Raw genomic sequence first — 133793 nt, 5'->3', positions numbered from 1 at the left:
TGTGTGTGTGTGTATGTGTGTGTGTACACGTGTGTTGGGAACTGAGCCAGGGTCCTCACTATTACGAAGCAAGAAATCCCATCATTAGCCAGGTGTGGGTAGCACACACCTAACCCAACCCTCAGGAGGTGAGGCAGGAGGTTAGTGATCTCTAGCCCATCCAGGGCTCCATAGCAAGACTGACAGGATGGTAACTCTACTGTGCTACACCTGCCGCCCTGAGAGGTTATAGAAGGAGAATAGGTCCGGAATGTGTGGCTGAAGCAAGAATAGGTATTCACATGATAGCTGAGGATGTAACTCCCTCATAGAACACTTGCCCAGCATCCATAAGACCCTGGGTTCCATCCCAGAAACACCCACACACACTCTGAAAAATCACTATGTGTCTGTGTGCTGTGTGCACATGAATGTGCAGAAGCGCATGCCCGTGTGTGCATGCAGAAGCGCATGCCCATGTGTGCATGCAGAAGCAACACTTCGTGTGTCTTTCTCTAGCGCTGTCCACATTATTGCCCTGAGACACCATCTGTCACTGAACTGGAAGGTAGCCTTGGCCCCTGGCTGGCTAACAAGCTCTCAGGACCCACTTGGCTCCACTGCCCAGCGTTGCTATGATGCCATTCCCATAGGCCTGAAGTGCTGGGTCCTCCACACGCTCTGCCCACAGCAACAGTACACATTCACTCAGGAATTTGTCTACGCATTCATTCAAGGCTCCCTCCACTTCCTGCAGTAGTGGGGCACAACTGTGATCCAGGAATTTGAGAGCCAGAAGGTGCATTGCATGTGTGAGGCCAGGCCGGGCTACATATTGTCTCAAATAAACAAGACAAGCACAGCAACAAAATATCAAAATAAAACAAACCTACCAAAATGCACAGAAACAACAAATAAAAAGCACACATTAAACATGTTATTGAGGCTGTCTTAGACAGGGGTAGGGAAAGGAAGGAGAACACTGTCCTAGTCACTGTGCTCCTGCTTTGAAAAGACACCATGACCAAGGCAACTCCTATAAAAGAAAACATTTAATTGGGCGTTTGTTTATAGTTTCAGAGGTTGAGTCCACTATCATCCTGGCAGGAAACACGGTGGCAAGCCAAGTGTGGTACCAGAGAAGTAGCTGAGAGCTACATCCTCATCCATAGACAAAGAGAAAGATGCTCAGCCTGGTGTGGGCTTTTTTTTTTTTTTTAAACCTCAAAGCCCACCCTCAGTGACATACTTCCTCCAACAAAGCCACACCTTTTAATTCTTCTTAAATAAAGCCACGCCTCGATGCCTAAGCTTTCAATGACATGAACTGTGGGTCAAACCACCACACTCTTCTGACAGGACAACGCAGACTGGGTGGCATGAACAAGCATTTACATTCTCACAGTTCTGCAGATTGTAAATCCAAGCTCAAGGTGGAGGCAGGGTTGGTACCTAGGGATGCCCTCTCCTCACGTTGCAGATAGCCACCTATCTGTTGTAGCTTGACTGAGCCTTTTGTCTATACATGGGGTGGGAGGACTAGATTTTTTTCCCCCTCTTATAAGGACATTAGTACTACTTGACTAAGCCACCAAACTTATTTGACCTTAATTACCTATTTCTACACTCTATGCAAACATAGCCACATAGGGCTTCAATGTATAAGTGGGGGAGGGGAGCACAACCATTAAGTTCAGGCCACAGTAGAGACTAAAAGGAATATAATAATCAGAATAAAAAGGAGCAGAGAAGCCACGCTAGACTGCACAGGCCTGTAATCACAGCACTGGAAGGTTGAAACAAGAGGGTGAAAACGCCATCCTGGGCTACATAGGGAAAGACCCTAAAATAGTGTTAAAAGTGGAAAGCGCGCAGGGTCCAGATCAGATGGAGTCTTGTAGACTATGAGCAGTTTTAAAATTGCACAGAATGGGCCCAGGGGTCCCGCTCAAACTAAGGCACCAGCCAAGGACAATACAGGAGGTAAACTTTAAACCCCTTCCCAGATCTAGCCAATGGTCAGAACATTCTCCACAGTTCAGTGGAGAGTGGGATATGACTTTCTCACGTACTCTGGTGCCTCACATTTGACCATGTCCCCTGGAGGGGGAGACCTGGTGGCACTCAGAGGAAGGACAGCAGGTTACCAAGAAGAGACTTGATACCCTATGAGAATATACAGGGGGACGTAATCCCCCTCAGGAACAGTCATAGGGGAGGGGAATAATGGGAAAATGGGGGGGGGAGGGAGGAATGGGAGGATACAAGGGAAGGGATAACCATTGAGGTGTAACAAGAATAAATTAATAAAAAAAAAGATAAAAAAAATAAAAAATAAAAAAAAAATAAAATTGCACAGGAGTTCATTTACATGCCCAAGGTCACAAATGTTACAAGGCTTGTCTATCTCTTTGGACGCTATGGTCGTTTGAATAGGGTTGGCTCCCACAGACTCATGTGTTTGAATGCTTGGCTCATGGAGAACGGCACTATTAGAAGCCGTGGGCCTGTCTGAGGAAGTGTGTCACTGTCACTGTGTGTGTGTAGGGGGGGCTTTGAGGTCTCCTGTGCTCAAGCTCCATCTGGTGTGGAACCCAGCCCCCTTCTGCTGCCTGCAGATCAACACGGACAGCTCTCAGCACCACGTCTGCCTGCACACTGCTTGTCCACCATGAGGACAGTGGGCTAAACCTCTGAACTGTAAGCCAGCCCCAATGAAATGTTTTCCTTTGTAAGAGCTGTCCTGGTCGTGTTGTCTGTCCACAGCAATGGAAGCCCTAACAAAGACAGATGCAAAGCCCAGGTCCCAGAAGACTCAGCGTGGTTCGGATGACATGCTGAAATATGGAGCTGATCCTTTACAACTTTGTGGGCTCTTCTTTCTTCCACGTGTATTCACCCCCTTTCTTCTTCCCTCTCAACCCAGATAAGAGAAAGAGAAAAAAAAAGAGGATAGAAAGGAAAGGAAAGAGATCCTTGAATAAAGTCAGGGGTCAGAAAGGGGAGAGTTACTGTTAGACTACTCCCTGCTAATTACGGGTGCCAAGTTCCTTGGGGCAAGTTTGCTCTTCATTGTTACGATATCTCATTTCTTGTCATTGCTGTTTCTTCTTTGTGCAGGACTATTTAACAAACCGTGACCAACAGCAACCAACCAACAACCCATGTTCTCAGGAGCCCTAGCACTTACACACCCTCTGAGAATGCTCCAGAATTCCAAACATCACACAATAGCAGGAACTATCTGCACCTGGCAAAACCATGCCTCTGCTAGAGCACCAAGCAAAATCACCATCAGCTGCTGTGAAGTGGGCCCCATTTCCCATACCTGGGACTAAAACAAAAACATAGCCGGGAGTGCTGATGCACACACCTTTAAAGTAGGCCTCAGGGAGGCAGAGGCAGGCAGATCTCTGTGACCTTGAGTCCTGTCTGGTCTATAAAGTGAGTCCAGGACAGCGAAGGCTACACAGAGAAACCCTGTCTCAAAAAACCAAACAAAAAAAAAACCATATTCTTATAATATTTCTGTGTTTTGTTTTTGTTTTCCCAGAGCTGAGGACCAAACCCAGGGCCTTGCGCTTGCTAGGCAAGCGCTCTACCACTGAGCTAAATCCCCAACCCCTATTTCTGTGTTTTTTTAAGAGAAGCCAAAATTATAAATTTCTCACTACAGAAATATGTGTCCTTCATTTTACCTTGTGGAGTTGAGAGAGGTCAAGTGACTTGCCTAAGGTCACACAGCAAGTCGGTAGGAGATCTAGACCTTGTGAGGACCTCTTTCTGACTCCAAAGCAAGGATCAGCTCTTTGTTTACGTTCCATAGACTGACTTCTAATCTTTATTCTGCCCAACTTCATTTATTCCTTCTGTTTGTTTCTACACAGAGACAGGCTTTCTCCGTGTAGCCCTGGCTGCCCTGGAACTCATTCTGTAGACCAGGCTAGCCTCGAACACAAAGATCCACCTGCTTCTACCTCCAAAGTCCTAGGATTAAAGGATGTGCCACCACCACCCAGCCCACTTACTCATTCTCCTGTGCACACACGCACCTAACAAATCAAGTGTTATGAAGCACCCAGAATACAGAAGTTAAGACATAGTTCCTGTCTCCAGAGTTCAGCCAGGGCATCACACATAGACGGCGGGCAAATATGGGCACCAAGGGGCCTCAAAAGGATACTAGGCACTTTAGAACAGAAAATCTGTCAGAGGAAACTGGGGAAGATTTCACTGAAGAACTGTCCACCTGGTGCAGAACAAGAAAACATTACAGTCGGGCATGGTGGCGCACACCTGTAATCCCAGCACTCAGGGAGGCAGAGGCAGGCATAACCCTGTGAGTTTGAAGACATCCTGGACTACAAAGGGAGTCCAGGACAGCCAAGGCTTGAACAAAAAAACCAAACAAACAAAAAAGAAAGAAAAGAAAACAGAGCTGATTGTATAGCTCAGTGGTAGGGTGTTTGCTTTGTGTGGAAGCTTGTATAAAAATGTCACCCTTGGGCTGGAGAGATGGCTCAGAGGTTAAGAGCACTGGCTGTTCTTCCAAAGGTCCTGAGTTCAATTCCCAGCAACCACATGGTGGCTCACAACCATCTATAATGAGATCTGGTTCCCTCTTCTGGTGTGCAGGGGTACATGCAGGCAGAGCATTGTATACATAATAAATAAATAAATATATTTTTTTAATGTCACCCTTAAGCTCGGGTATTTGAAGATTTGGCCCCCAGTTGCACTGTTTGGAGGGGTGGGGCAGCCTTGCTGGAGGAAGGGCATCACCCCGTGGAGGTCTTTGAGCGTTTGTAGCCTGGCCTAGCTTCCAGTTCGCTCTATCTTTTTCTGTGTTGAAGGTATTATTTCTTAGCTCTGGCTGTCTGCTACCACACCCTGAATGATGGACTCTTACCCCTCTGGAACCATAAGTCAAAATAAAATTCCTTTCTTCTGTGAGTTGCTCTTGGTCATGGTATTTCATCACAGCAACAGAAATGTAACGTTGACACACCTGAGCTGCATTAGAGTTCCAGCCCTAGCCCTGCCAGGGAGGAGCTCAGGGGCTGGAGAGGTGGCACAGTGCTTCAGAGCACTGGCTGCTCTTCCAGAGGACCTGGGTTCAATTCTCAGCACCCACACAGCAGCTCACAGCTGTCTATAATTCCAGCTCCAGTGCATCTGAAATCCTTCTCTGACCTGTGTGGGCATTACATGCATGTGATACAAAGACATGCATGCAGTCAAACACCCATACACGTAAAATAACAAAACTAAAACGTTGTGGTTAACATAAAATATGGCTAAAGTTTATTATTAGCCTCATAATTAGTATGGTGGTATTATCTAACCCGCTATCACAATCAATAAAGACATAAACACCTGATAGATTTTAGAATAGCCTCATTTCACCTGGGGCACGGCAGGTATTACCTCTTGAGCTATCTTACATCCTGAGCCCTCATACCATGCATTTGTTCTAGTAATTTCTTTCTTTCTTTCTTTCTTTTTTTTTTTTTAATGTCCCCAACAGGTTAACTTAATGCTAGCAAAGTAGCACATTCTTTTTTGGGTTTTCGAGACAGGGTTTCTCTGTGTAATAGCCCTGGTTGTCCTGGAACTTTCTTTGTAGACCAGGCTGTCCTTGAACTCACAGAGATGGGCTTTTTATTGGTCAAACAGGAATAATTTCCTCAGCAAGGTTTACACAACAAGAACAGGTATATCATCTGGGCAGCAACTAGATCTTGGGAGACAGTAATTAGCTTCAGAATACATATCAGCAGACCAACCCCCAACATAAAAAGATTTAAAAAAAAAAAAAAGATGGGAACTCAATGTGCAAAGACAGCCACAGATGCTTGAGGAGGGAGACAAGTGGTCAAGCAAACAGGGACAGACTTTGCCTGCCAGCCAGAGTGCAGACACATCCTGATGTCATTGAGGGGGTTCTTGAAGGGTTTGAATCAGAAATTCCTGGGCCTGGATTTTGAACTATCTTTTTCATAGTTGTGACCAGATGTCAAGTGTTGGGACTCTATACCTGTAACCCCAGTTTTCGACAGCCAGAGGCAAAGTGAATCAAGAGCCAAAGGTCATCAGAGACTACGAAGCGAGTCTGAGGCTAGCCTGGGCTACATGAGATCCAGTCTCACAAACAAAAACCAAACAGCCAGGCATGGTGGCACACACCTGTAATCCTAGCACTCGGGAGGCAGAGGCAGGTGGATCTGTGAGTTTAAGGCCAGCCTGGTCTACAAAGTGATTCCAGGACAGCCAAGGCTACACAGAGAAACCCTGTCTTGAAAAATCAAAACAACAACAACAACTGCAATTAAGGTAAAGTGGTAGACTCAGGAGGTCAGGCAGTAGGTTTGTGAATTCAAGGCCAGCCTGGATAGACAGTGAGACCCTGCCTCGTCTCAAAATATCCAAAATCCAGCCGGGTGGTGATGGTACATGCCTGTAATCCCAGCACTCAAGAGGCAGAGACAGGTGAATCTCTGTGAGTTCAAGGCCAGCGTGGTCTACAAAGGGAGTCCAAGACAGCTAAGGCTACACAGAGGAACCCTGTCTCGAAAAAAACAAAAACAAAACAAACAAAAAACCAAATCAAAATATCCAAAATCCATTGGGAGCTGGGAGTATAGTGGGAGTTGAGCTTGGTAGTACCCAAGACTTGATTGAGTTCAATCTAACTACTGCACCCCTCAAAAAGAAACCATGCATGAGCTGGGGAATTGTTGGCTCCTTCTAACCTCCAAATTTATTATGGTTTTTCATTCACTAGCACCCTGAAAACTTTTTTTTCTTTTCCCAAATCATCTTGCTAAACCCTTATGAGACTTGCTAAGGAGAACACCTCGCTTCCTCTCTGCACATACCCACCTCTTGCCGTTAGGACGGGGGCTGCCCTGCCGTGTGGCATAAACATGTGGAGAGCAAAGGGGCTGAAGCTATGTACTGGGCAACAAGAGACGCATCACAGCTGTACATGTGGCTCATCAACTAAAATCACACACTTCTCTTACAGAGAGCCTGAATTCAGTTCTTAGTATCAAGATCAGGCAGTTCGTGACTACCTGTGACTCCAGGTCCAGGGACCCAGTGACCCACTCTGGCTTCCACACAGGTGCTCATAGCCAGACTCCCCAAAATACTAAAAATAAAATCTTTGAGCTAAAAGAAGATGTGCCCTCTTCTGAGCACCTCGGCTTCCTGCTCTGCCCCTCACTTCACCGCCCCTTCTTTGTTTGACACATTCAACTTCCTGCCCCACCAGAGGAAGTGGCCCACAACTCCAGGTGCAGCGACAACCAGCAGAGCTATGGTGAGTTCTATGGGCCCAGGAACCTAGGCATCTGGGGCCTAGCCCTCTCCCCTGAGGGTCCCCAAATCAGTGTTAACTCCCAGTAAGTGGACTTCTTGGCTTTGGGGCCCCGGGTGGTACAGGGGCACACCCTACCAAGTCTAGGAGCCTCATACTGTCACTCTTTACCCCCACAGGACAAGGAATATGTGGGCTTTGCTGCCCTCCCCAACCAACTGCACCGAAAGTCTGTCAAGAAGGGGTTTGATTTCACACTCATGGTGGCAGGTCTGTGGGTTCTGGAGAGGGAGTCAGGGGTGGATACATACCTAGGAGATCCTAGCTGCTTCCTCGTCTGACCAGTTGACCTATCCTGTGCACAGGAGAGTCAGGCCTGGGGAAATCTACCCTCATCAACAGCTTGTTCCTCACCAACCTCTACGAGGACCGGCAGATGCCAGATGCCAACGGTAAGATCTGCTCTGCTCCTCAACTGGGCGGTGGTGGCACTCGCCTTAATCCCAGCACTCAGGAGGCAGAGGCAGGCGGATCGCTGTGAGTTCGAGGCCAGCCTGGTTTACAAAGTGAATCCAGGACAGCCAAGGCCACACAGAGAAACCCTGTCTCAACAAAACAAAACAAAACAAACAAATAAAGATCTTCTCCTCACCTCCACCCCTGCTGCCATTCAGGTCTTCTCTGTGGTGTCTCTGGCCTCTTCCGGTGACATCAGTCTGCAGTCTCTTTCTATCTGGGGAGTTCGATGGCCACTGTTTCCTGAGACTATTTTCCTCCCCTGGGGGCAGCAGAGGCCCAAGGACCCGGAGGAGTCCTATTGCAGAGCCCTCTGCTGCCAACTTCTCTGCATCCACAGCTCGAACCAAACAAACCCTGACCATCGAGCGCCGGGGTGTGGAGATTGAGGAGGGGGGCGTCAAGGTGAAGCTGACCTTGGTGGACACACCTGGCTTCGGGGACTCCGTGGATTGCTCAGACTGGTGAGGAGGGGAGGAGGAAGGTGGCAGCTGCAGGCTAGCTTGTCTTAGCTCCTTAACTCAAAAGGCGGCACCTGTGTCTGGAGACCTTCTGGCTCAAAGTGTCCAGTGTTTCTTCTTTTGAGATGAGGTTTCTCTGGGTAGCTCAGAGACCTCAAATTGACTAGGTAGCCCAGGCTGGCCTGGAATTCAAAGTCCCTCTTCTGGGATGGCAGGCATATGCTGTGCCTGGCTTGCACAGTGCTTTCTTGTGGTTGTTTGTTTGTTTTCTTTCTTTTTTTGTTTTTGTTTTTCGAGACAGTTCTCTGTGTAGCCTTGGCTGTCCTGGACTAGCTTTGTAGACCAGGCTGGACTCGAACTCACAGAGATCCACCTGCCTCTGCCTCCCGTGTGCTGGGATTAAAGGCATGTGCCACCACGCCCGGCTGTGGTTGTTTATTTTTGGTTTTTGGGATGGCCCCACATTACAACAGCCTGTCTTGGAACTCACTAGGCCATCTTGGCCCCAAATGTGGCAATCCTCCTGCCTCAGCTTCCTGAGGGCTGGGATTACAGATGTGTTGCCACACTTTTTGTTTGTTTGTTTTTTTATTATAATTTATTTATTTTTATTGTACGTGCATTGGTGTTTTGCCTACATGTATGTCTGTGTGAGGGTGTCAGATCTTGGAGTTACAGATAGTTGTGAGCTGCCATGTGGGTGCTGGGAATTGAACCCCGGTCCTTTGGAAGAACAGTCAGTTCTCTTAACTGCTGGAGTCATCTCTCCAGCCCGCCACCACACTTCTTGATGCCTCATATGCCCCTTGCCAGTCACCCCTGATGCCTTTGTTTGGAAGCAAAGAACCTCCTTCCCACTCCACAGCCCTGGTTAGTTTCCTCTTGTACCCTCCCGTGCGATGTCAGATATTACATTTCCTCACACTCCAGCTGGCTGCCTGTGGTTCGATTCATCGAGGAGCAGTTTGAGCAGTACCTCAGGGACGAGAGCGGCTTGAACAGGAAGAACATCCAGGACTCCCGAGTCCACTGCTGCCTCTACTTCATCTCACCCTTCGGCAGAGGGTCTGGGGGGAGGGCGGGGCACCCTAGGGGTCGGGTGATGGGGAGGCTGGAGAAATCTCTGTACTCTGGAGGTGAGCTCTGACTAACCCTGTGACCACAGGCTCCGGCCCCTAGATGTGGCTTTCCTTCGCGCGGTGCATGAGAAAGTCAATATCATTCCAGTCATTGGCAAAGCAGATGCCCTGATGCCGAGGGAAACGCGGGTCCTCAAGCAGAAGGTATGGCTGAGGCCTGCCCCGTTAGTGCCAAGTGAAAACAAGTGCCATGACTGAATCTTCTCGTCTCTGCTTTTGACTTTTTCCATCTTGGGGTGACCTTTTTGGAGCAGGAGTCTTTAGACTGGGGCGGGGGTTATGAGGGAAGGGTGCATGGATCTGCCACACGCAGCCGTGTCGCTGACGGCTCAAAGCTCAGAACGGAATGACTAGACAGACAGCCCTGAAACTAGACGCTTGTCTGAGGAAAAGAGGATGGGCCCCACAGCTCCTGGCATCTCTTTTGTCCCGTGGTAGTGATGACTGCCTATCTCACTGTCTTCAGAGGAGAGGGTTCCCACTGTCCCTTGGATGTCTGTCCTGTCTTTTTGAGTTTCTCACTAGCATGTCTCCGAAGCTCTGGTTTTGGTCATCTTGTGTGGCCAACTCTCACCGTTTGTCCTTAGCATCTTTCTTTCTCTCTGACCACACCCTATCTCTATACTCTCCCTACCTCCGGCTATGCGATGTCTGTGGGTCTCACCTCAGCTTTTCTCTCCCTTTGCTCTGAGATCCGGGACCAGCTGAAGGAGGAGGAGATCAGCATCTACCAGTTCCCAGAGTGTGACTCTGATGAGGACGAAGAATTCAAGAGGCAGAACGAAGAGATGAAGGTTTGACAGGGGGAGGTGGAAGGGAAGCGGAAGCGGAAGCAGAAGTGGAGGGGAAGGCTGAGAGAGAGATTCGTGCCCAGGAGGAGCCAACGTGACTCCTGATGCTGCCCTTTAGGAAAGCATCCCTTTCGCAGTCGTCGGTTCATGTGAAGTGGTGAGGGATGGCGGAACCCGACCAGTGAGGGGACGCCGCTACTCCTGGGGTACCGTGGAGGGTAAGGCCAGGCATGCAATATGTGAAACTGGAGGTGGGCTCCAGTCCTGGAAGTTCCTAGAAGTCACAAGAGGGGTCCTTGGGTTGCAAATCGTGGGTCCTTAGCTAGAATAGCGAGATACTCCCAGATCATAAGGATGGAGCTGAACGGAAAGCGATCTGGTCCGCCCTCTAGTGGAGAATCCACATCACTGCGATTTCCTGAACCTGAGGCGGATGCTGGTGCAGACCCACCTTCAGGACTTGAAAGAGGTGACCCACGACCTGCTCTACGAGGGCTACCGGGCTCGCTGCCTACAGAGTCTGGCTCGACCTGGGGCCCGGGATCGAGCCAGCCGTAGGTGAGAGCCCGGCTATTTTGGTGCTTTCACGGCGCCTCCCCTTAGGCTGGTTCTGCCACCAGTTTTTACACACACACACACCCGCCCCTTCCTCGGTCCAATTAAACCTCTCCCACTCCATTCCTAATCACAGTCCAAGACACCTACCCCCCCCCCCCGCCCAGAATTTGCCCCAAGACTGGACCCACAACTTCAGACCTCACCCTGTTTTCCTCTCTCTCTCTCTCTCTCTCTCTCTCTCTCTCTCTCTCTCTCTCTCTCGCTCTCACACACACACACACACACACACACACACACTCACGCGCACACACTCACGCGCACACACACACCCCCTTTTTTTCTACCCTCTAGCAAGCTCTCCCGGCAGAGTGCCACAGAGATCCCGTTGCCCATGCTGCCCCTGGCCGACACTGAGAAGTTGATTCGTGAGAAAGACGAAGAGGTGAGGAAGCACTTCTTTCCCTCTGGTCAGCGCCCTAGATCCCATTCTAGATCCCATGCCGGCTTTGCCGGGTCCCACTGGCTGCACTCGTGTTTTCACAGCTGCGCCGCATGCAAGAAATGCTGGAGAAGATGCAAGCCCAGATGCAGCAGAGTCAAGCTCAGGGCGAGCAGTCGGATGCTCTGTGAGATCCTCCACCACCGCCTCCCCTAGCGTCTGCTCACCGCCCATCTCTAGTCCCATCCCTGCTGCTCAGCGCCCCATCCGGAGACCCAGAGGGTAGGCCTGCCCTTGCCCCCGGGTCCCTACAATCCGGAAGCTTGTAGCCCCGCCTCCTGCGCTGTTCTGAGAAGACCGCCCTCCTAATGCCTGTCGGCGGGTTCCACTTCGTGTATCCTGTTTCTCTAAGTTCTCCATCTAATAAAAACTGCTTCTCCCCTCCCCCCATTTGCCGACGTCTTCTTCCCAACAGGAAGGAGCTGACCCCTGCGGGCCTCCTGGCCACTGTTAGCCACTCCTGTCTTCCTAGGCGATGCTTTCGGCCTCCCACCTCGCTTGGTGCTCGGTTCGCGCATAAATATACTAAAGTTACTACCAATAAGAAACAAAGACCAGTTGAGTTTTATTGAGGGTCGGGGTGAGAGTTGGAGCGGCTAGGTCTTCTGAGGCCTTGGGTCCCCTATTCCTGGTCCTTAGCGTCACCGTGTGTGATGACATAGCAGATGTTCTTGTAGTCTACGTTGCCGCCCACATCTGGGGGAAAGGCTGCCCACATGTTCTTGATCTGTGGGAAGACAGGAGTAGGTCTAAGGACCTGTCCTTGCCCTCCCACTGCTGAGGCCTTCCCCCCTCCCAGGCCCTCCCCAACTCACCTCCTCCTGAGAAAATCGGTCACACTGCGTGGTAAGCAGCTCCTCCAGGCTGAGAAGGTGACAATTGAGGAGGCAAGATTGGGTTCATGAGTCCCCGTCCCTCCCATTTCATACCTGTTGCCACCAACCTACCCACCCTCACCCCCTCCACCCCCCTTTTCTGAAACCACTCTGGCTCTTTTTAGCCTGTCAGTTCTCTCAAATGCTGTGGCCTCCGGTCTGGAATTTCTCCCCTTATTTATGATGAAAATGTAACCCTGGGGCGGGGAGCCACTCACAACTGCTTCTTGATGCTGCCCTTGCCTTCTGGGTCCAGGACCTTAAAGGCTCCGGTGATGACGTCCTCAGGGTCCGCACCTGAAGGAAAGGGTTAGAGGACACAGGAGTCTAGCAAGTCCCTGAAGGTCTGGAAGGGGCCAAGCAGGGTCTCAGACTGAGAACTTTTTCCTCACCCTTAAGTTTTTCCCCAAACATGGTCAGAAAGACCGTGAAGTTGATGGGCCCGCTGGCTTCTTTCATCATGGCGTCCAGCTCCTCGTTCTTTACGTTGAGACGGCCTGAATGGGGGTGAGCAGCAGTACTTGGAACTGGGTGCCGGGGAACCAGAGCTGTGCTTCCCATAAAATTCTATCAGCTCATTCCTTTTTTTTTTTTTTTTGGCCCCCTGGCCAGACTGAGGCCCAAAGCCACCACTGGATTTCCCTTCAGACTCCAGCGGCTTTCGCTATTCATGTTTAAGCGGAGGGAGCTCACCCATGGCTGCGAAGGTGTCGCGCAGATCCTCTTTGTCGATGATACCATCTCTGTTCTGGTCGATTACAGTGAAAGCCTGGGGGGGAGGGGGGGTAAGCAGTAGGGACAGGAATGGGCCGGTGGCTTCAGCATTGCTTCCCCGAGGCAGATCAGATTCTGGCTCTGCGCCAGCTGTCCCCCCTCCACCCTTCACAGGGAGGGGAGGAATTCTAAACCCTCCTCCTCCTCCTCCTCCTCCTTCTCCTCCTCCTCCTCCTCCTCCTCCTCCTCCTCCTCCTCCTCCTCAACAGGTGCACGATCCTGGAAGGGGGGGTGGGCTGGGGGGGAGCTTTCCTTAGCCTCCCTCCTTCACCTCCTTGAACTCCTGGATCTGAGTCTGGTCGAACATGGAGAAGACATTGGAGCTCCCTTCTGCTCCCGCCCTTCTCTTGGCCTTCTTGGGTGCCTGTGAGGATACAGATTGAGCGAGGGCGTCCACAGGACAGTTCCCTGTACCTCTCTCCCGGGAGCAGAAGGACAGGGTCTCCTACGGCCCTCAGATTTGCAACCTAGAAGAGGACAGCCTTGCCCTTCTGGCCCTCCTGCCTCCATCGCCACCTCAGTCGGGCAGGTGCCAGGGTTCTCATCGGTGTTGCCTCCATCGGATTTTATTTGGCTGCTTGTGCATGCCAGGCCGGTGCTACCAATTAACTGAGTTACATCTCCAACCCAAACCGCTCTTATCACTTCTTTATTTTTATTTATTAAGACATGGTCTCACTATTTAGCCCTAGGACCCGTCATAGAGATCCAGGCTTTCCTTGAGCTCATAGCCCACCATCTGCCTCTCCCTCCTGAGATTAGAGACATCATCACCATTCCCAGCTCCTCCTCCTCTTCCTCCCCCCCCCCCCTTTTGATAGGGTTTCAGTACATTGCTCAGGCTGGCCTTGAACTCCTGGACTCCAGAGACCCCACCTCCTCAGCACTGAAAGCAGTTGAAGTTATAGGCAATGCCCCATCATGCCTGATCAGATTTAAAATTCCTAGTGCCCCTTCTTCTAAAGCAGCTCTTCTTTTCCTTGGCACCTCCTGGCTAAGGGGCCTTTCTTTGTCTTGGCTGCATCTCTTACGTGCCAGCTGTAGTTCCCAGGTCCCCTTCAGCCTGCCTGACAAATGTCCTTCGCAGGTCCCTCGGCTGCCAACTTGGCACCCATACTTGCTAGTTGAGTCCATTCATTGGCCCTATCTGAACCTCTGATTTATACTTATAAAATGGGAGTGGAATTGTCTCACTGGCCAGAGGGCTTCAGGAAAGTACGGAAAGGGATGAACCAGACTTGGAGCAGGTCTAACCCCCCCTCCCCAGGGCTGACTATCTAAGCATATTATCCTTGACTTCGGTCCATCACTCCATCCATTGGCCCCATTCTAGGGCAAAGAGAGAAGGCACACATTTTGCCTGTAGTCGGACTGAGAAGCAATAGTTTTGTTTTGTTTTCTTCCTTCGAAGGGTGAGGCTACCCTGAGCTAATGGGTCAGGACTGCAGCCGGGGATCCTCACTCACCATGTCTTAGATCTCCTGAGGGCAAGGCAGTGGCTCCAGCTGGAGGAAAGCAGAGAATCTGCTTGGAGCAGATCTTCTGGGGTTATATAGTCCTGCCCCAGCAGCCCTTAACATACCACAGTAACCTTAGCCCTGCGGATACCCACCCCAGATACTAAAATAGCAAGGCTCAGAGGCCTCTCCTTTCTTGGAGGCCTGCAGCAGCTGGAGCCCAGGAGAGAGGAGGGAGGAGGGAGGAGGTCTTGGGATGCAGGTCTCACTACAGGACCTAGGCAGGGAAGGGATGTTCTTTCTCCCCAAAGAGGACTGCGATGTGCCAGAATTCAGAGGGGCCCAGGGCCACCGAAAGTTCTGGGAGAGACGAACCAGACCTTTGAGGCCCTGAGTGGGGTAGGCAGGGATCTAAACTCAATAAGCATTTATTGTGAACATACAATGTGCTTGGCTTTGCGGGTTCACTTTAGCAAGTGAGCAAGCAAATGACAATAACAGAACTCAACAGAAAGCTAAGGAAGCGAGTCGGGCAAGGGCAAATGAGCAGACATGCCAACCAGAAGGCACAGCACATGGGCGAAGGCTGGGATGGTGAAAGGGCAGCTCTTCCCAGAAATGGGACGGGGCTGCAGGATGAGGGTTGGTGACCAGATGCTGTGGGGTTTCCAATGACAAGTGGGGACACTTGTGAACTTGAAAAGGGTTGAAGCGAGAAAGGCTGGACCTCAGAGGACAAGTGTCAAAGACCCCAGGAGGGAAGTGATGGTTGCCACCCTCTCTTAGATAGCATAGCAAGTGGCTTTTCCTTCCTAGGAAAGAACTAACTTGGTTGACTTTGTGACTTTCATAATATTGTGGGCCTTGGTGCCCTATATGGCTCCATGCAGTGGAAGTCTAGGGAAAAGGCAGCAGAGGCCCCAGGTTGGCAATGACAGGCATCTCCTCCTGCTCCCTTTAGGACCTGATGTCCTCAGGAATGTGTCTCCTCCCTTCCCCTCCTCCAGTCCATGCCAATGCCACTAAGACATTTTCTTTTCTGGGCACTGGGGCCCAGCCACCTGTTGTCTCTAAGAGAAGGAGCCACCCTAAACTTAGCAGCTGCCCTTGGCTTCTGCACGGTCCCTCCCGGCTTTAGTTGGCAGCTGTTTTGCCTTATATGGATACGGGGGGGGGGGGGTCGGTGTCGTGGAGGGGTCCACTGACTAGTGGATTCTGGGAGATGAGAACGACTCCAAAAAGGGAATGGGATTTGGGGAGTTCTCAGTAAACCTGAGTGGAGCAGAAAATGAGGAAATTAAAAAGAAGCTCCGACAGATCATCTCAGGGTCTGGGTCTGAGTCAGGAATGAGAGAGTGAGCCAACAAGACGGAAGGGCTTTGAAACTCAGATGCCAACAATGAACTGCGAAGTTGAGTGGCAGGCCTCACCTAGAACTTGAAGGCAACAAATGCTGTGTGGATTTTGGGGACCACTAATTCTGAGGCCCAAGAGAATGGAGACCACAGGAAGCAGTGTTTAGAAGGTGGAAGGTTTGCTTGGTGGGGGTGGCTCACGCCTTTAATCCCAGCACTCGGGAGGCAGAGGCAGGCGGATCTCTGAGTTCCCGGCCAGCCTGCTCTACAACCACGGCTAGACTGAGACACTGTCTCAGGAAAAAAATGAAGTTGGAAGGTTGGAGCTCACAAGGTCAGGTCTTACAGGTTTTGGTCTAAGGGCTACCTTGAGGGCTCATGAAATCGGAAGACACCTGAAAACGATAGTAAGGCTTGGTTCTTGAATCCTCCAAAGAACAGGAACACAGATATGGAAGGTTCACGGATTCGGTTCTGAGATGGAAACTCACTCCTCCACCCCCACCCCCCACCCCGCGCCCCGCACGCGGGCCCGGAGAATGAAGTAGCACTTGGAAAGATAAGGTTTCAGAAATCACAGCGACCGGAGGAACTCGGTTTATATGCAAGGACTTAGAGAAACCGGGTCTGAGATTACTGCCTGAAATAGGGAATTCAGAGAGATACGTCTTTTAGAGGACTGACGGTAGTCTAATTAGAGGCACCGAAGTGGAGAGTACTGACGAGGGCACTGGGTTTGTGGTGCAGCTCCGGAGCTGAATGAATGGGGGCCCTTTTGGGAACCCAAGAAGGCAGGCACGGCACTCTTATTGGCTTCGGGCCGCACCGATGCACCAGGCCCTTTCTCAGCGATGTCCCCAGCTGTCACCTCCCCTCGCGCTTGTCTCCGATTGTCACCGTCTATTCTTGCTTTGGCACCGCCTGCTGGCAGCATCCCTGCCCCTCGAAGCTACCATTTGCTGAGAATGTTATCTATCTTCCTATCCTTTTGCAAAGTGGAGAAAGACAGTCATTGGCTGACAAGTTAACCACAAGTTCAGCCTACCACTCTCTAGTTCCATCTCAGGAAGTCTAAGAATTCTTCGGCTCTTTCTATTGACTGTTGATGCTGTCATCTCGCGAATAGACGTGACCGTCCGTCAGTTTGACTGCCTAGCCCCTTTTTTCATTGGTTCCCTTTTCACCATTTCTATTGGCTAAAACGTTCCTGGGTCCTGGCTCTTAACTGCCCAGCACCAGCCTCATTCCCCGCCCTTCCGCGATTGCTCACTCTTCGGTTGTGTTTATTGGCCAAGAGGCTCAGGGTCCCTCTTTTCTATTGCCTGCTTTCTTCGTCCTGCCTCCGCCTCCTTCATTTCCTCTTTCTGGACTACCCGACTGTCTTCCCGCCTCCAACCCCACCCACCCTTCCATGGATTGGCAGGAACCCAGTTTTTCTCTCCTATGATGTCTAGGTCCTCTGGAGGGGGCGGGAGGAGGAGAAAAAAAAAGGAGGGGGGGGGGCGCGAGAGGGCCTTCCCTCGCGCAGGCGTAGTCCGCCGAGCCACTGGCGGCTCCTCCACGTCTGCGCAGGCGCGACGTCGGCAGCCGGCCCCTCGCAGGGAAGGGGCGGCGCGAGCGCGCGAGCAGGGTGAGAGGCCGGGAGACCCCGGCGCGAGCGCCCCCGACCCCTGCCCCGCCTGCGCGCGCCGCCCGCCGCCTGCCGCCCGGTCCCGCCCCGCCCCCGGCGCGCGCCGAGCCGCGCCCTTCGCCCTCTCTGCAGCCCGGGCGGGCTGCTCCGGGCGGCCCGAGGGGCGGCGCCTTCTGCGGCCTCCCCGGCGGAGGGGATGTGAGGGGCGGCCCGCGGCTATGGAGACCGGCCCGGCGCCCCTGGTGGCCCCGCCGCGCCGTCACGGCGCCTCCGCTGCCCCTTCGCCCCCGCCCCGGGGTTCCCGGGCCGGACCGGTCGTAGTGGTGGCCCCGGGACCACCGGTGACTACGGCCACTTCGGCTCCGGTCGACCTGGTGGCTCCCGGGGAGGCTCAGCCAGCCTGGATCCCGGCATCCGCACAGACGGCGGCTCCGGGCAGCACGGTGGTGGTGCTAACCCTGGAGGCCTCGCCCGAAGCCGCCAAGACTCAAGAATCCCCCGCACCGGCGGCAGAGGCAGGAGTCGAAACATCGGTGGCCTTGGCTTCGGGGACAGACCCTCCGAAGACGGAAGAGGTTCGCGCCTCGCCTGTCCCGGGACCAGGGACCCCCACTCGGACCCCTTCCAGAACGGCACCTGGAGCCCTGACTGCCAAACCCCCGCTTGCCCCCAAGCCGGGAACCACAGTGGCTTCAGTAGTGACTGCACGGGGTGGAGCAGGACAGGTGACAGGTGGACATGGAGCTGCTACATCAGCATCTGCAGGGCCCGCGCCTGGGGACCCTCCCTCAGGGCCTGTCACAGCCCCTCCAGGGACGTGTGAGGCTCCGGTGGCTGTGGTGACGGTGACCCCAGCTCCGGAGCCTGTTGAAAACTCTCAAGACCTGGGCTCCACGTCCAGCCTAGGACCTGGCATCTCTGGGCCTCGAGGGCAGGCCCCGGACACCCTGAGCTACTTGGATTCTGTGAGCCTCATGTCGGGGACCTTGGAGTCCTTGGCGGATGATGTGAGCTCCTTGGGTTCAGACTCGGAGATAAACGGGCTGGCCCTGCGCAAGACGGACAAGTATGGTTTCCTGGGGGGCAGCCAGTACTCGGGGAGCCTGTGAGTACACCGTGGGCATCCTTGGGGGGCCTGCCCGTGGAAGGGGAGGTGGGGGAAGGGGAAGTGATGCACCTGGCCAGCCTTGACCCAGGGAGTCATTAGCTGGAGCTGCAGTGCTCTGAGCATCCTGGGGTTTCTGTGGTTTCAGAGTTGGAGAATGGGGATCAAGGCAGCCACCTAGGTTTAAGCCTAGACCTTGTGTAAGCCTGTGCCCTTGAGCTAGTGGTGTCCCTGTTTCTGTGCCTCAGTTTCCTCTGTGAAGGGAAGGGTTGAAGGAGATGATAGTTCTAAACAGCTAAGGCACCAGCTGTTTGGTATGAAACTCTTTTAACTAAAAGTCAAATATTCTGGAAGGTTGGTTGGGCCTGCCTTCTGGTAGAGATCTTAGGTCCCTGAGGGCAAAAGGGATGCAGGCACTTTGAAGGGCTTATCGGTGGGCAGAATGGTGGGGTGGGGAGGACTGGTTGATGGAGGGGAGACCCTGAAGGCAGGGCTTCTGTGAGAAGCCGGTCTTGTATTTTCACTGAAGGAAAGGGGTGGGGGTGGCCTCTTCCCATTTCCTCATCTCCCCTGCCCTAGCCTAGCTTTCCTAGTTCCTTCCAGGGAGGGGCTTGAGTCACTCCTAAGGTGGGGGTGTGATTGCGCTGACTTCTTCCTTCCCTCTCTCTGGATCCTGACCAGCGTTCCTGTGGTCCCTTAACCTTCTTGCTGGTCCATAACCAGGGTAGTTCGGCCAGGACACTGCAGCCAGGCCCTGCACTAAGCGCTCAAGTACTACTTAAAAAGAGCTCACTGGTCTGGAGGGAATGCCCAAACAGTTGGTTTCCATGTAGTTGGTGGGGTTTAGCCTAGAGGTCAGAGGGCTCTGGGAGCACCTGGGTGTGAGATTCTGCTGAAGAGGGTCTGAATCAGGAAGGTGGGGTAGGAGAGTAATGTAGGCAGGGTTTGTAACTCACAAACCTCCAAGAACCTGAGTGGGCATCAACGTTCAGTCTGAAAGTTTGACCCTGGTCCTTTCTTCTGCACTTTTTTCAGTTTATAAGAAACAAAAGTAAAGCTGGGCATGATGGTGCACACCTTTAATCCCAGCACTCCACTCAGGAGGCAGAGGCAGGCAGATCGCTGTGAGTTCAAGGCCAGCCTGGTCTACAAAGTGAGTCCAGGACAGCCCAGGCTACACAGAGAAACCCACTCTTGAAAAACCAAAAAAATAAAAAAATAAAAAAAAGTCGAGCTACCTCCCTCAAATAATATGGATCTGTGTGACTAGTGGACAGTTCTCCATACTAATCTGTCCAGAAGAACTTGGTTCAAATTCGGTTTTAGAATATTGCTCCAGTGTCAAGCACTGCATGCTATTTCTCTGCTTTGTAACTTCGTCACTTCAGAAGCTGTCTCCCATGAACACATTTTGCTCCTACAGGGTAAATTCCAAGCTCTCGAGGCTACACACTGGCTCCATGCTAGCTTCTTTGGTGTTAGCACCCATCTGCTAGGCTCTGTATTAAATTAGTAGTGAATTATTGAGGTCCATCCACTTGCCTCCTGGTTTCTCTTAACTCCTTTTGGCACGTTTCTGATGTCCCTCTCCTCCAGGAAGCCGCCCCTGATGCCTACTGTCCTTGCAATAATAATTCTTGTGCGAATCTTTGTCATTGCGCTCTCATGTCATAGTGGACTTAACCCCCCTGCCCTTTTTTAAGTTTAGCAAAGTTTATGTGTATGGGTGTTTTACCTGCATTATGTCCGTGCACCTCATGCGAGTAGTACCCAGTGAGGCAAGAAGAGAGTGTCATTGGAACTGAACTCTGGTTCTCAACAAGAGCACCCAGCGCTCTTACTCCTGCCCTTCCCGCCCTTGTAAGCTAATGTTCCTGGAGGCGGAAAAGGCCCAGAGAATGTGGAACTATTTTATGACAGAGATGTAGTGAGAGATGATGTCTCTGTTTAAGGCATTGCCAACACAAAATAAATTAACATCGGTTGCGCTCCTATTTAACAGTCTTTTTATATATTTTTCTTACTAATCCTCATAACTGTAGGTAGTGGCATCCCATTTATAGCTGAGGAGGAGACTGGTTACTCACATGTCAAGACTTCCTAGTTTCTAAGGGACTGGGCTGGGCTCTGAGCTTAGTCTGTGGAATTTCTAAAAGCCATGCTCTTTCTTCCATTTCGTTCTACTAGAACTGGTTTCTGTAAGTAACCAACCATTTCCAGACAGATGGAGCACCTTGAACATGGAGCTAACAGAACAGCTTCAGGGCAGGAGAATTCATTTGCTTGGGAGTCTGGGGAGGTTGCAAAGAGGAGGAGGAGAGAAAATCACAGATGGCCCAAGAACTCTTGTGTCTCATAGGATAAGATGAGGCATAGAAGGTCATTGTTACTGCTACAGGCGATTTACAAGTCCTTTCAGGTAGAGAGTGTCATTCACTCTACCTTTCAAATGAGAAATTGAAGCTTAGAAAAACTGACGCCAGATGTGGTGGCATATGACTTTAATCCCAGCACTCAGGAGGCAGAGGCAGGTGGATCTCTTTGAATTAGAGGCCAGCCTGGTCTACAAAGCGAGTCCCGGACAGCCAAGGTTACACAGGGAGACCCTGTCTACAAAACAAAACAAAACAAAAAAAGATCACACAGTAAATAAATGGTAAAACTAGGACTTAGATACGGATTTAATACAAAATGTGGCTTATATTTAATTATTGTTTTTGGCAGTGCTGGGACTGAGTTCTGCATGACAAGTACAGTACCACTGAACTACACTCTCAGCCAGAATGTGTCTCTTCAGTATTACCAAAACTGAATGTCAAAAGTAGGACTTAAATTCTCTGTGTGAGAAGGAAGCCTTTAAAGTGTGGTAGAAAAGTCTTTGGATATCCAAGTATTCAGACATTTTGGTCTTACACAATTTCTAGTTTCTTAGTTAAGCCTGAGGGAACTGGCTGCCTCAGTTTCCCCAGCAGCCTGAAGTACTGCCACTGAACTCTTCTATACTTACTCCAATTCTGCAGAGAGAGCTCTATTCCTGTGGATGTGGCTCGTCAGCGGGAGCTCAAATGGCTGGAGATGTTCAGTAACTGGGATAAGTGGCTGTCACGGCGTTTCCAGAAGGTTTGAGGGCTGTACGGTGGGCTGGGCAATGTGCAAGGGGCTGGGGGAGCCGGTGCTGCCGGAAACTAATAATGTTTGCCATCCTAACACACTGAGGGTCAGTGGTGCTTGGACCTTGGAAGGAGGACCCTTAAACTGTGGCCTGCCCGTGTCCACGTTGTCACATCTGGCACGTGGGAGCAGTGTGTCTGGTGGGGAAAGCTTGGAGAATGTTCCAGCTCTGAAGCTGTCACCCTAGATGCCACTCTGCCTTAGGTAAAGCTGCGCTGCCGGAAAGGGATCCCTTCCTCTCTCAGAGCCAAGGCCTGGCAGTACCTGTCTAATAGCAAGGAGCTCCTGGAGCAGAACCCGGGCAAGTTTGAGGTTTGTGCAGCTCTAGGGTGTGGGGCTGTGTGGCAGTGTTTCTGCAGGAGAAGTCGGCTCTCCCAGATTCTGAGGTAATCCCCGCTGTCCGCTGCAGGAGCTGGAACGGGCTCCTGGGGACCCCAAGTGGCTGGATGTGATTGAGAAGGACCTGCACCGCCAGTTTCCTTTCCACGAGATGTTTGCGGCTCGAGGAGGGCACGGGTAAGAGCCTGACACACACCTGTCCAAGGCTGGCCAAGCAAGTCTCGCCCTCAAGGGCTCTTAGAAGGGTGGTTGAGCGTCAAGCAGTGTTAAAAGAAGCAAAGCGATGGAAGTGATATTATTGTCAAGAAATCAGGTGTTGCTGGGCGGTGATGGTGCATGCCCTTAATCCCAGCACTCGGGAGGCAGAGGCAGGTGGATCGCTGTGAGTTCTAGGCCAGCCTGGTCTACAGAGCAAGTCCAGGACAGCTAAGGCTACACGGAGAAGCCCTGTCTTGAAAAACCAAACAAAAAACCTAAAGTAGCAAGGCTGTACCTCTGTTACCAACAATGCATTCTAAATACATATGTGGTCACTACCTAGTTTTAAAACTGCTTTGAAAATTTAGCATTAAGTGTTTTAGTTCTTAACATTTGGAAATTTTAAAGCCTGGTGTTATATATCTATTTGGAGAAGTTTTGAGGTTAATTTTCTTTCCTGTACCTATCCCCTGTCAAATATGGTTCAACATTTTTTTTGTTTTGTTTTGTTTTTTGAGACAGGGTTTCTCTGTGTAGCCTTGGCTGTCTTGGGCTCACTTTGTAGACCAGGCTGGCCTTGAACTCATAGATCCACCTGTGTCTGCCTCCACAGTGCTGGGATCAAAGGTGTGCACCACCACACCCAGCTGGGTTTTATTCTGAAGGCTGAGCTTCTTCAGGATGAAATAAAGATAACACTCCTTACTAGCATGCGAGGTGATCTTAGGTTCATATGTGGCTTTTCTGCTGTATACAGCTATGTTCTCAGCCATAGATGAACTTTAAGTATATACTTTCTTTCTTTCTTTATGTAAGGTTCTCCCTTGAGATAGGGTTTGACTACGTAGATGAGACTAGCTTCTAATTGAGATCTGTCTCCGTCTCCCAAGTGCTAGGATTAAAGGCTATGCCACCACAGCTAGCTTTTTTTTTTTTTTTTTTTTTTTTTTTGGTTTGTTTGTTGAGAGTGACCTTGAATTTGCTGGATAGTGCAGACTGGCCTGGAACTCGGTACTCTGCTGCAGCCTCTCAAATGCAAGACTGTAGATATATGCTGCCATGCCTACCTCAAATAAACATGTTTAGCAATATGTTCATCTTTCAACAAATAGTTACTTAGTACCTACTTCTGTCAGACACTGTTTTAGTCACAGATGACAGCAATGAACCAAACCCAAAAGCTGTCTTCCTGCGTGAGTAGACAATCCTAGATGAAGGAAAGCATGTGAAGGACTGATAAGCGCTGGAGGAGGTTAAAGCAGTAAGGAGAATGGACAGCGTGTGGGGTCGGGGTTCGAAAGCAGGACGCACGAGAGGCTGGCTACTTCCTGGCAAAGGGCAGAGAATTGGAGGAAAGGTAGATTTTGGTTATGCTAGAGGTTTTAGAGTCAGACTTGGTAGCTCATGCCTCAGGTACTTAGGTGGAACTAGAAGGGTTTGTCGGGGGGGGGGGGGGGGGCTGTGGATCAAACCAGCACTTAGGGAGCTGAAGCAGGAGGATTCTCATGAGTTAAGGCACCTGACCTATGTCTTGAGTTCCCAGACAGTTTTGCTAGAGTAAGACTGTGTCCCAAACTAGGACGAGGTTTGGGCTGTAGGCAGGTTGGGTACTAAATATATTATAAGCCCGAATTTCAGAAAAGAAGGGTTTGTTTGTCTGCTTGCTTGCTTTTTTGTTTTGGTGGGGTTTTGTTATTTTTTGGTTTTTCTTTTTTCTTTCTTTCTTTCTCCTCCCCTCCCCCCCTAGATAGGGTTTCTTTGTGTAGCCCTGGCTGTCCTGGAACTCACTCAGAGATTCGCCTGCCTCTTCCTCCCAAGTGGTGGGCTTAAAGGCATGTACCACCAAACCTGTGGTTTTTGGTTTTTCTTTTTTTAAGATTTATTTATTTATTATGTATACAGTGCCTAGCCTGCTTGTATCCCTGCAGGCCAGAAGAGGGCATTAGATCACATTATAGATTGTTGTGAGCCACATGTGGTTGCTGGGAATTGAACTCAAAACCTCTGGAAGAGCAGACAGTGCTCTCAACCACTGAGCTATCTCTCTAGCCCCTGGTTTTTGGTTTTTCAAGAGAGGGTTTCTATGTGTAGCCTTGACTATCCTAGACTTGCTTTTTAGACAAGACTGGCCTCAAACTCACAGAGATCCACCTAACTCTGCCTCCGCCTCCCTGAGTCCTGGGATTACCTGGCTCAAAAATTTTTTTTGTTTTTTGAGACAGGGTTTTTCTGTGTAACAGCTCTGGCTGTACTGGAACTTGCTCTGTAGACCACAGAGATCCACCTGCCTTACCCCCCAAGTTCTGGGATTAAATGTGAGTGGTACTACCACCCAGCAAAAGGGGTTTTTTGTTGTTGTTTGTTTATTGATACAGGGTTTCTATGTAGCCTTGGCTGTCCTGGAACTCGCTATATAGACCAGGCTGGCCTTGAACTCAAAGATCCCCTTGCTTCTGCTGGGACTAAAGGCATGTGCCACCGCTGCCTGGCTCAAGAAAGAAGCTTAAGTTGGTAATTGAAAGTGTGCTTATGAAGGATTAGGCTTGCTCACCCACAGGATGAGATGAGCTCTTCAAGCAGCAAGTACAGGTACAAAAGGAAGATAGGACCTGGTGTGGTAACATTCATCTTCTGATCCCAGCCTGGGAGGTAGAGACACTGAGTCTTAGGCCAGTCAGACATGCAGAGTGAGACCTGTCTCAAAGTAAATAAATAAATTATAAAGATAGGCAAGCAAGGCTTGAACCTGGAACTACCAATATTTTGGGAATGAGAAAATGAAAAATATATAAATGGGCTGGAGAGGTGGCTCAGCAGTTGAGAGCACTGCCTACTTTTCCAGAGAACCTGAGTTCAGTTCCCAGCAAGCACATGGTGGCTCACAGCCATCTACAATGTGATCTGATGTGCTCTTCTGGTATGCATGTGTACATGCAGATAAAGCACTCATAAATAAAACATTTTTTTCCCGACAAACTAGCCAGGTGTATCCCTGCCTGTCCTGAACTCACTTTGTAGACCAGGCTGGCCTCGAACTCACAAGAGATCCGCCTGCCTCTGCCTCCAGAGTGCTGGGATAACAGGTGTGCACTACCACGGCCAGCTCTTTTTTTTTTTTTTTTTTTTTTTTTTTTTGAGACAGTCTTACAGTATAGCTCAGCCTCAGAGTTCTGGAAATCTTCCTATCTTAGCCTCCAGTCCTAGAGTTAACAGTGTGAGCCATTATATCTGTCTCATTAGTGATTTGACAAAAAGGAGTTTTGTGGGGAACACAGGGAAGTGCTGAGCAAGTGTGTAGTATATTTTCTAGAGAAACTTGGCTGACTAGTAAGGAAGGAAACTGTGTTCTTTGGACAGTGGGATTAAGGGACACTGTTTTGAACAGGAGTAAGGACCAGTGAGGTGCTCAGTGGATAAAGACACTTGATTGACAAGCCTGACACCCTCAGTAAGGAAAAAGAAAAAAGTCTGGAAATGTAGCGCAGTGGTACAGTGCATGCCTAGCATGCCCAAGGCCCTGGGATCAGTCCTAGTGCTGTAAAAGAAATGAAACTTGAAAAAGAAGAAAAATTGATGAAGCAGAAAAGGTAGCACACTCGAAGAAAGGCAGGCTGGGGTCCAGGTGGATATGGTAGAAGCTACATTTTTGCATGTCTGGTGCCCAAGGATGTCAGAAGTGTGGGGTCATCTGGAACTGGAGTTACAGGTGGTTATGAGCCACCGTGTATGTGAGTGCTGGGAGCTAAGCCTGGGTCCTCTGTAAGAGCAACACAAGTCCTCTTAACTGCTGAGCTATCTCTTTGGCCCCCAGTGGTTGGTTAGTGTTCGTTTGGTGTTGATCACTTTTATTATATATTAGGCAAAATAATCAGCGGCATCAGCTGTGTCACTACATTACTAAACAGGGGTGCCTGTCTCACATGCATGAGTCTGACTTACAGCACCACAGAAAACCAAGTGTGGTGGTGCGTGCTGTTAATCCTGGTACTGGCGAGATGGAGGCAGGAGGATCAGAAATCCAGGGTCATTTTTGGGTACAGAATGCTAGAACCCTGCAAGAGTTCTCAAAATGTTTTAAGAAGTAATAGTGAGGCTGGGTGTGGTGGCTCACACCTTTAATGCCAGCACTCAGGAGGCAGAAGCTGGTGGACTGATTTGAGTTTGAGGCCAGCCTGGTCTACAAAGTGAGTCCAGAGACCCTGTCTCGAAAAACCAAAAAAAAAAAAAGAAAAGTAACAGCGATGTAGTTGCAGATAAGGCATAAACAATCACACCTGAGTGACTGGATTTGGGGTGGGGCTAGCATAGACAGCATCAGCAGCATGGCTGGAGGCGGGGAGGCCTGGGAGGTGATGGATGCTTTGGGGCAGGAGATAGAGGGCAGAGGTGAAAGTAGCTGTGGAGCGCAGGAGAGAAGATGTAGCATGGCTCAGACCCGGTGGCTAGACCCTGGGGATGCAGGAGGCTGTTTTTGAGTAGATGGAAAGATCAGGTATGATGGAACTCAGCAAGGAGGAAGCGCAGGGCTAGGGCACAGATGTGCTTCAATGCAGAGATAAGAGAAAGGTGTGAACGATAGCTGGCTCCCTGGCCTTCAAGAACCAGGACTACTGGACATGTGGGGAGGGCTGATGAGATCCAGGGCAACAGATAACAGATCGCCTGCCCTGGGGTCTAAAAACACTTGGTTCCAGAGGAGGGGCGGAGCTGTGGCTGTTGATAGGTTCCTCCAGAAAATGACCGTGATTGCTTTGGGGGTGGTTGCAGGTGAAGGAGGGAATGGGCATGAAAGGCCAGGACCTGGGGTACTTTGATGCTGACCCTCTGGCAGGGGCTGGGAAGCTGTGGTGGTGACACCCTGGGACTGGCTGAGAACTGATGTAAGCGAGCTCTGGTCAGGACTAGGGGCAGGCTTGATGACTGCCGTATTCTGCACTCCATTTAGGCAACAGGACCTGTACCGAATCCTGAAGGCCTACACCATCTACAGGCCTGACGAGGGCTACTGTCAGGCCCAGGCTCCGGTGGCTGCCGTGCTGCTCATGCACATGCCTGCGGAGGTCAGCATAAGTGGACCAGTGTCGGGTGGGGGTGAGAAGATGTTGGCATGCCGTGGTGAGGGAGAGCTGCCCACTCCCTGCTCTCAGGCCCACCCTGCTCCTTGTTCTTGCCTTTCTTAGCAAGCCTTTTGGTGCCTGGTACAGATCTGCGACAAGTACCTCCCAGGTTACTACAGCGCAGGGCTGGTGAGTGTCCGGAAGCTGGGTGCACTGGGGCTGTGATCCTCCCAAGGCTGCCGTGGGTCCCTGCCTGGCCTCACTTGTCCTTCTGTGCCTCTACCACTGAGGTCAACACACCCTCTTAGGTTTAAGTGTACCCTGAAGGGGCCGGAGCAAGCCAGACGCACTTCTCACGGCTCTTCCTGTCACCTCTAGGAGGCCATTCAGTTGGATGGAGAAATTTTTTTTGCCCTCCTGCGCCGGGCTTCGCCGCTGGCACATCGGCACCTTCGGCGGCAGCGCATTGACCCCGTGCTCTACATGACAGAGTGGTTCATGTGCATCTTTGCCCGCACCCTCCCCTGGGCTTCAGTGCTGCGTGTCTGGGACATGTTTTTCTGTGAAGGTATTTCCGTGGCCGTCTAGGCTGAGGGGCTGGGATTTGTTACTTTACTGGTAGCCCGTGAACAAAAGTATTGTTGGGCCTAGGCTTCATAATAAGCAGTCTGCAGGAAGGAAAAACAGGACCCATCTTGGTTCAGCTACCAACCTAGAGTCTGCTTGCCCTCCAAGAAGTCTACAACCCATTGCAACTTTCTTCACCTGTAAGGCTCGCAGAAAACAGCAACAGAGGCTGTCTTTTCCTCCATGAGACAGGTTGAGATCCTGGACCTGATCTCTCTTTCCATTCCTCTCTGACCCTGTAGGCGTTAAGATCATCTTCCGAGTGGCTCTAGTCTTACTGCGACACACACTGGGTTCTGTGGAAAAGCTACGCTCCTGTCAAGGCATGTATGAAACCATGGAGCAGCTTCGAAACCTGCCACAACAGTGTATGCAGGAGGACTTCTTGGTGCATGAGGTAGGCCACGAGCCTCAGCACACCTTGCCCACTTGAAGGCATTTCCACACTGTCTATACTCTGGCTCCCTGTCCTCTGTCTAGGTAACAAACCTCCCAGTGACAGAAGCATTGATTGAGCGGGAGAATACAGCCCAGCTGAAGAAGTGGCGGGAAACTAGGGGAGAGCTGCAATATCGGCCCTCACGGCGACTACATGGCTCCCGAGCCATCCATGAGGAGCGCAGGCGGCAGCAACCACCCCTCGGCCCTTCCTCCAGCCTCCTCAGCCTCCCTAGTCTCAAGAGCAGAGGCTCCCGGGTAGCTGGAGGAGCTCCTTCTCCACCACCTCCTGTCCGCAGGGCCAGCGCCGGCCCTGTCCCTGGGGCTGTCGTCACTGCTGAGGGACTGCACCCATCTCTTCCTTCACCCACTGGCAACAGCACCCCACTAGGCACCAGCAAGGAGACCAGACGGCAGGAGAAGGAGCGGCAGAGGCAGGACAAGGAGCGGGAGAGGGAGCGGCAGAGACAGGACAAGGAGCGGGAGAGGGAGCGGCAGAGGCAGGACAAGGAGCGGGAGAAGCAGGAGAAGGAGCGGCAGAGGCAGGACAAGGAACGGCAGAAGCAGGAGAAGAAGGGCCAAGGCCGGAAACTCTCCCTGCGTCGAAAGGCAGATGGGCCCCCAGCACCCCATGATGATGGGGACAGGTCAGCAGCTGAGGCCCGGCAGGATGCTTACTTCTGACCTCTTGCTGGGTCTGGATGGCATGGCCCTCCTCCTTTCCCTCCGCCTAGAGCAGGCATGACAGGGGTGTTCTCCCCGCTCCCTTAGCAGGCTCTTCCTTTTTTTGAGGAAAGTGGCTTGATCTCCCTGACTCCTTGCCAGCTGCCGATCCCTGTATGGCCAGGACAGCCACAGTGCATGGGACAGTTACGTTTCCTAGGGTAACAGCGACCAAGTCTGGAGACTCTTTCGTCCAATTAGGCCCAGCTTGGGTCTCTGTCACTCCTATGAATTCCTTCTGGGGTGCTGTCTTAATTCGCCTTTTGTCACTACATGGGTGGCTCTTGGCAATGGCAGTTAGCAGTTGCAGATTCTTACACTCCAGTGGCTTCCCTTAGATGGTGGAGCTAGGTTCCTTTTCTTGTCTTGGGGCCCTGCCTGTCACCCCAGTATCTTTCTGGGGCCAAGGCTGTTTTTTCTCTCCTGGATATCCCTGTGTTGTAATTATGTACAGAAGGTCAGGTTGGCCTAGGGTGGGCTCTGTCCTCTCCTCCTCCCACAGTGCTGCACTGCAGTTTATTTAAGGGGATATGCAAGGAAACGTCCTCCATTTCCTTCCCACCCACGTCCTACTCTCTCCTAACCCATTGCTTTGTATGCTCAGGCTTCTGCTGTCTCATCAGGAAGCCTATCTTTCATTTTGTTCCTTTCCAGCCGTCAAGCCCTCTCTGAGTAAGGGTCTTCCCTTGAGTCCAGGGGGTGGAACCCAGTGTTTACATTCTCTTCTGTCTTGGCCCCACCCCAGTGGCGGTATGTGGCGCTTTGAGGAACCAGCAAAAGAGCCTGCTGTTATACCTGGATCTGTCTCCTGCCTTTATTTGAAGAGGGTTGTGGAGAAAAGTGGAGGGCGCTGGAACAAAGTCTGAGTCTCAGCTGGGCCCGGTGGCACACGCCTGTAATCCTAGCGCTCAGGGAGGCAGAGGCAGGCGGGTCACTATGAGTCTGAGGCCAGCCTGGTCTACAAAGCAAGTCCAGGATATCCAAGACTACACAGAGAAACGCTGCCTCGAAAAAGATAATAAGAAAAAAAGCACACACACACAATGGAAGTCTGAGTCCCCATAGGTGCAGTGCAGCCTGCTGACGCTAACAGGTACATCTAGAGCAGCCATTTCCAACCTCCCTAGTACTGCAACCGTTTAATACAGCTGTGGTGATCCTAACTATAAAAGCACTTTCGTTGCTACTTCATGTTTACTACAGCTAGAAATTGTAATGTAAATACCTGTTTTCTGATCATGTTAGGCAACCACCCCTGTGAATGGGTTGTCTGACCTGGGGGAAGGCGGATGTTACAGCAAACTCTAGTTCCATAGCTCATCAACAAGCGCGGGTGGGCCGGCTCCTGCTTCAGCTTTGCCCAGGCCCTGCTGCCTTCACGGTCACAGACCTCCCCTCGTGGGACTCTCTGCGTGGCTTCAGGACTGGGATCTCCTTTCCAACAGGCTCGTGTAGTAGTTCCTGGAAGCTGATTGGGGGCGAGGGGTGGGGTGGGGGGCCGAGAGTGGCTGCAAAACCACCACAGTTGAGCTTGAGCTAGATTCCTGATCAGCACTTGGTCAGTTCGTCGCAGCAAGTGCACACAACCAACTCTCCAGCTCTTTTTTTCCCCCCTTTGGCTAGCTTGTAGCCCCACCTCCTCTACCAGGGTCGGGATAGTAAAGGCATGGGGTTCTGCCGCCAGTTGCCTCCAGGATGAAGCAGCCGTGCTGAGAACTGTTTCCGGCTCCTTCCTGCAGCGAGGTGTCCTCCTGGCCTAGGACCTGTGTTCTGTGCCCACGCAAGAAACTGATGTCACGGTGATTGAGAAAGGTGGAAACCATAGAGAAAGGTGTGGCCCATCTGGCCGAGCTCTTCAGCTCCAGCAGGCTCGCCTGCGGGTGGGGATGGGGAGGAGGTGCTCAGGCTTTCGCTTGTTCCGAGGGCTCCAGATGGAAAACTGAGGTCTCACTGGCCCCACCTTCGCGGGAGCTGGACTCCATCACCTCGGCGGGGTGCTAAGGGATCGGCAGGCTTCATCTTGCAACTGGCTCAAGGGCTTTTCTGCGCCTACCTGAGAGCAGGGCACTGACTGGGTTCTGGGCATCCATGCCAGCACCGCCTCCTGTGAGGGCTGTCCCACTACAGAAACTAGGATTGAGTGTGGAACAGACACGGGGCAAGTGACTTCCTGGGCCCTAAAAGAAACTAGGTTTGGGAGATGCCTGAGTGCTTATAATCAGAAGCAGGGCTCCGGAAGAAAAACAAGGTTTTTTAAAAATAGAGGCATTCTCATATTGTGTCCCAGACTGGCCTCAATCTTGCGACACCCGATCCTGCCTCCGTCTCCCAGAGTACTGGGGCTGTGTTAAGCTCGGAAAGCAAGGTTTCCACTGAATGCCGTTAGGTGGTCAGAAACCTACCCATAAAAGCAAACGGAAACCCAGAGCCCCTGCTCGGCCTCTGTCCCTCCATCCAGGCCCTGGGGACCTCCTTAAGCAGACAGAGCGCCACGTCCTCAGCAGAGCCTCCATTGCAGAGGAATAATCAACAGTTCCCGCCATCCTTAAGCCGGGTGAGGCAAGTATGGAGTTCTCGCGAGTCGTTGTGCTCTTACGTCACTTCCCGCGGGAGCGTCGTCCATTGCTAAAAGTATACATCCGCCCGTTGTGGCAGTCTTTTGGATAGGAGTGAAGCCACTTCCGGTCCTCCATGGCCTTCTCCACACTCTTCTTCCGGGTGATGGAGGCGGGTGCCCCGGAAGTAAAACCGGCGAAAGCATCGCTCCTTTTCTTCCCCGCCTGATTCTGGGTTCCTAGGTGAGCGCAGACGAGTGAGACTGTTCGTCTACCTGCGGGTTTGCTTCGCCTCTAATTTGTACGCCAGAGTCGGATATGGTCGAGCGGGTCGCTATGTGGAATTGGGGGTTCGAGGCTACTAGGGCTCTTGGGTCCGACCGGCCTTTCAGGGCATTCGGGTGGGAGAGGTGGTTGAGCTCTGTAGCTGCGGGCTAGTAGGAGAGTAATGACGTAGGGTAGCCTGCCTTTTTTGATTTTTCCGGGGTAGGAGTACCTACCTGGTCCACGCGGGGGCGGAGATCCTTCACCTATCCTCCGGTCAGGGCCTCTGAGTTGCCAATTCAATTCCGGACGTCCTGCCTCCTAGTTCTTTCAGATGGTTTAGTGACCCTTCCTCTCTCAGACGGGACCTGGCATTTACCAGGAAAAATGTTTGTGGAGCCTGGGCGCTCTCGCGGTTCTCTCTCCTTACCTAATTTCCTTACTTCGTATCTTTTTCCGAGGTCCAGCTGGAGGAAGTCTACTGCCAGACATGCCAAAGAGGAAAGTGACTTTTCAAGGTGTGGGAGATGAGGATGATGAAGATGAAACCAGTGTTCCCAAAAAGAAGGTGAGATGGCCAGTTCCTAAGTTCCCTAAAGCTGGGAAGCCAAAGAGAGGGTTAGCTTTCCCCGATGCACTGGGTTTGGAAGGATTCCAGATTGGGGACAGGTCCTGGAATAGTTGGGAAAACTAGCCAGTAGTGTGTATTTCTAATTTGCTGCTTCGTATTCACAGCTAGTGGACCCTGTGGCTGGAACAGGGGGCCCTGGGAGCCGCTTCAAAGGCAAACACTCTTTAGACAGCGATGAGGAAGATGAGGATGAGGAGGGGTCCAGCAAATATGATATCCTGGCCTCAGAGGATGTGGAAGGTGAGCTAATCCCAGGGCATTAACTACGTTGGAGGGACAGTCTGGATATGGAGGTGGGAGGTACGCCCGTTTGGTTTTTGCATGCCTAGCATGGGGCCCCCATGTCTTCGGTGCAGGTCAGGAAGCAGCTACTCTCCCTAGTGAGGGGGGTGTGAGGATCACACCCTTCAACCTGCAGGAAGAGATGGAGGAAGGCCACTTTGATGCTGATGGCAACTACTTCCTGAACCAGGATGCGCAGATCCGAGACAGCTGGCTGGACAACATTGACTGGGTGTGGCCCAGGACCGGTCCTGACTTAGGCTTGGGAATGCAGGTGCTGGGCCTGGGCCCTGGTGCAAGTTCGTAGGAAACAATAGTTACCTTTTCCTCACAGGTGAAGATCAAGGAAAGGCCGCCTGATAAGCACCAGGTTTCAGACTCAGAAGAGGAAGACAGCCTGGGTCAGACTCCAATGAGTCCCCAAGCCCTCCTGGAGGGACTTTTGGAGTTATTGTTGCCAAGAGAGACAGTGGCTGGGGCACTTAGGCGACTGGGGGCCCGAGGAGGAGGCAAAGGGGACAGCAAGGGGACTGGAAGGCCCAACTCCCCCCAGCGCCTAGACCGACTTTCTGGGTTGGCTGATCAGATGGTGGCTCGAGGCAACCTTGGTGTATACCAGGAAACAAGGGAACGGTTGGCTATGCGACTAAAAGGTTTGGGGTGTCGGAGCCAGGCATCCCATGACCCCACACCTCCACCCTCCCTGGACATGTTTGCTGAGGAAGTAACAGAGGGGGAACTGGAAACCCCCACCCCTACCCAGAAAGAAGGTAAGAGTGGAGGGCACAGGAGGGACAGTGCGGGCAGGAGGCGGGGCACCGAGGCCCAAATATCCTCATTGTTTTAGAAGCAGAGTCAGCAGGAGACGGTCTGATGGATGTGCTGTGGGAGTATAAGTGGGAGAACACAGGGGATGCTGAGCTGTATGGACCCTTCACCAGCGCCCAGATGCAGGTAAGCCCCTTTCTGTCTTGTCTGTCCATCCCGGCTTCCGTCATCTTCCCTGAGTTTGGTCCTCTCTTCTTACAGACCTGGGTGAGTGAAGGCTACTTCCCAGATGGAGTTTATTGCCGGAAGCTGGACCCTCCAGGCGGTCAGTTCTACAATTCCAAGCGCATTGATTTTGATCTCTACACGTGAGCCTGCTGAGGGCCCAGTGTGGCATCCCCTTGTTTCTTGGACTTGGCAGAGGAGGCCCCAGCTGCCTCGGGCAGTGAGGATATGGGAGGCCACTTTGCAGCCAATTTCTCTTTCCCAATAAAAGCCTTGAGTGTGTATCAGGGCCTTGACTGTGCTGATGGCCAGAAACCGGCCTCTTCTGTAGCTCCTGTCAGCCTCACCTGGGTCTTTGAGTGTTTGCCCCGAAGAGACTCTTCCTCAGATGCCTCTCTATGGAATCTCGGACTGCCTCAGTTTTGTTTCTCACCTTGGTGGCAGAGGTGGGACCCGTCAGGTGTCCTGTGACTTTCCCACCTTGACTTATGCTTGTCACGTAAAACTCCCCTGGAAGTCCTTCTTCTGCTGATCTTTGGTTTTTAGGGGTTCAGATTCTCTGTCCGGGCACCCCTTACAGCTGGGTCTGGGCAGCCCCTTACAGCTGGGGTTTGAGGCCCTATTGAGAATGCACAGGAAGTCTCTTAAACATGGGTTCTCCTCTTGTCCCTAGTCTGGCTTTCTGTAGTAGTTTTCATAGCTCTTAGGTGAGGTATAAACTTAGGAGAGCATCAGGGCCGCCATGCATTACGTAGGCACAGAGAGGGCCATTGACTTACTGGAGATGACACAGGAAATTAGAGCGCCCGGGCCCAGTGATAGTGAGTTCCCGTTTCTTGGCATAAAGCTTTTCCTTCCTGGGCCTTTCAGGCACCGCAGCGTACATTTCCTGGGCCCCCACATCTCTGGCAGAGGCTAGTGCCTTAAGGAAACACCACTGGACCGGTCGCCTTCCAGGAATCCTGAGTGCAGTGGGGCATTGTGGGAGGCAGACAGGGACCTGACAGTCCTCACCCACCAGTCCTGCTCTTTGCTCGCCTGTCTATCCGAGCCGCAGGGTAGTAGGATCCAGGCTAGGAACTTGGAAAGTAGGAGCTCAGCTGTTGTTTGATTGGGGGTACTTGATGCAGAGCCCCCCACCCCCCAACTACTCTAACAAACCCTGTTTACTGCCAGCCTAGACCACAATTTCTCTGACATCAAGAAGCCCATTAGTGGGAAGTCATCTGACTTAGTGTGTCACTGAGACAGCAGGAGCCCCCAGGTTCCTGTGGGTGTTACTGTTAAAGAACTGGCTTTCAGAGATACTTAGCAGTGAAAGCTGGTGTCTTGGGATGAGTGAAATCATCACACCGCCCGAGTGAGGGTTCCCTTGTGTTTGCTGAGGTTGATACCTAGTGCTTCCTTCCCTGAGGTGTCCTCCAGGTTCCTTGGATTAATTTCTTCCCCTCACTGCATTCTGAGGGCACTTCACTGACGACAGCCAGGAGAGGGCAGAAAATGGGTCCCCAAACATACCCAGACCCTGAGTGAATAGTACTTTATGTGGCAGAGGGAAAAGGGAGTTGTGCAGGAGTGACAGACCTCTGCCTTCCCAGTGTTGGGACTAAAGGTGTGCACAAGATTGAGAAATTTTGAGACTGGGAGATGACCTTTGATTCTACTAGAAAAGGAACCAAGAGATGCCCAGCGAGAGAGCAGACGACTAAAAGATGGAAGAGGATGTGTCAGGGTGCAGGTGGCCTGGAGGAACGGAGGAGGCAGAAGATGGTTCTTCCCAGACAGGTGCAGCCCCACAGGGGTAGCCCGCTGAGACCCACTTTGGACTTGTAACCTCTAGAATTCTAAGATAATAAACCCATGTCACATGCTTAAGTTGTGGTGATTGATGAAGCACCAGCAGGAAGTGAGTAACCACCACTCTGGAGAGCCAGGGCCACCATTAAACCCACCCTGCTCAGGCTTGAGATTGGGTGCATTCAGGGTGGTGTGACCAAGGACTCTGTAACACAAAGCTAGAGATCACTTGGGTGGATTTGGTTTTTTTGAGATAGGGTCTCTCTTACATTTTTGGCTGTCTTGGAATTCACTATGTAAGACCAGGTTGGCCTCGAACTTACAGAGATCCACCTGCCCCTGCCTCACGAATGCTGAACAAACCACCTTGCTCCCCAATGATAAAACTACAATGTAATTTTTTAAAAAGGAGGGGCGCTGGAGAGCTGTCTGAGCAGTTAAAAGGACCCAGGTTTGATTCTCCGCATTGGCCCACAATCATCTGATGCCTTCCAGCGTCTGCAGGCACCAGGCGTTTGTATGGTGCAGACGTAACACGAAGGCAAAGCACCCATACACATTAAGAATTTTTTTTTTTTTTAAATTAAAACAACTCCATACTCTGACTTCAGTCAACAACTCATTCTCCAGCCCTGGGACCCTGCCAGCATCCTATCTGTGGGTGTTTTGGATAAATGGAGCTGCACAGCATGGATCGGTTCTGCTGGCTTCTGTCACCTAGCAGCATTTGTTCCCCACCCCCCTTAGATAGGCTCGCTATCCCTGGCTGGCCTGGAAGTCACTGTGTAGAGCTACCTGCTTCTGCCTCAGGAGCTGTAGGACTGAAGGCGTTCCACACCACAGCAGCCCACCACGCCACAGAGCCCCCACCACGCCACAGCAGCCCTCCACGCCACAGCAGCCCTCCACGCCACAGCAGCCCCCACCACGCCACAGAGCCCACCACGCCACAGCAGCCCTCCACACCACAGCAGCCCACCACGCCACAGAGCCCCCACCACGCCACAGCAGCCCTCCACCCCACAGCAGCCCACCACGCCACAGCAGCCCACCACCCCACAGCAGCCCTCCACGCCACAGCAGCCCTCCACCCCACAGCAGCCCTCACCACACCACAGCAGCCCTCCACCCCACAGCAGCCCTCCACGCCACAGCAGCCCACCACGCCACAGCAGCCCCCACCACACCACAGCAGCCCTCCACCCCACAGCAGCCCTCCACGCCACAGCAGCCCTCCACCCCACAGCAGCCCTCCACGCCACAGCAGCCCACCACCCCACAGCAGCCCTCCACGCCACAGCAGCCCTCCACGCCACAGCAGCCCTCCACCCCACAGCAGCCCTCACCACACCACAGCAGCCCTCCACCCCACAGCAGCCCTCCACGCCACAGCAGCCCCCACCACGCCACAGCAGCCCCCACCACGCCACAGCAGCCCACCACGCCACAGCAGCCCTCCACGCCACAGCAGCCCTCCACCCCACAGCAGCCCCCACCACGCCACAGCAGCCCCCACCACGCCACAGCAGCCCACCACGCCACAGCAGCCCTCCACCCCACAGCAGCCCTCCACCCCACAGCAGCCCCCACCACGCCACAGCAGCCCACCACGCCACAGCAGCCCTCCACGCCACAGCAGCCCCCACCACGCCACAGCAGCCCCCACCACGCCACAGCAGCCCACCACGCCACAGCAGCCCACCACGCCACAGCAGCCCTCCACGCCACACAGCCAGCCCACACCACCCACACAGCCCTCCACTCCACACAGCCCCTCCACCCCACAGCAGCCCCCCCACAGCAGCCCTCCACCCCACAGCAGCCCTCCACCCCACAGCAGCCCTCCACGCCACAGCAGCCCCCTCCACCCCACAGCCCCTCCACCCCACAGCAGCCCTCCACCCCACAGCAGCCCTCCACCCCACAGCAGCCCTCCACCCCACAGCAGCCCTCCACCCCACAGCAGCCCTCCACCCCACAGCAGCCCACCACACCACAGCAGCCCTCCACGCCACAGCAGCCCCCTCCACCCCACAGCAGCCCCCACCACGCCCAGCAGCCCCACCACGCCACAGCAGCCCTCCACCCACACAGCCCTCCACCCCACAGCAGCCCTCCACCCCACAGCAGCCACCACCCACACAGCAGCCCACCACGCCACAGCAGCCCTCCACGCCACAGCAGCCCTCCACCCCACAGCAGCCCACCACGCCACAGCAGCCCTCCACGCCACAGCAGCCCTCCACCCCACAGCAGCCCACCACACCACAGCAGCCCTCCACACCACAGCAGCCCACCACGCCACAGCAGCCCCCACCACGCCACAGCAGCCCTCCACCCCACAGCAGCCCTCCACCCCACAGCAGCCCTCCACCCCACAGCAGCCCACCACACCACAGCAGCCCTCCACACCACAGCAGCCCACCACGCCACAGCAGCCCTCCACGCCACAGAGCCCACCACGCGCCACACAGCCCTCCACGCCACAGCACCACTCCCACAGCAGCCCACCACGCACACAGCCCCCTCCACACCACAGCAGCCCCCTCCACCCACAGCAGCCCTCCACACCACAGCAGCCCTCCACCACAGCAGCCCACCACGCCACAGCAGCCCACCCCCACAGCAGCTCCACCCACAGCAGCCCACCACGCCACAGCAGCCCTCCACCCCACAGCAGCCCACCACGCCACAGCAGCCCTCCACCCCACAGCAGCCCTCCACCCCACAGCAGCCCACCACGCCACAGCAGCCCTCCACGCCACAGAGCCCCCACCACGCCACAGCAGCCCCCACCACGCCACAGCAGCCCTCCACGCCACAGCAGCCCCCTCCACACCACAGCAGCCCCCTCCACACCACAGCAGCCCCCTCCACGCCACAGCAGCCCACCACGCCACAGAGCCCCCACCACGCCACAGCCCCCCACCCCCACCACGCCACAGCAGCCCTCCACGCCACAGCAGCCCCCTCCACACCACAGCAGCCCCCTCCACACCACAGCAGCCCCCTCCACGCCACAGCAGCCCACCACGCCACAGCAGCCCTCCACGCCACAGCAGCCCTCCACGCCACAGCAGCCCCCTCCACACCACAGCAGCCCTCCACGCCACAGCAGCCCTCCACACCACAGCAGCCCCCTCCACACCACAGCAGCCCACCACGCCACAGCAGCCCACCACGCCACAGAGCCCCCACCACGCCACAGAGCCCCCACCACGCCACAGCAGCCCTCCACGCCACAGCAGCCCCCACCACGCCACAGCAGCCCTCCACGCCACAGCAGCCCACCACGCCACAGAGCCCCCACCACGCCACAGCAGCCCACCACGCCACAGCAGCCCTCCACACCACAGCAGCCCTCCACGCCACAGAGCCCCCACCACGCCACAGCAGCCCTCCACGCCACAGCAGCCCCCACCACGCCACAGCAGCCCTCCACGCCACAGAGCCCCCACCACGCCACAGCAGCCCTCCACGCCACAGCAGCCCTCCACGCCACAGCAGCCCACCACGCCACAGCAGCCCTCCACGCCACAGAGCCCCCACCACGCCACAGCAGCCCTCCACGCCACAGCAGCCCACCACGCCACAGCAGCCCTCCACGCCACAGAGCCCCCACCACGCCACAGCAGCCCTCCACGCCACAGCAGCCCTCCACCCCACAGCAGCCCACCACGCCACAGCGGCCCAAGTGCTTCAATCTTTGTTAGTACCATTACCTAGGCTTTACATTTTATATAAAATTTACTGGTTTTCCCCTACTGTTTGGTTTGTTTATTTTTGTTGTGTTTGGGTCTTTGTTTGGTTTTGTTTTTGTTTTTTGAGACAGGGTTTCTCTGTGTAGCCCTGGCTGTCCTGGACTTCCTTTGTAGACCAGGCTGGCTTCGAACTCACAAAGATCCGCCTGCCTCTGCCTCCCTAGTGCTGGGATTAAAGGCATGCCCCACCATGCCCAGCTATTGTTTGGTTTTTTGTTTTTGAATGTGCTAGCAACCGAACCCAGGGCTTTAAAAATATTTTTTTAATTAATTGGGAATTTCATACAACATTTTAATTATGCTTATTTCCCTTCCCCAATACCCCCTCATATCCAGCCTTGCCTCCATCCACCCAAAGTTGAGGGGGTATCATCCACCCCCCTGCAGTGAGTCCACTTTGTGTTCCCCAACTACTACCCTTGGCAGTGGAGTGAAACCCAAGGATTTGCATCCACTGGACAAGCACTCTACCACTGAGAGGTGACCGAGCTCTGTGTGTGTGTGTGTGTGTGTGTGTGTAATTACATTCAAGACCTTGCATTAAGGAACTGCTTTACCATTGAGCTTCTTCCTTAACCCTTAAAAGTTAAAAAAAAAAAAAAACATTTACTTGTGTGTGTGCACTCACACATGTCATGTTGTACATGTGGACGTCAGAATGGGACTCCGTTATCTCCTGTCATGCCAATCCTGACTTGGGTGGGGTGTTCAGGCTTGACATCAGACACCCTCAGCTGAACCAGCCCCCTGGCCCCATTCTTAAACATTTCCTAGTGATGTCTATAAAGTTACCAGGTGTGCCACCATGCCCAGCTGCACTTTTCTTCTCACTTAACACTGTTAATGGCTGCTTACTGTTCTTAAACTCAAGTCCCAAAACTAGAAGGTATTTGGGGAAGTTTCCTGCGGTCCGACTCCAGCCCTGCTGCCTTCCCCCCAGTCCCCACGCCTTTACCATATACCAGCCCCCAACTATTGAGTGGAGCTGATAGTTTTAGCTCCCGGCCCAGCCCAGACGCTATTACCCGCTTTTCCTTCCTTCCCTCCTCCTGCCCCCAGCCCCACCCCGACCCCCACCCCCTGGAGGAGGAAAAGCTCCTCTTGTGGCAGTTTTTGATGTTTCCGCCCACAGTTGTTGTGGGCCCCTGGTGGGGCTGAACATGATGCAGAAGAATGGAAGAAAGATGCCAGGCAGGGGTGGCGCACGCCTTTAATCCCAAGCACTCGGGAGGCAGAGGCAGGAGGATCACTGTGAGTTCGAGGCCAGCCTGGTCTACAAAGCGAGTCCAGGACAGCCAAGGCTACACTGAGAAATGCTGTCTCAAAAAACAAAAACAAACAAACAAACAAAACAAACAAACAAAACAAAAAAAGAATGGAAGAAAGCAGCTAACCTGGGAGCCTCTGCGCTCAATTCCTCTTCCACTTGCCAGCTTGGTGGTGTTTTTTTCCACTGAGTCTGTACTAGATGTGTGAGCCAGCACCCTGCCATCTTCCCTAGTCTTCTCCACTAGTTAGCCTTAGAGAGGTGACAGGAGATAGGGCGGCCAGCTTTTTCCTGTCCTGATTACAGGGGCAGCCCTCTCCTAAGGCAGACAAAAGAGTGAGGTGTGAGCCAGGCGTGGTGGCACACACCTTTAACCCCAGCACTCAGAAGGCAGAGGCAGGTGGTTCTCTGAGTCCGAGGCCAGCCTGGCACTGTGCAGGTTCAAAGACAGCTAGGGCTACACAGGGAAACCCTGCCTTGAAAAAAATAAAACAAAGAGCCATGGGTGGTGGCGCATGTCTTTAATCCCATCACTTAGGAGGCAGAGGCAGGTGCATCTCTGTGTGTTCGAGACCAGCCTGGCCTACAAAGTGAGTCCAGGACAGCCAGGGCTACACAGAGAAACCCTATCTCGAAAACACAAACAAACAACAAAACAAAGCAAGGAGCTGTGGAGATGGCTCAGTAGTTAAGAACGCTGGCTGTTCTTTCAAAGGTCCTGAGTTCAATTCCCAGCAACCACATGGTGGCTCACAACCATCTATAATGAGATCTGATGCCCTCTTACATGCAGGTGTACATATGTGCATTCATACATTGAATAAATAAATCTTTAAGAAAATTTTAAAACAAAAACCATCGTGACCAACAGCATCTTCTGGAGGAAAGGGTTTATTTTATTTAATCGGTTAGCTCTCCGGTCACATGCCATCACTGAGGGAAGTCAGAGCTGGAACCTGCAGGCAGAAACTAAAGCAGAGGCCATGGAGGAATACTGTTTACTGCTTGGTCAGCTTGCTTTCTCGTGGCATCCAGGACCACCGGCCCAGGGGTGGGATGGCTGTTGACTCTGTTTCTTAGCAATTAAACTTTATTGTACAACCCAACTAGCTTATACAAGAAGGAAAAAGGTTAAAGGGACAAAAGAGTGAACCTTCTGGTAGCCGTTCCACGGGACGGGTCCTTAGGTGTCTCTCTGGCCCGCGTGCTGGTCCAGCTGGTCCAGCTGGTCCGCTGCTCTCATGCTCTCTCCGTGCTCTCCCGCCCAGCTCACTTTGTTGTTCTCTCTTCCCCAACTCCCTGAGTCACGTGGGAAGGACCGTCTCCTTCTCCCGGTGAGGGTTAATTAGAAAGACAATAGTCCAGGTGGGGTTCCCAGGTCTGCTTCCTGAATTCCAGCCCCAGGATGGCTCCACTCAGTCTGTCACAAGGTATTCATGGGGTGCCCCAAGGATAAAGCCCGCCAAGATTGCTCCCACCTGTGACAAGACTTATTCTTTCCCACAGATGGCCTACACCTAGGCTCTACCGTGAGCTGACCCTTCCTGTCAGTCATCAAGAAAGTGCACTGCAGACTTGATACAGGCACATTTGAGACTCTACCTTGTGTCAAGGTGACACAAAACTAACACATTGAGCCATTCTCATTCTGAGGAGCGTCCGTGTATCCTGGGCTTTGACCTTAAGCTGTAGGTGACCCACCATCACTTTCAGTACACCTGATTTGACTATTGCCTCTTTCCAAAGAAGTAACAGGAGCTAGGTGAGGAAGGGAGTCTGGACCCTTGGGGTGAGGTCCAGGGTGTTGGATTCTGCCCTGGGCATCTGGGGGACCCACGGAGACAAGGAGTACAGTTGAGGTATCCAAAAGTGGCTAAAAGGGACAAAATGAGGCATGGTGGGACATACCTGGGACTCCAGAGACCAAGCGAGGAGCATCTCAAGTTCCGGGAAAGCCTGAGTTAGATAGTGCCCAAAATAAAGCAATAGCCAGGTGTGTGACAGGTGCCTGTAATCCCAGAACTTGGGAGGTGGAGGCAGGAGGATCAGGAATTCAAATTATCCTTAAGTTTACCTAACAAATTTAAGGGTAACCTGGGCTACATGAGATCTGTCTTAAACAACCCCTACTCCAAACAACAAAAACCCAACTAAGAGAAAGCAAATGGTTTTGTTCTGCAATCCAAGGAAGTTGGAGGGCTCTTAATGTCTAACGCGCCCACCGTTCCTTCCCACGAGAAGAGGCCCAACCCCACAACATCCTCCGCTGCTTTTGGTTTGTGGTGTGTGTGTGTCTTGGGGGGTGTCATTGTTAAGATTTTACTTGTTTTCATGTGTTTGCAGGTTTGCCTGCATGTATGTCTGTGTCCCCCAGAAGGGGATCAGAGCTCTGGGAACTAGAGTTACACATGTGAGGCACCTGTGGGTGCTGGGGACGAACCGGAGTCCGCAGCAACAGCAGCAATGCTCTCGACTGCGGAGCTATCACTTCAGTCCTGTCCTGCAGTGGGAGTTCTGGAATTTTGGTTTCTTAAAAAAACAAAACAACCAACAACCAAAACAACAACGACAGAAAGCCGGGTGTGGTGGCGCATGGCTTTAATCCCAGCCCTCGGGAGGCAGAGGCAGGCGGATGGCTGTGAGTTCAAGGCCAGCCTGGTCTACAAAGTGAGCCCAGGACAGTCAGGACAACACAGAGAAACCCTGTCTCAAAAAAGCCAAAGGGCCCGGAGAGATGGCTCAGAGGTTGAGAGCACTGTCTGCTCTTCCAGAGGTCCTGAGTTCAATTCCCAGCAACCACATGGTGGCTCACAACCATCTATAATGGTATACATACAGAAAAAGCGCTCATCTAAAATATAAATAAAATATTTAAGAAAGAAAAAAAGAAAAAGGTTTATTTTTTTTTTAATACAGAAATATAAGACTATGCTTTTGCTTTAATCCCAGGTGTGAGGAATCCAGGGCCGCTTCCCAGCAGCTGACTATGGTTTGCTCCAAGCTCTAGCAGAGGGGTGGTTTTACCAGCAGCAGGTAGGTGGGGTTGGTGGTCGTTCAAGGGGCTTGGTTTTGCTTTGTTGGTAGGTCATGCTCAAAGAAGAAACAAGAAGAAAGAAATTAGATTCAAGGGTCTCTACCTCTCCTCTACCCTTTCTCTCCTATCTAGTGATTATGGGGTAAAACCAGGGGTGGGAGGATAAAGTGTGGGAGAAAGGGCCCACAAAGTTGCAAAGTCTGGCTGCACTGTTGTTCTGAGACAACAAACTGGCCTCAAACTTTCCACCCTCCCATTTTCTCCTGGGTACGAGTATTTTAAAGTGTGGGACAGTGTCTGACCCCATCTGTTGTGTAGATTATGCCTTGTGTTTGTTACAGGCTGTGGGTGCTGAGCCTAGGCACTGGGCCTTCTGTGCTGTCTCACCCGCCCAGCCTTTCTTTGCTCAGAGTCTCAGCGGTGATTTCACAAGGAAGAAGAGCTGTCTGGCATGGAAGTGTACCTAAGTCAGTTCCAACCCCTCCTCTACTTCCGGGCTTTTTCCAATTTGCTGAAGCAGAAGACCTCAGCTGAAGTTGGGTCACAAGGCCAGTGCCCTGTGCTCTGCAGCCTGGGACACAGGATTTCTCTGTGCAGCCTTGTCTGAAAGAAGAATCCAGTTGGTGTGTGTGTGTGTGTGTGTGTGTGTGTGTGTGTGTGTGTGTGTGTGTGTGTGTTTCAAGACAGGGTTTCTCTGTGTAGCAATGGCTGTCCTGGACTTGATTTGTAGATCAGGCTGGCCTCCAACTCACTCTGCCTTTCTTTCTTTCTTTTGTTTATTTTTTTAAGATTTATGTATTTATTATTATGTATCCAGAGCTCTGCCTGCATGTACACCTGCAGGCCAGAGGAGGATATCAGATCACATTATAGATGGTTGTGAGCCACCATGTGGTTGCTGGGAATTGAACTCATGACCTCTGGAAGAACGGACAGTGCTCTTAACTGCTGAGCCATCTCTTCAGCCCTCCACTCTGGATTTCTGAGTGCTGGGATTACAGATGTGCACCACCACACCAGTCTGTCTGTCCCTAAAGTTTAGTCAGAAGTTTTGGTGAAATTTTTTGTATATACCTTTGCCCATTTTTCAAAAATTTTAATTGGGACTGGTTACATACGCTTATAACCCCAGCACTCAGAAATGGGGCAGGCTGAGTGTGGTGGCGCACGCCTTTAATCCCAGCACTCAGGGAGGCAGAGGCAGGCAGATTGCTGTGAGTTCAAGGCCAGCCTGGTCTACAAAGGGAGTCCAGAACAGTCAAGGCTACACAGAGAAACCCTGTCTCTCTGCATCCATGCTGTGGCTTTTTTCTTGAACTGATCAGTGATTGCAAGTAACTCATTGATTGAGCAAAGAAGAGGATCTGCCACAACCACCTGCTGAGGGTGAACTTGATGTGTGACTTTGAGGCTTCTTAACTATATGCAGTTTGGCAAAGTTTTGCCTGTATTAGGGGTTTAACCCAGAACGTCCTGAGGGCTTTTTGAAAATCTAAATTTGAGCTGGGCGTAGTAGCACACGCCTGTAATTCCAGCACTCAAGAAGGCAGAGTCAGGCACATCTCTGTGAGTTTGAGGCCAGCATGGTCTATAGAGCGAGTTCTAGGACAGCCAAGGCTACACAGAGAAACCCTATTTTGAAAAAAACAAACAAAACACAAAAACCTAAGTTTGAAGGACTTTGGCGTGGTTGTGACGCAATGTCCATGTGCTGTGTGTAGAAGTATTTTCCTGAGATGGATGAGGCCCTGTTTGGTCTCGCCAGGACCATATAAACTACATATGGCATTTGTTTGTGTCCATATTCCCTGTAAGATCACACCATAGGTTCAAGACAAGACTGGGTTACAGAATTTATTTATATTATAAATATTTATGATATATCTGAAAAATCTGTTTTTTGTTTGTTTGGTTTGGTTTTTCATATCTTTTTTTAAGATTTAATTATTACGTATACAGTATGCATCAGATCACATTATAGATGGTTGTGAGCCACCATGTGGTTGCTGGGAATTGAACTTAGGACCTCTGGAAGCACAGTCAGTGCTCTTAACCACTGAGCCATCTCTCCAGCCCCCTGGTTTGATTTTTCTAAACACAGTTTCTCTGTGGAGCTTTGGCTGTCCTGGACTTGCTTTGTAGGCCAGGCTGGTCTTGAACTCACAGAGATTCACCTGCCTCTGCCTCCCAAGTGCTGGAATTACAGGTATGGGCCACCACACCCTGCTTACCTGACAAATGCAATGTTAACTGTTTTGTGAATTAAAGTAGAGTTCTGAATATGAAAAAAAAAAAAAAGAATTAAGGGTGTCATGCTGCAGAGCTGGTGCAATGGCTGAGAGCACTGGCTGTTCTTGCAGAGGGCCTGAGTTTAATTCTCAGCACCCACATAGAGTGCCACCTTTAAGTGGAGGCCCCTTCTGGCCTTCCCAGGTAGCAGGCAGTCACACATGCAGACAAAGCGCCCATACACATAAAGTGAAAGAAAAGAGTGGGAACACCTTCTGAGCAGCAGGTCACTAGACAGGGTTTCTCTGTGTAGCCTTGGCCATCCTGGACTCACTTTGTAGACCAGGCTGGCCTCGAACTCACAGCGATCCGCCTGCCTCTGCCTCCCGAGTGCTGGGATTAAAGGCGTGCGCCACCACGCCCGGCTTCTTTTTGTTTTTTAAGATTAATGTATTTATTATTTATACAATGTTTTGCTTGCATGTATGCCTTCAGGCCAGAAGAGGGCACCATAATTCTTTATAGATGGTTGTGAGGTACCGTGTCTTAGCTGGGAGTTGAACTCAGGACCTCTGGAGGAACAGCCAGTGCTCTTAATCTCTGAGCCATCTCTCCAGCCTCCTGCCACCACACTTTAAAAAAAAACAACAAACATTTATTTATTTATTATGTATACAGTATTTTGCTTGCAGGTCAGAAGAGGGCACCAGATCTCATTATAGATGGTTGTGAGCTACCATGTGGTTACTGGGAATTGAACTCAGGACCTTTGAAAGAGCAGTCAGTGTTCCTAACCTCTGAGCCATCTCTCCAACCCATGCTTTTTTTTTTTAATGAATTATTTATTTATTATATTTACAGTGTTCTTTCTGCTGGTCAGAAGAAGGAACCAGACCTCATTATACGTGGTTGTGAGCCACCATGTGGTTGCTGGGAATTGAATTCAGAACCTATCACGGCTAGGCGGAGGTGGCACATGCCTTTAATCCCAGCACTTGGGAGGCAGAGGCTGGTGGATTGCTGTGAGTTCGAGGCCAGCCTGGTCTACAAAGTTAGTCCAGGACAGCTAAGGCTACACAGAGAAACCCAGTCTCGAAAAAACCAAAAAAAAAAAAAAAAGAAAAAGAAAAAGAAAAAGAAAACAACAACAACAAAAACAATCACATTGCTGTGCCAGCCTTTATAGAGAGTTATCACACAAGGCTAAATAGCATATAACCTGCCACACACCTGCCAGTTGGATCCTAGGTTGCAGCCCGTATGTGTGAGTGCACTAAATGTCCTGGACCAGTGTAAGGCAGTGATACTATTTATGCCTAAGCATAGGACAAGACGATACAGCCCTCCAAGTCTAGACTGGTAGCTCTGTGTCACTATTTTAATTAATTATCTCTATTTTAATTAATTAACTAATCAGAGAGAAGAGAGGAAGTATGTATTTCTCTCTCTCTCTCTCTCTCTCTCTCTCTGTGTGTGTGTGTGTGTGTGTGCACTCACATCCTATTGAATGCATGTGGAAGAGAACAGCAATTGAGAATAGTTAGTTTTCTACCACAGTGTGCCTGGGTACTGAAAGGAGGTCAGGCTTGGCAGCACGCTCATTTACCCACGGAACCATCTCTCAGATTCCTGCGCCAGCACATCTCTTAAGGTTTTGTTGTTGTTTGGTTGGTTGGTTTTGGCAGGCACTCTCTACATAGCTGTCCTGGAATTCACAATGTAGACCAGGCTGTCCTCAAACACAGAGATCTACCTGCCTCAGCCTCTTGAGTGCTGGGATTAAAGGGGCGCGCCACCATGCCGGCATTTGTGTCTGTCTGTCTATCTGTCTATCTGTCTATCTGTCTATCTGTCTGTCTGTCTGTCTGCCTGCCTGTCTGTTTGAGACAGGTTTCACTGTGTACCCTTGGTTGGCCTGAAACTTTCTATGTAGACCAGGCTAGACTCCATCTCACAGAAATTCGCCTGTCTCTTCCTTTTAAGTGCTGAAATTAAAGGTATAAGTCACTATGCTTGACAGCTCCAGTTTTTGTTGGGGGAGGGGTTGTTTGGTTTTTTTGTTTGTTTGTTTTTTCGAGACAGGGTTTCTCTGTGTAGCCTTGGCTGTCTTGGACTTGCTTTGTGGACCAGGCGTTTGTTTTGTGCCCAGCCCCACTGGCAGGCACTGCTACCAGTCAGTGGCAGCAAAGATGGGCTTGTGAGGGTCCTTAGGTCTCCCACTGACATCTCTCACGGTCTCTGTAGAGGTCAGCAGGGGCCTCGTTCTCTGTGAACACTCATGCAGCGTACGTAAGGACATGGGAGATAGCTGAGACCACCAGGCTGAGGCTGGCTGGAGCCCTCCGGCCACCAACTCATCTGAGCCACAGAGGTGGAACACCTGACCGCTCTCTCTTGGAGGTAAGAAGATACGGCTAGTTGTGAGCTGCCATGTAAGTTCTGAAAATTGAACTCTTAGCCACTGAGCCAACTCTCTTGAGAGGATTGTCCCTGGAAGTGCCCCAGTGATCATATATTTGGGCCTATAGCTTGCACTTAGACATAGCTGTAGGCATTTCATGCACATCTGCTCTTGGGGTGAGGGATTGGTATCCAAATGTCACCCTCCCAGTAGGTGGAATGTGGGGCCTGCAGCGGTACTTCCTGAGGGGATGGTCAGGATAGCTGAAGAAGAGGGGAACAGAAGGGTGGGGAGGTACAATAGCGCTGCAGTAAGAGGCATAGTCTTCTTTCAGTTTCTCTGTTGTTTGAGACATGGTCTGTCTGCGATTACAGGCAAATGTCATCATGCCAGCCTGACTCAGGAGGTTCAACCACATGCAGGTGTGTGTGCGCAAGTAAACACACACACACACACACACACACACACACACACACACACACACACTTTTACCAGTGTTACAGATGGAACCCAGGGCCTTGTTCATGCTTAGCAAGCACTCTACCTGCAAGCTACATGGTCAGCACAGAAGTGCTTTCTTTCTTTCTGTTCTTTTTTTTGGGGGGGAGGAAGGGTTGTTGTTATTGCTCATTTGTTTTTTGAGACAGGGCTTCTTTGTGTAGCCTTGGCTGTCCTGAATTCATTTTGTAGACCAGGATCACAGTGATCCGCCTGCCTCTGCCTCCTGAGTGCTGGGATTAAAGGCGTGCGCCACCACACTCGGCCAGAAGTGTTTTCTTGACCCCACATTTGGGGAAGGCCTCCTGCTATGGCCACCATGGCCCTTGTACTTTCATACTAACTAATGGTCCCTCAGAGCTCGGGACCCTGGAGGAAGACATATCCCCAGGACTAAGTGACCTCAAGGGGCACTTATAGTAGGTAGGTGGCCAGTAAATATTAGCTGACAAGAACATGTGGAAGGGAACGTTATGAAAGGGAGAGGTGACTATGAGGTGGTGTGGTGGGATGGAGCCCCTGCTGAGATGCTGGTCCACATCTCAGCAGATCAGTACTGGCTCAGTGGACCAGAACAACTTGAGAACTGAGGCAGTGGGTGATTTGTAGCCCCAGCATGTGGGAAGCTGAGGTAGGAGGATAGCTCTGAGGCCAGGCCACCCAGAGTCAGATCCTGTCTCAGACAAGAAACACCAAGAAAAGGTCTCAAGAACTTCCTGTTGTAGACGCAGTGAGCTTTTAGCCCAGCCTGTCTGCCAGCTGGTCTTCCTTTGCCCACGCTCTAGCTAGCATTTTTATGTCATTTTTTTTATTCATTCAAATTTTATAACCTTCCAAGTGTGCATCAAAGAAATCCAGTCTTTACCTTACCTTTTGTTGTTGTTGGTGTTTTTTTTTTTTTTTTTTTTTTTGGTTTTTCGAGGCAGGGTTTCTCTGTGTAGCCTTGGTCATTCCTGGACTCACTTTGTAGACCAGGCTGGCCTCGAACTCACAGCGATCTGCCTGCCTCTGCCTCCCGAGTGCTGGGATTAAAGGCGTGCGCCACCACGCCCGGCTGTTGTTGTTTTGAGACAGGGGTTTTCTCTATAGTCCTGACTGTCCTGGACTCACAATGTAGACCAGGCTGGCCTTGAACTCAGAGATCCGCCTGCCTCTGCCTCCCCTGTGCTGGGATTAAAGGCGTGCGCCATCACTATCTGACTTATTTTTCTTTTTTTTAAAAGAAATTTCAGCCGGGCGTGGTGGCGCATGCCTTTAATCCCAGCACTCGGGAGGCAGAGGCAGGCGGATCGCTGTGAGTTCGAGGCCAGCCTGGTCTACAAAGTGAGTCCAGGATGGCCAAGGCTACACAGAGAAACCCTGTCTTGAAAAACCAAAAAAAAAAAAACCAAACAAAAAAAAAAAAAAAAGAAATTTCATTTAAGTCTGAAGAGTCAAAGAGAAAGCACACTAGGGAGACTTTGCTGCCTGTGTCCGAGGAACCTCAGCCAGGGACAAGGAGAGACATTTTCGAATGAGAACTTATGATCTGACCAGAGCAAAGATGTTCTTTTCTGTCAACCAAAAACTGAACTGGCGATTGCAGATATGGCAGCATCCCTGGGCAGGATGTTCACCAGGCAGCCTCCAGGTCCCCCGCCAGGGATCCCAGGCCAGGCTTCGCTTCTGCAAGCAGCCCCTGGGGCTCCGAGACCGTCTAACAGCACTTTGGTGGACGAGCTGGAATCCTCGTTCAAGGCTTGCTTTGCTTCCCTTGTGAGTCAGGATTATGTCAATGGGACTGATCAGGAGGAAATTCGAACTGGTGTTGATCAATGTATCCAGAAGTTTTTGGATATTGCAAGACAGACAGAATGTTTTTTCTTACAAAAAAGGTTGCAGTGTCTGTCCAGAAACCAGATCAAGTTATCAAAGAGGATGTCTCAGAACTAAGGATTGAATTGCAACGGAAAGATGCACTGGTCCAGAAGCACTTGACAAAGCTGAGGCATTGGCAGCAGGTGCTGGAAGACATCAATGTACAGCAGAAAAAGCCAGCTGAAATCCCTCAGGGCTCCTTGGCCTACCTCGAGCAGGCACCTGCCAACATTCCTGCAGCTCTGAAGCAGACCTAAGGGCTCAGGCCTGTGGTGCGGCCTTGCAGCCCTGCCAGACATCTTTCCTTACAGATGTGGCATATTGGAAGAACTCTGTTGGAAAATGAGTGGATGTTAGTCTATGTCCCTATCCCATTTTTATTATTTATAAAGTAGGACTTCAGTATGAAGCTTGGGCTAGCCTTGAACCCTGCCTCAGCTCCTCTATACTCTAAAGTCACTAATACTTTATAAAATGCCTGTATATTTAATAACCATTTTTTATTATTTATTTTATTATTTATAAAGTAGGACTTCAGTATGAAGCTTGGGCTAGCCTTGAACCCTGCCTCAGCTCCTCTATACTCTAAAGTCACTAATACTTTATAAAATGCCTGTATATTTAATAAACCATTTTTTATTATTTATTTTATTATTTATAAAGTAGGACTTCAGTATGAAGCTTGGGCTAGCCTTGAACCCTGCCTCAGCTCCTCTATACTCTAAAGTCACTAATACTTTATAAAATGCCTGTATATTTAATAAACCAACTTAGCTTTAAAAAAAAAACAAAACACAGGCCTGGAGAGATGGCTCAGTGGTTAAGAGCAGTGTCTGCTCTTCCAAAGGTCCCGAGTTCAATTCCCAGCATCCACATGGTGGCTCACAGCCATCTATAATGTGATCTCATGTCTTCTTCTGGTCTGCAGGGGTATAAGCAGGCAGAGCACTGTATACATAAGTAAATAAATATTTTTAAAAAAAAACACAAAACCTGAACTGGCCTATTTACAAACAGCAGACATTGCACAGATCAATGCAACCACCAGCTAAAAGACACACAGAGGGGGACACCAATCTACTTTCTGTGGTTTAATAGTTTCCCTGGTTTCTATCAAACACATTAAGATTCCTGATTTTTTTTTTTCCTCTGTGGGACACCCCTGGGGGCTCTTTTGAGAACACAGGATTGAGACCTTGTTTCTGAGGAGAATCCATGGTGTCTGCTCTTTCTCCCCGGCCTGGAAAAGTCCAGGAAGTATTAATAACAGAAAACACCAGCACTGAGGGTTTTTTTTTTTTTCCACTTTTTTTCCCCCTGAGATTACAATATAATTACATCATTTCTCTTTTCTATTTCCTTCCTCCAAATTCTCCCATAGACCCTTGCTTGTTCTCTCTCAAATTCGTGGCCACCTCTTTTAGGAATTGTTGTTACATATATGTATGTAACAGATACTCCTAAACACATCCACATGACCTGCTCAGTCTGTACAGTGGTGTGTGTGCACGCACATGCGTGAGTGAGTGTGTTTTCAGGCCTGACTTTTGGTCCGGGATAACCAGATGGTGTGCTCTGCCCTGGGGAAGGCCATGCCTCCTGTTCTGTCTTGTGAGCTCTTCTCTGCCCATGTTAGCACTTCTTTGGTGTCATCTTGTTCAGATTATGTTTAGGCAGTCATGTTGAGGAGGGTGAAATGCCAGTAAGGTTACCTGGAAAAAGTCATAAGAATCATACTATTAAGCGTCTGGTTAAAAATGCATAGAATAAGCCGGGCGTGGTGGCGCACGCCTTTAATCCCAGCACTCGGGAGGCAGAGGCAGGTGGATGGCTGTGAGTTCAAGGCCAGCCTGGTCTACAAAGCAAGTCCAGGACAGTCAAGGCTACACAGAGAAACCCTGTCTTGAAAAAACTAAAAAACAAAACAAAACAAAAACATAGAATAGGGCTGGAGAGATGGCTCAGAGTTTAAGTGCACTGACTGCTCTTCCAAAGGTCTGGAGTTCAATTCCCAGCAACCACATGGTGGCTCACAACCATCTGTAATGTGATCTGATGCCCTCTTCTGGCCTGCAGGTGTACATGCAGATAGAGCATTCTATACATAATAATAAATAAATAAATCTTTAAAAACACATGTAGAATAGCCAGGTGGTGGTAGCACACACCTTTAATCCAAGCACTCAGGAGGTAGAGGCAGGAGGATTGCTGTGAGTTCGAGGCCAGCCTGGTCTACAGAGCAAGTCCAGAACAGCCAAGGCTACACAGAGAAACCCTGTCTGGAAAAAACAAAAAAAGAACCAAATCCAACCAAACCAAACAACAACAAAAAAGCCCTATAATACAAGTAAATCTGTGCTTACACATACATATATAGTTTACATGAAATGGTCGCATCTGGCCTAACGATGCCTCCAAAGGCCAAAGAGCACCTAACAAAACCCCCCAGCTCCAGGCATGACAAGCCACTTTGGTTGTTAGTCGGGGTTGTCCCAGAGACCCCCAGATGACTATAGCCTATGGATGTTGCCCTCCAGAGATGGAAGGTAAGTCCCTGTTGCTGAAGACACAGGCCCCAGGGAGCCACTGTCCTCTTCTCCTTCCACAAGACACAATTCACACAGGGAACTCATTCACACAAACAAACAAAGGATGAGTAAAAGGAAAATGCCTCTTTAAAAACTCTGCACTAAGCCTGAGCTTTGAACCCTAATTTGGCAGCGTATTGCCAGGTGTGTGAGCTTAGGATGCGTGCTCCGCCTTTAGCAGCAATCCCTCTTGTCCTTCCTGCTGGCAGTGTCATAGCCACAGCATGTGATCTCTTCACCCAGCTGCATTCTTATTATGTATCCTTGGCTGACTTCAACTTGCTGTGTAGACCAGGCTGGCCTCAAATTCATAGAGCTCTGACTTCTGAGTGCTGGAATTAAAGGCATGCGCCACCACACCTGGCACTTATTTCTCCAAGGATGCCCCACAATTTTCCTCTTCCGTGTAGAGTCCTGTGTTTCACACCTGCTTCCTGGGAGCCTTCCGCCATGTTTCCTTCTAGCAGGCGTGTGGAATGTAACACACATTCAAATGAACTGTTTTTTCCTACTTTACTTTTTACTTTGCTGTTTGTCTGTGGGGTGTGTGGGCATGAGTGCAGGCTCACCTGCTGCGGTGTGAGTGCAGAGATCGGCAGAAAGCTTGTAGTAGTTAGTTTTTCTCCTTCCATCCTATGGGTTCTGGGGATTGAACTCAGGTGGTCAGGCTTGGCAGCAGGCTCCTTTACCCACACGACCATCTCCCTGACTCGCTACCTCAGTATTCGACCCAGGAGCTCTCATCGCCCTTAGACATTGCTTTTTCTGTGGGATGAGCTTCTGGGCCTGGGTTGGTGGCAGTCTCACCTGTCCTCCTAGAACTGCCTTGTCCTGGGGCAGATTCTAAACGAGCATATACTGCAGGCCCTGAGGAGCATCGATGCGGACAGGAGATGCTCTTCCTTACAGGCTGACCTGGGAAGGTGAGGTCAGAACAAGAGACCAGATGGAAGGGAGGGAGCCAAGCAAGGGGGGTATTTGGAAGAAGGGGGTTCCAATGGAAGGCATCTCCAATGTACAGCTCCTAAAATGAATCAGGCTTGGGGTGCTCTGGGAACCCCCAAAGGGGATATACTCACAGGGCTACACCGAAAGACTTTGCCTGAACAACAAAAACTGAACAAAGGGAAGGAAGGAAAGAAGGAAGGAAGGAAGGAAGAAAGAAAGGAAGGAAAGAAGGAAAGAGGAAAGGAAGGAAGGAAGGAAGGAAACGAAGAAAGGAAGGAAGGAAAAGAAAGAGAAGGACGGGAGGAAGGGGGAAAAAGGAAAAAAAGGGAAAGGAAGGAAAGGAAGGAAAAAAAGAAGGAAAAAGGAGCAAAGGAAAAAGAAGAAAGGAAAAAAGAAGAAAGGAGGAAAGAAGAAAGAAAGGAAGAGGAAGGAAGGGGAAAGAAGGAAGGAAAAGGGAGGAAAGAGGAAAGGAAAAAGGAAGGAAAGAGGCAAAAGAAAAAGCGGAAGGAAGGAAGGAACAGAGAGGGAAAGAAAAAAAAGAAGAAAAAGGAAGGGAGAAGGTAACAAGAAGGAAAGGGAAGGGAAAGAAAGGAAAAGGGAAGGAAAAGGGAAAGAGGAAGGGAAGGAAAAAGAAGAGAATAAAGGAAGGGAAAAGGAAAGGAAGGAAAGGAAGGAAGGAAAGAAGGAAAGAGGAAAGGAAGGAAGGAAGGAAAGCAGGAAGGAAGGAAGGAAAGAAGAAAGGAAGGAAGGAAAGAAGAAAGGAAGGAAGGAAAGAAGGAAAGAAGGAGGAAGAGGAAAGGAAGGAAGGAAGGAAGGAAAGCAGGAAGAAAGGAAGGAAGGAAGCAAAGAAGGAAGGAAAGAAGGGAGGAAGGAAGGAAAGAAGGAAGGAAGGAAAGCAGGAAGAAAGGAAGGAAGGAAGGAAGGAAGGAAAGACTGCAGCAGTGTGGAGGTGGAAGCTTTAGCCCCTCAAACAGCCTATCCTTGTCCATCCTGGTGTCAGAGCTACCATCCTGTGACTAATAGATCCAAACCTTTGGGATTTATTGACTTGGCAGAACAGGAGCTTCCATCAACCCGAAAGCTAAGAATGTCATAGATAGCACCTGGAGCCTATAGAGAAGCTCCCCATCTTGCTGTAATCACCTCTGATGTGCACACTCATGCATTTTACATTTGCCTTCCACTGGGACCATGGAGCCTGAGGTAACCCAGCCCTGTCTTTCTCAGGCCACAGTCACTGAAAATCAGCTGTAAAATAGGCTATCACTTATTCTCTCCGAGATGAGAATCTTGTTCTTCTCCTCCTCTTCCTCCTCCTCTTCTTCTTTTCCTTCTCTTCCTCCTTCTGGAGACATGAAGAAAATTTCTTCCAGTGGCCAGGGGCTTTATTTACAGATCAGGAGTCCCAGATGCAGGAGGAGTCATGAGCAGCAGGCAGGCGGGAAAAGGGGAGGTATTTGTGTTCTTTCTGGGATTAGGTGAAGGAATTCAGGGCAGGAGGAATGCCACCTTCCAATCCTTTTGTGTTCTGGAGGTCTGGCCATGAGGCTGATAAGTGCCTTTAACCTTGATGGGTTAAGAAAGGAGATACTAGGTCAAGCTGACCCTGTGTGCAGAGTTCCAGACAAAACCCCGTTCAATGATCAACAGACCTAACGCAGCTGAATAGAATCTGACCTAAAGACAGAGGCAACGAGAGAGACAGACCTGATACAGAGACCGAGAGGCCAAGTCCTTTCATGTCCTTCAACTCCCTAGCAAGGAGGTGTTTCTGGTCAAAGTAGCCTTTGAGTCCCTGAAAACTGATCTAGGCAGCTGCTGTCACCACAGTCCACACAGCAGAGATGTTCACTACAACAAAGCTAATAAGAAGCTGATTATGGGGCTAGAGAGATGGCTCAGAGGTTAAGTGTACTGACTGCTCCTCCGGAGGTCCTGAGTTCAATTCCCAGCAACCACATGGTGGCTCACAATCATCTACAATGTCATCTGATGCCCTCTTCTGGCCTGCAGGGGTACAAGCAGACAGAGAACTGTATACATAGTAATAAGTAAATAAATCTTGAAAAAAAAAAAGCTGATTATGAGAGAAACCCTGTCTCGAAAGAACAAAAACAGAAGAAGAAGAAGAAGAAGAAGAAGAAGAAGAAGAAGAAGAAGAAGAAGCCTGGCTGTTAGACATCCAAAATTAGTAATTAAAATTACTTTTAGGGTCTGGAGAGATGGCTCAGAGGTTAAGAGCACTGGCTGCTCTTCCAAAAGTCCTGAGTTCAATTCCCAGCAACCACATGGTGGCTCACAACCATCTATAATGTGATCTGATGCAGGCCTGCAGATGTACATGCAGACACAGCATTGTATACATAATAGTAGAAGAAGAGAAGAGGAAGAAGAAGAAGAAGAAGAAGAAGAAGAAGAAGAAGAAGAAGAAGAAGAAGAAGAAGAAGAAGAAGAAGAAGAAGAAGAGTGTCAGATGTCCTGGAACAGGAGTTATGGATGGTTGTGAGCCACCATGTGGGTTCTGGGACTTGAACCAGGGTCCTCCACAAGAGCAGTAGTGGAGGAAGCTTTCCTACTAAGCCATCTCTCCTGCTCCTCCACTTCCCAACTAGTGATTTCTTAAGTCATCTGAAACCAAGTGAAGCTGCAGGGTTTATTTAATAACAAGATTTCTTCTTCTTCTTCTTCTTCTTCTTCTTCTTCTTCTTCTTCTTCTTCTTATTATTATTATTATTATTATTATTATTATTCCTCCCCCTCCTCCTCCCCCATCTCCCTCCTCCTCCTCCTCCTCCTCCACTACTACTATAGTCTTTCTCTGTGTAGCCCTGGCTGTCCTGGAACTTGCTCTGTAGACCAGTCTGGCCTCAAACGCAGAGAACTGCCTGCCCCTGCTTCTATGTGCTAAGATTAAAGGCGTGCTCCACCACGGCCTGGCCATTATCATATTTCACATCAGGTATCGTGGTTGGCACTTGTCCAATGTCTAGGTTATAAATGAACAAGTTAATAATGTTGCAAATGTTCCCATGTTAATGTTTTTGTTTTGCTTTGTTTTATTTCTGAGACAGAGTCTCACTATATAGTTCTGGCTGTTCTGCCACTCACTCTGTAGACCAGGCTGGCCTTGGACTCACAGAGATCCATCTGCTTGTGCCTCCCAAATGCTGGGATTAAAAGCATGTGCCACTATGTTCCCATTCTAAAGATATAAAGAACTGAGGCCCAGAAAGGTTCCCAAGGACACACAGGAGATGAGTGGCATTTGTCTTCAGGATGGTTTTTTCCAGCTCAGTGCCTGGGCATCACCAAAATCCAGCCAGGGTCTCTACTGGCATAAGATATGTTCTCATAGAAAAATAAAACACCAGAGCCCAGCAAGTTTGCTGACAGCTACAACCCTAAAACCTGGGAGGCTGAGACAAGAGGCTAACCACAGGTTCAAGGCCAGTCTGGACTATACAGCCTGAGTTACAGATAAGATGCTGTCTCAAAAAAAAAAAAAAAACAAAAATCACTGTGAGTTCGAGGCCAGCCTGGTCTACAAAGCGAGTCGAGGACAGTCAAGGCTACACAGAGAGACCCTGTCTCAAAAAATAAAAAGACAAAAATTAAGTTCTAAGAACACTGTATTGCAGTTCCCTTCTCTCCCTCCTTCTTGTTCTCCCTCCCTCCCCTTCCTCCCCCCCTCCCCCTTCACCTCCTCCTCCCTCCTCCTTTTTGTTGTTATTGTTTTTCAAGACAGGGTTTCTCTGTATAACATTGGCCGTCCAGGAACTGGCTCAGTAGACCAGGCTGGCCTTGAACTCGAACAGCTCTCTGCCTCTTGAGAGCTGGCGTTATAAGTGTGCACCACCACTGGCTAGTTTCTTCATTTTTGACTTGAGAGTTCACATCAGTTTCCCTTCTGAGGTCAGTCCCAGCATAGAGCTGATGCCTCTGTCGTGCTTTCTCAGGCCTGGGTGTGTATCTGTGAACATGTGTCACTATCTGCTTCCTGTGGGGGTTAAATTACAAATGACACTTTCATGGCTTGCTGGGCTTGGGGTGAGGCTCTTTCATTGGGCGGTGCTAACTAGACATTTAGACTAAGAATGGAAGTAGTTTAGCATGCTAAAGATCTCTTAGGATGTGTCTCTGGTCATTTTCTTCCTCAATTCGCTCTTGCTAGTACATTTATGAGTTGGCTCCTTGGACTGACCTGCTGTGTCTCTGTAAAGAAGATGGAGAGGTCAGAGGACAAACTTGAGGAATGGATTCTTTCCTTCCCCCATGGAATCCTGGGATGGGACTCAGGTTATCAGACTTGTGGGACCAGACTTAGGCTTTGTTTTTAATTCTGGCCAGCTTTGTACTCACATCTCCCTTCCTGCGAGGTAGAACTGTAGACCACAGGCTCACACAGACAGCAACAGTGCTCTGTTGGGTAGCTTAGATGTTACCACAAAGGGTGTGGAGCCATGAATGATGCCAGGAGCTGCCTCCTTGCCGCCCCTTAACATGTTCCACTAGAGAAGCAATCTGCAGCCGACAGGCCTGGATTCAAGGCCAGCCTGGTCTACACAGCAAGTTCCAGGACAGCCAGAGCTACACAGAGAAACTCTGTCTCCAAAAGCCCAAACCAAACACACAGAGTATACGGTGGGGGAGGGGGCGGGACAGCAATTGGTTTGTTTTCTAGGCCACAACCCTATTGGAGCTTTATTTTATTATGTCCTGACAGTGCAGGTCTCTCTCTCTCTCTCTCTCTCTCTCTCTCTCTCTCTCTCTCTCTCTCTCTCTCTCTCTCTCTCTCTCCCCTGTGCTTTTCTTTTTTGATTGTTTTGGTTTTTTGAGATAGGGTTTCTCTGTGTAGCATTGGCTGTCCTGAAACTCAAACTCACTCCGTAGACCAGGCTGGCCTCGAACTCAGAGGTCTTCCTGCCTCTGCCTCCCGAGACGTGTGCCACCACGTCCGGCTATGTTCCATGGCTTTTTGTGTCAACACTTTTAGCAATTTAGTATTATGTTTTTAATTTCTAACAATTCAATCTAGTATTCTTTCTTTATTAAACTTTATGTATGCATTTAGTGTGTGTGTGTGTGTGTGTGTGTGTGTACCTAAGTGGGGCAAAGGTTGTGGTGGTTTATGGGCTCTCATGGTCTCATATATTTGAATGCATTGTCTCTAGTTGCTAGAACTAGGAGGTGAGGCCTTGTTGGAGGAGGTGTGTCACTGGAGCTAGCTTTTTTTTTTTCTTCTCCCTTTTAAAGATTTATTTATTTAGTGTATATGAGTTCCCTATTTGCATATACACCTACAGGTCAGAAGGGGGCATCAGATAATTGTGAGAAATCTTGTGCAGCAGACAGTGCTCTTAAGCGCTGAGCCACCTCTCCAGCTCCACAGAGCTAGCCTTTGGGATTTTAAAAGACTCAAGCCATTTCCACTGTGTTCTCTCCCCCTTCCCAACCATCCCCTGTACCTGTTTGAAAATGAAGATGTGCTCTTTCAGCAATTCCTGCCGCCACGCCTTTGCTCTACCATTATAGATTCTAACCTTTTGAAGGCATAAGCCCAATTAAACACTTTTTAAACAAGTGGCCTTGATCATGGTGTTTTGTCACAGCAAAAGTTGCTGGTTGGTACCAGGAACGGACTGTTGTGACAGGCCTGATCATGTGGTTTTATTTTGTTTTGTTGACTACGGGAAACCTTGGGTAGAAAAGCAGTTGAGTGCTATAAGAAGAGCCTTATGAACTGCCTTAGGAGCATGGAAGACGGTGGTGCCGAGAGCTTCGTGGGCTGTAGCTCAAGAGGTTCAGAGGGGAACAAATCAGCAGCTGGGCCAGAGGTTGTTCTTGTGATAATTCTGGCCAAAAATGTGGCTGCTTTTTACCCTTGCCCTAAAAATTTCCTGCAGTTCATTGAAAAGTAACAGACTATTTTTTTTTTTTTTTTTTTTTTGTGGAGATTTCAAAGGGGCCTAATATTGACTCTGTCACATGGTTATTAGCGATCACTCTTAGGCATGTCTACAATGAAAAGTGCGTGCAGCGGGGTGGGGTGGGGGCGCTGCGGGGGGACAGCAAGACCAAAGTGTACAGTCTGAAGAGAAAAGAGCGCCAGGAAATTTAGTGTTGGAGCCAAGGCTTTTGCTCAAAGAGATGAGATTAGGGAGAGGCCTGGTCTGAAAGGCGATAAGGGAAGGATGTCCTCAGGGCGAGATGCACCCAGCTAAGCTTCCCAGTTGTGAAAGGAAAAAGGCCTAGGGATTGCTCTGCTCCTTAGAAGGAGCAGCTGAGATGTAACTTAAGAGGCCATTCTCCATCCCAAGGGGGCAGCCGAGCACCGCATCGTTGTCCCTGTGGTTCTGACCTTAGAGTCAGGAAAGATACACATGTAACGGAGCTGTAGAGTCATCCTCCACAGCGGCACCGAGGGCAAACATGTGGCAGGGGAGGACCTGGGGAGCCGTTGAGTGAATCCGTGAACGTGACGCTTGGGTTGCGATGGAGAAGACAAGGCGTTAGAGGTGCCAGAGCCGTAGGCTGTCCGTCAAGGAGAGGCACACACAGGGGTGGATCCAGCCCAAGAGAGAGAAGAGCGTTTTAGGTAGTAAAGCTGAGCCATCTAAGTTCCTTGGCTTCAAAGTGGAACTGCAAGATTTGGAGTTTGTTCGACTCAGTTTTGTTTTTGGTTGTGGTTTTTTGAGACAGGGTTTCTTTGTGTAGCCTTGGCTGTCCTGGACTCACTTTTTAGACCAGACAGGCCTCGAACACACAAAGATCCACCTGCCCGCACCACGCCCGGCTTTTTTTTTTTTTTTTTTTTTAAGATTTTTATTTATTATTATGTAAACAGCGTTCTGCCTGCATGTACACCTACAGGCCAGAAGAGGGCGTCAGACCACATTACAGATGGTTGTGAACCACCATGTGGTTGCTGGAAATTGAACTCAGGACCTCTGGAAGAGGAGGCGGTGCTCTTAACCTCTGAGCCATCTCTCCAGCCCACGCCTGGCATTTTAAAAATCTTGCTTTGGTCCAGTGTTTCCTCACCACGTGCCCTCTTTCGGAACGATGATGATTATTCTGCGCCACTGTATGTTGGAAGTATGTGATTCGCCTTTGATTTTACAGGAGTTTACAGTTAACAGATTGCCTTGAGTTTCAGAGAGTATCTTGAACTTTGGACGTTTAAACATGGTTGAGACTGAAAAGCTGGGGACCGTTGAAGTCGGACATAATGCATTCTTCGTTATGATATGGCTGCAAGCGTGTGGGGACCAGAGAGTGAAAGGTGGTGGGTTGAATGGGACCGGCCCCGCAGGCTCACATGTTTGAATGCTTGGTCCCCCATTGATGGAACTGTTTGGAAGGACTAGGAGGTGTGGTCTGGTCATGTTGTAGATGATTCACCTGAGGCAGGCTTTGAGGTTTTGAAAGGCTTGGGTCTTTCCAGTGTGCTGTCTCTGCCTCCTGCTGGAGGATCAAGTTCTGACTCTTGCCACTACTCCTTTGCTCTGCCACCGTGGATTCTACCCATCGGAAATTGTAAGCTCAATTAAGTTCTTTCTTTTATAAGTTGCCTTCGTTGTGGTGTTTTGTCACAGCAGTAGAGAGGTAACTAATTAAGTTGATTATTATTTCTCAGGGCACCCACCTTGCTTTTTAAAAATATAATATTCTATTAATTCTTTAAAATTTTCATATATGAACACATGGATACTTTTTTTTTTTTTTTTTTTTTGAACACATGGATTTTTAAATTTATGTCTCTTGGGCTGGAGAGATGGCTCAGAGGTTAAGAACATCGGCCGCTCCTCCAGAAGTCCTGAGTTCAATTCCCAGCAACCACGTGGTGGCTCACAACCATCTATAATGTGGTCTGATGCCCTCTTCTGGCCTGCAGGTGTGCATGCAGGCAGAGCACCATACACATAATAATAAATAAATAAATATTTAAATAAAATTATGTCTCTTTATTTTATGTGTACCTGCTGTGTGTCTGTGCACCATGTGCATGCAGTGCTCATGGAGGCCAGAAGAGGGCATTGTAGCCTCTGGAAATGGAGTTATAGATGAATGGTTATTAGCCAACCACATAGGTGCTGGGAATTGAACCCAGATCCTCTGGAGGAACAGCAAGTCTTTAGCCACTGAGGCATCTCTTCAGCTCCCACAATGCATTTTGATCATATTTTCCCTTACTTTCTCTTCCAGCTCTTCCAAGATCACACCTACCCTCTCCCAACTTCTTGTCTTCTTTTTTGAAAAACAGGATTTCTGCCTGGCCCATGTCCTCATTTTAAAATTTTCACTGATTCAGCCAGGCATGGGGGTGCACGCCTATAATCCCAGCTCCTAGGGAAGCAGAGGCAGGTGGATCTCTGTGAGTTCGAGGCCAGCCTGGTCTACAAAGTCAGATCAGGACAGCCAAGGCTACACTGAGAGAAACTCTGTCTTGAAAAACAAAACAAAACAAAATAATTAATAATAATAGAATATTAAATATAAAAAGTCACTGGTTCCAATTTCTATTGTCTATATACTAATGCATATGGGGCTGTCCACAGGACTGCAGCCACCTGTTTCTTTCTTTCTTTTTTGGTTTTTCAAGACAGGGTTTCTCTGTGTAGCCTTGGCTGTCCTGGACTCGCTCTGTAGACCAGGCTGGCCTCGAACTCACAGAATCCGCCTGCCTCTGCCTCCCAAGCACTGGGGTTACAGGTGTGTGCCACCACACCCGGCTGCTACCTTGTCCCTTGAGGTGGAGTCCCTCACTGGCAGGGAATCTCTGAGTAGGCTGTGCTGCCTGGCCAGAGAGTACCTCCTGTCCCTGTCTCCCCACTGCTGTGATTACAAGTGTGACACCATGTCCAGCTTTCTTATATGAGTTCCAGAGATAAAACTCAGGTCCTCATGGCTGCCTTACCCACTGCACTGTGCTCCCAGCCCCATAGCACCTGTTTTCACTATGGAATAAGTAACTTTACAAAGTTCTCCAAAAATATCAAAATTTTCTATTTTCCCCTTTATTTGGTTTCTCCTAGGGTTATGTTTTATATATTGAGAATGCCTTTGGCTACAGATAACTAAAAAATAAAAATAAATAAAAACAAAATAAAACCCACTTCTGAGGAAGCCCACAGATAGAGGCAGATAGGAGTTGAGGCCATGTGTCCTCACTCTCTTCCTGATCTGTCACCCATAATCCATTCCGGGCCAGTTCCTCTCAGAGTTTCAGGGTGTGGCTTTAATCATTCCAGGTGGGAGAGGGCATCCTTCTCTTATTCTCTTCAAAGAAAAGAGAAACTTGGCAAGAAATGTTTTTTCCTCTGTCTTGGGGGTTGGAGGCAGGGACCGTGTCATTGGGGTGTCATGGCAAGTGTGCTACTGTGTTAGGTGCTTTTCTCACTGCTGTGACACGAAATGCTAGGCAGTCAGCTTCAGTCTGGGTGTGGTGGTGCACATCTGTGTTCTGTCACAGCTCCGGGGGGGGGTGGGGTGGAGCCGGAAGGCTTGAAGTTCAAGGCTGGCCTCAAAGAATTGCAACTTTGAGGCTGGCTAGGTTATGAAACCTTGGGTCAAAGGGAAACACACACACACACACACACACACACACACATACACACACGAAACAAAACAAAGAAGCAAAACCAAAACAAAACAAAACAACAACAACAACAACAAAAAAACCAAAAGCTTAAAATGCAAAGACAAAATATTCCACTCACTGTTTAGCTTCGCCCTGGTTTCTTGGTCTAGTTGCTTGGGGCCTGAGGTGAGGCTAATGATGAGGGACTGTTATGGTGGAAAGGGTTTGGCAGAGCAGAACTTCACCTCACAGAAGGCAGAAAGCAGGAGGCCATGACATGTCCAAAAGAGACACCCAGTGACCTATTTCCTTCAATCAGGTCTCTCTCTGCAGCGTCAGCCACCTCCCGGCCATGTATCAACCGCTTTCATGTCATTGGCATGGGAATCCCTGAATAAAACCACTCAAGGGGCAGAGGGCGAGACTGCTCACACGGGGGGGGGGTGGGGGCGGGTGGGAACACCAGGAGGCAGCCAGCTGGGCCAAAGCTGGAGACTGAGCTAAAACCATCAAAGGCTTTCCTCATGATCTACCTCTGCCATTCAGACGCCCAGTCCTAAATATTCCACAACCTCCTACACTATTGCCATCATCTGGAGAACAATTTCAAAACATGAACCTGTGGAAGGCTTCAGATGGAAATCTGTGACAGGCTCGGATTGGACTCCATCAACAAATTAACCTGGGGACAGGTGGCTGAAGGGACCATGAGTGCAGGCACAGGCGGCTGAAGGGACCATCAGTGTGGGGACAGGCGGCTGAAGGGACCATCAGTGATGGGACAGGAGGCTGAAGGGACCATCAGTGAGAGGACAGGCAGCTGAAGGGACCATCAGTGATGGGACAGGAGGCTGAAGGGGCCATCAGTGCGGGACAGGCAGCTGAAGGGACCATCAGTGAGAGGACAGGCAGCTGAAGGGACCATCAGTGAGAGGACAGGCAGCTGAAGGGACCATCAATGAGGAGACAGGAGGCTGAAGGGACCATCAGTGCGGGGACAGGCAGCACCGTCCAGCTGCGTCTCATGAACGTCACCAGCTGCAGACTCCGCTTCCACAAGTAAGCCTTTCGAGTTCCCACACAAAGGATAAAAGATGAGTCAAACTTCATCTTTCCTTGAGCTGAAGGGGGGCCAGCAACTCTAATGTGTATGGAGGGCCACACATTGGGGGTTCTTTGAATGCCTGCACCTGTGCTTTTAGGTGGTATGTGGTCACTGGCTTTTTGTTTTGTTAGGTAGAGCTTGTTTTACAGCCCAGGCTGGCCTCCACCCATGGACCAATCATAGGCCTGTGCTAGAGGTCACGTTCCCAAGGGAGCCACTAAAGGCCAATTGGGGCTTTTGCTTTTATGTTTAGTCAGCCTGGGACTTACTGCATTTATTCTTTTTAAAAAATATTTATTTATTTATTACTTATACAGTATTGAGAGGGCACCAGATCTCATTACAAAAGGTTATGAATCACCATGTGGTAGCTGGGAATCGAACTCAGGACCTTTGGAAGAACAGCCAGTGCTCTTAACCTCTGAGCCATCTCTCCAGCCCTGCATTTATTCTTTTCCTTTTCTGTTTTTTAGGTTTTTGTTTGTTTGTTTGAGTTTTTGTTGCTGTTGCTTTACTTTTTGTTTTTGTTTGCAAGACAGATTCTCTCTGTGTAACCCTGACTGTCCTGGAACTCACTCTCGGCCACGGAGCTATTTCTGAGCCCTGTGTTTTAGCATTTTGAGGAACCTTCATACTGTTTTCCATAATGGTTACAGCAATTTGCATTCTCACCGAGAGTGTATGAGTGTTCCCTTTTACTCATCCTCCCAAGCACTTTTTGTTGTTAGCTTTTGTTTTTTGTCTTGTTTTGTTGAAGCTCAAGGTCTCAATTTATATCCCCAGACTGGCCTCAAACTCAAGGGCAGTCTCCTGCCTCAGCCTCTTGGGTGATAGGATTATACATATGAGCCACCAAACTTCATTTTGCTGTTGTTGGTGGTGGTGGTTTGGTTTGCTTTTTTGAGACAGGGTTTCTCTGTGTAATAGCCCTGGCTGTCCTGAAACTCACTGTGTAGACCAGGCTGGCCTCAATCTCACAGAGATCCTCCTGCCTCTTTCTCCTGAGTGCTGGGATTAAAGATGTGTGTCACCAATCCGGGCGTGGTGGCGCACGCCTTTAATCCCAGCACTCGGGAGGCAGAGGCAGGCGGATTGCTGTGAGTTCGAGGCCAGCCTGGTCTACAGAGTGAGTCCAGGACGGCCAAGGCTACACAGAGAAACCCTGTCTCGAAAAGCCAAAAAAAAAAAAAAAAAAAAAAAAAAAAAAGATGTGTGTCACCACATCTGGCTCCTAATTTAATTTAAAAAAATTTTTGCCGTGGGGTGGTGGCGCACGCCTTTAATCCCAACGCTCGGGAGGCAAAGGCAGCTGGATCGCTGTGAGTTCAAGGCCAGCCTGGTCTACAAAGTGAGTCCAGGACAGCCAAGGCTACACAGAGAAATCCTGACTCGAAAAAACAAAAATAAACAAAACCAAAACAAAACAGAATAATGTTAGAAGACTTGGCTTCATCAGGCACCATTCTTTGGGAATCCTGGGTACGGACCTGGCCAGTGTGCATCTTCCTGGCAGTATTAAATAAAGCTTGCTTTAATTGGACAATTGTGGACTTGGTCTTTCTTGTCAAAATTTTCAGGTTAAAAACTTCCTGCATGCAGAATGCCTGTGAAAAACCAAACCCAAACCCAAACTACCCGCATGCAGGCATGTGCCCAGGGACACAGACCCTGGAGTTTTTTGTTTTTTGTTTTTTTCACTTCCTTTTCCAAATTGCTTTTGGTATGTAGAAATATTACTGGTTTGCTCATGTTGTTTCATGCTTCCCACATTATAACATTCATTTACCAACCATGACATTGTCTGGTGAAGTCATTAGGTTTTTCTATAGACATTGTGTCATTTGCAAGAAAAATGTACTTCCTCGTTTCCCACTGGGGTACCCTGTATTTTTTTTCTCTTGCCTAACTGGTCTGTCTAGAACACCCAGTACTATGCTGAATTAAAGTGGTGGAAGTTGGTCAGGCGTGGTGGTGCACGCCTTTAATCCCAGCACTCGGGAGGCAGAGGCAGGGGGATTGCTGTGAGTTCAAGGCCGGCCTGGTCTACAAAGTGAGTCCAAGACAGCCAGGGCTACACAGAGAGACCCTGTCTTGAAAAAACCAAAAATAAATAAGTAAATAAATAAATAAATAAGTAAATAAATAAATAAGTAAATAAATGAAGTGCTGGGAGTAGCCATGGGTTTGTTTTGTTGTTTTAGTGCCAGGTCTCAGAGAGTCTCTCTCCTTGTTCCCCCATTTTGTCTGCTAGCTACAGGTTTGAGTTGTGTGGCCTTTCCTGTGTCAAAGCGCATCCCTTCTCTACCCAACTAGCTTTTATCAGAGTGGTGTCTTTTGAAGTGACCACATGAGTCTGTCCTTCGCGAGGTTACTGTGCTGTGTCTCACTCATGATGGAGGCCACCTCACATCCTCGGGGCAAATCCCACCTGGCCTGCAGCGCGGTGCCTTTCACCCGCTGTCAGTTCTCCTCGGCCAGTGGTTTGTGAGGCCTGCGACTGTGTTCACCGCCAGTGTCGGCCTGAACTTTCCTTATTTGTGTGTGTGCTTCTCTGGTTTGGTCTACAAAGTGAGTCCAGGACAGCCCAGGCTACACAGAGAAATCCTGTCTCGAAAAAACAAAAATAAACAAAACCAAAACAAAACAGAATAATGTTAGAAGACTTGGCATTTGTTCCTTAAGTGTCTGTTAGGGAAGCTGCTGTGCTAGCTTAGGAGGTTAACCCCCCCCCCCCCAAAAAAAAAACCACTTTCCGTAAGTGTGAGGCCCTAAGGGAGGAGAGAGCTCACTGCACAGCATTGTCAGATGCCTTCCACACAGCACCATGCCCTGCCATCCCAAACCAGCATGTGTGTGCGCACACACAAATTAAATTAAGAATGAGCTGGACATGGTGGGTCACACTTTTAAATCCCAGAACTTGGGATACAGAGGCAGATGGGTCTCCGTGAGTTCGAGGCCAGCCTAGTCCACAAAGCTCCCCGACAGCCAGGGCCACACAGAGAAACCCTGTCTCAAAAGATAAGAGAGAGAGAGAGAGAGAGAGAGAGAGAGAGAGAGAGAGAGAGAGAGAGAGAGAGAGAGAGATTTTTCATACAAGCTATTTTGATGTACCCTCTCCAGTTTCTTTCAGCTTCTCTGCATCTCCCTACTCCCTACTTTGCTCTTTTTTTCTCTTTTTCTTTAAAAAAAAAAAAACTAAACCCAAACCAAGAAACATATACCAAAAAACCCCAAGAAAGGAAATCAAAATAAAAGACCAATAAACTAAAAAATGCCCCCAAAAAGAAAGGTGAGACAAAAAGTTTATAGAAATACTATTGCATTCTTTTGTGCTGCCTGACTATCCCTGGTCAGGACACTGAGACTCCATTGAAGGAAACTGGCCTTTCCTTTGCCAGTCAGTATGGACTTCAGTGTCTCAGTTAGGGTTGGGTGCTCACATCCACACTGCCTGTCAGTGCTGAGACCCTGTCTGAGTTGGACGTGTGCAGGCCTTTTGCACGTTGACACAGTCTGTGAGTTCATATGTGCAGCAGGCCTGTTGTGTGTAGCAGACACCGTCTTCTTGGTGTCTTCCATCACCTCTGGCTCTTACAACCTTTCTACCTGCTCTTCCTTATAAGGGCAGATCCCTTCACCCTTTGGGGAGAGGTTTGATGAAGACATTATTTAGCACTGAGTGCTCTGACCTCTCTGCAGCATCATAGCTTTAACAGTGCTCCCCCATCTCATTAGAGGCTGTGAACATGCATTTAATGAGGATCATGATAAATAGTTCTACATGCTGTGTAACTCATACAGGCTGCCTTGAGTTTTCTCTAAGGTTTACTGGAGGAGGAGGAGAAGAAGAAGAAGAAGAAGAAGAAGAAGAAGAAGAAGAAGAAGAAGAAGAAGAAGAAGAAGAAGAAGAAGAAGAAGAAGAAGAGAAAAAAGAAAATAGAGCTAGGCATGGTGGTGCACACCTTTAATCCCAGCTCTTGGGAGGCAGAGGCATGCTGATATCTGTGAAATTGAGGCCAGCCTGGTCTACAAAGTGAGACCAGGACAGACAAGGCTATACAGAGAAACCTTGTCTCAAAAAAGAAGAAAGAAAGAAAGAAAGAAAGAAAGAAAGAAAGAAAGAAAGAAAAGAAAAGAAAGAAAAAGAAGAGAGAGAGAGAGAAGAAAACAACAACAAAAAAAGATGCTTATATATTTCCAGGACTTAAAAATAAAAAGCAACTTTGTTATCTAAAACCACAATTAGATGTTTAGCTCTCTGAGCCTCAGGTTCAAAGGAAACTCCACTACCCCAAACTCCAAAGACAGTCCCAGTACCCAGAAGTGCTCAGCCTGGGCTACAGAGGATCTCTGGGAGTCAGATGAAAGCCAGCGATCCTTAGGAGCTTGTAGAGCCCACTTGCCTTGACCCAAGGAGTCACTTCCCTTATCACTGCCAGAAGGGACAAATGGCTGCCTGTATTCCCGTCAGCATTCCGAGGGCCACGCTCCCCGAGTGTCACAGGTACCCCAGAGCCCATCATAGCCCTCACCTCCCCTTCTACCCTAAACCGCCTCCAGCTCACAGCTCCTCCAGCCACTTATTCTCTTCACAACCCTGCTGGTTTTGGCCATTCTCTCTGTCTCTCTCTGTCTCTGTCTCTCTGTCTCTATCTTGTCTCTCTGTCTCTGTCTCTCTGTCTCTGTGTCTGTGTCTCTGTCTCTCTCTGTCTCTGTCTCTCTATCTCTCTCTGCTCTCTGTCTCTGTCTTGTCTCTCTGTCTCTCTCTGTTTCTGTCTCTCTGTCTCTGTCTCTCTGTCTGTCTGTCTCTGTCTCTCTGTCTCTCCCCCCCCCCCCCCCCAGTCCCCTCTCCTCATCTCTGTGTCCCTTTCTCTATATCTCTGCTTATCTCATGGTCTGGTCCAGTCTACTGGTTTTCTCTGCTTTGGACTCTTCCAGATGCCTCTGCCTGTTTTCTTTCTCATAGCTTCCCCTTAACCAGACAACGGGGTGGTGGGTCGTGTCATCAGTTTATACACTGGCTGTCCCACCCCACCCCCACCCTGTCTGTTTTGTGTGGGGAAAATGCTCTCTCACTCAAAGTTATTGCTTTCTCAAAAGTTCTTGTTGCCTAGTAAACTTCCTCAGGGTCAGTGAGTGTTAGGTGGTCCCAACTGTCTGCTTCCAGGTTGCCTAGCAACCCCTGATGTTATCATCTGCCACTGCCAGGCATGCACCAGGCAAGCTCCAGGTATGTGCTGATAAAACGGCCCCTCCAGCCTTTTACTCCCTCTTACTCCTCCTCCTCCTCTTTTCTCTTCTCCTCTGCTTTCTCACCATCTTCTCTGTGTTTCTGTCTGTTTCTCTCACTCTTTCCCTCATCCCCCACCCTCATGGCTCACTCAGGCCCTACTACTGTACCCCATCTCCAGGCCCTAACTCCTCCCCCTTCCCTTCACCCCTAAACAAACTTCTTATTCTTTTTTAATATTTTATTTATTTATTTTATGCATATGATTGATCTATCTGCATGTACACTTGCGTGCCAGAAGAGGGCATTAGGGCGTATAGATGGTTGTGAGCCATCATGTGGTTGCCGGGAATTGAACTCAGGACCTTTGGAAAAGCAAACAGCGTTCTTAACCGCTGAGCCATCTCTCCAGCCCCCTAAACAAACTTCTTTATAGCAGATATGTTGTAGTGTGGTATTTATCATATATTGTAACATTGGTGCTGTGAAACTTTGGGAAATCCTGTTGTCCTGGCACACTGGGACCCCGACTATGCCCGCTGCTTGCAACAGATTTGCTCTCTGGTGCCCTTGGGGACACCCAATGTTCAGGGCTGTGGCTCTTCACCCATGGGAAGGTGTCCCTATTCTGATCTCCAAGTCTTTGAGACACCTAGCTTCTAAATTGCTTCATCACACTGTCCAAGCTATTAAGGGACTATGAAAAACTCTTCATTTCTTTTCCCAAACCCTGTTTCACACCGCCTGGCTGCTCTCCCACACTGTATTTAAGCATGCCGCAGGTCAGAGATGCTAACGGCTACTCAGTCATGAGCAGCTGCTCTTGAGACCACTCCTGTGATACGTGTGGACCACTCCTCTGTGAATTTGGTTCCACTTGTCTGTGAATTTGACTCTAAATTCTACTTAGAGTCCAGTTCCCCGACATGCCTCTATTTCCACGTGGACCCCTTGCAGCCCCTCCCCTCCCCCAGCCAGCCTGCAGGAGTTCCAAAGGTGCTCACTCTTCCCCTCCCCGCTTCAACGGACTCTGTATTGCAAAAGCCTGGCCGAATTGAAAGCCCCAAAACCAGCATACCAAATCCCCAAATTCTCACATCCACAGACATGATCCCCAGAAATGTAAACTCTGCCATACACTCCTCCCAAAGTCTCTCATCTCTGGGGGACTGTTTCCCAACTCTTAAAAATCTTTTATCTCTGGCTTCTCTACACTCTGCTTTCAATACACACACACACACACACACACACACACACACATATATACATATATGATTATACTGTGAATCCTTATCTAAGGATTTGCATGACTTGCTCATTGTGTTTATTCATTGGGTATGGTGTTTAAAATGTATGGTCAACTCTTGTATGCGTGCCCATGCACCAACCACATGGCTTTACAACTTGCCACATGACTCCACCATTTTAAGATGACCACGTGGCGCAAAGCAACAATTATAAAGCTTCTTCGTCCTAATGAACTCTCTGTTTAATATTTTATCTCCTTTTAGACTAAGAAAGCAACAAGTCTTGTTTTAAATTGGTATGGGTTTGGCAGGGTGATGGTGGTGCACACCTTTAATCCCAGCACTCGGGAGGCAGGGGGATCTCTCTGAGTTCAAGGCCAGCCTGGTCTACAAATTGAGTTCAGGACAGCCAAGGCTACACAGAGAGACCCTGTCTCGAAAACCAAAACAAAAAAATAAATAAATAAAAAATAAAAAGGCAATCAGGCCAGGTATGGTGGTACACGCCTTTAATTCTAGCACTTGGGAGGCAGAGGCAGGTGGATCAGTGTGAGTTTGGGGCCAGCCTGGTCTACAAAGGGAGTCCAGGACAGCCAGAGCTGTTACACAAAGAAAACTTGTTTCAAAAAAACAAACAAACAAAACAAAACAAAACAAAATGGCAAACAAGTTTTCCGTGCTCACAGATCTTTTTTTGTTGTTTTTTGTTTTGTTTTGCTTTTGCTTTTCAAGACAGGGTTTCTCTGTGTAGCCCTGGCTGTCCTGGACTCACTTTGTAGACCAGGCTGGCCTCAAACTCAGCAATCTGCCTGCCTCTGCCTCCAGAGTGCTGGGATTAAAAGTGTGCACCACCATGCCTGGCTTTGTACACAGATCTTATGGTAAATAATTATAGAAAAAAGATGTAATGCTTACATAAGGCCTAAGGACACAGAAGCTTACGTTGTTGAGGACCTAAGAAACTATTTTAGGCTCTAAGAAGGTGTTTTAAGGTAAACAAATTAAAGCGAGAAAGTCTAAATTGTTATAATAAGGTGATTCAAAGTATAAAAAAAATGCTATAGATTTCTTCCTATTACTATGGCACTTACTGCTGTGTTAAGAATGCTTAGGACTTTAGCATTAATCACTGGAGCCCTGATTCATCTAACTTCGGTATAAAAAAATTCCACCGGGCGTGGAGGGAGGCGGATTGCTGTGAGTTCGAGGCCAACCTGGTCTACAAAGTGAGTCCAGGACAGCCAAGGCTACACAGAGAAACCCTGTCTCAAAAAAAAAAAAAAAATCCATTATATGATCCACTATTATAGTTTCAAGCTCAAGACTTTAAATTTCCTTTTTTTGTATTTTAAACACATACTTAAAATATTTCTCATTGTGCCAGACATGTACACCCACTCTTCTGGACAGGCAGAAGAAGCCTCTCCTTCATGATGTGTAGTCATACCGAAAATCAAGATCAAGTGAGTTGGCCGGGCAGAGTGGTGCATGCCTTTTTTTAAAAAAAGATTTATTTATTTATTATGTATACAGTGTTCTGCCCGCATGTGCACCTGCAGGACAGACAAGGGCATCATATCACATTATAGATGGTTGTGAGTTCACCATGCGGTTGCTTGGAATTGAACTCAAGACCTTTAGGAGAACAGGCAGTGCTCTTAACTTCTGAACCCTCTCTCCAGCCCCGTTGTGCATGCCTTTAATCCCAGCACTGGGGAGGCAGAGGCAGGTGGATCTCTGTGAGTTCAAGGCCAGCCTGGTCTACAGAGGGAGTCCGGGACATCCAGGGCTACTTTTGCCTTCCCTGACGTCACCTCAAAAAGTGTTCACGCTGTTAGCCCCAAACAATTTCCCAACCCTCTGCTATACTATGATACAAAGATGTGTGTCTACTGCCTTTTTCTACAATATGTATTTCACTGCAGACTGCAAACAATGGCGATGCTAACATGTCTAAAGTTTATTTCCTTCATAAACTTAAAAGGGATTCTTGGAAGCTACAGGAAGTCCACCCAAATGCACCCTCCAGTCAAGTGGCCTCCAAATAAGTACAGCTTAAGTGTCCACCTGTTGCCGATTTCAGAGGGTGGCATTCACCCTCCTTTTCCCTAGTTTTGGGATTCCTGTCCCCTAACTTCCAAAACCATGGGTCCAAAAGTTTCAAATGCGCGCGCGCACATGCGCGCGCGCGCACACACACACACAGAGTTTTCTCCTTAACCTACATAACTCTGTCATCTGCCAATATGTATGTTCCAATAGCCTGCCAAGTCCAGGTGTTTCCTACATCCAAGACAGTCCCAAAACAGCTACTCATAGGTGCTCCAGTGCAAGCTGGCAGACTGCAGCTGGGCCTACATTTTGTCACAGATGCTCTCAGATCCTGGACAGCAAGTAAGACAGCCTGCTCTTCCAGGACATGGCCAACATTCCAGCTTTTTGATCCATTTCCTTCCCTCCGATATCAATGCCCTGATGTCAGCAGGATTCAGTCATAGACAAATACGCTGTCCCAATTCATTCCTTATCAACAGAAGGCTGGCGCGTCATGCTACAGACCCGGGACAAGCAGCTCCAGGTTCTCCCAGCATCCCTTGGTGTTGGAAGAACACTGCTGTTTGAGATTGCAGTCTTCCCAGCCCTGGCTCTCTACCTGACTTCATCCAGAGAGTCTTTACACATAGATGTCCCTAACCACATTTGATATGTGGCCTTTGACACAGCTCCCTGCTAGCTCTCCCCTCCCTTGCGCCTATAGGATAATTAGGTACTTTTGTTCCTGCCCATTTGATTGGAGCGTGCTGCCATATGTAAAATAAGCATCCTAAAATTTCCTGGTTTCAATGAATTATGAATGCCTGACCTGGAAACCCCCTAACCACTCCCCAGGGGTTTGTACGGCCTTTGCTCTCCCTGAGTAAAGTTCAACTTTGCCTGTCCTGCTTATGGCCTTCCAGGCCCTTCTCCTCTGCCTCAGTGGGCTGGTGACCATCAGCCCCACCCACTCCCCACCCCTCAGGGAGGAAGAGAACCGAACCTTGGTCTTACCTGCCGCAGGGCACAGGGTGTGGTGGGATAAGGGTAGGGCCTTCCCTTCCTGCTTCACCATATAATCCAGACATTTTAGTGGCCTTGCTTTTCCTTCCTCATCCTCCCCACCCCCTTGCATGGTGGCCCAGATCCGCTTCCGGTGACCCTGTGTTTCTATACACTAACTTGTCCTGCAGAAGAAGCAGTCCAACAGCCTCATTCCCACCTCACAAGCCCTTCCTAGTTCCTGGTTCCTCTTTGTTTGTTTTTATAGACAAGCTTTTTTTTTTCTCTGTCACCCTGGTTGTCCTGGACTCACTTTGTAGACCAGGCTGGCCTTGAACTCACAGCGACTTGCCTGTCTCTACCTTCCATGTGCTGGAATTAAAGGCATGCACCACCATGACTGGCTTTTCCTCATTTTAAAATATTTATTTATTTATTTGGTCTTTCAAGACAGGGTTTCTCTGTGTAGCCTTGGCTGTCCTGACTTTGTAGACCAGGCTGGCCTCAAACTCACAATGATCTGCCTGCCTCTGCCTCCCAAGTGCTGGGATTAAAGGCGTGCGCCACCACACTCCGTGCTTTTCCTTGATTTTTTTTTTGGGGGGGAGGGGCTTCAAGACAGGATTTCTCTGTGTAGCCTTGGCTGTCCTGGAACTCTCTCTGTAGAGCAGGCTGGCCTGGAACTCACAGAGATCCACCTGCCTCCACCTCCCAAGTGCTAGGGATACAGGCATGCGCCACCGCGCCCAGTGCTTTTTCTCATTTAAAAAAATTATTTATTTGTTTGTTTGTTTGTTTGTTATGTATACAGTGCTCTCCCTGCATGTACAGAAGAGGGCATCAGATCACATTATAAATGGTTGTGAGCCACCATGTGGTTGCTGGGAATTGAACTCAGGACCTCTGGAAGGGCAGTCAGTGTTTTAACCTCTGAGCCATCTCTCCTGCCCTTTTCCTCATTTTTTTAATTAAACAAAAAAAGGGAGGAATGTTAGGAATTCCTACTAGCCTGATTCTAGGTTGCCTGGCAACTGCTAATGTTATCCCTTGCCACCTCCAGGTGTGCTCCAGGTGTGCTCCAGGTGTGTGCTGATAAAATAAAAAGGACCTGCCAGCCCTTTTCTCCCTTACTCCTCCTTCTCTCTCTCCCCTCCTAGGCTCTCCCTCCCTCCCTCCTTCCCTCTCTCCCTCTCTCTGCCCTCGTGACTCACTCAGGCCCTAACTGCTCTCCCCTTCCCTTTCCCCTTAAATAAACTTCTTTAATAGCAGATCCGCTGCAGCATGGTATTTATCAGGTATTATAACAGTGAGACCGTTAAAACAAAAACCAGGGATGCTGGCTCATGCCTTTAATCCCAGCACTCAGCAGTTAGAAACAGGAGCGTCTCTGTGAGTTCCAGGCCAGCCTGGTCTACATAGTGAGTTCCAGGACAGCCAAGGCTACCTAGGCAGACCTTGTCTCAAATAAGTAAATAAATAACCCAAAAGAAAAAAAAATCTGTGTCATAGGGAACTGAACACTCAGGATGCTTTTATTTTACAATTCACTAAGTTGCCTCTGAAGTCAGAGCACTTGTAGTTTAACGGCCTCTATCTGAGAGGTAAGGAACAGAGTCAAAACATTTCAGAATGTGCATTTTGACTAATAGGCCTGGAACAATGAGAAGAAAGGGCCTGTTAGAGGCCAGCTGAGCTTTCCAGGTCCAGGAGCTGCTCAAAGGATGTGGGGCCCCTCAAGGCCCTCCCTTTTGTCAACAGGGAGGGCATCGCCATTCTATAACAGCGTGTGTTTGTGTTATTGCATTTTTCAAACGTGTGTGTGATGCAGAAATATGCTGCTGTGCCCGTGAGAATCTACTCAACATACTCAGGGGAAAACAAACAAACCCGCTGTAATTCTAGTTCGTGCCCAGCCCTGGCTAATGGCCAACTCGGGACTTAGGGACAATCTCACTAACTATGTGTACCTTAAGCTTTGCATTCCACACACACTGTCATCCTTTAGTGTCTCTCAGGTTATACTTTGAACTATTTATTTATATATACTTAACCAATTTACTTTGAAGACAGGGTTTCACTGTGTAGTCCTGGCTGCCTTGGAACTAAATTTGTAGACCAAGCTGGCTTTGAACACACATCCACCTGCCTCTGCTTCCAAGTGCTGGGGTCAAAGGTGTGCTCCACCAACGCCTGGCTCCAGGATTATTCAAGAACAACTGTGTGAGTAGTTGTTACCCATGGCCATCCTGCCCACCTGGCAGGATCTATGCTTTTCCTGGTAAGATCCAGGGGACTTAATGACAGACCAGGACTTAACAGTGGCTGTGACCCTGCGCTGCCTCCCTTGAGCTGCCCCCCTAGAGGCTTGTCCCTTGATGCAGGGATGGGCCTAATGGCTGATTGTAAGTCAGGGTTGTCGCCTTTCAATACGGGAATGGAGCCTAATTGGAGTTAAACCTTGGTGAAAAAACTTTAGCACAAATTCTCCTTCTTTTTTTTTTTTTAATATTTAGTTATTTATTACTATGTATATAGTGCTCTGCCTGCAGGTACACCTGTAGGCCAGAAGAGGGCATCAGATCACATTATAGACTGTTATGAGCCACCATATGGTTGCTGGGAATTGAACTCAGGACCTCTGGAAGAGCAGAGGTCCTGCCTTTAACCTCTGAGCCATCTCTCCAGCCCCAGCTCAGATTTTCTTAGCAACCCTAAACTTCAGCTATGGCACTGAGTTTTCAGTCCTACAGTTTCTGTCAAGCTTGGTCAGTGTACTGCTTATCGCCATTTATAGTGGAGGCATAATCCTACTTTGTGTAAGAATGTTTCCTAAGCAAGTTTACTAGTAAGACCTCCATAGCATAATTTTATTACTTCAAGTTTCTCCTGCATCGTGAGCACACGGATGCATGCTCATGTGCAGATCTGGTGTTGATGTTCCGTGTCTTCTTCAATCACTAGTCACCTTTAGAAGGCGTACGTGGGCAAGGCCACCTTGGAGAGGGTGACATTCGAGTGAAGATAAGTGGGAAAGGGGGCCGTCCAGACATCTGAGTGAACGGCCTTTTGAGCAGGCCGAGTAGGCAGTGCAAAGGCCTTGAGGGTGGGGCAGTTCTCCGGGAACAAGGTGGAGTTCTGGGGCAGTGAATGGGCCTCATCTGCTTGCTGGGACCTGGAGTCTAAGAAACAAGCCTCAGGCCCACAGGAGGTTATAGCTAAGTTATCCGGCTTTTGGCCTTGCCTGGTGGGTTGTCCTAAATTAGGGTGAGTGGGATTGGAAGACCAGAACACTAAGGGAGGGGTATACCATTCCCTGGGTGAGCTAAGCACCCAAAGTCATCCGTCCCTGCGTCCTCACTGCTGGCACAAGGTGGCCTGCTGCCACAACCATAGATGTTGACCCAAAGTAACCCCTTCTTCCTCAAGTTGCTTTTGTCAGGCTTTTTGTTGTTGTTGTTGTTGCTTTTTTAACACAGTGATCCACCTGCCTCTGCTTTCCAAGTGCTAGGATTAAAGGCATTTGCCACCATGGCCGGCTAATGAGACCATTTTTTCTTTTTAAACAATAACAGTAAAACCGGGGATGGTAACGCACACCTTTAATCCCACTGCTTGGGATGCAGAGGCAGGTAGATCTCTGATTTCGAGGCCACTCAGGTTTATAGAGCGATTTCCAGGACAGCCAGGGCTACACAGAGAGACCCTGGTGGCAGAAGGAGAGGCCAGGATGGTCCCATCAGGTGGGCGGAGCTATGTCGTGGCCTAGAGAGAGACTGGCTGCAAGTGAGTAAAGGCTTGAGGGAAGATGAGGTCAGACACAGGGAAGGGCAGATTAAAGAGGCAGCTAGCTGTACAGGTCCACATGACAGACTGAACCTGGGCTAGAGCCGAAAGGAGGTAAGTGGTCAGATTCTAATCTTTGCATCGTAAAAGAAAACCATGTTACTTTATTTTTCAAAAACTCAGACTGAACAGAGAAGTCTTAAGAACAATACAGCAGATACCAGAGGCCCTTCATGCATTTCTCTAATGAATGAATAAGAGGTATGGGGGAGGGGGAAAAAACAGCCAGAGACTTCTAGAAGGGTCTTTTCTGAACAGGGCCATAAGAGGAGAGTCAGGGGTGCCCGAGAGGAAGAGAAGAGAGTAGGAAGAGGAAGAAGGAACCAGGAGACGGCCGAGAACCAAGGGAGCACGTGGTCAGATGGCTGAGTTCCGTAGGAGAGAAAAAAGCTGAGGGGAGGAATGGAAGCTCAGGGCCTGCAGATGTTAGCTAGGTAACTGGTTGGCGTGACAAGTGCTGAGAGGAGCCGGGCCATTACAGGTCCCTGTGATGCCGAAGAAGCCACTTTGATATGTTAATATGCACCTCAGCCATTTGTCCTGAGTTTCTTTGGGACCTAACACCTACTGGTAAGTATTTTGCCCCATTGGCTTCACTTTTAGCTCTCATATTAGTGTTTTTTAGCAGTATTAACTTTTTTAGTTAAAGAACTTTTTGTGTGTGCCTGTTGTGTGTGTACCTACGTGTGTGTGCCTGTGTCTGCTGTACGTATGTGCAGGGTAGAAAAGGATGCTTCATTGTCTATCTGTTGCCCCCTTATTCCTTGAGACAGGATCTCTCACGGAATATTTTGCTGTTTTTTGGCTAAGCTGACTGGGCAGGAAACCCCGTCAACCCTCCCGTCTCTGCCCCACCACTAGCACTGGGAGGGTAGGCGTGTGCCGTTATGTCTGTCCTTTTATGTGTGTACTGGGGAGCTGAGCTTGGGTCTTCACACTTGCGGAGGAAGCACACTGCGGCATCTTCTGCAGCCAGTTCATCTATCTATGTATCTATCTACCTATCTGTCTATCTATTGCAACAATTTTCCAGCACTGTGGTCATTCACTCCTTTATACCCAGGACAAAGACATTCCCTTTTTAACCCATTAACGTACAGATCAAAATCAGGAAGGCTAATACCAATTCAATACTAGTTTCTATTTTCGTTTCTTTTGTAAGATTATTTATTATTATGTGTACAGCGCTCTGCCTGCATGTACACCTTTGGGCCAGAAGAGGGCATCAGATCACATTATAGATGGTTGTGAGTCACCATGTGGTTGCTGGGGATTGAACTCAGGACCTCTGGAGGAGCTGCTGAGGCATCTCTCCAGCCCTGTTTTCTATTTTCTAATCTGTATTAAAATTTTGCACCACGCATCGTGGCGCACACCTTTAATTCCAGCACTCGGGAGGCAGAGGCAGGTGGATCTCTGTGAATTCGAGGCCAGCCTGGTTTACAAAGCGAGTCCAGGACAGCTAAGGCTACACAGAGAGACCCTGTCTCAAAATAAATAAATAAATAAATAAATAAATAAATAAATAAATGATCGCTAATTATCCTGATGATGTCCTCAACAACTTACTTATTTGTCTAATTATGTAGTGGCGATGGGGATTGAGGGTAGGCATTCTCCTGAACTGGGTTGCTGTCCCTTCTTGACAACATTTTTAACTGTTTTGTTTTGTTTTTGTTTTGTTGTTGGTGGTGGTGTTTTGTTTTTTGGGTTTTTTTTTCAAGACAGGGTTTCTCTGTGTAACAGCCCTGGCTGGACTCACTTTGTAGGCCAGGTTGGCCTCAAACTCACAAGAGACCCCCTTGCCTCTGCCTCCCCAAGTGCTGGGATTATGGGCATGCGCAATAACACTTTCACTTCGTCTAAGATTCTATATGACAGTTCGTTATCTCTGTGTTAAGATCTGGGCGAGTCTCGAAAAACAAAACAACAAAAAAAATCCTTTCTGACTTGAAGAGCATGGGCTGGTTGTTTTGTGAAATGTCCTTGGGGTCGTGTATCTGATATTTTTTTTCTTTTCCTGTGTGTGTCTGTGTGTATGTATGGTGGGTGGGCATGGGGTTGGGTGGCGGATGTGTGTGTGTGTGTGTGTGGTGGGTGGGGATGGGTGGGGATGGGTGGGGTGGGATAGTGCCTGTGCCCTCATTTCCACACAGCTAGAAGGAATCAGACATCCTGCTCTGTCACCCTCTGCCCTATCCCCTCCAGACAAAGGCTCTTACTGTAATGGTTAGTGTTGTCATCAGCCTGACAGGATCTAGAATGCCGTAAAAAACAGCCTCCAGGACACGTCTGTGAGGCTTATCCTGGTTTCCCTGCGGTGGAAAGACCCACCCTGGAAGCAGGCTTCAGCAGTTCCGTGGCCTTGGGTACTGGGCTTCATCAAAGGAGGAAGGACAGTAGCTGCAGGACCCTCTGCTTCCTGCCTATGGAAGCAGTGGCCTCCAGCTCCAGCCGTGAAGATCCTCACCATAGTGGACCCTGTCCAGCTGTGAGAATAGCCTTTCCTTTCTTAACATGACGCTTTTCTCACAAGAAAGCTAACTCAATACTCACTCAGCCCAAGTTTCTTCTGCCAATGTCCCCTCTGTCTCTGTCTCTCTCATTTTCTTAAGAGATGAGCTCTCAGTGGGGGAGGGGGAGGGGGAGTGGTACACGCCTGTAATCCCAGTACTTGGGAGGCAGAGGCAGGAGGATCTCTGTGAGTTCAAGGCCAGCCTGGTCTACAAAGCGAGTCCAGGACAGTCAAAGCTACACAGAGAAACTCAGTCTTGAGGTGGGAGTGGGGGTGGGGTGGGGGGGCTAGAGGTGGGGGCGGGTGGAGGAAGGCGATGAGCTTTCAGTGTGTTGTCCAAGCGGGGCTGACATTCCTGGGCTCAAGTGACCATGCTGCCCAGCCTCCTAAGCAGCCTGAGCCACTGCGCCTGACACACATGTATGTGGCGGTCCGAGGACAGTCTCAGGTGTCACTCATCAGGTATCCTCCGCCTTTTGTTTGAGATAGGGACTCTCACAGGCCTGGAGAGTTGGCTGTCAAGCCCCAGGTATCTGAATGTCTTGACCCCCACAGTGCTGGGGTTATAGGCACACCCCTCGCACTTTGCTTGGCTGTGTTGTGGTTTGTTTTTATGCATGGATCTTAAGGATGGGCTCAGGTCTTTTTGGGGGTGGGGATGGGGGGATTAAGACAGGGTTTCTCTGTGTAGCCTTGGCTGTCCTGAACTCACTTTGTAGACCAGGCTGACCTGGAACTCAAAACGATCCGCCTGCCTCTGCCTCCTAAGTGCTGGCATTAAAGGCGTGCGCCACTATTCCTGGCTTGAGCTCAGGTCTTGATGCTTCCAAGGCAAGCACTTTACAACTGAGTTGTCCCCTGAACCCACACATGGCATTTCATTAGTTTTCTCCTTTCTTTCTTTCTTTCTTTCTTTCTTTTTTTTTTTTTTTTTTGGACAGGGGATCAAGCTCACTATGTAGACCAAGCTGGCCTTAAGCTCATAGAGATCTGTCTGTCCCAGTCAGCATCCCAAGCACTGGGATTAAAGGCATGCACCACCATGCCTGGTCTCACTTTATTCTGAATTATGTGTCTGTGTATATGTGAGTGCAGGTGCCCATGGAGGCATCAGGCCTCCTGGAGCTGGGGTTGCAGGCAGCAGTTAAGTTGTGAGCCTCCTGACAGGGGTGCTGAGAAGCAAACTCCAGCACAGAATCCTAACTGCGGAGGTATCTTTCCAATCCCACTTGCTATTTCTTATTGGATAAACTAAGGTGCATCTTTGCATCCTCATTGCATTTTTTTGTTTTTTCTTTTTTGTTTGTTTGGTTTTGGTTTTTCAAGACAGGGTCTCTCTGTGTAGCCTTGGCTGTCCCAGACTCCCTTTGTAGACCAGGCTGGACTCGAACTCACAAAGATCTGCCTGCCTCTGCCTCCCGAGTGCTGGGACTAAAGGCGTGCGCCGTCACACTCAGCCCTCATTGCATTTTTATCAGAGGTTATTGGTGTAGGTTTGTCTTATTGTTAAATTCGGCCACTTGGTTAAGATGACATCTGTTAGATTTTTCTACCATGAAGTTACTAGTTTCCCTTTTAAATCAGTCTGTTTAAGGGCTGGAGAGATGGCTTACAGGTTAAAAGTAGCTGCTGTTCTTACACAGGGCTCTTGTTCAGTTCCCAACACCCAGATCTGTCAGCTCACAACTGCCTATAACTTAATTTTGTTTGTTTTGTTTTATGAGACAGGGTCCCTCTGTGTAGCCCTGGCTGTTCTGGAACTCACTCTGTAGATCAGGCTGGCCTTGAACTCAGAGATCTTCTAGCACACTTCTGGAGAGCTAGAAATAAAGACATGCCTGGCCATTGTCAACAGCTCACACACAATATAAAATGTATCTGTGAGGAGATACTTTAAGACATTGCTCCTTGAATGTAAATTTTTTTTTTCGGAAGCATGTAGTGTCCTCTTCCAATTGGGACAGTATAGATAGCCCTAAGAGTGACTTATGTAAATACAGCTTGCTAAGTGAATGAAAGAGTTCTATACAGATAGTGGCAAGTGACACTGGACAATGACTAATTTGCTGACCCCCATAATTACACCTTTCTTTTCTCTCAAGGCAGCGAGCAGGGACTGTGATAGCCATCACTCCTTCCAGGAGGGCAGCTCTTTATAGTGCTGCATTCTATTCCCCTAGAATGTTCCTGGTGTCAGTGTCCATCACCCCATTTGATGTACAGTTTATGTTCTTGCCTCAGCTTCAGGCTGGTGGCAGCTCCTGTCCCCAAATGCTGATGATCAGGTCAGACCCAAAGGACTACAGTCCTTACAGTTGTACGTGAAGCTGCCCAGTGCACTCCTAATGCTCCTGCCTCCTCCTCCCAGGTGCTGGGATTCCAGGACTGACCACAGCCTCTCTCCAGAATTTTGAACCCCACTTTTTCTTGAGCCAGTTGCTTGTAAAGCTTTCTCAGTGTCAAAGAGCTTAACCTTGTTGCCCTCATGCCTCCCTCTCTCCTCCTTCCTACCTCCCTCATACCTTTATTCAAAAATTAAAAAAAAAAAAATTGTGTTAAAATTACTTTTATAAAATTGTGTTTGTTTCTCAGTTTCTTTCTTACTCTGGCTAGCATTAAAATAATTGAGATTCTATTATATTATTTTAACAAGCTTCACAGCACAATAACTGAGCAGTTATTACTCTATTCTTGACCCTCTAAGCTAGCCTGGCTTTATTTTAGCGAAACTTCCAGAAATAATTGCACTTTATGCCTTCCTGATGCAGCTCTTCTCTCCTAATCTCTCCTGAACCTCTGCCTGTGGCTGAATCCCCTACTTCCTCCTCTAACTTCTCCTCCCCTGGATGGCAGGAAGTTCAGCCCTATTCTCTCTCTTGCTCAGTGATTCGCTATAAGCTGCTTTATTGGCATGTCAGGGGACAATTGGGGAACAGTGTTTACACAACATTGAGACAGGAGATTCTCAGAGCAAGGATTTCAACCAGATTTAGGTGTGTGTGTGTGTGTGTGTGTGTGTGTGTGTTACTGGGATCAGCACTTGAATTACACAGTAACCTCATGCCTACAGATTTGTCGTGTGTGTGCATGCATACACTTGAGCGTGCACTGCTGGGTATGTATGTGCACAGCTGGAAGAAGTTAGAAAAGGGCAGGTGACCTGCTGTGTGAGTGTAGGCAACTGACACCCAGGCCTGTCAAAGAGCAGTGAATGCTCTCACTCTCTAAGCCATCTCAAGCCCTATATTCTACAGTCTTAGTACATTTTGCATCTCTGTTTAACAAATGCTAAGCCTGAAGTTGATTGCTTTTTTGTTTGCAGTGGCAACACACACACACACACACACACACACACACACACACACACACACACACACCAGTGGGGTGCTTTCCCCTCTTGTCTTCCCTCACCCCCTCCTTCACTCCTTTCATTCTCTCCCTCCTTTCCTCCTCTCTGTCTCTCCATCTCTTTCTTATTTACTCTACCTGCCCCGCCCCTGCCCCGCCCCCACTACTGCCACCACCCTCTTCTTTTGAGACAGTCTCATGTACCACAGACTGGCCTAGAGGTTACTGTGCAGCCAAGAGTGTGACCTGAGCCCTTGATTCTCTAGCCTGTCCCTCCCAAGTAGGAGGGTTTTGGGGGCACTCAACCATTCCTGGGCTGGGGGCTGTTCTTCTGGAGGACCTCGGTTTAATCACACACAGTTCTGGCTGGCACCCGATGCCCCTCTTCTAGCTGCCTTGAGCACCACATGCACACAGTGTACAGACAGACGTGCCAGCAAGACACCTGCACACATTTAAAGAGCAAAACAATATAGAACAGACTCATCACAGGAAAATAACACTGGGCTGGGGACACAGTGACCTGGCCGAGGTCTTACCTAGCATGCAAGAAACCCAAGGTTCAGTTCCCAGCACCACATAGCCTGGGGTAAATAACACACCTCCCCAAATGCCAGAGGCAAAGGCAAGAGAGTCAGGCCATCCTCAGATACATTTTGAGCATGGGATACACAAACCTTATCTAAACAAATAAACGACCCAAAATACAAGGAAAAAATACGAAGGAAAGGGGGGAAAAAAAAAACAAGGCCATTTTCTGAGCTTTGTTTTAATCAGGAAACTTTGGGAATGCTATAAACCACGTGAATGTTCATCAAGAGAGATGCCGTGGACTATCAGATAGCTTTGCAGAGGGATGAAAGTACACTCTGAAGTGACATTCAGCACCAGGAGCCTGCAGTGGGCTGTAGCACCTGCACACACAGCCACACCGACAGGAATTTCATCTGCTGCTGAATGTGAGGCTAGGTTTGCTGTTGTTTTATTCAGACAGGGTTTCTCTGTGGAGCCCTGGCTGCCCTGGAGCTCACTCTGTAGACCAGGCTGGTTTTGCGCTCATAGAGAGCCACCTGCCTCTGCCTCCCCAGGGCTGTGATTAAAGGTACATGCTGCTTGGCCAGGCTCTTTTATTTTTAAAATCTCAGCCTCTGTAGGACTGAGATCACAGCATGTGCCAGTATGCCAGATTGATGTAAACTTTCTTCTAATTTGAGCCTTTGGCGACTCTTGGGAGAAGCAACTCATGCTTGCTTGGTGTGTTGAGGGTTCAAGGCCCCATCTCTGCCCTTAAAGCCATTTCTCATGTGGCTTTGCATTGAGCAAGTCTAATTTCCTAAAGCGACACAGAGCCGCTTGCTTACCTGTGCTGTAAATGAAGCACCCCACCACAAGCCTGGTGGTCCAGAGTGGACCTACTGTGTGCAGGACAAAAATCTGGGCCACATTGTGTCTCCCAATGCTCCTGAATAAAGAATGCCCATGCAAAGGAATGCTCACACTGCCTGCTGTCCTGTGAGCAATGCACTCCTGCTTCTGACCTGGAGTCTCATGTTCGATGACGTCATCAGTGAGCAGCTACTGTGCAAGCCCAGAGTCTGCTAGTGACCTATTTTAGTCTTTCTGTTGTCATTATAGAATTTGGGTTTATTAAGAGATTCTAAAACATAGATATTTCTTTTCTGCTTTTGAGATTTTAAAATATAGATCTGTAAGCACTAGGGTTAAGAGAAATAAAGATGTTCAGAAAGACATGCCTGAGAGTGTGGGTGTGGGCCCCTCAAAGGAGAGTTGCCTAGTTTAGCTTTTTTTTTTTTTAATTGCACACAGACCTGTTTTTATGATATAAAAATCAGTTGTGTCTCAGCACTTGGGAGGCAGAGGCAGGCGGATCGCTGTGAGTTTGAGGCCAGCCTGGTCTACAAAGTGAGTCTAGGACAGCCAAGGCTACACAGAGAAACCCTGTCTCAAAAAACCAAAAATAAATAAATAAATAAAAAGTCAGTTGTGTTTTAAAAGGAATGGCTCCCAAACAAACATGTATCAAAATGATCCATTTCCTAACTCAAGTCAAGTTACAGAAATCATTCAAAGAAAGAAAAGAGCAAGGCCCTTATTCAAGGTGGGGCGCAGGGGGTGGGGGTGGGGGCCTGCTGCACCAAACCCCTGCGATCAATCTGTACCTTTGCGAAAAATGATCCCAAGCCCCTTGTTCTCACTCAGTTGAAGACTTTTGATTAATTTTTCTTCTTTCTTTCTTTCTCTTTGGTTTTTGGTTTTTGGAGACAGAGTTTATCTGTCCTGGACTCACTCTATAGATCAGGCTGGGCTCAAACTCACAAAGTTCTGCCTGCCTCTGCCATCCAAATGCTGGGGTTAAAGACCTGGGTCACCACGCCGGGCTGTTAAGAAAATCTTAATTAATTTTCATCTATGTATATGAGTGCCTGTGTGCTGTGCCGTTAGAGGCCAGAAGGGGGCGGGGCATCCAATCCCTTGGGTTAAGGGTGGTTGTGAGCCACCATGGCGGGAAATGAACCCAGTCTCCTCTCGGCCTTCTCCCCACGCCTCCTCATAGCGTGTGTGGTGTTAGTACTAGCTTAAACTGAGGGCCACTGGAGCGACTTCAGCTCCCTGTGGCTCCGGCAGTACTCAGCAACCCGAAAAACCTTTCAGGATCACGAGCCCAGTCGGGGATGGGGAGGGGGTTGTTATTTCCTGGGAGCTCTTTGATAGGAAGTGCACCACCTCAGGTCCTGGCCAAACAGCTGGAAAGGCAGTCACTCTCCTCCCCATATCTCCCCCTCTCGGTCTCCTAGTCCTCACCATCCAGCTCTGACATTCTACACTCCAGTGAAAACCCTAAAACTTCCCATCCCGGACCCCAGCATCCCTTTCATGCCTCCACTGAACTGCTGGGTCCCTCTGGCGGCTCGGGGAGTAGGAATGGGTGGGGCAGGATGCAAGGGTGGGGTGGGTGGAGCCAAGACCCACTTCCTTTCCCCCTGGGGCTCACTCTGCCCCAGTCCTGACCAAGCCCCAGGAAGAGCTTAGAGGTGCTCAGCCTGGCCCTGTCCCGCATGTGTACCCCGTTTAAACTGGTAAGAACGTGTGATCGAGGTGGGTGTGAGGATGGGCGTGCTCAGAGGATGAAGGAATGTGCGTATGCTTTGAAAACAGGAATAGGATGATGGAGAAAGGGGTCAGGAGCCACTGGCTGACGCAGAGTGAGTGAAGGCCAGTAGAGCATGGCTGCTGCTGGGGTGCGAGCTGCCAAGGCCAAGGGTGGGGGAGGCCCTGGCATCGTCTGCTCCCTCGCTGCCTCTGATAATAGTAAAGGCAAGAGTGGAAAGAACCGTTAAACCACAAGTTGGGCTTGGCAGTTGTCAGGGAAGTGGGCAGAGGGAGGGGGCTGGCCAGGTTTCCCTCCCTAACCCGTGTGTGTGTGTGTTCTTCTGCAACTTCCTCCATTCAGGTTCCAACTCCTGCTCCCGCCTGTCAAAGATGGCTCTGCTTCTCCTCCTCCTCCTCCTCGAGGGCTTCTGGGCCCAGGTGGTGAGCCCTCAAGAGTTGCAGAATGCAACAATGGCAGCGACGTTGACATCTGCCCTGCATACCAAGGTCCCAAGTACTTCGGAGGCCTTGATTATCAACTCAACAGGATCTACTGGGCCAGTGACAGTGGGCCCTAAGGAGACCACCAGCATCTGGAGGCCGACCCCAACCCCACCTTCCTCATCCTCCTTGGCAACTAACGAATTTTCTTCTTTTGGGATTCCCATTGGTGACAATGTGACCACCCCTGTACGGGAGACTACAACCTTCCAAGAAGTTTCCAGCAAGACATCAGTGCTGTTTCCAGAACCATCAGATGTATCCAGTGACCCTCCAATCACCACAGCCAATCCTGTGACATTGACCTCTCTGGAAACCGTTAAGGGGACCAGTGCACGCCCTGTTACCATGACAACAAGCTCTACCGAGACCGGTGGACCCTCTGTGGCTACAACGGTCAGCTCCAAGACCAGTGGTCCCCCTGTCACCATGGCTACAGGGTCTCTGTGGCCCTCCAATGAGACTCATGGAAACTCTGCCACCATGACAACCAGATCTGTGGAGAGTTCCAGTGTGGCAGGTGGCACCCCGGTCTCCGGCGTAAAAACATCCATGACGCCTAGCTCAAAGCCAGAGCCCATAGCCACCAGGACACCACAGCAGGGATCGAGTGGCATGTTCCTGGTGCCCATGCTTGTCGCCTTGGTGGTGGTTGTGGCCCTTGTGGCGCTATTGCTGCTGTGGCGCCGGCGGCAGAAGCGGAGGACCGGGGCCCTGATCCTGAGCAGAGGTGGAAAGCGAAACGGGGTAGTGGATGCCTGGGCTGGGCCGGCTCATGTTTCTGATGAGGAGGCCACAGCAGCAACAGCATCAGGGCCAGGGGGCAGTAAGGGCTCCGGGGCCGTGGAGACAGAGAGGTCCGGGCAGCGGCCCACACTCACCACGTTCTTCAGCAGACGGAAGTCTCGGCAGGGCTCTGTAGTAATGGAAGAGCTGAAGCCCAGCCCAGATCCCAACCTGAAGGGAGAGGAAGAGCCTCTGGTGGGCAGCGAGGATGACGCCGTGGAAACCCCTACTTCTGATGGCCTACAGGCCAAAGATGGGGCTGCACCTCAGTGCTTATGAGCAACGGGTCTCCATCCAACCTGCTCCTTAACCCTGGATCCTGCTGTCAGCATCCTCACACTTGGCGTTTGTGAATAGCTGTGGACAAAATGCATGCATGCATGCGTTCATTCATTCATTGATTCATTCATCGTCCATTCATTTTCTCTCCCTGCCATACGTATTCTCTCCCATTTCCTCTTCCTCCCTGCTCTTTGGAATCACTTCCTGAATCTCCATGAGGATAATCTTAGTTGACCCATAATTTTTCCAAGGCTCGCCCCCCCCAGCCCCGCCCTTGGGATGCTGAGACAACAGACCAGCAAACTCCCTAGGATGAATTTTTTGTGAAGTACATGGCACCCCACCCCCAGTAGGGGGCGCCCTTTAGGACTGCCTCTCAACTCCATTTGCTTCCAGCTTGCTCTTGGGTGAACTGTGTGACCTGTGACTTTCCCTGGAGCACTCTGACTTTGGGCTGGCTGGTAGCTGCTGGGGGAGCCTGCCAGAGATTGTTTACTTCTTCTGGGGCAGAGGTGAGAGGATCCAGCTCCACATAGCCCCAGCACCTGCCGTGTCTACTCTGAGGCGTGGTTCGTGTGCAAGATATGACAATTTAAGTGATGGTTGTGAACAGTACTGGTGAGTCCAGACAGCGGGAGAGAGAGCAGGCAGGGACTGGAGGGACACAGGGACTGCCGAGTACTCGAATTTTGCTCAGACAAGGTAGACACAGCTGGAAACCTAAGCCTGTCGGTAGCCCCCCAAAAGAATGCAGGCATGGTGGGGACTAAGTATGCAATCAAATGTGAGTTCTTCAGCCAAGTTGCCATATCCTGTCCTCAAAGGCTTCCTGGAGCCAACGCCCACCCACCCCATGCACACACACACAGCATGCACACACGCAGCATGCACACACGCAGCAGCAGGGCAGGAGGAGAGTCAGCCCAGTGCAGGGCCTGGGGTGGCCCAAAGCCACTGGTCCTGATGCCTTTCCCCCAGAGGCTCTGTTCGTCTGTTTCTTCTTTGATTCCAAGGCTGAGGCCCTTCCGTCTTCTAAAGGGAATAAGAGAGAATTAGGTGAGAAGATGAGCCCTGGGGATGGAACATGGGTGCCAGGGACTCCCCAAGGCTCTGAAGTAGAGAGAAGGGACAGGTCACCATCCTGCTGCTTCTGGCCCACCAGCCTCTGATACCAGCCGGCAGGGCATGTGGTCCAGCGGTGGTTTCTGGAGGAGATTTGCAAGAGGAAGTTGTTGAGTCAGAGGCATGGTCCTTGAGAACAGACTGACCTACAAAAAGGGATGTGTGTGTGTGTATGTGTTTGCGTGTGCCTAGATGGGAGAGGGGACGGTGGGAGGCAGATGCAGGCCCACATGGGAGAGGGGGAGGGGCATGGGTCAGCTGCTACCACATCAAGCTGTCATCGCCCCCTCCCCTAGTCTGTGGGGAAGAGAAAGGGCTGAGATGGGGACCCACGGGCCACACTGAACCCACTTCTTATTGCTTGTTCCATGCCATGTGGACCAGCTGTAGCAGATGGCAGAAGTGGGTTGTAGACGTCCCTTAAGGGACACAGCAACTGTTGTAGATTTTGTCAAGCTGAGTGCCCCAATTTCAGGTGTAGAGGATAATTGTCATCAAACTGAGAGGTCAGAGGCTCTGACTTCCTCTTAGTCCACAGTCAATTCCTGTGCTGTTTCAGGTTTTCAGGTGCGGGGGGGGGGGGGGGGGCGGGGAGACAAAGAAAGAGGGTGGAGAGGAGGGACAGCACCCAACAGGACTTCAGCCACCATAGGGCCAACGTGTCCTGAGTGCTAAATGGAGTGACAGGCAAAAATGTCACAAGGCCTCCAAAAGAAGGAAGTGGCACACTACCTCTGAAGGGAGACAAAATAGATGAACGTTTGTCCCAAGAGCTTGGCTGCATCACTCCTCCTAGTGGTTCGTGTGCCTGGCAGGCAGCAGGTGCTCAGTGCATACTCACATGAATGAATGAATGAATGAATGAATGAATGAACGTACGAATGAGGCTTTGGAAACCAGGAAGGGGGAAGATATTTTTAGCACAAGGACATAAGTAAGTGAAGCAGGGATCATGGTGGTACATAAAATAGACAGGTAGCCTTCAGCGCAGCAGAGGGAAAGCCGAGTGAGCAATAGCTATGGTAAAAAGCAAAAAACAGAAAATAAATAAATAAATAAATAAATAAATAAATAAATAAAGGAATGCAAACAGAAACGGGAGTGTAAAACATGGTGACAGCGAGTGACTCGTGTTTGTGACTTCCTTGCCAGGTTTTTAGAAACCAATGACCTCAGAAATGCCTGCGGCTGACATGGGGTGGGGAAAACAAGAAGTTAATCTGTAAATGTACATGTGTTAATCTCATTTTTAATAGAAGCTACACCCTCATATGTTTAGTGTGGTCCTGCAAAAGATGGGGAATTCAAGTGTAATTCTCATCTTTTCTGTGTTTTTTCAAGTTTTATACAATAAATATCTTTACTTTTACAGTTATGAAAACTATTTGGTGAGGGGGCGGGGAAATGGCTCACTGGTCGTTGCTCTTTTAGGGGACCCAGGTTGTGTTCCTACCCCCTAAGATGGCAGCTCCCAACTGTCTGTAACTCCAGTTCCAGGAGATCCAATGCCACCTTCTGACCTCTAAGGGCACCAGGTATGCATGTGGCATACATACATCAGGCAAAACACCCATACACATAAAAATAAATCCTAAAATACAGATAAATTGTTGAGACAGATGTTTCTTAGACAGCCATGGGGAGTGTGTCTGGGAGAGAGCTGTGGAGCTGTCAGAGTCTTGGAAGGCTTGTCTTGTCCTTGAAAGTGTTGGGGTGGAGGAGGAGGACATCCTATCTGTCCCATGGGGCCTCTGCAGGCAGTGAGTGACATTCTTCCAGTTGCCTGGCAACAAGTCTAGAGACATCCTCAATCCAATCCCCTGTGTTTGCTTCCCTGGTCCTAAGTCCAGCTGACTCCCCTTCCTCTCCTTGGGCCCCTGCTTTCTCCCCAGGTCCTATCACGTTTTGCTGTGTTCTAATGAGATCCTTTTACAGGCTCCATCCCTCCAAAGTTTGTGTTTATTGGTTGTTGTCTTCCTCCTCCTCTTCATCTCATGTTTTGGCTACTTTAGGACATGTAGCCTTGGATGTCCAACTGGCCTGGAACTCCTGACTTTTCTGCCTCTGCCTCCCAAGGCCTGGGATTACAGGTGTGCACCCCCCATGTCCAGCTGCTGTTTCCTTGGTTTTAAGAAGGGATGGTTTATTTGGGTTTTGTTTTTGTTTTTTGTTTTTTGGGGTTTTTTTGGTTTTTTTGTTTTTGTTTTTGTTTTCTCGAGACAGGGTTTCTCTGTGTAGCCTTGGCTGTCCTGGATTTGCTTTGGAGACCAGGCTGACCTTGAGCTCACAGCCATCTGCCTGTCTCTGCCTCCCAAGTGGGATGGTTTATTTTGGATTAATGGTTTTTCTTTGTTTTCAAACAGGCAGGGTGTTACCATGTGGCCCAGGTGTCTTGGAACTCACTCCTATGGCAGCGTTCCAGATGTTGAGAGTACAGGGTGCCTAGCTAAATAGTTTTTTGAATTGGTGTGCAATAATTTTTTGCTTTATGGGGGTGCATATACGTCATATATATATCAAGATACGCACAGTGCATGCTAGTCAAAGCAGGACGATGAGTCTGCCCATCAACTCAGACATTTATTTGTGGCAAAACGTTCAAAATCCTTTCGTCTCATCATTTTGAGACATAAACCGTGAGCCAGTCCTGCCAGCACAAGCCTGTAGCTCCTAGATCTTGGGGAAGAGTGCAGAAGGACCAGGAATTATGGCCATCCTGGACTACGTAGCAAGTTTGAGGCCATCCTGAGCTACATGAGAACCTGTCTCAAGAAAACAAACTATGACCCATAGTCATGCTCACTGGAGTGGTCAGACTTCCTCCTCCTGGCCTCAGCTCTGTACCCTGAGCGACCACTCCTCTCCAGCATCTGAGAAATTCTACTCTAGACCTCAATGAGATTTATTTATTTATTTATTTTTTGGTTTTTTCATGAGACAGTGTCTCTCTGTGTATCCCTGGCTGTCCTAGACTCGCTTTGTAGACCAGGCTGGCCTCGAACTCACCTGCCTCTGCCTCCTGAGTGCTAGGATTAAAGACGTGCGCCACACACACACAAAAAGACGTGCGCCACCACGCCCGGCTGAGGTTTACTTTTTTAGATTTCACATATAAATTGACTGTTCTGAACACACACACACACACACACACACACACACACACACACACACACAACTGACGCACACTGCTGACACATACACTACTGATACTGATACACCACACACACATACACACACACACACACACACACACACCACATATACACTACTGACAGAGTCTCAGTTTAGTTGGCTAAGCTGGCTTCACTCTTGATCCTCCTGCCTCAGCCTTCCAAGCCCAGGATCATAGATTGCCTTACTTACTGTTCTATTGCTATGAAGAGACACTGTGACCAAGGCAGTTTATAAAAGGAAGTATTTAATTGGGAGCTTGAGTACAGTTTCAGAGGCTTAGGCCATGACCATCACGGCAGGGAGCATGGAAGCAAACAGGCAGGCATGGTGCTGTAGCAGGAGCTGAGCGCTCACATCTTCATCCACAACCATGAAGCAGAGAGAGACAGGGAGGGAGGGAGGGAAGGAAGGAGGAAGAGAGAGAAAGAGAGAGAGAGAGAACACCAAGTGGGGATGCCATGGGCTTTTAAAACCTCAAAGCCCTGAGACTGGAGAGATGTCTCAGTGGTTAAGAGCATTGGTTGCTCCTCCAGAGGACCCAGATTCAATTTCCACCACTCACATGACAGCTCACAACTCTCTGTGACTCCAGTTCCAGGGGATCTGACACCCTCACACCAATGCACATGGGCGTGGTGGCACATGCTTTTAATCCCAGCACTCAGGGAAGCAGAGACAGGCGGATTGATGTGGGTTCGAGGCCAGCCTGGTCTACAAAGTGAATCCAGCACAGCCAAGGCTACACAGTGAAACCCTGTCTTAAAACCAGCAAATAAATAAATAAATACCTCAAAGCCCATCCCCAGTGACTCACCTCCTCCAACAGGGCCACACCTTCTAATCCTTCTCGAACAGTTCCACAACTGCTGACCATGCAGTCCACTATGAGTCTTTGGGCACCATTCTCATTTAAACCAACACAGGGGGGTTACCACCATTCCTAGCTTGAGGTCACACAGTATTTTTCTGTGTCTGGCTAATTCTATGTAATGTAATGTCTTGAGATTCCTCCATGTTGTCCCTCATGACAAGATATCACCAGAACAGCACTCCAATTACTTAACAGCATTTTCTTGCGTATACAACCACATTTTCTTATCTATTCTATTGATAAATACCTGAAACTCAAATAGTTCAAAAGCTAAATAATTCTTTCCCTCCCTGCATCACTTGAGTGCAGGTGTCTGTAGAGGATAGAAAAAGGCACAAGGCCAGGCGCAGTGGTGCACACCTGGAATCCCAGCACTCAGGGAGGCAGAGGCAGAAGGATCTCTTTGAGTTCAAGGCCAGCCTGGTTTACAAAGCACGTCCAGGACACCCAAGGCTACACAGAGAAACCTTATCTCAACAAACAAAACAAACAACAACAGTGAAAACAAGCAAAAAGAGGACATAAGATCTCTCTCTCTCTCTCTCTCTCTCTCTCTCTCTCTCTCTCTCTCTCTCTCAAGATTTATTTGCTTATTTTTGTGTATATGACTGTCCTATCTGCATGTGCACCTGCATGCCAGAAGAGGGCATCTCTTGGAGCCAGGGAAATAGGCAGTTATGAGGCACTCCACCTAGGGTGCTAAGAACTGAACTCTGGTCCCAAGCTCTGACCGCCAAGCTGTCTCCCCTGCCTCCATGCTCAGGGGTTGGTTTGTTTGTTATTTTTCACTTGGCTCTGGGGATGGACTCAGGCTCTCATGTTTGTGCACCTAGCAAATTAACAACCAAGCCATCTCCTCCGACTTTTTTTTTTCTTTTAAACTATAAACTTTATTCTCAGAACCAACCGCATTCTTTTTTTTTTTTTTTTTTTTTTCGAGACAGGGTATCTCTGTGTAGCCTTGGCCATCCTGGACTCACTTTGTAGACCAGGCTGGCCTCGAACTCACAGCGATCCGCCTGCCTCTGCCTCCCGAGTGCTGGGATTAAAGGCGTGCGCCATCATGCCCGGCTACCAACTGCATTCTTAAGATCACTATCACCTTGAGCTGTCTTGTGTGCCACACTCCTTCTCACTTGCATCAAAACACAGACTGGGAGCTAGAAAGATGGCTGAACAGTTAAGAACATGTACCGCTCTGCAGCAGACCCACCCGTGTCAGGTGGCTACTACCACCTCTAAACTCTGATGGAGACCAGGACTCCCTTACACAGATGCACGCAACACAAATACACTGCATTTTAAATAATAAAAATAAATAAGGCACAGTGGCATTCATTCGCCTTAAATCCCAAGACTCAGGAGGCAGAGACAGGCGTCTCTCTGTGATTTCAAGGCCAGCCTGCTCTATACAGAGTGAGTTCCAGAACAGCCAGGGACACACAGAGAAACCCTGTCTCAAAAAACAAACAAATCAAAACAATCCCAGCACTCGGGAGGCAGAGGCAAGAGAATCGCTGTGAGTTCGAGGCCAGCCTGGTCTACAAAGTGAGGCCAGGACAACCAAAGCTACACAGAGAAACCCTGTCTTGAAAAACCAAAACCAAACCAAATCAAACCCAAAAACCTCACAAATAACAAAACAAACAAACAACAACAAAACAAAAACAATAAACAACCCAAAAAATATCATGGTTATGGGATGCAGCTATGTGGTAGAGCAACTTGCCCAGTGTCTGTAAAGGATGAGAGAGGGAGAAGGAGGGAATTCTGGCTTCAAATAATCTGTATGCTCCAGCTAGAGAGAAGACCTGGATAGGAGAGGTTTTACGAAACCCTCATGAGAAGGGGCCTGTGCACGGCTCTGGGAGCTCTGTCTTCCTAGCAAGGAGTCTTCACAGCTTACTTCTCCGTGCATTCTCAGTTCTGCCCCTCACTGAGTTTATCCAGTAGGGGCAGGCAAAGCCCAGGAAGGAAAGACAGGGCTCCCTGGGGGCCAGGCATGGAGGTTCTCCTCAGCTCTGAAAAACAGGCCTAGCCCTGCCTGACTCATCGTGCTTAGGCTGTGTGCGGCAGCAGGCAGATCTCCCACTATTAACAAACAAGAAAAGAACCTCATGGTCCCAAAACAGCAAAGTAGAAGCAAAATTAGAAAAAAAGATGTCCAAGCCTTAAAAGGTAATTTAGGACGGAGGACCCCTACAGTGAATATAAGCTGAGGGCCAACCATCTCACTGTTCTCAACAGTGACTTACAGACTTACAAGTTGACCCTACGTGCCTAGCTCCTTCCCTGTAGTTTGTGACATCAGGACAGGCAGGCTGCACCTTGGCCAAGGTCCCAGTGAAAACAGAACCGTTGGCCAAGACAGCCACCTGCTTGCCTTGCGTTGGTACAGGCCCCGCCTGAAGCCAGCCTGCCACCAGTTGTCCCCACAGTTACAGCCGTCCTGATGTCTCATCAAACTCCCCCTCAGCCATGACAATCTGACTCAAATGTCAGTGTCTTAGTGACGTTGGCCTCTTGCCCTGGCCTCCTCTGCAAACAGACTCACGGTGCTCCCCTCCTGAGGGGGTGAGATGACTAGGCTACGTGGTTTTGTTTGTTTTGGATTTGTTAGTTTGTTTGGGGGGAAGGTCTCATATGACCAAGGAATGGTTTTGAACTCACTATACAGTAAGGGATGACCTTGTTTGTACGTGTGTGTACAGATATATGGGGAGGGGGGCTGGTGGCCAGAAAGCATCAATCTTTCTTTAACATTTCTCTTCGCCCACATCACTAGGTTACAGGAGAGCATGGCCACACCCAGCTTTTTCACATGGGTGCTGGGAGTTCAAACTCAGGCTCTCAAGTTTGCACAGCGAGTGCTCTTACACACGGAGCCATCTCCCTAGTCCCTGACCTTGAACGTCACATCCCCCTACTTCCACCTCCCGAGGCCTGGGATTATGAGCGTCACCACACCTGGCATATGCAGTGCTGGGGATCACACTCCGGGCTTCCTGCGCATTAAGCAAGCAAGCCGCCGACTGAGTTCCACAGGCAGGCTGTGTGGCTGCGACAGTGTCGGAGCAGGAGCCCTTCCAGTGACTGCTGCATCACAGTGACGGCACAGAGGTATCAATGAGTTCTCAAATGTGCTCTGGAGAGTTAGAGGCCTAGCACTGAGGGCTTCCGGGTTGCTGATAGGTTTCTAGTTGTTTGTTTTGTTTTGTGTAGTCCCTCTGTGTGGCCCAGGCTGGGCGGGCTCGAGTGCCTCTCCTCAGTATGGATGACAGGCATGAACTATGGTGACCACTTTATGATGAGCGGTAGTAACGGCATTAGTGTATAAATAGAGACGTGATAGCACTTGCTGAACACGCCTCCGCTCTGTGCCCAGCAGAAACCCCCGGCGAGCTAGACTGCTGACATTTGGGTGTGTTTGTTACTGTGGTTAGCCTGCCCCACAATCCCAGCAATCAGGAGGCTGAGGCATGAGCTACATGTATGTCAAGACTATCTTTTTTTGTTTTTTAAGATCTGGAGGCTGGGAACCACCATAGTTAGTGCATGCTTTAATCCTAATACTCTGGAGGCAGAGGCAGGTGGATCTCTGTGAGCTTGAGGCCACCCTGGTCTACAGAGTGAGCCCCAGAATAGCCAGGGCTACATACAGACCTTGTCTCAAAATAATTAACTAATTAATTGATTGATTGATTAATTAACATTTTGAAAGGGCCAGGGCTGGAGAGATGGCACAATGCCTAACAGAATTGGCTATAATTCCAAAGGCAACAGTTCAATTCCCAGCATCCACATAACTGTAACTTCTCTGACGCCCTCTTCTGGCCTCCTTGGGTACCAGCATGCAGGTGGTACACGGACATGCACTCAGACAAAATTCCTATATACATATTTTTTTTTTTTTAATATAAATGTTTAAAATATTTAAATGGTGAGGAGGAGGCAAAGGGGAAGAGATATTTCTCTGTATGTGCTGCTGGCATTTGGAGCATCTGGAGCTTCGGTCTCCTTCCGTTTTGTACTCCTGTCATTCCGCTAGGGTCAGGAACTACTCTGCTTTCTACCAGCTTGTGGGAGGAAGAGGAGGCTTCTGACGGCTTGTCGAGTCCAAGTCTGGAAGATGCTGACAGAGCTTGTACACACACTCCAACGAACCAGAATTCAGTCCTGTGTTGGCCTCAGCACCAAGGATGCTGGAAATGCAGTTTAGTTGGGTGTCCAGGAAAGATACAAAGGATCCCAACCACACAGAGGGAGTACCAAAGCTGGAGACATGCCGCAGGAAGACGGGGCTGTGAGAGACCGGGAATCAGAGCTTCAAAGGTGACCCAGAGAGGCTGAGGTAAGAAGACGGACGTAAGTTAGAGGGCAGCCTGGGCTACATAGTGAGTTCCAGGCCATCGTGATCGACACAGGGAGATCTTGTCTCAAAAACCAAACCAAAACATAACAACACAAGTGCAAGGAACCAGGAGACAATGGTAGTGTGGGGCCGGGTGGGAAAGAAGAGCAGGAAGGGCTGTGGGAAGCACTTCCGGAGTGCAGGGTTCACAGCCAGGCAAGCAAGGCCCCTGCAGTGGGAACCCTTAATTTCTGCGCCCTCTGTGCCTAGTTTGCTTCACCAGGGGCACAGGAAGTGGTGGTAGGGGGGAGCTGGAAGATGCTGCACGCTTTGGCAACCAGTCCCCCAAAAGGCTGTAGCAAGAACGGTTTCCAGTGAAGAAATAGAGACCCTGCTGGCCTTCAGGCAGGAGCTTGCTTCTCTCAGGATGGTGAAAGCTTCCTAGATCCACCTCTGTTCCCCTTTCCCCCTTCACTCCTTCCCTCCCTGCTTCCCTCCCTCCCTCCTTTCCTCTATCCCTCCCTCCTGTTTTGACTTCTTTAAAGAAAAAAACTTTTGAAAGTATGTATCTGCCAGGCGTGGTGGCACACGCCTTTAATCCCAGCACTCAGGAGGCAGCGGCAAGCGGATCGATGTGAGTTCGAGGCCAGCCTGGTCTACAAAGTAAGTCCAGGGCAGCCAGTGCTACACAGAGAAACCCTGTCTTGAAAAACAAAACAAAACAAAGAGGACCTAATGTTTAATGCACCTCTTCAAAGGGTCCTGAGTTCAATTCCCAGCAACCACATGGTAGCTCACAACCATCCATACTAGGCTAGGAGGCCCTCTTCTGGAGCCTAGGCACACATGCAGGTAGGGCATTCATGTACATTAAATAAATTTATTTTTTTACATTTATTTATTACTATGTATACAGTGCTCTGCCTGTTTGTACACCTGCAGGCCAGAAGAGGGAGGGCATCAGATCACATAATAGATGGTTGTGAGCCGCCATGTGGTTCCTGGGAATTGAACTCAGGACCTCTGGAAGATCAGTCAGTGCTCTCACCCGCTGAGCCATCTCTCTAGCCCATAAATAAATATTTTAATGTTAATGTGCAGGAGTGCTTTGACTATACGTCTGTGTGTGTACTGGATGTGTGTCTGGTGCCAGGGAAAGTCAGGGGAGGGCATCACAGAGCCAGAGCACAGAGCATGCCAGCTTTCCTCCTCTTCCTTCTCCTCCTCTTCTGCTATTCTTCTTTTGATTTTTTGAAACAGAGTTTCTCTGTGTAATCTTGGCTGTCCTGGATTCATTTTGCAGACCAGGCTGGCCTCGAACTCACAGCAATCCATCAGCCTCTGCCTCCCAAGTGGCATTGAAGGCATGCACCAGCACTCGTGGCTTAAAATTTTTTTTAAAAACATGATTAAATAAAAAAACTAACATACATACAATATTTGTTATTGCATATGAATTTAATCATCAACAATATTTTAGATTTATTTTATGTGTACGAGTGATTTGCCTGTGCATCTGTATGTATGTGTGTACATATGTCACATGTGTGCCTGGTGCCTTATTTAGAGGTTAGAAAAGGGTGTCAAATCCTCTTGGCACTGGAGTTACAGATGTTTGTGAGCCACCATGGGCTGCTCTTAAGAGCTGAACCATCTCACCAGCCCCTAATGTATTTATTTGTATCTTAAACACTCTCATATTTTTAGCTAACAATCTATTAGCAAGGGGGGGAAAACCCAAAGCTCTTTCTGCCCAGATTTTTGTAGCTTTTGAGAGAAGGTCTAATTCTGTTGACCACACTGACCTCTGACTCAGACATACCCCTGCCTCTGCTTTCTGGTTGTCAGGATTAAAGGGGAGCATTACCACATTTGGCTCTCAGACTTCTACAAAAAAGATTGCTTGATCTCCTTTTAATTTTTTATGTATGAGTGTTGGCCTGCACCTATGTAAGTGAAACGTATGGATGCCTGACTCTCTCAGAGGCCAGAAGAGGGTGTCAGATCCCCCACGCCCTGGAGTTATAGATGATTGTGAGCTGTCGTGTGCATGCTGGGAACTGAACCTATGTCCTCTGAAGGAGTAGCAAGGGCTCTTAAGCGTGGAGCCATCTCTCTAGCTCCCTAGATTATTTTTTAATTAATATTGTTATTATTTGAAAGATCATACACTAGCCCGTGGCAGTGGCACAAACTTCAATCCCAACCCCAGCACCTGGGAGGCAGAGGCAGGCAGACCAATGTGAGCTTGAGGCTAGCCTGATCTACACAGTGGGTTCCAGGCCAGCTAGGGCTACACAGTGAGATCCTGTCTTGAGGGATCTCCCTCCCAGCTTCCTATCCCCCTTTTAGTCATTTCTTGTTATCAATAACTGAGTCCACTTAATGCTGCCCATACTCACATGGCTGTCCACTGGGACATGAGCAACCTACCAGCAGCCACGTCCCCAGAGGAGAGGGACATTCTCTCTCTCCTTCAGCATCCATCAACTGCCAATAGCTGATAGGGTTGGGGCCCTTCAGTGATGGGTTTCTGACTGGCTTGTAGACAGGCGCAGGTTTTGTGAGAGGCAACGCGCAGTAGCCGTGCCCTACCCAGGAGTTGCCAGTTCCCAGCTCTCTTCCTTCTCTGGCTCTCAAAAGTCTCCCCCTCCTCCCCTTTCCATGACACGCCCGGAGCCGTGGGTGGTGGGTGTCGATATAAACGACCCATCCAGAGATGAGCACCCGGAGTTACTTACACCCAGCATGAGTTCAGAATAGCACAAATCTATGGGTATAACCATAAATGTTAAAGTGCAGTTTGGCAGCATGATGACCAATTAACAAAATAACAGCCGCAGATTCCACCATAGGGCCTGTTATCTCACTAGTCATGGACCTTGGACCAGGTTTATAGGACCAGGTAAGAAATCCCTCTTGTGGAACAGCTTCGTATAAAGCAAAGTGGTTGGTTAGCCCCATAACTGCCATGCCACCATAACGTCAGGGGACACATCTTATCCATTGGACAGTGTGGTAGCCTGTAGGGTCCACAGTGGGTAACACACTGATGTCTTTTCTTTCCCAGAAGCCTGCATAGCACCGTCAGACATTATGTAGGCTAGCTAACAGGGAGTTTCCTGGTCAGTTCAAGGTTAATTTATTTATGTTCTGTATTCAGAGTGGTATTTTCAGCAATCGTGTCTTCTATGTGGGCAACCAAGAGCAGTGGCAACAGTCTGTGCTGTTTTGGGAGCATCTGGAACCCCCCGCCCCCGACCAATAACTCAGAGGGAAGTGTCCCATCTCTGGCACTGACTTTTTTATTTAATGACCCACGTCTTCTGGGGAAACGCTGTCTACCCATGCGGGGTACTCCTGTTCAAACTCCCTACTTAAAGAATATTATAAGCCGGGCGTGGTGGCGCACGCCTTTAATCCCAGCCCTCGGGAGGCAGAGGCAGGCAGATCTCTGTGAGTTCGAGGCCAGCCTGGTCTACAAAGTGAGTCCAGGACAACCGGGGCTCCACAGAGAAATCCTGTCTCAAAAAAAAAAAAAAAAAAAAAAAAAGCTTTTAAACCAGTGGATTTCTGCAATGCTTCTTCATATCCTTAGTGTTTGCTAAACCCCCCTCCCATCCCAACCTTTTTCTTTCCTGTATCTCTTATCCCCACTTTTTTTTTAAATTTTTATTTTATTCTTTTATGTACACCAGAAGAGAGAACCAGATCTCATTACAGATGGTGTGAGCCACCATGTGGTTGCTGGGAATTGAACTCGGGACCTTTGGAAGAGCAAGCAGTGCTCTTAACCTCTGAGCCATCTCTCCAGCCCTCTTATCCCCACTTTAACCCTGAATTTATCTCCATCCACATTTCATGTCATTAGTATTCTAGTATTTCTTGGGTTGGAAGGTGATAGATTCCTCTGTAGCTTTTTATATACCTTTCATTTTGGCTAAACCACCAGCGCCTCATTCCCACCCCCACCTCCCATCCCCTACCTCCCACCCCCCCACCCCTATCCCCCCCCCCCATCCCCCACCCCCATCCCCCACCCCCATCCCCCAGCCCACATCCTTCTCTCTACTTTCATTTTACTTGTATTTTCTTGACCCTGCCCCTAGGTATCCTTGTGGTCCATCTCTAGTTTATTCCAGGTTAAACATAAATAAACAAAGGTTTACAGCTAGGAGTCACACATTGTCAAGAGCAGGAAACATCGCTCTGTCTTACTATAAAGTCACCTGCCTCCAAAGAACTATGATTCAAACTGTAGCTCTCAGGAAGAGGCGGGGCGGGGGAGGGGGAGATCCAGGGGACATTTGTGGGGTTCCTGCTCTGTCCCCCACATGCCCCGGCCTGTGGGGTTCGACTAAAACTCGGGAGGAAGTTCACCTGTGGAAAATGCAAGACACAAAGAAGGAGAGCAAGTCTGATTGATCAAACTCTCAAACTTTATCAGTCAGGCAGCAGCTTTTATAAGTCAGAAGGCAGGGAAGCATATTGCTAAAGCAACCCGGCTGCATACTTTTCTCAAAACACAGGGAATTCCAGGCAGGGTCATAATATCCTGCCACACAGGGTATCTGGCTCCCTCTTTGTCAAGTCTAACTGCTAAACCATAACAGGGTTGCTCCATCTCTGTCTTTAGTCTAACTGCCCGACCCACAACAGGCAAGCTCTGGGAAAAACAGAGACTTAAAGGTGCAGACTTGGACAAGATGGCTGAACATTGGCCATATGGCCTATTGTCCCCAACACCCACACACTTTTCTTCCTTGACTCTCAGTGAGTAGTGTTCCACTTTATAGCTAAGAAAACTGAGACACATGAAAAGGTAGTTGAGATAAAAAAGAAAACGGCCTGGATGTGGTTGTGCACGCTTTAACCCTAACATGGGGCTGGGGGTACAGACAGAGGGATTTACACAGTGAGACCCTCTCTCTGAGGTGGGGGTGGGTGGGGGAATGGAATTGGGACTTGACTGCGGGTCTAAGATCCATGATTTTTCCAATGCACCACTAACAAGGCTTTCTGGCCCTCACAGGAGGGTGAGGTCCCGCATTCGTGGCCCCGCACCCTGAGGGAGCTCCAGGAGGCTGGAAGTGGGAGAAAACAGGACCCCTTTGATGTCAGAAGACGCAGAGTTTCTAAATCTCACAGCTGAGCACGTCTCACTCCGGGGCTGGCTCAGGAGGGTCCAGGAATGCCTCCAGGAAGGACCACCCCCGCTCGGCCCCTCCCTCCCCTCTCTCTGGCAGCCCCACCCCCAGCCTCTGGCAAGATCCGATCTCAACAGTGGTGGACACACTGACCGGCTGCTCCAAGTCACCATGGACCCTGAAGGTGAAATAAGTCACTGCTTTGGGTCCCTGTTTCCCGTGTACCCCACTGCCTGTCCCCCTCCCTGTTCCAGCCGTCTCCACCCATTTCTCTTCTGTAAAGATCCTTTGCCCTCTCTGGCCTCCCTGTGGACCTCTTCCCAACCCCTCTTCTCTCTCACTTGGCTTAACCCGCAACGTAGTCCTCTTTGCTTCACTGTCCCTTCTGTGGTGTTGAGCCCTAAGGAAAAGCAGAGGTTGGGGAACGGAAGGAGGAAGTCGTGGTGCTGGGGGCAGATGGACTGGTAGTGGGGGTTTGGAAAGAGGAGCAGCCCTGGACTTTGCCCCTCGCTAGCAGTCAAGGGAAGCACAGGCAAAGTCCTGCCTCATCCCAACGGGGGGTTGGGGGGGTAAGTGGGGGGGAGGGGTGTAGTCCTGCGCCTGTGCCCAGGCTGTGGGGGTCTGGCCTAGGAGTCACAGCACGTGTTTGAGTCCAGAGTGCAGCAAAGATAGGCTGCAGGACAGTGGGCAAACTCTACATCCTCACAGGCTCTTTTTTTTTTTTCATCTGTAAAAGCGACAATAGCATTGGGGCTGGGATGTACCTAGGTGGTCCCACCCTTGTTCAGCGTGTTTAACATACCTGGCAGGTATGTCACTATTTGAATGCTTTGTGTTTCCGTTCCCTCACTGGGGCCTCATCCCTCCCCCCGCCCCCCTTGCTTTCCTGCTAGCTTGCAACTCCTCTGGCTTGACTGTGGAGCTTGCTCTGGACTTGTATCTCTCATTAGCACCCTTGGAATTCCCTGTGTAGGCTAGGATGGCCTCGAACTCAGTTTGCTTACCTCTGCTTCCCAAGTGCTGGGATCAAACACAAATCATGTCACCATGCCTGGTCTGCCTTAACCCTCTAAAGTCACATTGACCTGGATTTGAGTCCTGGGGTAATCACAGCTGTGGGAACCCTAGGAACTTACTCAGTAGGCTCCTGAGTTTCTGCACCTGGCAGATGCTTGGGGCGGGTTGGGCAGGGAAATAGCCACCTGCAGGGGCCCAGCCCCTGTGGGGATGAGTTCTTTACTGAGGAACCACAGATGGGTTTTTCAGGGAGGGCATGAACACCCAGCATGAATAATGAAAATCTGAGAAAATAGCCTTGTATTCCTTTTTCTGAGAAAGGGGGTGCAAAATGATAATTTTGTCACACCCAAGTTTCTAAGTTTAATTTTTATATTTTTACTTTTAAAGACTTATGTATTTATATTGGGCAGTGGTGGCACACACCTTTAATTCCAGCACTCGGGAGGCAGAGGCAGGCTGATCTCTCTGAGTTCAAAGCAGGCCTGGTCTACAGGGTGAGAAACCCTGTTTCAAAAAACCAAAAATACATAAATGTAAAATAAAAATTAAAAAACAAGATTTATTAATTTATTATTATGTATACAGAGCTCTGCCTGCGTGTACATCTGTAGGCCAGAAGAGGGCATCAGATCTCATTATAGATGGTTGTGAGCCACCATGTGGTTGCTGGGAGTTGAACTCAGGACCTCTGTAAGAGCAGTCAATGCCCTTAACCTCTGAGCCGTCTCTCCAGCCACCTATATTTATTTTTAACTTACCAGTATTGAACGTGAGTTGGGGGTGTGACGTGTCACAGCATGGAGGTCAGGGACATCTTTTTAGAAGCTGTTCTCTCCTCACCTTTGCAGGTTTCTGGGGATGGGGCTCAGGGCCTCCCTTATTATGGACCCCTGAGCTGGTACACTCAGCAATCCTCCAGACTCTGCCTTCCAGGTGCTGAAATTAGAGGCATGAGCCTGGCTTTGTTTATTTTTAGTAGAGTATTTTTTAGTATTTTCAATTCTGTGTCTGTCTGGCAGGAGGTATGTGCACATGTGTGGGGTTGCCAGAGGCCATAGGCACTGGGTCCCATACAGTTATAGGCAGTTGATGCGTGTGCTGGGAGCAGAACTCCTGTCCTCTGCAAGTGTGCACTTAAACTCCAAGCCATCAGTCTACACGGGGTCGTTATCTCCAGGGTTTTGATTCATAGCCCCAAATGGCTTGAAACTCATTAGGTAGCTCAGGCTGACCTTGAACTTATGATCCTCTTGCCTTGGCCTCTCAAGTGATGACATTACAGGTCGGTGCCCCACAACAGGCTCAAGGCCCAATTTTTTGTTTGTTTTTTGTCTCTGTGTAGACTTGGCCATCCTGGATTCACTTTGTAGACCAGGCTGGCCTCGAACTCACAGTGATCCGCCTGCCTCTGCCTCCCGAGTGCTGGGGTTAAAGACGTTCGCTTAGGACCCAAATTTTTTTTTTTAATTTTAATTTATTTAATTTTATTTTATGTGTGTTAGTGTGAAGGTGTCAGAAGGTGGAGTTACAGACAGTTGTGAGCTGCCATGTGGGTACTGGGAATTGAACCGGGTCCTTTGGAAGAGCAGACAGTGCTCTTAACCACTGAGCCATCTCTCCAGCCCCACGACCCAAATTCTTAATAAGAATAAATTTTTAAAAAAAGACTTATTTATTATGTTTACAGTGTTCTGCCTGCATGTACACCTGCAGGCCAGAAGAGGGCACAACAAGATCTCATAGAAGGTTGTGAGCCACCATGTGGTTGTTGGGAATTGAACTCAGGACCTCTGCAAGAGTATCTGGTGCTCTTAACCTCTGAGCCATCTCTCTAGCTCTGTTAATAAGAATAAATTATAACCTCAGAAATTCGGCTGGGCGTGGTGGCGCATACCTTTAATCCTAGCACTTGGGAGGCAGGCAGATCGCTGTGAGTTCGAGGCCAGCCTGTTCTACAAAGCAAGTCTAGGACAGTCAAGGCTACATAGGGAAACTCTGTCTTGAAAAAACAAACAAAAAGAAAAAACAAAACAAAACAAAAAAACCTCACAAATTCAAGGACAGTGTCTAAAAAGATGCTCAGTAGGTAAAGTGCTTGCCTCACCGGCATGAAGACCTGAACTCAAGTTCACTAGGACCCACATAAAAACTAGACTGCAGTCCTTACCCTGAGTGTGCAGGAGGCATGGGGTGGTGGTGGTAGGCAGATCCTTTGAGGTCTGCAGCCAGCCTGTTTAGCCAGTTTCTGAGTTCCAGCTTAATTCAGCAAGAGTCCTTGTCTTTAAAATGGAGAATGATAGAAAAATGCACTAGTCAGGGGGTGGCCACACACCCCTTTAATCCCAGAAGAGACAGGCAAATCTCTGTGAATTCGAGGCCAGCCTGGTCTACAAAGGGAGTCCAGGACAGCCAAGGCTACACAGAGAAACTCTGTCTCGGAAAAAAAAAGAAAAAAAGAAAAAGAAAGAAAGAAAGGAAAATGCACTAGTCATTAGCCAGGTGTAGTGCCACATACTAATCATGGCACTCAGGAGGCAGAGGCAGTAGATCTCCAAGTTTAAGGCCAGCCTGGTCTACATAGTGAGACTCAGTACGGTCAGAGCTACAGAGTGAGACCTCTCTTGGAAGAAAAGAAAAAAGAAAACTACACTAATCATCAGAGTCACCTACATAAAATCCCATTACTGCCGTATGCCACATATATATATTCTAACACACACATAAACTTCCCAGAGGACTGTGGAATTAAGGACCATCACAAAGGGTCGGGTACCCACAAACGGGCTAGTGAGGAGACCCTCAAATCTGCCTCTGTATGTTGCCTCTGCTGCTGCTGCTGCTGTTGCTTGAGACAGGGTTCCTCTGTGCAGTCCTGGCTGGCCTGGAACTCATTCTACAGACCAGGCTGGCCTGGAACTCAGAGGAGATCTGCCTGCCTCTGCCTCATGAGAGATTGGGTCCCACCTTTGGAACCCTGGACTCTGCACTGTCATGTTTGTGGTATCGCACGCCAAGTTTTCCCTGTTGATCAGCTACTGTGATGTTGCTTCCTCCCGCTTCATCATCTCAAACTGGAGATGGAGGGTGCCACTGAGCCATTGCCTCTGCTGTCCAGTGGTTACGCCCCCTGGACTCTACCTCCACGGCATTCCTGGTCCTTTCTCTTCTGTTTCCCTCCTCAGAGCATCCTGCCTGGTTCTGGCACATCGCTGCCTCACACACACGACAGAAGGTTGGCGAGGGCTAAGTGACCTACATAAAATAAGGCAAGGAAAGGGGGTGACACCAGGCCGGGGAGTAAGGAGACAAAGGGGCCAGTCCAGAGTGTGGCCGAAGAGCTAAGGCCAAGTACTGGGGCCAGGGAGTGAGCACTGCTGAGCCCAGGCGAGCTACCCGGGGGCTGAGCCCTGTCCCTGTGACCTTGAGAAACAAGCCCTGCTGTCACAGTTCACTCTGGTTTACTGCCTCATAGCTTCCTAGCCAAGCACTCTAGATACAGCTTAAATGTATTCATGTGTGTGGGTAAGCACGTGCCACGGCCAGAGGTCAGAGGACAGCTTCTGGGAGTTCTCTCCTTCCGCCATGTGAGTCCCGGGATTAAATTACGGCATCAGACTTTTGAAGGCAAGCACCTTTTCCCATGAGCCGTTTCACTGGCCTTTAGATACTGAAACTTCAACTTTTGTCTTATCCTCTTAACTCTGATCAAAAGTCTACAGTGAGTTCTTGTTGCCCAGTGAGCAGAACCGGGTTCTGAACACTCCTCCAAGCCCGGCTCTGCTTGGCTCATTCCAACACTCAACCTTTCCTGTCGGCCCTTTCTCAGGACCTGAGCCCCATCTTCCAGAACCTACCACCTCTCCAGGGCTCCTGGGCCTCTCTCTGCCGTTGAGCACTCTCTCCGGTCAAAGTCTAACCTGTTTTCAGAGCCAGCCCTTCGCAGCCTCACCTCTGCCCTCACACGCTCTGAAAGTGTGTACTGTCCCAGCACTGGGTGAGAGGGGAGGCATTTCTGTTCCTGAGGAAGTGAGGTTATTGGAAGAGTTAATCAGGCCGGCTGCAGACTAGCCTCTGTCTCCACCTGGTGTTGGTTGAATGGATTGACCAATAAGCAGAGCTTTGAGACTGAGACTCCTGAGTCCCAACCAACGCTGGTGGCCAGGCCTGGCTGCTCTCAGACACAGAAATGAGTTGTCCCCTTGCCTTCCTAACAGGCAGCCCTGTGACCCCTGTGACACTCACTTGGAGTCAGAGTTGCAATCCAGATGCTCCAGGCCACTCTCAGAAGGCCTTGGAATCTTGCAGAATTCTGTACTGACAGAACATGTGGTCTGGCCCACCGTTTTCTCTTTTCTGACCAGAAAGTTCTTGCCAGAGCACCCTGGTTCCCTAAGGGGACTGCTCCAGTCCTGTGCTGCCTCACCACCACAGTCGGTGGCCGCCCCATGGGAGGATGGTGGGCCTGGAGCATGGGGTGTCCTTTGTCCACAGATTTTTGGCGTAAGCCCTGTCTGTCTTTGCTGGAATCCGAGGTGACTGCAGGTGTGACTCAGGAAAAGGGTGAACAAAACTGAGCTAGATCGGCAACCATCCCTTCCCAGGGGTGAGGAGTCCCTGATAGGGCCAGCCTGGCTTTATGACGCCAAGCCCACACTTCCCAGTTGTGCGGATTTGCCCTATTTTGTCCCTCCATTTCCTTACCTATAAAATGGGTATAGTTGGGGTTGTGAAGGTTAACCTGTAAATACCCTGATGAGACGCCATATGCACCTGTATGCCTTGTAATGCGTGTCGGGGAGGGGCGTACATGTGGAGGTCAGAGGTTAATCTCAGTGTCTCCTCAGGAGCCATTCACCTTGGTTTGGTTTTCTCTGGGTGTTATGTGTGAGTTCTGGCAATCTTCCTGCTTTCACGGCAAGCACTGGGCCACCTGCCAAGGTCAGAACAGACACCCTAGGGAGATACGTGTGTCATTCATTGGCTGTGACATTATTGGAATAATGATCTCAATAATAATAATAATAATAATAATTAGAATTTTCTGGAAACTTCATACTGTAGCCAGAGTGGAGAAGCGAGTCTCCAGGAAGGAGGCTCAGGAAGGTTTACTGCTCAGACCACTTTGCAGGAGGAGCAGCAGTGATGATGGGCAGGGCCAGGCCTGATCAGGACTGCCTAGCGTATGCTTCTTGGCCTGTATTTAAATCTAAACCCCACGTGAAGATCCCAGTGATGGCTCAGGCTGGCCTTGAATGTGAAATTCTCCTGACTCAGTATCTTTAGTAGCTGCAGAGACTGGCTTTGACCACCACACTTGAACCATCTTTTTGGGGTTTTGTTTGTTTTTTTGTTTGGTTAGTTTTTGGTTTTTCAAGACAGGGTTTCTCTGTGTAGCCTTGGCTGTCTAGGACCACTTTGTAGACCAAGCTGACCTTGAACTCACAGAGAGCTGACAACCTCTGGGATTAAAGGTGTGCACCACTATGCTGGGCTGTTGGAACACCTTTTTTATTTTATTCATTAAAAAAAATTTTTTTTAAGCCTTTAATCCCAGCACTTGGGAGGCAGAGACAGGTAGATTGCTATGAATTCGAGGCCAGCCTGATCTACAAAGTAAGTCCAAGACAGCCAAGTCTACACAGAGAAACCCTGTCTCAAAAAACAAAACAAAAAAAAAAGTTTGGTTTTTTTTTTTTTTTTTTTTAAGGAAAAGGTCTCAAGGGGGCTGGAGAGATGGCTCAGCGGTTAAGAGCACTGTCTGTTCTTCCAGAGGTCCTGAGTTCAATCCCCAGCAAACATATGGTGGCTCACAACCATCTATACTGGGTTCTGATGCCCTCATCTGCCCTGCAGGCTCACCTGCAGATAGAGCGCTCAGGAAAAAAAAAAAAAAAAAAAAAAAACCTTAAAGAAAGAAAATGTCTCACATAACTAAGGCAGGTTTCAAACCCTGTACGTTGTTGGAGGTGACCTTGAACTTCTGAATATCCTGCCTCCGATTCCAAATGCTGGAATTACAGGTGTGCTGAAGATGGGACCCAGGCCTTCCTGTGTGCCAGGCAAGCACTCCACCAAACTAGCTATATGCCATCCCTGTCATGTCAATTTTATTAGAGTTTTATTCACCCCAGATAATCAATTAAAAAGCTATCCAATGAGGGATCAGGTTTACCGCTGGGTGAGATTATCCTCTGGGCAGTCCAGGTGCCTGGGAGGAACTTCACCGATAATGTGGCAAGAACTTTAATTAGTCGGGCTGAGCGCTGTCCCCACCCCCTCCCTCCCTCGGCCCTGCTCCTCCTCCTCCTCCTCCCGGTGAAGCTCAGCGAGGCTTCCCTCTGAAGTCAGTGCTTTCCAGGGACAGCTGCTAATTAGGAGAGCGAGCCTGGATATTCAGAACGACTCTCAGGGATCTCTTTTGTTGGAAATGTTAGCCAATGGGGCTGAAAGAACACCAGATGTGTTTGTTTATTACCCCAAGTGGAAACGGTGGGAGCCGTGCGCCCTCCGCCAGGCAGCGAGCTCCAAGACGTCTGCGTGGGGGAAGTCTGGGGGCTGAAGCAGCTGGCCCGTCTTAAAGCACTTGCTCTGGAGCGGGAAGAGCAGGTGTTGCCTGTCATGCCCCAGCCTCCCCACTCTCTAGCTCTGCTCTAAGAAGTTTCAAAAAAAAAAAAAAGTTTCCCTTTCCATTTCCCAGCCTCGGTTTTCCATCCATAAACACGACTGCTGTGTACTGTAGGGACTATGGGTAGGATCTGTGATAGGACACAACAGTTCCCTGGTGTGGTAGGCAGCAGTGTGTGATGGCGATTGATCTTCTCAGATTCAGAAGCTCTCCTAGCGGTTAGATTCTTTCTTTCTTTCTTTCTTTCTTTTTTTTTTTTTTTCTGAGACAGGGTTTCTCTGTGTAGCCTTGGCCATCCTGGACTCACTTTGTAGACCAGGCTGGCCTCGAATTCACAGCGATCCGCCTGCTTCTGCCTCCCGAGTGCTGGGATTAAAGGTGTGCACCACCACGCCCGGCAGCAGTTAGATTCTTGCTGTGCATTCCACAGGGTACCTAATCCCTTTGCTGGGACCCTGGGGTTGACAGTTTGCACAGCTCTCCACTTGGGCAGGGGACACAGAGACAGCAGACAGCCCAGCAGTTAGGGCGCAGAAGCTGGGGTTTGGTTCCCCGCACACCCAACAACCGTCTGGGACCCCAGTTCCCAGGCTCCAGCAACTTCTCCTGGTTTCCAAGGTTACCAGTTCACATAGTGAACACACATATGTGAAAGCAAAGCACTCATACATACAAAGTAAACAAATCTTTAAAAATTAGTTAGAAATGTATAAGCCAGATGTGGCGGTGCACGCCTTTAATCCCAGCACTCGGGAGGCAGAGGCAGGCGGATCGCTGTGAGTTCGAGGCCAGCCTAGCTCTACAAAGCGAGTCCAGGATAGCCAAGGCTACACAGAGAGACCCTGTCTGAAAAAAACAAAAGTATGAAATCTGTGTTTCGGTTCCTAACCATCCTATTCTTGCAGCCCTAAGCCATGGGAGGATGAGGAAAATCTTTTGTTCTAATATTCCATCTCCTGATGAAGCTCTTTCCCACCCCACCCCACCCTAGACAGGGCCAGGTGGTGGTGGCACATGGGCCTTTAATACCAGCACTCGGGAGGCAGAGACGGGCAGATCTTTAAATTCCAGGCCAGCCTGATCTACAGAGCAAGTTCCAGGGCAGCTAGGACTACACAGAGAGACCCTGTCTCTACCCCGCCCTCCAAATCCCTGAAGTAAGGGCTCGGGTACAGCTTTGAGGCGCTTACCTGGCAAGGGAAAGGCTGTGGGAGGTGGTTGCATCCACACTGTGAGCCCTAGCTCTTTTGGGCCCTCTTCCTCCTCCTCTTCCTCTCTCCTCCCCCCATCCCAGGCTGGCCTCAAGCTCTCTTTATGCCTCAGCCTAGGGAGTGCGGGGGGGGGGGGGGGGGGGGGGGGGGGGGGGGGGGGGTGTTACTGATGAGCGCCACCTCTCGGGGGTTTCCTGTCCCTGCTGCTGAAATCTTGATGCTCAGGGACGTGGTTGGAGCATGGCTTGCTACAGTGGTCGGAGCACTGGTTCCTGTTTACTTATGAACATAAGTCAATGATATTGGGTAATTTAACCAAGCTGAACATCTTCACCCTAAAAAGGTCCCAACAGTGTGTCCTTCAGTCCTAGCTTCCAGCAGCCACCACCTTGCCTTTCCCAACTTGTCTTCCCTGGCGTTTTATGTCAGCTGAGTCAGATTGTGTCATGTCACACGAGTATTGGTGTTTTAAATTTTTATATATTTTTTAGCCGGGCGCATGCCCTTAATCCCAGCACTTGGGAGGCAGAGGCAGGTGGATCACTGTGAGTTCGAGGCCAGCCTGGTCTACAAAAAAGCAATTTCAGGACAGCCAAGGCTACACAGAGAAACCCTGTCTCGAAAAACAAAAAACAGACAAACAACAAAAAAAAATTATATAGTTTTTCATTTTAATTTTTTTTTATACATGGTTGTGAGCCACTGTGTGGTTGCTGGGAATTGAACTCAGGACCTCTGGAAGAGCAGCCAGTGCTCTTAACCTCTGAGCCAGCTCTCCAGCCCCTTTTCTTTGTTCTTTTTGGGTTTTTTGTTTTTGTTTGTTGTTGTTTTGTTGAGTGGAAAAACTTGTTATATAGCCTCAAACTTTCGATCCTCCTTCCTTGTTTCCCAAATTTGTGGTTTAGGCCACTACCTGGAGCCTCAGTTGTGAGCACTGGCTCTTTCGGGATGAGCACTGGCTGCCGTGAGGACCACACCCTCTGCTTGTGCCCTGCCACGGACCCGAATCTCCATTTTCCTCCTCTTGAGACAGAATCTCACTGACTGCTCTGGCTGTTCTGGAACTCACTCTGTAGACCAGGCTGGGTTCAAATCCACCTGCCTCTGCCTCCTGAGTTGCTGGGATTAAAGGCGCGCACCAAGGTGCCTGGCCTTCTGCTTTGTCTTTATTTCTCTCCTCTTTTCATTCATGTTAAGAATGTTATTTGTACAAAATAGTTTCTGACAGGACTACAATGCACTTTGATCTTCTTCGAGCCATCACCCTCTAGTCTTTCCCTTGCCTCCCTCTAGTCCCCATCTTCCCCAGATAGCTCGCATCTACTTTCGTGTTTTTTTTTTTTTTTTCCAATCTAGATTCCACGTCTGAGAGAAAACACGTAATGTTTGTCTTAACATGATTTCCAGTTCGAACCATTCTTCTGCGAGTGTTATAATTTTGTTTTTTGTTGAGGCCAAGGTTTCCCTGTGCGCGCACACCGTGTTTTCTTCATCCACCCTTCTGTTGATGGCCACTGGGGCTGACTCCATGACTTGGAGTCATTTGAATAGTGCTGCTGTTATGATTAATAGAAAAAATAAGACGATAAGATAGTAAGATGCCAGGCAGAAGATACTATGTTGTAGAGGAGTTTATTAAGTGAGCATGGGGGAGAAGGAAAGGGGGTAGGGGTACCCCAGAGAGACAGAGACAGGAAGAGTGAGAAGAGAGAGTGAGAGTAAGAGGGGTAAGAGAGGGGCCCACATGGATGGTTTGTCCTTTTATATGGCCCTGGGCAGGGCCACGCCCCCATGATAGGTAAGCAATGACATCACAAATAGGCAGACTGATGCAGGATGCTAAAAGCTGCAGTGAACATAGGTGCAACCCTCACCCCTCTGAGTCTGAGAACTGAGCCCAGCCAGGATCTGCAGCAGGCTTCAAGTGGGGTGCCACCCGGCCACACCCCAGTTCGCTGCTGCTGCTGCTGCTGCTGCTGCTGCATTTAACATTCATTTACTCTGTCTCTTTTTTGTCTCTGTCTCTGTGTGTGAGTGTTCTCTCTCTCTCTCTCTCTCTCTCTCTCTCTCTCTCTCTCTCTCTCTCTCTCTCTCTCTCTCTCTCACACACACACACACACACACACACACACACACACACACACACACACACACACACACACGCCATGGAGGTCAAGAGGACAGTGCAAGTCAGTTCTTTCCAAACTCCATGTGGGTCTCAGGGATCAGACTCAGGTCACCAGGCTGGGCAGCAGGCACCTTTACCCTCTGAGCCATCTTGCCCTTCACATCTGCCAACCTTTGGGTGTGAGATGGACTTGGAACAGCTACAAGTCTGGGATCTCCCACCTCCTCCCCCACATTCGAATGCAGTTGATTTACAATGAGCCGGGACAGCTGAGAGTTAAAACAACCTTTCCAGATGGGTGGGGGAGAGGGGAGCTGGGCGGGGGCAGCGGGGGGTTCGGGTGTTGCTCAGCACCTGAAGCCAGTGCCTCACCCACAGCTTCCACTTCCTCGCCTCACAGGGTAATTTTTGACAGTGACCTTGCAACTCTGTTTCCATCACAGGCTGCCTCAGCCAAGGCCACTTAGTTGTTAAGTTTGCTAAGTCCAATGACCCATTTTCCGCCTTTCACTTGCGCTGCCCATGCACTATTTATTGAGTATTCTCCCGGCAAACCTCCCCCAACCCACCCCAAAAAACATCCAAACATCCGCTGTTGACTCTTCTCTGTGCGTCAACCACACCTCTGCCCGCACCTCCTCCCCCACAGTCTCGCTACTCCTCGCCCCAGATCTCTTGGGAACTGACCCATCTGCCTACTCTGGCTGTGCACCATTCAGGGTTCTACGTCAACACCTGCTGAGAGCTGCCTGTTTGCCTCCCCAGCTGTGCTGCGCAGCCTCAGCACCCAGCATCACAGGAAACAGTGAAATATGGTTTCTGTGCTTTTGAAATGGCAATGACCTCTATGGGGAGGCTGAGGTGAGGTACCCACACACCTGGGCCTCCCGTTCCTCGGATCTTCTTGTCCAAACTTCTCTCCTGGGATGACTCCTGTGGTCTCTGTTCCACCTCCTGGAACACGAAACCAAGGTTTTGACACCTAACAGCTGCCAGTTTGGGCAGATCCCACCTCAGAAGTGGCTCTCTCCCTTCCTACCCCTCAGCCTCCCTTTGTCTCCTCCTCCATCTTCAGTCAGGTGGCTGAGGTGACTCAGAGAGAGGGGGGGGGGGGCGGAGAAGAGAGAGAGAGAGAACAAAAAAACAACATAACCACAGCACTTTACTTCCAGCCCTGTGGTGGTTCCTGGGATCCGCCCAGATTGCCAAGCTAAATAGTTCAATCCTCTTAGGCTCTGGCTCACCTTCCGTTTCCACAGCGTCTCACCTTCAGCCCTCTCTTCCTGCCTTTCAGCTTCAAATCCCCACAACCCCAGCCACCTCTGCCTGGCAAACATGACGCAGCCTTCTCAGGGACACAGACAGAGTCACCTGCTCAGCACCTGTCACGCTTGGGGAATACTTCAGTCATTTCTTTAGACAACACAGCGACCATCTCAGACAACATCCCTCTGATCTTAGGAGCCCAGGGTCCCTGCGTCATTATTCCTGTCACAGGCAATCAGAGGCTGGAGCTATGGACTGAGCCAAAAGAGGCTGAGACACTATGGAAACTCGGGTCATGCCCTGGAGTTGTGTGCCAAGTCACTGCACCAAGTGGACTGTCTGATGACATAACCTCCCATGCCATTACCTCATAGCTGCATACTCGCTACGGCAGTATGAACTTGTCAATATTTCACCATTTCTTTTTCTTTTTTTTTTTTTTTTTTTTTTTTAGATTTATTTATTATGTATACAGTGCACATTAGATCATGTTATAGATGGTTGTGAGCCAACATGTGGTTGCTGGGAATTGAACTTAGGACCTCTGGAAAAGCAGTCAGAGCCATCTCTCCAGCCCCCGCCATTTCTTTTAATTATTCTTTCATATTGTTTGTTTTAGAGTCAGGACTCTGTGTAGCAGCCCTGGCTGTCCTAGAACTCTAGACCAAGCTGGCCTCCAACTCACAGAGATCCACTTGCCTCTGTCTCTTAGAGCACTGGGATCAAAAGTGTGTGCCCCCACACCCAGCCACTTGTGAAAATTTGTATAGCTTAGCACATTGAGCATTTGGTTGCTTTTTTTAAAAAAAAAAAATTTGTTTTTGAGACAGAATTTTACACTGTGACTCAGGCTGTTCTGGAACTCACTGTGTATGTAGCCCAGGCTGGCCTCAAAATAGTTGAAACCCTCCTACTTCACTCTCCCACATGTTGGAGTTACATGCCGAGCTTCATGGTGGGCCAGGAACAGGAATTCATCAGAGGGACAGGACAGGACTGTGGTGCACATGGCTGGTACCGTCTCACCTAGCAGCGGTCTATAGAAAGGTCTGAGAGGAAAGTGGTGACAGGAGCAAGTAAAGCGACCATGCGGCCCAGGAACAAAGATGAACCATCTCAGGCTGAGACCTGGGAGTGACAGGAAGACCCACCACCCACCACCATGGCAGCTCTCAGCTGCCAAAACAATGGGTCGGGAGTCGGGTACGTGAGGAGTGTGGCAAGTGCAGAAGGTGTGCTTGGGCGTGCACAGTGGCAGAGTTGCCAGACACAGAAGTAGCCGGTCGGTGGGTAGTGGCACACGCCTTTAATCCCAGCACTCAGGAGGCAGGAGGGGGTGACTCTTTGAGTTCCAGGCCAGCCCGGTCTACAGAGTGAGCTCCAGGACAGCCAGGGCTACACAGAGAAACCCTTTCTTGGAAAAATAAACAAAGCAGAAGTGGGCAGGAGGCAAGTGATAAAAACTGTCATCCGGAACTCTTAACTGTAAGGCAAGAACTCAAAACAGAGCTCTAAATCCAGTGTGCCTGAGTAGCGGTCCAGAGTCCAGCATCAGAGGGGCACAATAGTGTCGAGGGGTAAGGAGGCATTTTGGTTTACCAACCCAACAGGATTCAAATCAAAACTGCAATTCAGAGACCAACATGGAAATCCAAAGGTATTCGGGAAACTGAGGCAGGACTGCCTGGAGTTCAAGGCCAGCTTGGGTTCCATAGTGAATTCAAGGATAGCAGGGGTGAGAGAGAGGGAGGGAGTCGGGGTTGAGGTTGAGGAAACCAAATTGTGTAAAGGCTGCAGCTATTTTACCAACCGACAGGTGGCAGTATTGCATCGTGTCCGGATTTTGTCTCTGCAGTGGCCGGATTCTGAAGGCCCAAAGGTGGAAAGGCCCTTCAGTCGGTGCCACACATAGAGGTTAGAGAAACCTTGCCTCTACCCCTTACTCCCTTGCTCACAGCTCTGGAACAGTACATAACCGAGCCTAGTTTGCAGCAGCACTAAGGCTTTGCCTGCAGCCTCCTTGCTGCTAGGCATGTGAGCCGATTTGTGTGTCCTCTGTGGTCCTCTGTTGCTGTAAACACCTGAACTACCAGCTTTATAATATTTAGCGTTAAGCTATGAGTGAGGCTCAATGGTACAGCAATTTCTAGAAGCATGAGGACCTGGTTTAGGTCCCCACTGTAAAGAAAGCACTTGGTGTCCCGGACACGCTCATGGTCTGCTGGAGGGCTTCAAGGCAAAAATAGCTGATCCTTCTTGGCAAAGCAGATGAAGAGTGGCAGGGCAACCTTCAGGTGTGCACACGTCGGTTACCCATGCTGTCAAATATTGAGGGCCGGGATGGTGCATGTCTGTAAACCCCGGCACTCAGGAGGTAGAATGACTGGGCATCCAGGGTATCCTGGGCTACATAAGTAAGCCATGTCCCCAAAACAGGATACAAATCATCTTGTTGGTAAACAGCTTTGAACAGAACAGTAGCTTTGATACATAAAAGAAAAGACGCCAGGTTGCATTTGCATTTCAGATAACGGGCCGTGTTTACTTACGCGTTGTTAAGCATGTCGCCTGGGACAGACTATACAGACAAATGACCTGAGCACCTGTGCCCTCAGATTTCAGTACAGAAAGCAGGGCAGTTGGCAAGGACGGGAGGGGGAGGGGCAGCTGCTGCTCAGGGCTCTAATTCTGCAGGAGGAGCGAGCCGTGTTATGCGTGTTAATAAGACTGCCGGGCTCCAGTGTGTTAAGAGGGCTCGCTGCTTGTTGTGTCTCTAAGTCAGTTAAGGTTAAAAGCAGGATGTATGGAGGCGGATCAGAGGTTAAGAGCACTGACTGCTCTTGCAGAGGTCCTGAGTTCAATTCCCAGCAACCACATGGTAGCTCACAACCATAATGTGATTCAGTGCCCTCTTCTGGCCCATAGGTGTACATGCAGGCCGAGCACTGTATACATAATAAAATAAATAAATAAATCTTAAAACAAACCAAAGATGTATGGTGGAGGTGACCTAGCGGGTGAAGGTGCCACCGTCAGGCTTGGCAGGCTGAGTTAGTCCTAGGGCCAACACGCTTTGGAAAACCAACTCTTGCAATTTGTCCTTTGACATTTACTCAAGAGCAGTGACACCTGCATACACACACACACCAAATGTAAAAAAATAATAAAAATGGAGGTATGGTGATAATAGGAAGGAGCAAATGCCTGCTTCTACATTTTATTTATTATTATTGTTGTTGTGTTATTACTATTGTTTGTTGCTGCTGCTGTTGCTATTTTGAGACCAAGTCTGGTGAACTCCTCCCATCGGCATGCCTCACAATATCCAGCTTTCTTAAAAAACTCTGGAAAAAAAAAAAAAGCCGGGTGTGGTGGCGCACGCCTTTAATCCCACCACTCTGGAGGCAGAGGCAGACGGATCACTGTGAGTTCGAGGCCAGCCTGGTCTACAAATTGAGTCCAGGACAGCCAAGACTACACAGAGAAACCCTGCCTCGGAGGGGGGAAAAATAACTTTGATGCTTATTCAAAGCTTAACTTTAGCTAGGTGCAAGATATTTTTATTCACTCTGATAATCTGGTCAACTTTGAGACCCCCAGGCTCTGCCGCAGCCTGGCACCTAGGAGTCTCCCCTCTGATTGGCTGTCCTCCTGCTGACCGTGCTGTTAAGTATTTTGATGTCAAAAGGGAAGAAGCAGACACTCAACAGAGATCTCTCTGGTTCCTCCCCAGGCCTGCATCTCCTGCTGCCCCCTACGACCTTGGCAGCCCTGGTCAACAGCTGGCTGCAAGAGGACTGCCCGGGCCTCAATTTTGCATCCTTGGTCACCGGGTCGGCCCCTTCGCAGGCTGCGCTGTGGGCCAAATCCTCCGGGGTTCTAGCAGGGCGACCTTTCTTTGATGCCGTCTTCACTCAACTCAACTGCCAAGTGTCTTGGTTCCTCCCGGAGGGATCGAAGCTGGTACCTGTGGTCAAGGTGGCGGAGGTCAGGGGACCTGCCCACCACCTGCTGCTGGGAGAACGGGTGGCCCTTAACACCCTGGCCCGCTGCAGTGGGATTGCCAGCGCGGCGGCCTCAGCTGTGGAGGTGGCCAGGAGCACGGGCTGGACTGGACACGTGGCGGGCACCAGGAAGACCACGCCGGGATTCCGACTGGTTGAGAAGTATGCGCTCCTAGTGGGCGGGGCTGCATGCCACCGCTACGACTTGGGAGGGCTGGTCATGGTGAAAGACAACCACGTGGTGGCAGCGGGCAGCATGGAAAAGGTGAGTGCCCCTGGCTGAGCCTCTGTTTTCATCCTGGCCCGCACCTCAGTCACTCCACCAGAGACTCCCAGCCGCTGCCTGGTGACAAGTGATCCCAGCGCCAGGGGTGTCTCCAAGCCTTTCCATCTGTAGATGGCGGGTTCAAAGCGCAGTTCTCTGGGCCCCCACAGGGTCCAGTGCTTGGCTACCCAACCTCACCGTCTCTCTAATTGGCCTGGCAGGCAGTGCTGAGGGCCCGGCAGGCAGCCGATTTCTCCCTGAAGGTAGAAGTGGAATGTAGCAGCCTGAAGGAGGCGGTGCAGGCAGCCGGGGCTGGGGCTGATGTGGTAATGCTGGACAACTTCAAGCCTGAGGTGAGAGGGGATCTGACTCCTGGGCGGGGCTTGTTTCTGGGTGCCGGGTATTGGGGACTCACCTCCCCTTGGCTTGTATCTTACAGGAGCTGCACCCAGTAGCCGCTGCACTTAAAGCCAAATTCCCTAACGTGGCTGTGGAAGCCAGTGGGGGTGTCACACTGGACAACCTTCCCCAGTTCTGTGGGGCCCACATTGACGTCATCTCTTTGGGGATGCTGACCCAGGCTGCTCCAGCCCTGGATTTCTCCCTCAAACTGTTTGCGGAAGGGAATACTCCAGTGCCTCATGCCCGCCTGTCCTAAAGCCGAAGAAGATGCCACCAGAATGGATTACTGTGATTTCTTGAGCCCCTCGGGTCACACACATTTTTAGGTTCAAAGGCTAACAGGACACACCTGGCATTTACCTAGGCTTCCCGGTAGCTCTGCTGCCTCCAGCTTGTGTCACCTGCCAGGGCTGACTTTGGTTTTGCTTGCCTCGGTTTTCTCATCTATAAAATAGGTCTAATAAAATGTTCAGCCTTACTGGGCTGCTGATGACAACTTCTCACAGTGGTCGGTCAACGCTATAAATCAGTACCGCAGCCAGGCCTTTAATACCACCACTTGGGAGGCAGAGGCAGATGGATCTCTGTGAGTTCGAGGCTAGCCCGGTCTACAAAGTGAGTCCAGGACAGCCAAGGCTAGCACAGAGAGACCCTGTCTTTTCTTCTTTCTTTTTTTCTTTTTTTTGTTTTTTGTTTTTCGAGACAGGGTTTCTCTGTGTAGCCTTGGCTGTCCTGGACTCGCATTGTAGACCAGGCTGGCCTCAAACTCACAGGGATTCACCTGCCTCTGCCTCCCGAGTGCTGGGATTAAAGGCGTGCGCCACCACCGCCCGGCATGAGACCCTGTCTTGAACGAAAAAAAGAAAAAGAAATCAGTACCACTCATCTATGCTAAGACAGACACTTGTTTTCCAACACTACCCTCCGGAAAGGTTGCCCCTTTAACAGTTGGTGTTTCACAGCAAGACTCTGGCAGGCAGCAGCTGATACCACATGGCCTGTGTGTGCAGCTGGGGGGACACATGACAGGAAGTAAGCCGTTAGCACAGCCCAGAGCACTCCTTTCTCTTTCTGCGGTGTTGAGGATGGGACCTGGGCTACGGGGCAAGTCCTCTGAGCACAGCTCCGTCCTCAGCCTCTCTTCTTCCCTTCCTCCTTTCCTTTGCCTCTTCTTCCCCCATTCTCAGCCTCACCACGTAGCCCAGGCTGGCCTTGTAGTCATTGTCTCCACTGCTCTGGCATCGGGTCTGCCATCCAGCTGGGACATTCCCCCTGGCTAATGTCTGAAGTGCTACCCTGACCTCATCTAAGCCTAGAGCTTTCCAAGGCCAATCCAGGAGGAACATGGCCATGGGAGGGCCTAGGTGCTGGTGGCCCATGAAGTGACTCCTCCCAGGGGCTCCCTCAGGAGCTTCCTCTGCCTCTCACAGCCCACACTTCTTGCCCTCTGCCCAAGGGCAGGAGAGAGTCAGTTCTTGTCCACAAAGACACTATCCTCAAGGGTCCTGGGTTGCTTGAGGTTTCCTACCCCGCGTCACTTAGAGGAGTGTGCTGGAAACACAAACAGTAAGCACATTTCACAGTGTGGGGAGCTCAACAGATGGGGCCTGCATCATTCACCCCTGCCCTCGGCAGGCTGTGTCTCTGAGGCTGAGATTTACCTGCAGGGGTCCTGGACACAGCCTGGAGGTGCCACATGGGATTGCGCCCATCCTCTCTGACCCTCATCCCGTTCTTCCTCTAGAGGCAGCACGGACCACTCTTAGCCAGGTGACCCAGCTTCTCACTTCTGAAGAGGGAGAATTGAGTTCCCACAGAGCTGGGCACTGCTGGGCCCCAGTGCAGGAAATGTGGGCCTGGAGGCGGGGGGCTCTGGAAAACCCCAACCTGAAATTCTGGGTGGTACCAGCCTGAGAGGGGCAGCAGTGCATCAGGGGATCCAGACTCACACTCCAGAATCTAATACTAGTGAGTGAGGCTGGGGCAGACAGAGGGGAGTGGACTATACCCAGTAGCAGCACACTATCCTGACCTAGCCCTTCCAACCCCTCCCCCCAGTCTCCTCCACAGCAAGGGCTCGTGTAGCTCAGGTAGCCCAGGCTGGCCAGGAACTCACTATGTAGCCAAGGCTATCCTTGAGCTACTGATCCCTAACCCTTCACCTGTCAAGTGTTGGGATACCAGCATAAGACACTATGCCTGGCTAGTATTGCTGTTATGATGATGATGAGGAGGAGGAGGATGTTTTGTTTCTCAAGACAGGGTTTCTCTGTGTAATAGCCCTGGCTGTCCTAGAACTCCTTTGTAGATCAGGCTGGCCTCAAACTCAGATCCACCTGCCTGTGCCTCCCGAGTGCTGGGATTAAAGGCACGCACCACCACGCCCAGCTCAATATTATTAAGGAACTCTGTCAGCTTGAATTTTAAACTCAATTTTGAACTCAGAAGTGGATAGACACTTCCAGAATTCTCTGAAATCTGCCAGTTGGTAAGGGATTCCATTATAAGGGGCAAGCAAATAGATTCCAGGCAAACCAAAGCAGCAGACACTCTCCTTGCGTGAGAGAGGCCCGGTGTGGGTTTCCAGGCAAAGGCACCTGCATGGCCAGAGGCCCAGAGGTGGGTCATGGCTTGCATTGTGCGCTGAAACAGTTGCAGCTGGGCCCTGGAAAACAAGATGACTAGCACATGGGCTGGCTCCAGACCACAAAATGGTAGGTCAGAGGATTTGGACTCTGTCCCAAGAACAATCAGATTCTAGCTAGAAGATAAGATAAGCCTATTTTCAGTGCGGATTTGGTTCCCTGAAGACAGATGCATCTGGGGAGGGGCAAAGTGGCTGTGGGAAGTTGGAAGGAAGCTGCCTGGGTCTAAACAACGAAGCAGGCACCCTTAACACAGCTCTTCATGGTGTGTGACCTCAAGCATAAGATTATTTTTGTTGTCACTTCATAACTGTAATTTTGCTACTGTTATATATTGTACTGTAAATACCTGATATGCAGAATACATAATATACAACCCCATTGAAAGGGTTATTAAAACCCGGAAGGGGTCAAGAGCCACAGGCGAACCACTGGGGTAGCTAGGGTTCGGGTTACAGTTAGGGCAGAGAGAGGCTAGGTATGGGGGCTGGATGGAAGAGTTTCCCTGATTTCTTGTTCAGCTTGGGACTGAGGCTAGAGCATGTCTGTCTGGCTGGCTGGCTCTCTCTCCTATTATCATTATAGATATTATTATTATTATTTTGGTTTTTTGAGACAGGGTTTCTCTGTGTAGCCTTAGCTTGGCTGTCCTGGACTTGCTTTGTAGACCAGGCTGACCTTGAACTCATAGCAACCCCCTTGCCTCTGCATCCCTGAGGGCTGAGATTAAAGGCATGCGCCACCACACCCTGCCAGAGCATTTCTCAAAGCTGCCACATGCCCATTGTGAAACCCATGTGACAAATGGCCAAATTGACTTGCTAAGTGAAGGTGACTGCTGCACTGTGGCGAAGCCTGGTGACAAGAAGGGAAGAGGCAGGCACAAGTTCTTCAGCCCCAAACGTGAATGTCCCATCCCTCCGTTAGTGTGGAGGAGGGGATGGGGAGTCAACATCTCCATGTTACCCCAAAAGAAACAGGCGAATGAATTTGAGAGCATTGCTAGAGGTTACATGTCAGCACGGTGGCGGAGCAGACTCTGAATGCGTTCTTCACTCCTTCTGTGGATGCTAGGCAGTGTTCTAGGTGCTGTGTGTAAAGCAACAGGCAAACAGACTGAAAGAGTTGTCCTTATGGGGGTTGTGTCTGAGCTGAGCGTGGGGTTGGGGCGGAGTCTGGGAGAACAATGCAAAAGCAGCAGCTCAGGAAAATACATACAAATGCCCTGATGACCACCAGAGGGCAATGCAGCCACATGGCTTGATTTCCACCCTCTTGGGGATTCAAAAAAGACAATAGGCGGGTTGGCTGGGAAAACCAAGAACAGGACAGCATCTGTTCCAGAAGTCAGGAGTGTACCTGTGTTCCCAACACTCACCAGGAAGAGCCGGAGGATTGCCAGTTCGAGGCCAGTCAGGTTTACACAGCCAGTTCTAGTCCAGCCCTGGACTGCAGACTGGAACCCTCTTCTGGAAGAGAAGAAAGCCAGGGCTAAGCTTAGTGTCCAAAGCCTAGAATCCCAGAACCTGAGAAACTGAGGCAGGAGAATCACATTTTGGAGGCCAAAATGGGCTGCCTAGACCTTGCCCCCAAAAACTGAGAACAAAACCAAACCAAAAGACGTTGGGTGGGGGCGGGGAGCTAGAAAGCCAGGGGAATTCTTCCACCTAATTGCCAGCTCAGTTTTGCCACCAGACTGTCATCCAGCTAGCTGTCAGAGGGAGCCTGGTGACATGCAATGCCCAAGCTCAGCTTCAACTCACTCACAAGCCCATCAACACGCCTAGTCCATTCACCTGCACACATTTGCCCACCCAACTGCCCTACCCACCCACTTACACTTTGACCAACTCAGCCTTGGTTCTAGCGCTCAATCCACTCACCAGCTGAAGTTATGTTAGGCTCCAGGAGGATGCCTTCCATCAAGGATAGCAGAGGAATTGCCTTCTCGTACACGAGTTTGCCCGGGAGGTTTTATGTGCCAAGGCCAAGGAAGGCTGGAGGCATTTAAAACCATCAAGACCTTTTAGCAAGCCAAAGTGTGTCTGGAAACAATTTTGCATTTTAAAAAAGATCTCGCCGTCACGTGATGATGCGGACACGCATGATTTATCCCTAGTTTCCATGGAGGTAAAAGTGTGCCAGCGTCTGAGCATCTCCCTGCTTTGTTCCTGAGGCGTCCAGAGTGAAAGGTCACTTTGGCAGTTCCTAACATTTCAGCTCTGCTTTCTGAGCCCTTCTCACTAGATCAGCACTGTGGGACCACACTCTGATCTAGAGAAAATCTCATTGCCGGTCTGTTGGTAACTGTGCATCTATCTCTGTGCACCAGGGCTCTGTAGGCAGTGTGGGATGGCTTTGACATGTTGCTGTTCCAATCCATGGATACCAGCACGGCCCTTGGAGGAACCAGCCGGTGAAGAGATCATCATATACCTCATGTGTAGTGGGCCCTGGGCAGCCTCCTTCCCAGTGCTTCAGCTGAAAGATTCAGCAGCCTTACAGAGTGGCCCCAGGCCCAGCATGGTGGAGAGGCTGAGGCCAAAGGATCAAGGCCAACCTGGAGGATACAGAGAGCCAGACCAAAAAAAAGCAAGAGCTGGCGATGTAGCTCAGTGGCAGAGTACATCCTGAGTTGCATGCACATGTGTGTTGCACGTACACACAAGCACATAAAATATCCATCCATACACATAAAATAAAATCAAAACAAAGCAAATATTTAGAAACCTAGCGTTTTGCCCGTGGGTATGTGTCACCACGCCCGGCAAAAGATAGGTTCTTGACTATAACACAGAAATGGATTTCATGAAAAATCAGAACGAAGTCGCATTATCAAATTTATTAAGATAAAGGGCAATTCGGAAACAGTGGCGTACCCCTTTAATCCTAGCACTTGGGAGGCAAAGGCAGGTGGATCTCTGTGAGTTTGAGGCCAGCCTGGTCTACATAGTAAGATCCTGTCTCAAAAAGCAACAACAACAAAAAAATAAGGAATCCTATGCCGTTTATATGTCAGCGTGTGCTCTGGGAATGGGACGGGGAGAGCCGAGACATGGCCTAAGACAAACAGCCTTGCAGACCCAAGAAACGGCAGTTTCCCTTTGGTGTCTTTACAGTGGCTACATAGGGTTTTGTGATTTTTCCCAAATTACAAATATTCAAGGGTTGTCATTTCAAATCAGAATTAAACTTTTCCACCATGTGGGTTAGTCTGAGACTGTGAGGCCCTTAGCAGTTGGATGACCTCACTGGTCTCTAGCTTGTCCTTTTGTTTTGTGGTGTTTGAGACAAAGTCTCACTGTGAAGCCCTGGCTGACCTGAAACCACTATGTAGAGCAAGCTAGCCTCAAACTCACAGTGATTTGTCTGCCTCTGGCTCTGGCCTGCAAGGAGTAAAGGCCTGATCTACCACCACGCTCAGCCAGCTTGTTGCTTTTAGCATCCTGACTGGAGACCTCCATAGGGCAACAAACGCAGTCTCTGTGGCTAATTTTACCCCTGACTCAGGGACCTCTATCCCGTCCCACGTCCTTGTAGTTTCCATCTTTCCCTCTGGCTCTGGCCTGCAAGGAGTAAAGGCCTGATCTACCACCACGCTCAGCCAGCTTGTTGCTTTTAGCATCCTGACTGGAGACCTCCATAGGGCAACAAACGCAGTCTCTGTGGCTAATTTTACCCCTGACTCAGGGACCTCTATCCCGTCCCACGTCCTTGTAGTTTCCATCTTTCTCTTTTCCTTACTGTATGCAAAGCCAGTGGTTGAATTAAGCTACGTACAAATCCCCTTAAATACTTAACCAACTTCTTCTAACTCCAGTGTTCTGCCCTTCAGCCACCTCTCCCACCTCTCCCTCACCCCCAGCCCAGGGGTCCTCCCTTCTCCCTTCCACTTCTGTGAGTCAGGTTGTTGTTCCAGGTGGGAACAGGCTCGGCTCCTCTGCCTAGGTTCTTTATGCTTTGTAAATATTGACCCGTTATCAAATGCTGCTCGCAAATATTTTCTCTCAACTCTATATTGTCTCTTCCCCCTGCCTCCCTATCCTGGTAATCTTACATTGCTTGCCCGATGAACAGCAGACCTACGCATAATCCTTGTGATTGTGAACATCTTTGTGATAAGGAGTGTTCAGTCCTAAGTTAGTCATCCCCGCCACTGAGGCAAGGCCTTCCGGAACAGTCTACCCAGAGTCCTGTGACTTTGAGTGTGTCCAATGTGGCTGGAGCTGCTCTGGCTTTGTGTCAGTCCTGGCACTGGTCCCCGGTTGATCCTGCAGGTGGCTCTTTCCCTGGCCTTGGGTAGCTTGCTCGCCGTGCACACACACATGCTTATTGATTCCTTGCAGAGCGCTTGAGAGGAACCGTATAGAGACTGGGCTCCAGGCTGCTCCCCCCTCTGGGAGAACCATCTGGAAGCCTCTGCTGCTGCTCTCTTCCTCCACTCTTAGCTCTGTTTCCCCAGCAAAGAAAGTGCTCTGGGTGGCTGCCTCCTCTCCCGCTAATCTTAGATTGCTTGTCAGGTAAACACCAGGCCCATGTGCAATCTTTGTGATTATGAGCATCCTTATGACAGGGCGTGTTCATCACGGGCGAGCCACCCTCCCCACTGAGGCATCCTGTTTGCTCATTGCTGATGGTTGGCTGCTTCCTGAATTTCTGTGTCTTCACTGCGTTGGCTGCAGAAATCCAGCCACCGATGCTCCATTCTGCCCCAGAGCTGGAGTCCCAGCATCCAGGACTGCAACTGCAGACTATCCCAGCGTGCTCCTGAGACAGTCACCACAACACACTCAAGAAGCAGAGTCAGGTGGGTCTCTGAGTTTGAGGCCAGCCTGGTCTACAGAATTCTAGGACAGCCAAAGAGACACAGTGAAACACCTTTTTTGGGGTGGGGGGGTGGGGGGGGACCACACACCAAAACCTTTTCTCCATTGAATAGAGGCCTGTTTGGTTTTCTCCCATTTCCATTTCCTCTGGTTTTGCTTTTTGAAAATTCTGTCAAATGGTCTATATTGAATTAAGTGATCTGTCTGCTTTTTTTTTTTTTTTTTTTTTTTTGAGACAGGGTCTCACTATGTAGCTTTGGTTGGCCTGGAGCTCACTATTTAGTCTAGGCTAGTCTTGAACTCACAGGGATCTGCCTGCCTTTACCTCCTGTGTGGTGGAATTAAAAGTATGTGCCACCATGCTATTTCCCATTTTTATTTTTATTTATTTTATTTTTTTGGTTTTTCAAGATAGGGTTTCTCTGTGCAGCCTTGGCTGTCCTAGACTCACTTTGTAGACCAGGCTGGCCTTGAACTCACAGCGATTGCCTGCCTCTGCCTCCCAAGTGCTGGGATTAAAGGCGTGTGCCACCACTGCCCGGCTATTTTTATTTTTTTTATTTTTGTTTTTTATTAAATTTCCCATTTTTAAAAGCCATTTTGTTTTATATCATAAAAAGTGTTGAAGAAATTTCTGCTTAGATTCAATCCCCAATATCAATATTACTATTAAAATTATTGCAGTCATTGTAATTTCCAGAACCTTCCTTATCTTGGCATCTGAGTAGGTTGCATGCTGTTCAGGAACTTGCGTGAACTGGTTAAAATGTTCTACTTAGGTCAGTGGCTCTTGCTCCCTTCTCTACCAGAGGGACATTTGGCAAGTGTCACATTGTCACAGCTAAGAGGACGCTACTGGCTCCTAGCTTTGAAATACCAAGGAAGTGTGTCACAAGGAAGAATAATCTGTTTCAATATGTCGATAGTGCAAAAGTAGAGGTCAGCTGCCCCCACTCTTACCACCGAAGGTCAAGACAAGGAGCCCTACACGCCCACTTATAAAGCCTTTCCAGACAAACTACTCAGTTTTGTGAGGAGCAGACCCGTGACTGACAGTTGACATGGTCCACATGGCCAAGATTTATTCCCTTTGGATCTTAGAGGTAAAGATTTATATACACTTAGGAAATTATTGTTTTGAAGTGTCCTTTCCTTTCTGCTGTGTGCCGGCTGCTTGCTGTCAACATGGGCAAGTTCATGAAACCCAGGAAAGTGGTGCTGGTCCTGGCTGGACGCTACTCTGGACACAAAGCTGTCATCGTGAAGAACATTGATGATGGCACCTCAGACAGCCCTGACAGCCATGCCCTGGTGGCTGGTGGCACCTCAGACAGCCCTGACAGCCGTGCCCTGGTGGCTGATGGCACCTCAGACAGCCCTGACAGCCATGCCCTGGTGGCTGGTGGCACCTCAGACAGCCCTGACAGCCGTGCCCTGGTGGCTGGTGGCACCTCAGACCGCCCTGACAGCCATGCCCTGGTTGGTGGCTGGAATTGACCACTGTCCCCGAAAAGTGACAGCTGCTATGAGCAAGAAGAAAAATCATCACCAAGAGGTCAAAGATCAAGTCCTTTGTGAAAGTTTATAACTACAGTCACCTGACGCCCAGCAGGCACTCTGTGGATAACCCCTTGGACAAGACTGTTGTCAACAAGGATGTCTTTAGAGACCCAGCCCTGAAATGCAAGGTCAGGCAGGAGGCCAAGGTCAAGTTTGAGGAACGATACAAGACAGGGAAGAATAAATGGTTTTTCCAGAAGCTTCTCTTTTAGGTATATTTCTGTTTCCATCATTAAAAAGAAAAAGAGAAGAAAAAAAAAAAAAAGAAATTATCGTTTTATCTTATTTTACTTAAAAATCTATTTCTGTCCTCTCCTAGGACATCAGAAGACGAGCTGGCACATGTCTATAATGGACGTGGGAGGGTCAAGAATTAGAGGCCACACGGGGACACACTGGGAAGCAGGGGAAGGGTCAGGAGAAACTCAGTATGGTACTTCCTGCACAGACATGGGCCCTGACTTCAGCTCCCTAACACCCACCTGAAGAGCAGTGTGCAGCAAACATGTGTCTATAAAACCCTTGGGGAGGTGGAGACAGGTGGCTCCCAGGAGCTCACTAGCCCGCCAGCCTAGTTCCGGCCTTAGTGAGAGGCCCAGCCTCAAAACATAAGGTGAGAAGTGGTTGAGAAAGGCATGGCATCCACCTCTAGCCTACACACACACACACACACACACACACACACACACACACACACACACACACACGTGCACTTGCATCTACACACGTGCACATAGTCACACAAACATAGACATAGATTTAAGAAACAGAAAGGGGGAAGGAGTGTTTATTGAGATTTGAGGGGTGAACATTTTTAACAGGCTCAATTTAGATATGTGGTGGTTAACTCTGATCTGTGACAGGATCTAGAACCATCTTGAGGAGAAACATCTGGGCATGTCTGTAATGGAGTTTTTAATTGGCTAACGTGAGGTAGGAAGACACACCCCAGCTGTAGACAGCATCTGGGCTGAATAGAAAAGGAAAAGTGAACTGAGAACCAGCTTTTGTTGACCTCTGCTTCCTGACTGCCTCAGTTGCTGTTCTATTGTTGTGAGGGGACACCATGACCAATTTATACAAGAAAGCATTTCATTGGGGCTGGTTTACAGTCTCAGGGGTTTAGTCCGGTATCCTCAGGGCAGGAAGCATGGCAGTGGGCAGGCAGATATGGTCTGGAGAAGGACTGAGAGCTGACATCTGAGCTAACCCAGGCACAGGCAGAGACAACTGACAACAGCCTGGGCTTTTGAAATCTTTTATTTATTTATTTATTAGGTTTTTTGGAGACAGGGTTTCTCTGTGTAGCCTTGGCTGTCCTGGATTCACTTTGTAGACCAGGCTGGCCATGAACTCACAGAAATCTGCCTGCCTCTGCCTCCTGAGTGCTGGGATTAAAGGCGTGCGCCACCACGCCTGGCTCCATTCTTTCCCTCTTTAAGCACTTTCTTGTCTGGTATTTTGTCATAGCAATACGGCAAGTGACTAACACAAAATACAGTGTGAAGAATGGAGACAGGATGCTAACTAGGTACAGGTTAGTGAAGGCATGGGATGCAGGAGGCATGGAGGGAGGGAAGTGGGCAGAATATGGGCCATCTGGGATGCTTGGGGGTGGGGCACAAAGGAAGCTTCCGTGAGTGTGTGTAGAAATAGTAGTGCACCTGAGATAATTGTGAGAGAGTGGCTAGGTGTATCTAGGCAGCTCTCGGATTCAAGAGAGGCCTGAGGTATGGTGCCTCATGGAAGAGAAAGTGTGGCTATAGAAACAGGAAGCATTTAGTTAAAGCAAAGTTTGACTTCAGGCTACAAAAACCCACATGTTCTGCGTCCAGTGATGGCGAGCCTGGGCCCCATGTCCAGCGGGTCGGTCCAGGTGCTCCTTGCCTCCGGACAAGAACAGACAGGCCTCAAGATCAAAAGTCCCAAGGGGCAGAATAAAATGCTCAGGGGTGCAGCTCGTGGCCTGGGTACTAAACCAGGTTCCCAGGCTCTCCAGGGAAGATAGAAAATAAGTTTCCACACTGGGTGTTACAGCTAGCTCTCCTTCGAATGAGACTGCAAAGGGGGATGGCAATGGAGTTCAGAGCTCCACAAGTGTCACAGCTTCTTGTTTGAGCTGCTGTGCTAAGCACAGCAGCGGAAACAGGCAAACGTCTGAAACTCCCTGGCAGACAGGGTGAGATGCAGGCCCAGTGGTGCTTCACGGGGCGGGGGGTGGGGGGGGCATCAGTAAGGAGCTATCGGCAGTGGTGGAGCAGGCCCAATGGCTGCAAAGGCAGGTCTGCCATTGCTGCTTGCAGTTAAGAGTCATTTGCTGGAGTCTAGGATCTCAGCACAGGTTGGGGTACTTCGGGAATTCCCTGTGCTCGTTGGAGTTCCTTATCAGGAAAGGGTCGGACTTGTGTTTTTCTTTTAGGACTCTGTGACACCCCCTACAAGATCTGGGCTTACCAGATCAGGTGGAGTGAGCATCCCACTAAGAAAGGGAGTCCGCCTTCATAGACAGAACGCGAGATGGCTATTTGGAGAGGTCAGACTTCAACCTTACCCAGCAGAGTCCCACACCCACAGTGCCAGTGATTTATATAAAAGAAAACACTAGTTTTTAACATGCCATAGCACTAAGTAAGCAACTCAGGGCTGGTGTGGTGTTCCATGGACCTTCCAGCTTCTTTCTTTCTTTTTTCTATGCAATGTGATTTTTTAAAGCTTGGAAACAGCCCGAACCAAAAGATAGTTAAAAATCGTCAAGAAATATTTTAAAATAATAGATATTTGTTTCTAACATGAATACTTTCAGCTGGACATTAAATTACTAAACACATGGATCCCAGTGAGGCAGGTGGGCTCCCATGCTGCGTCTGCGGGCACTCTTGGATGTGGAATCCTGGGAGCATTTGAACTTTCCTTCCCAGTTGTTTGGATGTTGTTCCAGAACAGGCAGTCCTGGAAACAGGAAGGCCAGGCTGCCTGTGTTGTCACTACTCACTCTGTGATGGAGGCTGACACAGAACCCTGGCCGTTGTTGACGTCACTGAGGCACACCCACTGTCTATCCACTGACTCTTTCCTAAGGGTCACCTTGCTGTGTCCACCCGACAAAGCCAGGATGTTTGCTGTGATGGACCAGCTCACGTGCCACACCACGTCATTGACCTGGTGTAGGAGTTTGCCTAACGTATCATCACAGACCCAAATAAACACCAACCACCCTGAGAGCAGCTGGCAGTGGCGCTGGTGGGCAGGCCAATGGAGGGGGCCTGGCAATGTCTGGAACCCAGTCACTGTGTACCTCTAGCTTCTGCCCCTCCTGCCATCCTCCTCCTCCCTCCACAGCTTGATGAGATTTTCACAGCCACCTGATGCAAATGTCTTCATGTAATTGGGTTTCTGCGCTGATGCTTGGTCTCTATACAGCTCCTGGGAACAACAGCAGGTGCCCAACTGACAGCAGTACAGGCCGTTGTGTGAGTGTTGTTGGTTTCTTTCTCTTCCCACTGGCCTTACCCTGTACAGGTCACGAGGGAGATTGCCCCATCAGAGATCCCACAGGCCAGGATCACGCCGTAGTCATGAGGGGCCCAGCACACAGAGATCACTGAGGAGTCACATCCTGAGGGCTCATGGGTCTTCTCCCAAGTGCCATTTTCTTCTTTCCAGATAATGACTTTCCAGTCGTAGGAACAGGAAGCCCAGGGTATTGTCATACACGGGATGGGCCCAGGCCACTTGCCATCCTGGCCCCTCATGTCCTCTGAGGTCCGTGATGAGGATCTGCCCTCCACTTCACACATTTTGACGGACCTGTCCGAGGAGCAGGTTGCTAGGCTGGTGTCACAATAGTCCATCTGCGCATTGGGAATCATGTCCTCATGAGCGGCTCCCACGGTGGTAATTACCGACACCACAGCTGCAGCAGCGGCGACTCATGGCCTAGGGTGTGGCAGCCCCTCCAGTTTCTTCTCTCTAATTGTTCAACTGTCCCTAAGCTATTGCCCTCATCTGTGATGCTTCATATTATGGCTGGATTTTAACACAGTTAGTTACCTACCCGTTCTTAGCTGCAAGGGATGCAGGGAAATGGAGTCTTCCTTTTGGGTGGCCATGAAGCCCCATAATAAACTGTACTGTTGTTCCTGAGGAATGATGGGAGATTAGATTTACAGGGACCACATCCGCCACAGCTGAAGGTGGAAACTCTAGGATCATTTTGGCAAAGGGCAGTTGAAGTTGAAGTCACTGGTAAGTTGCCCGGGAAGAGTATGTGGAGACAGAGGAGGGCTATTCAGGACTGATCGCTAAGAAGACGGGTCAGGAGGGAAGGGCGGGGGAGGGGCAGGCATCATGGGTTACAGAAGGTGAGGGAAGAGGTTTCAAGAGGGGAGCCAACACACCTGACGCCAGGCTGGAAAGATGGCTCCTCTGCGCAAGATGGCAGGAAGACCGTGTGAGCACAACATGCTCACAT

The 133793-nt window shown here is 49.7% G+C and overlaps 7 protein-coding genes and 2 pseudogenes across 15 annotated transcripts; 7 read left to right on the top strand and 2 right to left on the bottom strand.

The window, feature by feature from the left end:
• Window positions 1-7238: 7238 nt before the first annotated feature.
• On the top strand, window positions 7239-11648 carry Septin1 (septin 1). Of its 2 annotated transcripts, XM_051145314.1 has the most exons (11): window positions 7239-7303; window positions 7480-7570; window positions 7666-7752; window positions 8157-8280; window positions 9208-9342; window positions 9443-9560; window positions 10109-10210; window positions 10326-10425; window positions 10600-10765; window positions 11117-11207; window positions 11309-11395. In XM_051145314.1, the coding sequence occupies exons 1-11, from the start codon at window positions 7301-7303 to the stop codon at window positions 11393-11395; spliced, it is 1104 nt and encodes a 367-aa protein (XP_051001271.1). In that variant the 5' UTR covers window positions 7239-7300. The 2 variants fall into 2 exon arrangements, with proteins under 2 accessions (XP_051001271.1, XP_051001270.1); XM_051145313.1 differs by having other exon boundaries at window positions 11117-11648.
• A 157-nt stretch (window positions 11649-11805) lies between these two features.
• Window positions 11806-14530, bottom strand: Myl11 (myosin light chain 11). Its single transcript, XM_051145338.1, has 7 exons — window positions 14380-14530; window positions 13185-13277; window positions 12833-12908; window positions 12532-12636; window positions 12358-12436; window positions 12080-12128; window positions 11806-11991 (listed from the first exon to the last, which is right to left on the bottom strand). Exons 1-7 carry the CDS (start codon window positions 14380-14382, stop codon window positions 11887-11889), a joined length of 510 nt encoding a protein of 169 aa, XP_051001295.1. The 5' UTR covers window positions 14383-14530; the 3' UTR covers window positions 11806-11886.
• Window positions 14531-17558: 3028 nt separating this feature from the next.
• On the top strand, window positions 17559-29813 carry Tbc1d10b (TBC1 domain family member 10B). The gene is made up of 9 exons (XM_051145302.1): window positions 17559-18460; window positions 21481-21580; window positions 21836-21943; window positions 22041-22147; window positions 27114-27228; window positions 27349-27414; window positions 27604-27793; window positions 28095-28249; window positions 28333-29813. The coding sequence occupies exons 1-9, from the start codon at window positions 17574-17576 to the stop codon at window positions 28972-28974; spliced, it is 2370 nt and encodes a 789-aa protein (XP_051001259.1). The 5' UTR covers window positions 17559-17573; the 3' UTR covers window positions 28975-29813.
• A 1906-nt stretch (window positions 29814-31719) lies between these two features.
• Cd2bp2 (CD2 cytoplasmic tail binding protein 2) lies at window positions 31720-34072 on the top strand. Of its 6 annotated transcripts, none has more exons than XM_051145324.1 (7): window positions 31720-31811; window positions 32300-32400; window positions 32568-32703; window positions 32820-32977; window positions 33080-33515; window positions 33593-33699; window positions 33775-34072. In XM_051145324.1, the coding sequence occupies exons 2-7, from the start codon at window positions 32323-32325 to the stop codon at window positions 33883-33885; spliced, it is 1026 nt and encodes a 341-aa protein (XP_051001281.1). In that variant the 5' UTR covers window positions 31720-31811; window positions 32300-32322; the 3' UTR covers window positions 33886-34072. The 6 variants fall into 6 exon arrangements, with proteins under 6 accessions (XP_051001281.1, XP_051001282.1, XP_051001284.1 ...); XM_051145325.1 differs by having other exon boundaries at window positions 31773-31869; window positions 32294-32400; XM_051145327.1 differs by having other exon boundaries at window positions 31793-31811; window positions 32294-32400.
• Window positions 34073-50312: 16240 nt separating this feature from the next.
• LOC127188941 (mediator of RNA polymerase II transcription subunit 28-like) lies at window positions 50313-51005 on the top strand. Its single transcript, XM_051145336.1, is given in 2 exon segments — window positions 50313-50604; window positions 50607-51005. Coding segments are annotated over 2 exon segments (525 nt in total). The 3' UTR covers window positions 50840-51005.
• A 27115-nt stretch (window positions 51006-78120) lies between these two features.
• On the top strand, window positions 78121-88827 carry Spn (sialophorin). 3 transcript variants are annotated; one of them, XM_051146998.1, is made up of 2 exons: window positions 78121-78216; window positions 87498-88827. In XM_051146998.1, the coding sequence occupies exon 2, from the start codon at window positions 87527-87529 to the stop codon at window positions 88700-88702; it is 1176 nt and encodes a 391-aa protein (XP_051002955.1). In that variant the 5' UTR covers window positions 78121-78216; window positions 87498-87526; the 3' UTR covers window positions 88703-88827. The 3 variants fall into 3 exon arrangements, with proteins under 3 accessions (XP_051002955.1, XP_051002953.1, XP_051002954.1); XM_051146996.1 differs by lacking the exon at window positions 78121-78216 and adding an exon at window positions 78609-78732; XM_051146997.1 differs by lacking the exon at window positions 78121-78216 and adding an exon at window positions 87008-87123.
• Window positions 88828-103474: 14647 nt separating this feature from the next.
• On the top strand, window positions 103475-120590 carry Qprt (quinolinate phosphoribosyltransferase). Its single transcript, XM_051145299.1, has 4 exons — window positions 103475-103554; window positions 119354-119889; window positions 120111-120242; window positions 120329-120590. Exons 1-4 carry the CDS (start codon window positions 103542-103544, stop codon window positions 120545-120547), a joined length of 900 nt encoding a protein of 299 aa, XP_051001256.1. The 5' UTR covers window positions 103475-103541; the 3' UTR covers window positions 120548-120590.
• Window positions 120591-128846: 8256 nt separating this feature from the next.
• LOC127189939 (60S ribosomal protein L27-like) lies at window positions 128847-129534 on the top strand (annotated as a pseudogene).
• A 2776-nt stretch (window positions 129535-132310) lies between these two features.
• On the bottom strand, window positions 132311-133227 carry LOC127189938 (protein SEC13 homolog; annotated as a pseudogene).
• Window positions 133228-133793: the final 566 nt, after the last annotated feature.

Source organism: Acomys russatus, chromosome 5 (assembly GCF_903995435.1).
Source record: "Acomys russatus chromosome 5, mAcoRus1.1, whole genome shotgun sequence".
Classification (NCBI taxonomy): Eukaryota; Metazoa; Chordata; class Mammalia; order Rodentia; family Muridae; genus Acomys; species Acomys russatus.
Note: the sequence above shows the minus strand (reverse complement) of the source record. Positions and strands in the feature narration are given on the sequence as shown.

Excerpts from the sequence above, each read along its gene's own strand:
- Septin1 (XM_051145313.1), top strand. Across the intron at positions 9,343-9,442 it reads ATCTCACCCTTCGGCAGAGG|GCTCCGGCCCCTAGATGTGG; the intron begins GTCTGGGGGGAG and ends CTGTGACCACAG. Across the intron at positions 9,561-10,108 it reads CGCGGGTCCTCAAGCAGAAG|ATCCGGGACCAGCTGAAGGA; the intron begins GTATGGCTGAGG and ends CTTTGCTCTGAG.
- Myl11 (XM_051145338.1), bottom strand. Across the intron at positions 12,129-12,357 it reads GGCAGCATCAAGAAGCAGTT|CCTGGAGGAGCTGCTTACCA; the intron begins GTGAGTGGCTCC and ends TCACCTTCTCAG. Across the intron at positions 11,992-12,079 it reads ACCGATTTTCTCAGGAGGAG|ATCAAGAACATGTGGGCAGC; the intron begins GTGAGTTGGGGA and ends GTCTTCCCACAG.
- Tbc1d10b (XM_051145302.1), top strand. The coding sequence starts at position 17,574 with ATGGAGACCGGCCCGGCGCCCCTGGTGGCCCCGCCGCGCCGTCACGGC. Across the intron at positions 21,581-21,835 it reads TGTCACGGCGTTTCCAGAAG|GTAAAGCTGCGCTGCCGGAA; the intron begins GTTTGAGGGCTG and ends ACTCTGCCTTAG. Across the intron at positions 21,944-22,040 it reads AGAACCCGGGCAAGTTTGAG|GAGCTGGAACGGGCTCCTGG; the intron begins GTTTGTGCAGCT and ends TGTCCGCTGCAG.
- Cd2bp2 (XM_051145324.1), top strand. The coding sequence starts at position 32,323 with ATGCCAAAGAGGAAAGTGACTTTTCAAGGTGTGGGAGATGAGGATGAT. Across the intron at positions 32,401-32,567 it reads CCAGTGTTCCCAAAAAGAAG|CTAGTGGACCCTGTGGCTGG; the intron begins GTGAGATGGCCA and ends TCGTATTCACAG. Across the intron at positions 33,516-33,592 it reads CACCCCTACCCAGAAAGAAG|AAGCAGAGTCAGCAGGAGAC; the intron begins GTAAGAGTGGAG and ends TCATTGTTTTAG.
- Spn (XM_051146996.1), top strand. The coding sequence starts at position 78,675 with ATGTTAATATGCACCTCAGCCATTTGTCCTGAGTTTCTTTGGGACCTA. Across the intron at positions 78,733-87,497 it reads TTGGGACCTAACACCTACTG|GTTCCAACTCCTGCTCCCGC; the intron begins GTAAGTATTTTG and ends TCCTCCATTCAG.
- Qprt (XM_051145299.1), top strand. Across the intron at positions 119,890-120,110 it reads CAGCGGGCAGCATGGAAAAG|GCAGTGCTGAGGGCCCGGCA; the intron begins GTGAGTGCCCCT and ends TTGGCCTGGCAG. Across the intron at positions 120,243-120,328 it reads TGGACAACTTCAAGCCTGAG|GAGCTGCACCCAGTAGCCGC; the intron begins GTGAGAGGGGAT and ends TGTATCTTACAG.